This window comes from Callorhinus ursinus, unplaced genomic scaffold (assembly GCF_003265705.2).
Source record: "Callorhinus ursinus isolate GAN/ISIS: 27379988/994484 unplaced genomic scaffold, GSC_fseal_2.0 scaffold90, whole genome shotgun sequence".
NCBI lineage: Eukaryota > Metazoa > Chordata > Mammalia > Carnivora > Otariidae > Callorhinus > Callorhinus ursinus.
In genome coordinates, this window is record NW_027397152.1 from 2,355,633 (window position 1) to 2,499,811 (window position 144,179).

Consider the following 144,179-nt stretch of genomic DNA (forward strand, 5'->3'; position numbering starts at 1 on the left):
ATTATCTTTACGATTATAGATATTTAGGTTGTTTCCAGATTTGCTAATACAAATAATGATGTTATGTACGTTTTCATATATAGTTGTCTTTGTGTACATGCTCATTTTTTGCCATTTTGCCAAATATAATTTTTAAAAATGCAAAAAGCTATAACCTGTTGCATCAGACTGCATATTTTCTGAAAGTCTTAAATATGAAGAGAATTCTCTGAATCTTATGCTTTCATTTGGTTTAAGTAATGAGCTTAAGCACATCTTTTTTGTTGCTTCTGGGGCTAGGGAGAGGGTAGTAACTGGTGTAGTGGTACAGAATACCCACTAGGTTTATCTTTCTTTTGAGAGGGTGCTAGGAATTGAGAAAAGACTAGGAAAATAATGGGCTCATGTAATTTTTTAAAAAATATTTTATTTATTTATTTGACAGAGGGAGAGAGGGAGAGAACAAGCAAGGGGAGCAGCAGAGGGAGAAGGAGAAGCAGGCTCCCCGCTGAGCAGGGAGCCCGATGTGGGGCTTGATCCCAGGACCCTGGGATCATAACTTGAGCCAAAGGCAGACATTTACCTGACTGAGCCACCCAGATACCCTGGGCTCATGTAATTTTTGAACTTAAAGATCTCTTTTAAATATTCAAGAATAGGTCATATTAAACAAAACATAAGTAGTTCAGACTGACTTTATTGGTCTGGACTGGCTTTACTGCCTTCTGCTAGAATGTAAAATCCATGAAAGCAGTAATTTTTGTCTGTTTTTGTTTATACTTGTAAAAATGCCTAGCATGTAGCAGATGTTCAAGGAATATCTGGTCATTGAATGAATGAATATATAGAACCCAATCCATCTGGATGAAAGCTTGAAATTCATTGAACTACTTGGATATTTATAATATATCACTTAATACTAAACAATACTATATTTGGAATTATCAAGATATTCTTGTCTTTCATCTAGGTTTTTTACACAGTAAAGACACAGTTGTGACTTTGCTCTCCATGGTGAATAATAATGAAAATAGCTAACCCTAGTGAGTAAGTGCTAGGCACAGTGCATTACATGTATACACTCTTTTAATCCATGTAAGAACTCTATGAGGTAGGTATTATTATCATCTCCATTTTTACCAGTGAAGAAACCAAACACAGAGAGCTTAAATAACTGTCAGAAGGCTAGAAAGTGGCAGAGCAGATATTTGAAATCAAACAGTTTGGAAGAATTTTATTGTTTAAACCTGGGATCTTTGAAGTCTTAGAGTCCAATCCTTTTAAGTCAAGCTTTATAATAGAAATGTAACATGAGAGGCTCCTGGGTGGCTCAGTCAGTTAAGCGTCCGATTCTTGATTTCTGCTGGGGTCTTGATCTCAGGGGTGAGAATTACTAAAATGTGACACAGACACGAAGTGAGCAAAGGCTGTTGAAAAAATGGTGCCGATAGACTCGTTCAATGTAGAGTTGCCACAAATTCTACAATTGTAAAAAATTCCTGCTTTTCCTTCTGACCCTGCCCCCTCTCATGTGCTCTCTCTCTCATTCTCTCTCTCTCTCAAATAAATAAATAAAATCTTTAAAAAAAATTCAGTATCTGTGAAGCTTAATAAAGTGAAGTGCAATAAAACGATGTATGCCTGTGTTTCTTTTTGTTTTGTTTTCTATTTTAACATTTACTCTGCATTCTTTTTTTTTTTAAAGATTTTATTTATTTATTTGACAGAGAGAGCACAAGCAGGGGACGTGTCAGGCAGAGGGAGAGGGAGAAGCAGGTTCCCCGCTGAGCAGATGGAACTCGATCCCAGGACCCCAGGATCATGACCTGAGCCGAAGGCAGTCACTTACCCAAACTGAGCCACCCAGGTGCCCCTACTCTGCATTCTAATATGTATATATATATATATGCACACACATATATATATTCTTTTTAATTAACATATAATAATAAATTTATATATTCTTTTTATTTTTTAATTTTTTTAGAAGAAACCATTCATCTGCTTTCCCAACATGAATTGTAACAGCTGTCTACATGATACTGTCGCATTTATTTTTATTTATTTATTTTTTTAAGATTTTATTTATTTGAGACAGAATGAGAGAGAGAGAGCACATGAGAGGGGGGAGGGTCAGAGGGAGAAGCAGACTCCCTGCTGAGCAGGGAGCCCGATGCGGGACTCGATCCCGGGACTCCAGGATCATGACCTGAGCCGAAGGCAGTCGCTTAACCGACTGAGCCACCCAGGCGCCCTATATATTCTTTTTAATTAACATATAATGTATTATTTGTTTCAGGGGTACAGGTCTGTGATTCATCAGTCTTAAATAATACCCAGTGCTCATTACAACACATACCCTCCCCGATGTCCATCACCCAGTTACCCCATCCCCTCACCCCGTCCCTCCCCTCCAGCAACCCTCAGTTTGTTTCCTATGATTAAGAGTCTCATGGTTTGTCTCCCGCTCTGGTTTCGTCTTGTTTCATTTTTCCCTCCCTTCCCCTATGATCCTCTGCCTTGTTTCTTAAATTCCACGTATCAGTGAGATCATATGGTAACTGTCTTTCTCCGAATGACTCATTTTGCTTAGTATAATACCCTCTATAGTTCCATCCATGTCATTGCAAATGGCAAGATTTCATTTTTTAGTGGCTGCATAATACTCCATTGTATATATATATACCACATCTTCTTTATCCATTCATCTGTTGATGAAGGCATACTTGTGTTTGTAAACAAACTCTTTTTCATATTCAGGATTATTTTCTCTTTTCTTTTTCTTTTTTGGGGGGCTCTATACTCTGTTTTTATTTATAAAAATCTTTATTTTTATTTCAAGTTTTTATTTAAATTCTATTTAGTTAATATAATGGTAAAATCGGTTTCAGTTGTAGAAGTTAGTGATTCATGACGTACATCTAACACCCAGTGCTCGTCACAAGTGCCCTTCTTAATATCTATCACCCATTTAGCCCACCCCCCACCCACCTCCCTCCATCAACCCTCAGTTTGTTCTCTATAGTTAAGAGTTTCTTATGGTTGGTTTCTCTCTTTCTCTTTTTTTCCCCTTCCCCTATGTTCATTTGTTTCTTAAATTCTACATGAGCGACACCATATGACATTTGTCTTTCTCTGACTGACTTACTTATTTCACTTTCTATAATAATACACTAGCTCCATCCACATCATTGCAAATGGCAAGATTTCATTCTTTTGTTGGATGAGTAATATTCCATTGTGTGTGTGTGTGTGTGTGTGTGTGTGTGTATACCACATCTCTCTCTTTTTTTTTTAACAGTATTTATTATTTATTTATTTATTTATAGTGCAGGGGAGGGGGGAGGAGGGAAGGGGAGGAGCAGAGGTAGAGGGATAAGCAGACTCTGAGCTGAGTGCAGAGCTGGAGGTGGGACTCGATTCCACCACCCTCAGATCATGACCTGAGCTGAAATCCAGAGTCTACTGCTCAGCCAGCTGAGCTACCCAGGTGCCCCTACACCACATCTTCTTTATCCATTCATCAGTCGTTGGACATTTAGACTCTTTCCATAATTTGGCTTTTGCTGTTAGTGCTGCTATAAATATTGGGGTGCATGTGCCCCTTTGAGTCAGTATTTTTGTATCCTTTGGGCAAATACCTAGTAGTGCAATTGCTGGTTGGTAGGGTAGTTCTATTTTTAACTTTTTGAGGAAACTCCATACTATTTTCCCGAGCAGGATTATTTTCTTTAGGTCCAATTCCTGCAAACGGAACTGCCATTCTGAAGAATGTAAACATTTTTAAGGTTCATGATATATTTTAACAAATTGCATACTAGAAGGGTTGTCCCATTTGCACCTCATCGTGTGTGAAAGGGTCCATTTCATGGCAGTCACCAGCACTGAAGCAGTCTCATTTTTTTTTTCTAAATTGAGAGATCAAAAATGTTATTTTATTGTTTTAATATCAATTCTTTGGTTGCTATTATTCTGTATGAACATTTCCTCGTATATGGCTGTTTTCTATATTATAATTTACTTTGCCATTTTCTCAGGTTTTTCTTATCAGGTCATTTGAGTCCTTGATATATTAAGACATTGTTAGTTTTTTAAATGAATAGTGTTATAGTTCCTTTAAAATAATCCTTTCAACACCAACTTTCAACATTAAGAGTTTTTGTTTTTGTAAATATTATTTGAAGAAAACATTTAGTTTCAGTTTTTTAGGCGCTCTTTTGAACTGCTTTCTTTTTTTTCTTTAAAATTTTTTATTGTTATGTTAATCACCATACACTACATCATTAGTTTTGGATGTAGTGTTCCATGAGTCATTGTTTGTGCATAACACCCAGTGCCCCACGCAGAATGTGCCCTCTTTAATACCCATCACCAGGTTAACCCATCCCCCCACCCCCCTCCCCTCTAGAACCCTCAGTTTGTTTTTCAGAGTCCATCGTCTCTCATGGTTCGTCTCCCCCTCTGATTTACTCCCCTTCATTCTTCCCCTCCTGCTATCTTCTTCTTCTTTGTTTTTTTCTTAACATATATTGCATTATTTGTTTCAGAGGTACAGATCTGTGATTCAACAGTCTTGCACAATTCACAGCACTCACCATAGCACATACCCTCCCCAATGTCTATCACCCAGACACCCCATGCCTCCCACCCCCCCACCACTCCAGCAACCCTCAGTTTGTTTCCTGAGATTAAGAATTCCTCATATCAGTGAGGTCATATGATACATGTCTTTCTCTGATTGACTTATTTCACTCAGCATAACACCCTCCAGTTCCATCCACATCGTTGCAAATGGCAAGATCTCATTCCTTTTGATGGCTGCATAATATTGCATTGTGTATATCTACCACATCTTCTTTATCCATTCATCTGTCGATGGACATCTTGGCTCTTTCCACAGTTTGGCTATTGTGGACATTGCTGCTATAAACATTGGGGTGCACGTACCCCTTCGGATCCCTACATTTGTATCTTTGGGGTAAATACCCAGTAGTGCAATTGCTGGATCGTATGGTAGCTCTATTTTCAACTTTTTGAGGAACCTCCATACTGTTTTCCAGAGTGGTTGCACCAGCTTACATTCCCACCAACAGTGTAGGAGGGTTCCCCTTTCTCCACATCCCTGCCAACATCTGTCGTTTCCTGACTTGTTAATTTTAGCCATTCTGACTGGTGTGAGGTAGTATCTCATTGAGGTTTTGATTTGGATTTCCCTGATGCTGAGCGATGTTGAGCACTTTTTCATGTGTCTGTTGGCCATTTGGATGTCTTCTTTGGAGAAATGTCTGTTCATGTCTTCTGCCCATTTCTTGATTGGATTATTTGTTCTTTGGGTGTTGAGTTTGATAAGTTCTTTATAGATTTTGGATAGTAGCCCTTTATCTGATATGTCATTTGCAAATATTTTCTCCCATTCTGTCGATTGTCTTTTGGTTTTGTTGACTGTTTCTTTTGCTGTGCAAAAGCTTTTTATCTTGATGAAATCCCAATATGAACTGCTTTCTTATACTGTCAATGGCTGGGGGATCCATTAATTTCTGCAAAAAAAATGTAGAAAAAATGCTTTTGGAAAAAATATGCCTTTGGGAATATTTACTTTGGATTATCTGCACCAACTCTTCTCCTACGATAGGGCCAATAGAGTTGGTTGCATGTGAAGATTTTTAAAAAATTAATTTATTGAGCTGCAAATCACATACAGAATGATTTTTACATTCAAATTTTGAAAAGCTGTATTGTTTGATTTGGAAAGGATGGATGGGCTATGCACCACTTTTTTTTATATCCCAAAACCTGAAGAGTGCCTTATTGTTGATTCCCAGTGCTCAGGACTGACTTTTTTTTTTCCTCCAATAGCTGAAAATGGAGACTTCTGGGTACTTTTTTATTTCTTCTTTCTTCACAGTTTTAAAAGAGCCTCTTGCCTCCACTGTTTGTCATTATGTGTACTGAAGTACAGAATAGAAAATGCAAAACAAGACAGCTGTACAGGAGGTTTTTCTTTTTAAAGAAGTGGATAGACAAATGGCACAAGGTTCACTGTTCTTGCCAGCTGAGAGCTGAGCTTCCAGAAAGCGCTACTTTAGGGGAACAAGTGATGTAGTGTGGAAGGTCTGAAAGTCTTCATTGACACAACAGCCGGGAGCCTCTTGTACCACATTGTCTGGTATGCGCTGCCCTTCGGAAACCAGCTCTTGAGACTGCCACACTCCCAACATCCCCCAACGCTTAAAAAATTGTTTTTGTTTTTTGTTTTGTGTGTGTGTGTGTGTGTGTGTGTGTTTTGTCATTGTTCTTAGTTTTCTAAGGGAAGTTCCTGAAAAGGTGTTTGTTTTTGTTTATCTTTGCCCTTTGGGTGTTAGTCAATGATTCCCATAATCCCATGGGGGCCTGGGCAGTAAGGCCATGACCCTGACAAATCAGTCTAGCATTAGTGTTTGTTTTCTGAGCTGCAAGCAGAAAGGAGTACTGGAGTGGAGGAACATAAGGCAAATCTGAAGCTGATGATTTAAGCCATTATTGATAGTTTCCCAGGTTTCTTGAAGGTTGATGTGGAGAGATTTAAGTTTATTGTAAGAAATAACCTTCCTGTGGAACAAGATATTAAAAGTTATAGGTTTGTGGGCGCCTGGGTGGCTCAGTTGGTTAAGCGACTGCCTTCGGCTCAGGTCATGATCCCGGAGTCCCGGGATCGAGTCCCACATCAGGCTCCCTGCTCAGCGGGGAGTCTGCTTCTCCCTCTGACCCTCTTCCCTCTCGTGCTCTCTATCTCTCATTCTCTCTCTCTCAAATAAATAAAATCTTTAAAAAAAAAAAAGTTATAGGTTTGTATCAGTGAAGTTGTAGACTCATTTGTAAACATAGAGAGCTCTTCAAGGAAGACACAGTGATCTGTGGCATGTTGGTTTGGTCCAGAAGGGCTGGGGCCAGGCAACCTCTTCATCGATGTCTTTCATTCAAGTCTTAACAGAGCTCTCATTATGTGTCTCGAGAAAGGATGCGGCCTGTGCTCCTAACTTTGAGGAACTCAGAGTCAGAGACCCGTAGCCTGGAAGATCCTTAGAGATCAGTACTCCACGCTTATTCTGCAGGGAGCACTGAGGCCTGGAAGGGTGATTTGCTCAAGACTACACTGAGAGTTAGTGGCAGACTCGACTTTCTGGAAGCTAAATCTTTTTACTTCCAGCTTGGTATTTTTCCATTCACCTATTGTTGAAACTGCTCTATAGCTGTTAGAGAGCAACTCAAGACAATATATAATTAAGTGTAAATTGAATAATCAGTTGCCATCAAATATGGGGAGAGTGCATTGTTAACTGTAGTTGTCTGGATGTATATGACAGATTTTGAGGAATTGGGTATGGTGAGGACATTACAAAAGAACCCGAAAAATCTGGTCTCTGTTCTGTGTTGTTGGGGGACATACACGAAGAAATTTACATCCTTCAGTCCAAGGCCAAAGCCTTTAAAGGTGCTCTCTGTTGGTGCACAGGCGCCCACGAAATTCCCCTGGCAAAGATCAAAGTGAAAGCAGGGCTGGGTTGGGAGGTCAGGGGTGGGAGAAGAAGTGCAGTCCAGGTGCTTCACAGATTTCTGAGTAAGCTTGGAAAGGCCAGCATACCTTTGGGGATGAACCTAGATTGCTAGACCTTTGGGTCTATGACAGGAGGGTCCCTTGTACAAGTCTGGATGTAAAGAACTTGAGTTGTCCCCCCACCCGATAACTCCTGCTTGGCTGTTAGGAGTTAGTTCTTGGCCTTAATATTTGATTTCTTCTCGCCCTCTATGCCATATAGGTTTCCTTTCCCTTTGTAGAGGATTGCCGAAAGCAAAAGTAACAATCAGAACCATCTGCCACTTAAACAAGAGGAGATGTATCACTTTTAATAGAAAGGATGCTTGTTCCTACAGCAGAAGGGTAGTCATCAGAGAGGAAAGCCTGTGGTTACTGCTCTGCAGTCAAGTTGGTGGGGGGGGGTGGGGGGTCCCCAAAGAGCAAACATCAGATACAGAGAGTTAGAGGCCAGAGGGAGCACAGTGCTGGCTCAGGGAGCCGGAAGTTCAGTGCCTCTGCAGCAGGGCTGGAGTTTAGAGCAGGGGGCAGGCCCTGAGGCATCTAGTGAGGGGGGCGGGGAGGGGGAGGCTGAGGCTGAGTCTGAAGAATCCAGATCTGGAGGGTCCTGTAAGAAAGTAGATTTTAGAAAACAAATAAAGAGAAATAAAACAAAAAAGTTAAAAAAAATGTAGATTTTACCTCAAGGGCAATGGGGAATATTAGTATCATTTAAATTTTAGAATGTTTGGATTGCAGTGTGGGATGGCTTATGAAAAAGGGAGGAAGAGAAACAATGGAATCAATGAGACTAATTACAACACTGTTCCAGCAGTTGAAGTGAGGGGAACTGATGGTCTGAACCATGTAGGGGCAGAACCGGGAACAGCGCTTTTGGGCCTCAGGGCAAACATCCCAAAATTGACCTTCAGACAACTCTGTAATTCAAGATTTGCCCTGCAAATGGGTGTGACTGGTAATGTGCCTTTCAATAACTTTCAATTAAACTAAACATTCTGGATATTTAGTGCTATTTTAAAAGTGCTATTCTTTTAAAACAATTATGTACATAAAAAAAAAAATCTACCTCCTTTAGATTTTTGTCTACAGGAACAAAGTACAGTCAACCCCTGGCAGTTGGTCTGGGACGGAGGTGGGTGAGGGAGGGAGGTAATCAGATTTAGGAGATATTTAAGAAGTAGGATGGACAAGGAAAGCTTTTGAGGGGGAAAATATTTTGAATTCATTTTTTTAAGTTTTTTTAATTGAAAGAGTAATATATGCTATGGTAAAATTCAAACAGTACTAAAGATATACAATGAAAATATGTCTCCTTAACCAAAGTCAACCAGTGTTAATAGTTCTTATGTACTCTTCTAGAAATTTTTTGTGCCAGTGTAAACTTATATAGGTATTACTGGGTGAAGTGGGGAGACCCTGGGCCCTGGTGCCTTGATCCAGCCAGACCAGAAGGAGTCGCCGAAGATTCTTGGTCTTGTCACGAGAATGAATTCAAGAACAGACACATAAACCTGGATGAATAACACAAGCAGAAAAGTTTGTGAAAGTGAAAAGTGAGCTCTGGAGGTATGAGAGCTGTGTGCCCTGGGGGTGGGTTTCTATCTTTTATTGACAGTTGTTAACTAGGGGTTTGACTATTTACTACTTGGGGTGGGAGGCAGGGTTTCCCAGTTTTTTTTTTTCTTAATTTGGTCAGGAGTTTCCTGTGATGGCATTGGCCATTTTGGGCCTATCTGGTTTGATCCGGCTTCTTGTGGAGTGCTGTGGGGACAGGCCTCTGACCTTCCCAGTATCTGCCCATGACTTCCTCATTGTTGACCTCCAGGTATCCTGTCAGAACCTAACTAACTGCCTACTCTAACATAGGCATACCTCAGAAATATTGTGGGTTCAGTTCCAGATCACTGCAATAAAGTGAGTCAAATGAATTTTTTGGTTTCCCAGTACATCTAAAAGTCATGTTTATACTATACTGTACTCTATTAAGTGTGCAATAACATTGTGTCTCAAAAATTGTACATGCTTTAATTTAAAAATACTTCATTGCTAAAAATGCTATCATGTGAGCTTTCAGTAAGTTGTAATCACTGATTGCAGATCACCATAACTAATACAATAATAATGAAAAAGTTTGAAATATCATGAGGATTACCAAAATGTGATAGAGACATGAGGCGAGCAAGTGCTGTTGGAAAAATGGTGCCCCTAAACTTGCTCGATGCAGGGTTGCTGCAGACCTTTGATTTGTAAAAAAAAGGCAATATTTGCAAAGCACAATAAAAAGAGGAATGCCTGTTCTTTTTAATATTTTTGCAAAAATAATATTTGTATTAAAATAAATATTAAAATGTTTAATATCTCTCTTTTTATAAAACGGGGAACACACTATGCACCCTGCTCTTCCCTTTACTAATTCACTGAAACATTGTCTTTTGGCAGTTTTGCCACATCTACTTTATTCTTTTTAATGATTGCTTAATGGTCCATTGAATTAATGTGTTATCATTATCTATATTGGTTTGCAAACTGATGGACTTCAGGGCTGTTTCCAGTTTTTGATATTTGAGTTAGATTATAAATAAGAGCAGACACATGAATTAACGAAGGAAGAATTCTAGGTGGTGAAAAGAGGTTTACACATGAACAGGGACCCCTAGCATTTTTGTGACTGAGGAGCTAGCTGTTCTTGACTTGCCTCAGCCTGAAGGTGACATATTTATGAGGGCAGGGGTGGGAGAGCAGTGGGTGTTTATGCAGACCTTCGAGTCTGTGTGTAGAACTGGAATGTGACTTGAGAGCTGGGCATTTCTAACAGGCAGTACCCACTTCGTCAGCAATTAGAGATCTTTCAGGGGAAGAGGTGTGAACACCGACCACATTCCCCTCCATAGAAATGCCTCCTTGCCCCTCCATAGCTGTCACCCTATTGCATTCTATTTTTTTTGAAAGATTTTATTTATTTATTTGACAGAGAGAGCGAGGGAGCACAAGCAGGAGGAGCAGCAGAGGGAGAGGGAGAAGCAAGCTCCCCGCTGAGCAAGGAGCCTGATGCGGGGCTCGATCCCAGGACCCTGGGATCATGACCTGAGCCGAAGGCAGACGCTTAAGGACTGAGCCACCCAGGTGGCTATTGCATCTAAATCTGCCTGCTATCGTAGTTGTTTCCCTGGGCACCCTCGCCGGAGTGAGAAACATGAAGGATTTGTAAAAGACAGAAAATAGGTTTGATGGCTTGAATAGAAAGTTATGTCAGGGGAGAACGAGAAATGGGCCATCTATGTAAAGCCACGCCCTTTCATCTAAGCCCATTTGCCCTCTCCCACTGCTGTTGGAAGAGTTCATCCCAGATGTGCCCATTTTTCAGTTGCATGATTTTGAGAGAGTCTCCCGCTTCAGTTCCCCTATCAGTAAAATGGGCATAAGTCCTGGTTGGCACAAGTACTGAGAAGGTTGAAGAAGCCAATGGATATGAATGGGCCTATTTCACTTTTTCCAAGGCCTTCACAGAATGGAATTTGTATAAGGCAATATGTGATCCAATCCAAGACAGTGAAGCATAAGCATAATCTATTCTTTCCTGAGATGTGCTTGCCAGCGGCCAAGGTAAGCCTCTTATACCCTCAGCCTGTGTGCTTTATTTAAACAATTCCTGAAAGTTCATCACCTTTTGGAAAATATTACCAAATTTCTTACCTATCACCTTTAGGAAAATATTACCAAATTGTATATCACTCTGTGGTTGGCAAAGAGACCTTAGCAACAGTGGTCTCATATAAGCCTCCCAGCAAACCATCCAGGGTAAGGAAGGCATATTTGATTCCCAGGTAGTTGGTGGTACAACAGGCTCAGAGAGATTGATGTAAAGAAACTGAGACTCAGAGAAGACACAGAAATAATAAGCAGCAGAGATCAGGAATAGGTCTCCTCTAGACAACTTACAGGACTGATGAGGTGAGAGATGACGGCCCTGCTCTCAGTCTGCCTAGGCTTGCGATTCTCGTGTCTGTTTTCCCCAGTCATATTTTACATCCTAATAGAATGCATGTCACTTTTAAAATAATTAAAAAAAAAGATTCTATTTATTTGTCAGAGAGAGAGAGCATGAGCTCTCTCTTACCATAACCCTATGAGGTAAGCAGAGCAAATAGGAGTAATTCCACTTTGCAGATGAGGAAATAGATTTAGGAATTGGGACCTGCCCAAGGTTAAACACCCAGTAAGGAGCAGAGCCAGAATGGGAACTTGACTCTTGGGTCAACAACTTCAATGCCCTTTTTATACTTTCATTAATGTTATTAGGCTTTTTATTATGCTTTTATTGTACATTTGTAACTTTTTCTAAAATTCAAATTAGATAACCTTGTGTAGACATTCATTACAAAACATTTATTGAGTACCTTGGTAAACTGGTCAGCATCTAGTTGCAAGAAAAGTAAATAAACAGTTACAGTCAAAGATATAACATACTTTGCAATTTGGAGATTTAATAAATGGTTTTTAATGACAGCATGGTGACAACTTTTCCTCAAAAGGTAATAATCACAATTGACTTTTGTAAAAAGTGGGAGAAGGAAGTCACACACACACATACCCGTGTGTGTGTAACGCGCACACCCCTGCCCCCCATCAGTGAAAATCATCTGAATTTTACATTCCAGTAAGTAACTGGCATTTTCTTGGCATACCGACCCGCAGGGGATTACAAGCTGCAGTGTTGTGTATCAGCAGAGGATGTCAAGTGGATTCCGGTATTCTGTTACTTTGATGTCACTGCCCAGCCTTGTTTTGGTCTTTTCCTTGCTAACAGATACCACAACATCATGTGGAAAAAAAGAGAATTTGTAATAATTTCCTTTGTAAACAGCATATTTCTTGCTTGATAATGAAGACTTTGCTTACAGAAGTCCTCGTGCTATTTTGGGGCCATAATTGGTTGTTGGTCTGCTCATCCTTCTTGGTTCTCCAGGGCAAAGGTGACCTGGAGCAGAGTCTAAGAGAGGACGGATGGGGCAACGGCTTAGAGATCAAAGATTAGACAGAGCAGTGCCTTCGGAGCGCTAGATTTGGAATTAAAAAAAAAAAGAAGAAGAAGAGCAAAACTCCTCTATATAGTGAAAAATTAACTTTACGCGAAGTAAAGGGAAGAGTTGAAGCAGAGCTATGACTTTTGCCCTCTGCTCCCAGGAGACGATCACTAGGCATCTAGAATGTCCCACTTCATAGGGATGTCTTTGCTCTGAGGCTGGGGCTGGCGACTGGACAGTCTAACGGTGTGATTTGTGACAGCTTTGGAACACGCTGTATCAGTTCCAGCCTCCAGAGGAGCTGAAGACTCTGGGTCAAAAGGGTGGGCAGTGTGTGATTGAGCCCTAGTAAAAGCTCCCGGACTCCAAGGACTTGGTGGATAAGGGTCACTGGTTGGCAACACTCGAGGATTGTCACACATTGTAACCAGGAGGAGGTAATGCCATCCAGGACTCCGCAGGAGATGACGAGAAGCTTTGTGTTGCCCCCCTCCCCCACAGATTTCACCCCATCTGTCTCTTCTTTTGGCTGGTTCTGATTTGTATCCTTTCGTTATAATAAAACTTTTACTGTGGGGCGCCTGGGTGGCTCAGTCAGTTAAGCGTCTGCCTTTGGCTCAGGTCATGATCCTGGGGTCCTGGGATCGAGCCCCATGTTGGGCTGTACGCTTAGTGGGGCTCCACTGCTTCTTCCTCTCCTTCTCCTTCTGACCCTCCCCCCACTCATGCTCTCTCTCAAATAAATAAATAAAATCTTTAAAAAAAACCACCTTTAATTGTAAGTACAGTGCTTTCCTGGGTTCTGTGAGTAGTTCTAGCAAAGTATCTTGAGTAGGTAGTGGGATCCCCAAACTTGTCTCTGGTGACTGAAGTGAGGGCAACCTTGTGAGCACTGTGCCTTTCACCTGTGAACTTTGTCCACCTGTGTCACTGGGGTCAGACATCATTGCATTTCCCAAAACCTGATTTTAGATTTAGATTTTGGCACTTTCTAGCTTGGTTACTTCTGTCAGCCTCAGGGATTTTTTCCCCCCTTAATTTGGGGGTCACCCCTGTTCTATTTTCCTTACAGAGTTAATTCTTAATGTGTGTAAGAGAATACGCTACTTAAAAACTGTGATGGGCCATCAAGATATATTAATATGACCGCAGTGGACGTAAATGGTGGGGATGAATGTAGCAGAGGCGTGAGTGAGACAGGCAAGACTTCATCCCATCATTCATTACACCAATGATTGTTGTGTTTCTATACTGTCTGCAGAGTGCTAGGGAGATAAGAGTGAAGAGTCAAGGCCCTGCCCCTGTGGGGCCCATATTCTACTCAGGGAGAGAGAGAACGAGAAGGCAAAAGTGGCAAATGATCACGCTGTGGTCACTGTTGGAAGCAAAGAGTGATATGGCAGGGCGCGGGTCCACTGGAAGAGACAGAGTGACCAGGAAAGAGCTATCAGAGGAGCTGACATTTGAATAAAGATTTTAAGGCAGAGAACTAGAGTGTTTTTTAGGTGGGAGACTAGCAAGGGCAAAGCGCCTGAGGTGGGAAGGAGGTCGGTGTGTTCGAAGAATAGGAGGTAGGTCTTTGTGGCTGGATTGGGAGAACATAAGGTGGGACATATGCACGGGTCAGATGATGAAGGGCCTTATTTTCCAGGAAAAGGAGTTGGGATTTTTATTTTAAGAGTGATGTGAAGCTAAGTCGATTTTAAGTAGGCAAGTTACATGAATTGCTTTAAGAAGACATTCCAGCTGCGGCATGGGGAAGAGCTGAAGCAGAGAGAGAGGTCATCAGGAGACCATGCAGTTATTCAGGTGAGAGCCTGGCAGAGGACAGATAGAGAAATGGTCGGATACTAGCTCTATGCTTTTAAAGTAGAGCCAAACGCCTTGCAGGTGGATTAGACGGTGGCGCTGGGGAGGACACGAGGAAGAAAGGTGTGTTGGGTCCTCTGGGAAGCAGATGCCAAGGAGTGGGGAGTGTAAGGGGTATCAGAGGTGGGCTATGTCTATGAAAGGAAAGGGGAGAGGAAGCAGGATTGGTCAGGGAGAGCCTCGGTCTGAAATGCAGGTAAAATCTTGGGCAACCCGTTGGGGAACTTCAGGGCAAAGGTGTCTTGGGAGGGGAGGTTCCATTGGGCAGAAATGTCCGGGCCCTAGTGACCCCTCATGTTGCTCTCAGTCATTGGTGGGGGGCTGCCTGGGAGGAGTTTGCCCCGGCTTAAAAACTGAGACAGATCCTGAAGTTTCTACCAGCTGGAGGCTGACAGCTGACTGCATTTCTTACAGCTGATCAGCAAGCTCTCGCCTGAGGACAGATCCAAGCGGGTCACCGCCATGGCTACCAAAGTCCATCCCTTGTATCATGTGGACCCATCCTCCGGACACATGGTGGGGGGCGGGTAGCCCTTCCAGAGTCCTAGTGAGCTCTCTTCCTAAAGGGACTTAGAAAAGGATGGTCTGTGGATTAACCACAGGCTATTGCTGCAGCTGGTCTTGGGGCTGCAACTGATAAATGACTGTCTCCCTGCTCCATTATCCACTCCAAATTCCACTGTCCCTCTCTGCCAGAGATTATTCCCACTCTCATCTCTGCTGGCCTTGATGGCTTGCCTGGTGGAGAAACCCAAGCCCTTATTCTTGAGGCGGTCTGAGACCCCAATAACCTCACCCTTCACTGGCTGTGCTGGGCTTGCCATTCACATCACAGTCAGGCAACGGAGTGCCAAGAGGTGCCCATGGGGATCACCCGAGTTCCATACATATTCCTGCCCCATGTGTTTAGTAGCATTCCATCTCGTTTTGCTGGGCAGGCTCAATATCCCTGTCTCAGTCCCCACTCAAAGCCACCACCTTGCGTGTCACCCAGGATATGGGCTAGAGCAGTATTCCTAGGTATCCAACGTATTGTCTCCAGAACAAAGAAGTCCATGAGGTATTGTGCTTCCTTTGTGGATGCAATATGCCGCAGTTTGTCTTTTCTTTATAGGAGATGTCCTAGCATGCCTCTGACCTCTGGATCCCCCAAACTATTGCGGGGAAGGTCCCTAGAATCTTCATAGAGTTTATATCACACCCTCTTGAATGAGTGTGTCTTGCCAAGACTTCCAGGGGCCTTCTTGTTCCTTCTCTCCAATCAGCACAATGCCATTGATGCGGTGGATCAATGTGGTGTTCTCCGGGATGTCCGCATGGTCTAGATCTTTTCTGAATGTATCATGACAGAGATTGGGAGAGTTCTTATAGCCTGGGGGAAAAGCCTAATGAATGTTGCTCAGTCCATGTGAATGTTCCTTCTGATCCTCTTTCCTGATTGGGATACAGAAGAATGTGTATGTTACATCGATGGCCACATGTCATGTATTTGAAGTCATATTTATCTGCTGTAGCAATGAGACCACATCCAGTGTGGTGGCTGCAATCAGGGCTTGAATTGAGCTCGCTGTAGTCTACCGTCATTCTCCAGGATCCATCTATTTTCTGTAGGAACCGGACTGGAGAATTAAACAGAGTTATGATAGAGACCACTATCCCTTGAGATCCTTAAGGGTGGTGCTGATTTCTGTCTTCCTTCCAAAATGGGATATACATATATATAATTTTTTAAATTTATTTTTCCCCTTTCAATTCATTTAATTTCAACAATCTGTCAAAAAAGAGCCAATAAGCAAATATTGAATTACATTTTGTTGGGTTTTTCAAACCCTCCACTGCAGACTATAAAAACGTCTTGTGCGTCTCTCACCCTGATCACCCTGCTACTTTTCCATATTCCACGGGCCACGCATAGATGCAAAGCCGGCACGGTCTACTTGGAGCCAGTAGACAGGAGGACGAGGAGGCCTGATGAAACACTTACGGACAAAATAGAGTTCACTGTGGGGTTGAAGTTCGTCAATATAAAGAAGGAAGCAACAATGACCAAGACCAGAAATAGGGTGTTGTTATAGAAGATGGAAAGTGTTGTGGCTTCATAGTCAGCAACTTCCCTCTTCTTCCACAAGATTCTTTCATCTTTTTCCTTTCAAGACATCTTTCTGGGGCGCCTGGATGGCTCAGATGGTTGGGTGTCTGCCTTCGGCTCAGGTCATGATCCCGGGGTCCTGGGATCGAGTCCCCCATTGGGCTCCCTGCTCCTTGGGAGCGTGCTTCTCCCTCTGCCTCTCTCTCTCTGTCTCTCATGAATAAATAAATAAAATATAAAAAAAAAAGACATCTTTCTGTTATCAGCTTCAGAAAGTTTTCAAGTCACTTCTTTGGCAACAGCATCCTCCCTCTTCTGTGCTACTAGATGGGGATGGTGGACATGATGAAGTCGTTCCTGAGGAAGAGCGTGGAGGACTTGGCTGAGAGGTTGCAGCTAAAATCCTGCAGGAGCAGATCCTCCTCAGATTGCTGCTTGCAGCCACCTTTGGGGGCCATGGTGGAGCTCATATTTTATTTTATTTTTTTTTTAAGATTTTTATTTATTTATTTGAGAGAGAATGAGAGATAGAGAGCACGAGAGGGAAGAGGGTCAGAGGGTCAGAGGGAGAAGCAGACTCCCTCAGAGGGAGAAGCAGACTCCCCGCTGGGCAGGGAGCCCGACATGGGACTCGATCCCGGGACTCCAGGATCATGACCTGAGCCGAAGGCAGTCGCTCAACCAACTGAGCCACCCAGGCGCCCGGTGGAGCTCATATTTTAAATTGAAGTGTAGTTGACACAATGTTACATGAGTTTTAGTATACAACATAGTGATCGGACAACTCTGTATGTACGCTGTGCTCACCACAAGGGTAGCTGCCGTCTGTCACCATACAACACTGTTACAATAGCATTGACTAAATTCCCTGTGCTGTACTTTTCACCCCCATGACTTATCCCATAATTGGAAGCCCATACCAACCCCCCCCAAACACACCCCTTCACCCTTTTTGCCCACCCCTCTAGCTCTCCTTCTCTCTGGCAACCACCAGTTTGTTTTGGGATATTGTTTTTTATTTACCACATTGCCTTAGAGGTGTGAGAATGGGGAGAGGCACAATTTCAGAAGCTTCCCCACTGTGATAGCTCTTATCGCATACACCAATGACCCAACATAGCGACTTTCCCAACAGCCAAAATCAGTTCCAGTTACACATATAGGAATGGGGCAATGACCACCAGGTGGGGCCATGGACCCGTGGAGCATCTTGAGATGGATTTCAGCCAGGACTCCATTTTGATGGGTCAGGAGTCCATCAGTCTAGTCCACCAAGCAGTCCATGTCCACAATGACAATTTCAGGTCTCTGAATATCAGGATCATTTCAGACCCTATGTCATACTGGATACTCCCCCCTCCTCTGGTTCACAGTTGCCCAAGCAAATGGCTGTTAAGGCCCTTTGCCAGAAGGACCGGTGGAATTATTACAATATATACTTGCAGTAGGGTCCTTCCTCCTGGGGACTCATCCACATTTTCATTCAGTAGATTTCAGGTCTGAAAACAATTTCAGATGTAGGAACTGGGCAAGGGATCATGACATTTTTTAAGTGTCTTTAAAACATTTTATATTTAACTGTGGTTTAAAGACCTATAATAAAACTTATCATCTTACCGATTTTTAAGTGTGCAATTCAGTAGTGTTAAGCATATCCACGATGTTGGGCAGCCCAGCTCTAGAACTTTCTCATCTTGCAATACAGAAACTCTGTACCCATGAAACAACAACTCCCCGTTTCCCCCTGCCCGCCCCCCAGCCCCTGGAAACCACCATTCTACTTTTTGTTTCTATGACTCTGACTACTTTAGATACCTCATGTAAGTGGAATCATACAGTATTTGTTTTTTGTGTGTGTGTCTGGCTTAGTTCACTTAGTAAAATATCCTCAAGGTTCTTGCGTTGGGCTCCACACTGGGCATGGAGCCTGCTTAAAAAATAAAATAAAATGTCCTCAAGGTTCATTCACGTTGTAGTATATGACAGATTTGCTTCCTTTTTAAGGCTGAATACTATTTCATTATATGTATATAGCACATTTTGTTTATCCATTCATCCTTTGATGAACACCTGAATTACTTCCGTCTCTGGCCCATTGTGACTAATGCTGCTATGGACATGGGTGAGCGGATATCTCTTCAAGATCTTGCTTTCAATTCTTTTGGGGATATGCTAGGAGTGGGATTGCTGGATCATGTGGTAATTCTGTTTTTATTTTTTTGGAGGAACCACCATATTGTTTTCCATAGTGGATGCACCATTTTACATTGTTACCAACAGTGCTCAGGGGTCTCAATTTCTCCAGTTTCTTCTAGCTGGAGACTGTTCCATTCTCTTTATTATTTCTCCCTCAACTTTTGCTTGCAAACTGATTCCATATTGGTATTGTTAGCATTCTGCTTGGAAATCTCCTTAGCCACCTCCAACAAGTTTATTACATTCATTTTCTAGTTTCCAAATACCACAGGTTTCATAAATTATTCCACTGCTATATAGCAAAGATGACCCTTTCCTCTAAGCATCCAATAGCAATTTCCTCCCTGCTCAGCCAGCTGTACCAATAGTCTTCTTGCTGCCTGCCCTTTTTGCCTCTGTCTGCTCCCTGGGCCCAGTGCTAATGCCATGTGTTTTAGGTTTTAATTATGGCCATCTTCCACTTCCACGTACCAATTTCTGCTTCAGTATCTACTGCTGAATTGCAAATCACCCCCAAACTTAGTGGCTTAAGACAACAACGATTTATTCATTTCTCACAATTCTGTGGGTTGATCGGACAGTTTGGTCTTCAGGTCTTGCGTGGTGTGCTGTGTTTCGCCATGTTTGGCTGGAGGCTTGGATGTCGGGATGATTCTATGTGGTTTCAGGACCTCTTCCCCACGTGGTCTCACATCTTCAAGAATGCTCGTCCAAGCTTCTTTTATGCAACTGAATTTTAAGAAGCCCAGGCTTCTCACATGCAGTGAGGGAACTGCAAGACCTTTCAGGGTCTAAACTCTGGAACCTACACAATGGCACGTTCTGTTGCTCAAAGCAAGTTACAAGGCAAACCCAGATTCAAGTGGCAGTTGGAGAAAGAGCAACGCCTCTCGAGCAGAGGACCAGTAAACTCACATTGCAAAAGAGCATGGAAGGAGGCTGGTTCGGCAAGGACCATTATTTAAGGATTTTCCACACTTATTTAAGTTGAAGCCGCCTGTTCGGCACTGAAGTAGAGATGTCAAATGGGCACGTGGCTGTGTGTGCCTTGATCTCCGAGGCGGGCTGGGGCCTGGAAAGTGAATTTGGGAGTCATCTACATGTAGACATGATGCTTCCGTGAATTGTCCTGCCCACCCGGTTCCTGGTTGCTGTGTAAGTTTGGACTGTGGATGGGGAAGGGTGCGAGCGGAGTGCAGCTCATTGCAGCCAGAGCTGGGCGGGGCGGGGGGAGAAACCTTCTGTTCCGGCGGTGGCTCCGAGTCCTCCTCCCCACTCGGGCAGAGAGCACTTCGCTAGGCTTCTCCTTCCCTTCCCACCTCAGTAGAGCCCCCAGTGCTAGGGATGAGGTTAGGAGAGCTTGCCTGCACGCAGAGGACGGAGGGCGGGGAAGCGTTCTACTGCCTTGCTTTGCCACCTACAGAAAGGAACCCGGGAAACTGAGGACCACGTTGCCCTGCTCCATCTTCTTTCTGTTGTGCCGCTTTCCTGCCAGGTGGGAAAGCTGCACGAGGAACCCGATTCTACCCCTCCTGGCTGTTCTTCTCAGCCTTCATCTAGAAGACAGTAATTGGGCGTCATCACAATACTTGGTTAACCCAAACCTGATCACCTTTATTTTACACTTTTCTGTGTTTCTCGGGAAGAAGGGGGCTCTTCGCTCTCACTGTTTTAATATCTGGAAGAAGGGACAGCAAGAGTGAGGCTGAATCTAGCATTTCTGAAAGAAGGAGGTGATTTCAGACTTATTCCAAACCAGCTGGAAAGACAGGGGAGACCACCCCAACTTGTCCAAAGCAGGAAGCAAAGAGGAAGAGGGATTAAGAGTTGGAGACTGGGGTGCAGATCAAGATTCTAGTGCTACCCACTCTTTTAGGAGTTACTCTTCTCCGTAATTGTCCCTCAAGAAAGGGAAAACTGCCTTATGTGCCTCGTTCCCATCACTGCACCAACCTCTACCCTCCTGATAACTTAGGAGGAGCTGGGAATCTGTATTCTTTCCAACCTTAACGCCGTTTTCCGCACATTTGTTAACTCTCCAAGATCCTATTTTTAAACTGGGTCTGCTAATTTTTGCATTCTCCCCCTGCCTGCTTCCAGGGTGGGGCTGGGCTGGGGCTGGGGTGAGGCATGTACAAGAGTTTCTGGCTCCATCTCTCATTTCCTGAGCTGAGCTGGGTTGTACTAATTGACCTCAAGGGTCTCAGCTGTGCTAAGCTGGGTGTTTGTTAGATCTCGTTAGGCTCGTGATTAGTGCAGAAAATCTAGGTCAGAGGCAACTGGTTGGAGTGATGGTCTCAGGGGGCGTGAATAAAGGCGGGGAATAGCAAACAGGTTCCTGGTTCTGTGGGTGGGGTGAGCCAGGGACAGGGACCGGGGAGACTGGTGTCATACACACAGACGGAGAGACACAGGGTCACGTGCAGAAAGGCGCTCAAACTCTTGGGTGCGTGAGTGTGCTGGAGTGTGTGTGTGTGTGTGTGTGTGTGTGTGTGTGTGTGTGTGTGTGTGTTGTATTTGCTCCCGCGTTTACTCGGGTTTCTTTCCAACCTCTCCTTATATGGTGTGGCTCCAGAGCGGGCTGGGGATTGGCTGCTGTGCTTGGGAGACTGGGAGCTTGGAAGAAAGGAGGAAGAGAACTGTACCGAGCAGGGGCTGGGAGTGAGAAGGGGAGGGGGCTGGAGCCGAGCTTCGAGCTTCGAGGGAGGGCCGTGGAATGGGGCTGGGTCCCCTGCTTGCCTGTGAGGTGTAGAAAAGGGAGAGATTTTGGGGGGATGGTTTTGGTGGAATATACCGGTGACAGAGGGACTGGGAGCTAGGGTCAGAGTTCCAGGCTCAGCAGGGCATGCTCTCCGAAGGCCGGAGCAGGAGTTAGAGAAACTTGCGGGGTTCTCCACTTTTCTTCTCGCCCTGAACAGCCTACAGCTCTGCGAAATCGCATGCACAGGAACCCATGAGCTCTGCAGGTCAACACCGCAGACATTTTCCTCCTGTTTCCCAGACGGCTACTTCACAAGCGAGGGCGGGGAAACAGGCAAAGTTGAGGAAAAGGTCACTGAAATGTGAAGTGGCATTTAGTTCTTCACCTCTCTCCACTCCTTACCCCGTTTCAACTCTGCGTCCTGGATTTCCCCATCTCCCCATCCTAGGGCCTCCCAAAAGATTCTCCCTTTTCCAGTTCCTTTGTGTAAGAAAGGAATATAGCCCAATTGATGGGAGAGGGAAGGCAAGAAAAAATACACATGCTGAAGCAGGTCCGCTGGCAACTGTGTGATAAGCGAGTGGGCTCACAGCCCCCTGCCCAGTCTACCCACTTCCCAGAACCCAGCAACTGGGAGGGAGTGGAGGCAATATGGCAGGTGAAGAAACTGGGCTGGTAGAATGCGGGGAGAGAGGTCTGGGCGAGGGGAAGGTGGGCTCCCGGTGCTCTCGTCCTCCCGTCCGCCCACCTTCAGGGTCCCAGGGGCAAGGCTGGCTTGGTGCTGACCCCCGCGGCTCCGGAGGACAGGCGATCTGGCGCCCCGCCCCCCGCGCCCCCCATCTCCAGCCGTAGCCCCGTCCCTGGCGCTGCGTGTCCTTGAAGAAAGGGCGCGGGCACTGCGTGGGGCAGGCGGCCTCAGTCCGCTCCCGCACTACAACCAAGTGGCAGCGATCAACCGCGGGCCCGAGGTCTCCTAGAGCCCTCGCTGTCCCCAGGCCAGCGTGGCGTTGTCGTGGGCACAGCCGCCGCAGGCATTTGCTCAGTGTCCGCGGCAGGCATTTCCCTCCGGCCCCTTTGCCCCCCCCCCCCCCCCCCCCCCGGCCGCCCAACAGGAACGCTCCATGTTGCAGATGAGCAAACGGGGCAGTCAGAAAGCTGGTGCCTTGCCCGGGGGCCTCATAAGGAAAAAGTCAGAATCTGAACCCAGATCTGTCTGGTTCCCAAGCTGGGCTCCTTTCGCTCCCCTGCGGCCTGGTTCTGGGGCCTGGGCCTTAGTCCCCGCCCCCCCTCCAGAAGCCCCCCATCTTTCTTTTCTGCTCCCCTCACCTGTCATTCTCCTCCCAGGGCCTCCCTGGGTCCTCTAGCTCCCCTGGCAGCCACAGGGAATTGGCACCTTGGGACAGACACGTTCTTCCGGCTTTTGTCTTTTTCTTCATTATGTGGGAGCAACCAGGAAGAAAAAGAAGAGGGAAAGTGCTGGTAAAATAAAATTAATACGAAGGTGGACACTTCTACAAGGAAATAGTTTAACCTTGATTTTCATGATTGGACAACAAGGGGGTCTACCGAGCATGTGAGTTTAGCAGAGCGAGGCCTGTTGGGAGCATGGCAAGTCTGCAGACCCAGATGTCCTCACCTGCTACCTCAGGAGACCCTGGGCAGGACATTTAGGTGGCGCTCTGGTGTTCTCTCCCTCACTCAGGTAGGATACATACTCCTCGGGGAAGAGACTTGTTTAAAGAACTACAGGCCAGACCTGGGGAAAACCTTCGGGATCGCATGGTGCAAGAACCTCTCTTCCATAGAGACTGTTTAACTTGGAGACATCCCCCGTCGTGCTTACTTGGGATGTGTAAGTAACATCAGAGCAGAAGATTGGGAATTGAAGGGTCTGCGCTTCCCCCAGGGGATTTTCCTTTTCTCCCTCCTTCCGCATCTTCCTGAATGTCACATTGGGGCAGCCTCACCGCCAGCACCAACAGGCCATCTGTCCCCACGTTCTCCCCTTTCACCCCCAAGAGGAGCGCTAGGTCTTGACTCTTGGAAGCAAGAGGAGAACCTAGGGAAGAGGGTCAAGGGGCTAGCAAGGGGTGCGTATACTTCCAAGTGGCTTCTAACCCCTTTAGTTGATTCGTGAGGCTCTCTGTCCCCTTCCTGTCAAAACCCACTCAGCTCTTGCCTTCACAACCCTTCTCTGGCCCCTGTCACTGTTGCTAATCTGATCTTAGGAACTTCAGAGGGAAGAAGCAAACAAAACAGAATGAGTGTGTGAAATCCACCGTTGACAAGAATGCAAGGGAGCCTGGCCAGGAGGGTGGTGGCGTGAGCACAGAGATGTTTTGCTGAAGTCGGGGCCTGATGAGTGTTGGGAGAGAGGTTTGAGGAAGGAGAGGGAGAGGCTACAGGAAACCTAGCTTGGCCAAAAGAGGAACCTGGCCACACGTTTGGTTTTCCCCTCAATCCTGCCCAGCTTGCATTGCAAATCAGTTTCGTTCTTAGTGCGGTTCTTCTGTGGGGTCAGCCGCCCCTAGTTCCCCTGCACTTCCCCCCACGCCCACTGAAGGACCACACCATTCCAACTGTCCAGCACTGGATCTTCGAGTCGGTGTCGGGAAAGGTGGGGGAATGAAGGGAAGACACATGGCAAACAAGATAGCCAGGCAGCTCGGTCTCATTAGAGGGTATGAGTAAGAAGCTGGTGTGTCTGGTGGGATCCCACAAATCCTACTCAGGGCCGGGACAGATGTCACTTGTGTGTGCGCAGTTGACAGTGGCTTCCATATCCCCAGGGTTAGAGCTGGACAGCTGAAATCTCACCCTCAGACTGAAAACCTGGAATGGGATGGAACAGAAAAAGGCTCCCGCGCACACTTGGCTTCTGCACGTCCTTGGGAGCCGCAGGAGGTTCCCTGCCGTGTCTGAGGGGTGGTGTGTGTGAGTGGCCAGACTATGCCTTTATTCCCCCCTCTCTTCATCTAGGTGAGAGCTTCTTAATCCTGCTGTAGGGGTCGCCTCCTCAAATCTGAGGCAACTGAGATGCCAGAGAAACAGCCACAGATAAGGAAGGAAAGGGCGGCAGGGGGAAGGCTGGGCAGCAGCAAGAGCAACGAGTTTGTGGGTTTTTTTTTTTTTCCTTTTTTTGACTGAGGTAAATAAAAAAGCTTTATCCTGCAACACTTGGAGATAAGAGTCCGTGTACCCCACCCCCCAAGTTCCAGCCGCCATCCCCCTCGTTCACATCAGGCTCTTCCGGTACTGACTGTGCTGAGTGGCTGGTCTGAGGTGGGAGTCGGGGGTCTGCAGGTCCATCTGTCTATACAGGTCCCTCAGCTCCCTGACTTCCTGCAGCACCCTCTTTGCTTGGCTCCAATTCGACGACGCCTCTCCCAGCAGCCGCTCCGTCTCCAGCAGCCGCTGCTCTGACTCAGAATCAGGAGGGGACCCCGGGGGGTCCTTGGCCTTTCGCTTCCCATCTCCCAGTCCCTGAACCTCTGTCAGCAGCTCCTGAGTCTTCTCCAGTTTCCTGGCGACCAGGTCCTGGATCCGGGACAGCTGCCCCGGGTGGGGTGGAATGAGGCCTGGGGGGTCCCCGGCCCGCAGCTGGGGGGTGCAGGCCGGGGCAGCGTCCCGCTGAGACAGGATCTCCTCCAAGGAGGCACAGCGGCCTTTCTCTGCGGGGCTCAGCTTCTTGGGGGCCTGGGGCGTGTAGGTGGCCCCTTTGTCTGGCTTTTCCCAAGCCCGGGGCAGGCCGCTGGCTCGGTCTGAGGAGGGCTGGATGCGGTCTGAGTCTGCTCTCCGCCGGCTGCTGGCCAGATGGGCCACAGACTTATCCAGGTCCACGCGAAAGCTCTCGGCGCAAGAGGCTGGTTCCTCCGGAGAAGGGTCTTCCTCCTGGATCAGGTCCAAAGTCAGCATCCCGTCCGAGGTAGAAGTGGAAGCCTAGGGAAGGAGAGGGCGGGGGTGAAGGGGTGAACTGCCATCAGCAGGCTGTTCAGGAGTGACTGTCTGAAAGAGGCAAACTGGCCTTCTCCCTCCTCCATCCTGGCTGAGCCCTTTGACTTTCTTACTGTTTCTTATTCCTTCGATAGTGACTGGAACTTTTCTCTGACTGTTCTGTGATTTAAAGTAACTTCTCCCGCTCGTGTCCCATACTCTCCCTTTTACTATAAACCTCCTGAAGAGTGCCTTTTTTCCTCCGTCTTGGGGACTCTAAGCACCAAATGGGGTTTGACACACACAGGATGCTGGGCACAGCGCAACTGCTGTCCTTTTCCGTCTGTGTCCTCCGGACCCTGCACCTCACCAGCCTCTGCCCTTTAGAGCTCAGAACCGTGCGCCTTAGAGTAAAACTTGTGCGATTTCCAGAACACTACCGTAATAAAAAACAATAGAGGTACTATTCAGCACCTCAGGTGTATCGATGTATGTGCTGTTTCAGTCATTCATTCCTCACAGCAGCCCTTCAAGGCAGGCATGGTGCCTGCCCCCTTTCCTGCTGAAGACGTGCAGCCTCAGGGAGGGAGTCAGGAGAGAGTCAACTGCAAAGCTAGGTTACAACCTGGTTCTGTCTGACTCCAAAGCCTGTGTTCTTTCTACTATACCCGACTGCCTCTCTCTCTCTCGAGACCGAGAGCTCGGACAGTGAGAGGAACCAGCACTTGGTGTGTTGCGGGGCGGGGGGGGGGGGGGGGGGGGGGGGTGATCCTTCCTCCTGGAAGTGACTGCAGGGCCTGACGCCACCGCTGCGCAGTTAACTTCTACTCTGTGGCACAGCACTCACCTCTTCTATGTTCGCTTTCCTTGTGGGTAGATCTCATTTTCCACCAAGAATGATACATTTATTGAGGGCAAGGACTTTTGAACTCATAGTAGGTGCTAAATAAGTATTTCTGATTTGGAGGAATCAGGCAGGGGGACAGGGTGAAGAGACTTCTTGAGCCTTTGACCTTGGTACCACAAATGCCTCTGGTGGGCTGAACACTCTCGGCTGAGACGGACCCACATGGAGTTGGTCCTTGAACAAGTTTTACTTTCTTACAATCTTACGTACCACGGCCATCAGGTGTCCCCGAGTTGGGGGGCGGCGGGAGTGCTGGATTTTTGCCCTGTCTCGAGTGGGGTGCGCGAGATAGCTGTCCTCCTCAACGGTGACCTGTAGAGATGCATTGTGAGTCACGGGCGCTCTTCAGAGAGTGTAACCAACCCAGCATCCCCTGAACAGGCCCGGACTGGGAAATAAACCCACCCCATTGACTGGTTCTGAGAAAATCCAAGGGCAAGGCCTTTATTGCATGTGCGGGGGCTCCAAGGCTGGCCCCAGGCACCACAAAGCATGGAAAGAGGAGTTGGCGGAAAGACTCAGAAGGTGGGACAATGGGGTTTTCAAAGGGGGCTAAAGAAGTATAGCTCGTGGGGGGTAGCAAGTTAAGTGGGGTCCACCCCCAAAGCTCCCCCTTTACATGGGTCATGGGTACTGCCTCTGCCCTGGTGCTCCTCCCCTCCACATGAGCCCCCCTGACCTCATCCAAGATACGGTTCTTGGCTCGGGTGATAGCAGAGTTGAGGGCATTGATCCATGACTCCTTCTCTTCTGGACTCACGGCCAGGAAGATCAGGTTGGGAGCCTGTGAGGGGAAGATTCTTGGTTCAGCCAGCGTTTTAGGGTTGGTGCCTCACTAGGAAGGGTGAAGAAATAAGGAATTATCATCTCATTCTCTTAGACCCAGCTCCTAGAAGGAGAGAGATTCTGCTTCCAGAGTCATCCACAACCTAAGGAAACCAGCCTCTAGTCCTAGAAGATGCCACAGCTTAGGGGTTGTTTTAGAAATGACCAAGGAAGAGCTAGGAAGGGTAATGGATATTACTATGTCACTGGAGATAATTATAGGAGGTTTGACAGTTAATAAAGGACAGGTACTAAAATAAAGATCTTTAATGTTTGAGTAAACAGAAAGTGACAGGAACTTCCCTGAGTCCCCTCAGACAAGAGAAATTAGATTCAGAACTTATCAGGGTACGGGGAAAGTGATTTTCTTCCAAGAGATGTATGATGTATGTGTGCCTGTGTGTGAGAGACAGAGAAAGAGAGAGAGAGAGAGAGAGAGAGAGTGAGCTGATCTCTGTGGTTGGATAGTTTAAAGGCTGGCTCGCCTGGAGGGAAGGCAATGGCCACAATATTCTCAGGTTATATAACAAAAGCTGTCAGGAGGGCAAGTGTGGGGCCTCTGGGCCCAGAGTGGGGGGAGAACCTGAAGGGCAAGGGTGTTCTCCTCTGCCCCCGACATGCAAGCCGGCCTGGGTTCCAGGGGCCCAGGAGGCAGGAGAAACCTACCGTGTTGCCGGGCTGTTTGGAGTGGGCAAGAGTAAACTTGCTATGATTTTTCTTGCTCCTGCTCTTGGATTTCCGGAGCTCTTCACACTTCTCATAGTCACTCAGGTCAAACACCTCTTGAACATTTTTCTCATCTTTTACCTAGGGGAGGGTTAGAGGTGAGGTGCTGAGGAGAGGATGACTTCATGCCTTCCCCCAGACTGTTAATTTAGGCCGGTTCTGGGAAACAGGATGAGCCTAAGGAGAGGGGAGGGAGCACAGGGTAGGAGAGCTCTCTGACCCAAGGCCCACACAGGCCTGAGAGTGGGCATGGTCCTGGGGCAGCCCTCAAGCCCCGACTCCTCCGGTGGGTTTCCATGTAAACCCCTTATCCCCTTATCCACACTCTCTTCGGCTAAGCTCCTGTTTCCAGAGCCCCAGGATCTCTCTCTTCACTATGACCCCTGTTATGTCCTTCAAAAGACACGGCTTACGTGGTGGCTAATAGGTTAATCCTATCATCCTGCAGAAAGCAAGACCTGGGAGGCTGTTGATCATCCAGAGGGAGGAGATAAAAGCAGGGTCAGCATCACGGGATGTCTCCAGGCAAATGCTACCTCTGGTCTCCCCCATCTTATTAAATGTTTACACTGTTGCTTTAATTTTAATTGATTAATTTTTTAAAAAAGATTTTATTTGCTAGAGAGAGAGAGAGAGCACAAGCAGGGGGAGTGGCAGAGGGAGAGGGAGAAGCAGGCATGCAGGCCTCAATCCCAGGGCCCTGGGATCATGACCTGAGCCGAAGACAGACGCTTAACTGACTCCCTACACTGTCGCTTTTTTTTTTTAAAGGTTTTATTATTATCATTATTTTTTAAAGATTTGTTTATTTGCAGAGAGAGACACAGCGAGAGAGGGAACACAAGCAGGGGGAGCGGGAGAGGGAGAGGCAGGCTTCCCGCGGAGCAGAGGGCCCGATGCGGGGCTTGATCCCAGGACCCTGGGATCATGACCTGAGCCAAAGGCAGACACTTAACGACGGAGCCACCCAGGTGCTCCAGGTTTTATTATTTTTTTTAAGTAATCTCTACATCCAACATGGGGCTCGAACTCAGAACCCCAAGATCAAGAGTCGCACGCTCCACTGGCTGAGCCAGCCAGGGTTTCTTACCTGACTCCCTCCTCAAATATATATTATTCTAAAAAGAGTCATTGACCTCCTTCATTTCAGGAGCTTCAGCACCACGGAAACAGTAGTTCCCTTGAGTTTGTTCAGACAAGCTGAAAAATATACCTGTAGTTCTTACCCTACTCCTGCTCTCCGAGCTACTGAGACAACCCGGCCTAGCCCTTGCAGGCTCTGAGAGCCACTGAAATCAACCACCTCTCCCTAGACAAAGATGCGCTTACACTGTCCCTGGAGGACATTTCAGACTTGTATTCTGCTACTTCTTTCCATGGTTCCAATTTTGAGAGCCTAAGTGCCTTCCTGCCTGGAAGTTCTCCTTTGTGTCTAAACTGAGCCCTTCCTGCTCGTGGTGTCTCTCTTGCACCCTGGTTCTGCCCTTCGCAGCGTTAGCCAGCATGTGGCCCTTCCCCCTCTTGCTGAACGTCTCATCAGAGACCACAATTCTCTCTCCATCCTCTGACCCCAACCTCTGTGGAGTGCCACAAAGCAAATCCCAGTAATACTTCTGCCGAGGTCTCTTGAAAAATCTCTCCATTGTTTCTCCTCTCCACTAAGGTGTTCCCCACAGGCCTGGGACTCTGAAGCTGTGGCTCATGGATTGTTCTGGCTTACAAGAGGAGAGGAGAGCGACTTAGTCACTGGCCCAGATGAGCAGCCTGTGATTAGAAAGCCCTTTGTCCCTCTACCATTTGAGCCTGGGATCGGAAGACCCTGGGAACGAGCTGCTCGCGTTTTCCTGGGATGAGAGAGGAAGAGCGCGAGTGCTTGTCTTGTTAAAACTAAACAAACAGATAAAAGTAGTCTCCTATCTCCCTTGGAAGACACCCACCCTCCCTGATTGGAACTGTTTCTCAAGCGTGAACCAGGAGCTGTGTGCACGCAGGTGACTTCATCTGTTCCCCTGGTTCTCAGCAGCCTTGAGGTGGGGGAGTGAGTCTCTCTTCCACTCCCCAGCCCACCTCTGGTCTTGCATCTGCCTGTCCTTCGGACTCACCGCTGGGGCCAGGGGGCTGACACAGAGGCGGAGGGCTCATCACACAGCCTCGCTGGGGTCAATGGCTGCTCATACATCTGCCTGTTTGTGTTGGCCTGGAGTGCCTCCCCCACGGCTTTCCCCTTCCGGGGCTCCCCGGCTTGAGGCTAGTAAGTGACCAGAGGCCCCGGAGGCTTGTGGATGGAAGCAGAGAAGGTGTTGGCAAGGGGTATCTGAGAACAATTCCCAGAAATGTGGGGCAGGGAGGGAGGATGATGCATCAGCCCTGCTGTCCTTCTTCCTCAGTCTTGAGACTATCAGCAGCCGCCAGGACTCTTAGAGAGGAAAGTGCTGGGTGTGTGTACGGAGCCAGGGGAGGAGAGTTACTTGTTCTGTTTTCCTTTCAGGAAGGGAAGGGAAGGGAGAAGGGAAGGAAAGGGAGGGGGGTATTCTGCCTCAGACACGCTGACAGGGAGCTCCAGGAAGGAGACAGTGACAGAGGTTAGGCCGTGGTAGGAGAAAGGACAAGAGAAACGGCGGGACAAGTAGATTCCAGTCCCACGGCAGATGGACAGCTCCGAGACCCTCGTCCCAAAGTCTCATTTATAATTATCCATCTTCCAAAGCTAGCCCTTCCTTTCCCCTGGGCCCACAGAAAGGGATGTTCCCTTGCCAAAAAAGATGCCCTGAACCCAATTTCCTCTACCAGGAGATCTCCCTAAGATCTAGTTTCTCTTCCTATACATCAGCCCCATGATCATAAGGTGCCCTTTGAGAATGAGGAAAATGATTAATAACAACAAATACAGAAGGATTTCTTTGATGGAGGTGGTGGTGGGAGACCCCCTTTATGAGGAGAGGTAACAAAAAAAGACTGTTGAAGATTCGAGGGGAGAGGGTTAGGGATATTCTTGCATTAACACATAAATTACAAACATTATACTTTGTATTTTTAAAAAAAAACCTGGAATCTGTTAGCTCTGGAGCTTGTGGGAAGTGGACAGAATAGAGCCCAGAGTCCTCTGTCAGCTTCACCCTTAGCCCAGGCCTGCCGTAGCATGGAAACGGGCTCCAAAGAAGAGGAGTAACAGTAGGCTTGTCCCCACTTCTCCTGCGCCCTTCTCAGCAGGGGGCAGCGGGCCCCATGACCTGTCAGATGCTCCTGACTCAGAGGACACCAAGCCTTGGAGGCTGAGGTCATTCGAGCCTTCCCCCTGTCTCTGTACTCCTTCATCCACAAACAGGGAGCAAGCATGCTCTTTCGCTCCCAGACTCTTTTCTTTGGACAAATACAAACAAGAAAAGATGTCTTGTTCCTTCTACCCTTTCCCTGTTCTCATGGTTCCCCTCTGACGTGTGGGAAGTTCTCCCTGATTGCTCACCAGAGTTTCCTGCCATTATGAACTTCGGGGAAGACAGGAGATACCCTTTGACACTTGCTTATTATTACTATTTTTTAAACTGGAAAGCCAGCAAAATGTGGAAAAACCTTCTACAGGATTTGGGATTGGGTAGAGATGGCCCTTAAGAAGAAATCCTGCTGTCAAAGTCTTCTCCCACTGCCCTCCATCACCAAGTTCCCAGCTTGGTGTAAACAGTCAGGTCGAAACACCCAAAAGAGGGATGGCTCGGGCCTGGGCACAGCTTAGCTCTCCCCTACTTGCCTAGGTACATGTTCTGTTCAAATGAAGACTTTCTCTAGGACTGCGCATGTGTCTGTTTCAATACCATATAAGGATTTATTTACCTAAATATAGTCTACTGCAGAAAGCAGAAGAGGTTAGAACTCAGGGTGGACTTCCCAGTTAGGCTGGGGGGGGGGGCACAGGATTAGGGGAGGAAGGGCCACCCAACCAGGGGAGCACAGGACAGTGTCCTAGCCTAATGTGGACATTCTCAGAAGTAGGGGACTGGAATGACTTCCAACTCACGGAAGGCAATGTCAGTTTCTCAGGTGTTACTGATCTCAAGAAATAGAGATAAAAGGGAGAAGAGTGTGGGTTCAGTGATCTGGACTCAGGTTCTGAATGCCGACTGTGGTTTTCATTTTAACTACCCAGGGACGGACAGGGGTTCCTGACTCCATTTGTCTCCTTTCTGATACAACTGGGGGAAGTTATGAAGAGGGTGGAGAATGAGTTCCTTGCTGCTGCTGCTTCTTTTTTTAATGGAGTGGGAAGCATACAGGTTAGGAACGTTGGCTTCAACAGAAATAACTGCCACTCATAGATACTCTGCCTGAGGTCATATGAGACTGACCCAGGGTTGTGTCTGTGTTTTCTGTGACTGGGGCAGCTGCAGTTGTGATATGACCCGCATATGCCCCCCCCTGCTAGAGACAGGACCGAGGAGGTTCGCTGGCTGGGGGCAGGGGCACAGGAAGGGGTGAAGAAGAAGGTGAGCAGAGTTTTTCAGCAGCCGTGGCAAAGAAAAAAAAAAAAAAATCCTACCTCCAGTTAGCTGCCAGGATAGGGTAGGGGGCAGCAGGGGACACTTAGAACTTTTGGGACACCTTGGGGGGGGGGTCATCGTCGTTGTCAGAAAGGTGTTTGCCAAGAAAAATCATTAAGTAAAATGCCACGCTCGACTTCGAATTCTAACTCGGGTCTTCTGGAGAAAGGGTGACCTTTCTCTGCAGATCTGACAGGGGTAGAGACCAACCGAATTGCTGAACTTGCTTTTGGAACAAAATGGGGGGGGGGTGAGGGAAGCGGGAGGCGGAGGTAGGTGAGTCCCCTGTGGAGGGACAAAACGGGGAATGTGAGGAAGCAGGGACAGCGGAGGCAGAGGGCACCTACCTCCTTCTCAGAGATGTACAGCTGGTCCCCCTTCAGCACCACATAACGGTTTTTCCAAATCTCCCTGAAAATCCCTTTCCCGCAGAATTTCCGGACCCAGCCGACCTTCTCCGGCGGTGCGGACGGCTGGTTGCCATCCTGAAGCCCCTGCCCCAGGGCAAGAGCAGAACCTTCCGGTTAGGTGGCTATCGCCTTCCCCTCGTCTCATTCCGGCCCTCGCGACCCCCCTCGGCTCCCCTCTCGCCGGCTTTCCCGTGACCGCCCCCCACCCCCCCCAGAGGCTGGACTCAGGGCGCCCCGCGTCCGCTCCCCACTCCTCGGAAGGTTTTCACTCCGGGCAACTCTCTACCCCACCGCTGCCCTCCCGCTTCCCCCACATAAACAACTCCAAGTGCGAGGGGAAGGGGCCGGGGCCCGGCCTGGGCGGAGGGTGGCCTCCGGCTGGCCGCCAGGTCCCCCGCCCCCTCCCGCAGCCTCGGTCCCCGCCGCGCCGGGATTAACGGCATTTTATTTTATTTCTCATTGTCTCGGGGCCGCTGCAGCGCGCACGCAGGCGGCGGCCGGCCGCCCGGGGGAGGGGGCGCCGGGGGCCGGCGGAAAGTGAGCCAAGTCCAAGCCCCCGACCCAAGTCCGCACACAAAAGCCCCCCCCCTCGGCGGCGCCGGGGCCGCGGGGCCGGGGTCCTCGGAGCGGCCGGCGGCGGGCGCGGGCGCACTCACCCTCTTGGTGGAATTGTTCTTCTTCATCATTCCGGGTGGGCGCGGGCGCGGGCGCGGGGGGAAGGGGCCGGCTGGCGGAGCTGCCCCCGGCGCCGCCGCCGCCGCTCCTCCCTCCCTCTCCCGGACTCTCCCCTTCTTTGTAGCTCCGGTTACACTAAAGGCCGGCCTCCCTCGCACTCGCACACACACGCACGCCCGCTCCCCGCCCCTCGGCGCCCTCCATCCCGGCGCCCACGCGGCCCGGGCCCCCGCGCGCCCCCGCCGCCAGGTCCCCGGGCCGGCGCGCTGTGGGCGGCCCGGCCCGCGCCCCGCGGTTCCATCCGCCGGCCCGCTGACGTTGCGAGTTCAGAATAAAGGGCGAATCGCGGAGCCGGAGATGGTGCGCTCCCCCACCCCCCTCCTTTGTTTCTGACTCGCTGAGGGTGAAGAAGACAGACCTAAACCCAGCGGGAGAGCGGCTCCCGGGGCGGGGGACGGGGAGGGGGGCTGGTCCGAGGGACCCACGCTCGCACCTGCGGCCGGAGCCGGGGGTGGAGCCCGAGACAGCGACCCGCTGGACCTGCCCAGACAGCCCGCGGAGGCGGCTGGAACGGATAATGGAGAGAGGTCTAGGAAGACCGAGATAACCTAGATCGAGATCGTCTCCCTCCCAAACACAAAAACAAAAACAAGAGCGGGAGGTGGGAGGGCGCCCGCCTTACCGAGGACCGGCATCTGGAATTCACACTCCCTGGGTGGTAGAGATAGTGGCCTGGGTAGGTCAGGTGCTGGGGAAAAGTTTTATGTTCCCAGGGGACTGGGGTACTGGTTGGTGTGTAGGGGCACGCGGGGGGAGTGGAGTGCATAGTAATCCATATTGCTACCAGTTTACAAAGCCTCAGGCCTTCTTTGAGCCTCCTAAGTATGAAGTGGATATACGTATGAGCTCCATTGCACATAGAAGTGAGACTCAGGATGGCCGAGGGATATGCAGACACACACGCTAAGTACTGGCAGGAGTAGATTTCTCTGTCTCCAAAGCCATTGTCCAGAGTACCATGTGGCTTTAAATATAAGCTCCAGGTGAGGCTTAAACTTCCTATTACCTGGGTATCTCTTCCTGCTGCACTGACCTGGAAACATCCCATCCGAATCCAGTGGAGGGAAGGGCTCCATGCCCAGAGGATGCCCTGACTAGGGGAAACCTCTGCTGATGCCTCCCACACCAGATCTGCCTCAGAGCTTACAGACCAACATATTAGTAACTTCATTTTTTTCCAGTACAGATTTAAGGGGAGGTGGGGAGTCAGGAAACCCAGGTTTGGGTACTAGTTTCATCATCACGACTTTGTGGCCTTTGGTCAAGTCACTGAATTTCTTTCTTTTTAAAAAAATTTTTAATTTTAGATTTTATTTATTTATTTAAGAGAGATAGGAGCAGAGGGAGAGGGACAAGCAGACTCTGCACTGACCTCAGAGCCCCAGGCGGGTCTCCATCTTACAACCCTGAGATCGTGACCTGAGCAGAAACTAAAGAGTCGGGGGCTTAACCCACTGAGCCACTCAGGCGCCCCAAGTCACTGAATTTCGTTAGAACTCTGTTCCTCAACATATTAAATGGTGAGGGATGAGCTGCCAATTCCCTCAACAAGGAAAGTTAGTGGGATATAGGAGATGACCTGTCGAAGTCCTGTGAAAATCTGCAAGTATTGTCCTCTAGAGCTAATTATTGAACAATAATAAGCTAACAAACACATTGCCTGGCATATGGTAGACATGCAACGACCAAAAAATGAATACAAATCCCTGGCACACAAGAGCAGGGAAAAGGAAGAACTCTTTTTTTCTGGAGATGTCTCAAGATAAAAGAAAGTATTGACCAATTTTGTGGTTTCAGGAATGGGGTGGTCTTGGCTTTTTCTGGCATCTGTCAAATGAAGGAGGGGCTTTTCTCTTTTCCCAGCCACCCCCTTTCCTCCTCATCCAATAATATTCCTCTTAACCTCTTTCCATTTACCACAGTAATTAATGCCTCTATTTTAGACTGATACAGAAATTTATCATTTCAAAATGCTCTTAGATATAATTTCTTTAAATCTTTAGTGCCACCTTGTGAGGTATGTGGAATAAATATTATTCCCATTTGGAAAATGAGTAAACTGCATGGCAACTCAATCGACTTGGCCATGTTTACAAAGTTACTGGCTAAATGGATTAGAATCCAGGTGTTCTGACTCCAGTCTACTGTTTAGGCTTTGTGTACACACACACACACACACACACACACGCCCTCACCCACCTCTCCCCTTCCACCATCTCTATTTCTCACTCTCTGTTTAAAAAGTGCTTTAAAAAGAATGAGAAAATCCAGGGTATCTTCATAAATAAGGAAGCCAAATGTCCCAGTGTACTGGTGAGGAAAAAGTAGCTGCTGGCATGCTCTTTTGAGGGCTTGCTGGCCAGGCAGATGAGAGCAGTTTGGATTTACAGTTTAAACAGATTCTGGCTTATGGGAGACGAGAGATTCATTTGCCCCATCTTCCTTTCTCCTCCTTTCAAAAGTCAACAAATATTTGAGTGTCTGCTGTATGCAAGGTAGTGTGGTCCTTTGTGCTGGAGCTTTGTGGAACATCAGGCAGAGGGACTGCTAAAAAATCAAAACCCTCCAAAGTAATTTTCAGATTCCAGAACAGATGCATGTGGGCTGGAGAACCTTTCCTGCCTATTTGCTCCGTAAGATGTTACATAAATCTCTGGGTTTTTCTTTCACTAACCTGCACTGCTGCACTGTCTCATCTTACTGTCCTGCCCCTATCCCCCTCACCTTGCCTCCCGGGGTCCTGTTACTCACACCTCTTTCCCTGGGCCATCCTCCTCCCGGGCCTATTCCTCGTCTCACTTCTCTCTCACCAGGTGAGTATCATGGCACCTGAATTGGGATTTTGGATTTAGGACTATTTCCAAATTCCAATTCTTAAGTGAGAATTCTCAGAGTGGGAATTTACGGGTGCTTTTACACATTTTCATAGCACTGTCTCCTCAGTGAGCTTGACACCATCGTACACATGAACCACAAAGATGACTCAAGCCAATTTCTCTCTTTGGTGGAGAGAAGATACTGGGAGAACTCGTGATGGGGTTACCTCCCTAATAGCATCACCATAGGTAAGACACACCTGCCAGCAACTTTATTCTTCAACTGTTTTATAAGCCACTCCAAGTAAGGGAGGAAGGAAGGAGCTATCAGCGATAAGGATTGTGAGTCGCTGCTTGCAAGTTTACCATGCAAAAACTGCTGTCCAAACATTTGGTTAGCTAAAAACAGTGCCTCGGCTTTGTAGAATAAATGGGACATTTGACTAGAGCATTTCAATCTGTGGAAGAGAGGTCATTAAAAGCACATGAGACTTCAAGGAAAATGCTGTTTTTAAAGGGTAAAGATAAAGAGCCACTCATAATGTAATCAGTTCTGTAAATCTTAAATAAAAATGTAAGTCTTTGGGGCATCTGGATGGCTCAGTTGGTTAAGCATTGGACTCTTGACTTTGGCTCAGGTCATGATCTCGGGTCGTGAAATAGTGCCCGAGTTGGGCTCTGCGCTGGCTGTGCAGCCTGTTTGGGATTCTCTCCTCCTCCCTCTGCCCCTCCCCGGCAACTCACACGCGTGCATGCAGTTTCTCTCTCTCTAAAAAAAATACTTAAAAAATTATTTAAAAATGTATGTAAGTCTCTGATCCTTAATAAAGAAATGCCAACTTCTGGCATCAAACATCTTGAGGATAAGGCTCACTTTTTATTTTTTATTTATTTATTTTTAAAGATTTTAGTTATTTATTTGACAGAGAGAGACACAGCGAGAGAAGGAACACAAGCAGGGGGAGTGGGAGAGGGAGAAGCAGGCTTCCGCGGAGCAGGGAGCCCGACACGGAGCCCGATCCCAGGACCCTGGGATCATGACCTGAGCTCAAGGCAGACGCGTAACGACTGAGCCACCCAGGCGCCCCAAGGCTCACTTTTTAGATTTCTTGGTATTGTTAGTTGAGTAGGCACAATGGAAGCAGGCAAATAATAGGAGGAATGATATAAGAGAAGTCTCTGTTCCTTTTTTTAAAAAGATTTATTTTACAGAGAGCGAGTGAGGGAGCAGAGGGGGAGGCAGAGAATCTCAAGCAGACTCCCTGATGAGCAGAGAGCCCAAGGCAGGGCTCGATGCCTCCACCCTGAGATCATGACCTGAGCTGAAATCAAGAGTTGGTTGCTTAACCGACTGAGCCACCCAGGCGCCCCGAAAAGTCTCTGTTGTTATTATTCTTATTCCAAAGAGTTATCTTGCCAAGAGGAAGGGAAGCACAGGTAATCCTGCTTGGAGGGAGGTTTCTGTTTATTTGAAAAAACTATGTAACTCATAAAATGCTGCAATTAAAATACTGTGTCCCCAAGTGAAGGCAGTCTTTTTTATTATAAAAAAGGGAGTAATTTGTAAAAATGTACCTAAAAATGACCCACAAAAAAAAAAAAAAGGAATTTAGGTCTTAGCTCTTAGCTAAAATATGGACACAGCCTTAGGGCTTCACATGAGTATGAGTTAAAGAAACAACGGAGAAAAGGGAGAGGGAATGGGGAAAAGGGAGCTGGATAGAATGACCTTTATTTTTTCCCTTATTTCTTGAGCTGCTGATTAGTGCAGTGGGAGGGTCGACAGGAATCTGATCTTTCTGTATAGTGATTTTGTATCCCCAGGTTGGAGACAGGAATCAATCTTATTGTCTATTATTAGTGTTTGCAATGTTCTAAGTGCTTTATATGTATTATCAAATTCTTATAATCCTGTGAGGACGGTACTTTATTACTCTCATTTTTTCAAAAGATTTATTTATTTTAGAGACAGAGTGGGCAAGCAGGGAGAGGGGCAGAGGGAGAGGGATGGAGAGAGAGAGGGAGAGAGAGAGAAGCCGACTCCCCACTGAGCACAGAGCCACATTCAGGGCTCAATCTCATGACCCTGAGATCGTGACCTAAGCTAAAATCGAGTTGGCTGCTTAACTGACTGAGCCACCCAGGGGCTCCTATTACTCTTATTTTACAGATGAGGATACTGAGCCACAAGGAGACTACATGGCATTCCCAAAGCCTGATAAGTGTGGCGGATTGGAACTTAGGCTCTCTGAGGCTAGAGAATATTTTATGTTCAACATAAAAATAAGGTTAAAAAATATATAAAGGACTTACGGAGGACCAGGGCAGGGTTGTGCTGTGGTGTTTTTGCTATGATTTGAGGATGCCAGAACTTCCTGGCATTAGTGACATCACCACTTTCCACCGCTTTCAAGACAATCGAAATTGACACCAGAATTTATCATTTGCCTTGACATACTTTAAATATCCTTTGGATAGAAGCAATGCCTTCTCTATGTTCGGTGTTAAGCCAGCTCATGCCTCGTCTCATGAATCCCATAAATAGTTATTAATCCCAAAGAAATAAAAACTTGTATCTTTTCACAAAATGGATTTTTATTGTAGTCATCCATGGTTTCTCAGTGCCACAAAAGACTGCAATGTAGGAACAATTTTTGGATGGTTCTTTACAGAAACATGATGAGTTTTCAAAAAATGAGGTGTGCAGGAATGTGGTTAATGAAAAGTAAAAGGGGTCAAGAGAAGAGAGGATGTGTAGTGTGTGTGTCAAATGATTACTTTTTAAACTCCTCTGAGCTCTGCTAACCGTTTTCTCAAGTAAGATCCCAGCAGAATTCATCAGAAACTGAAGTGATTGTGCTGTCAAATACAAGGAATACATCTGTTTATTTAATACAGAAACCATGAGAAAAGTGGGTTGGGATGGGCATAGACTTATTCTCAACTCATCACTGGGAGTCTTGGTGTCTGTGCCAACAGTTCAGGAATTAGCAGGCTACTTGGAGATGGGTTATAACGACAAGCACAAAACCCAGGGCTCTTCTCCAACACCTCTGGCCAGCAGGGAAGGCCTGCAGAGAGCCTAGAGGGGAAGTCGCGCCATTCTCTTCACCTCACCATCACCATTTCATCTTCTGCTTGCTGACCTCGATGGAACTTGCGAGCTCTCCCTGCTTCGGCTGTGCAGTCCAGAAGCCAGAACTTCCTCTAGGAAACTAAGCAGTAGATTTGAGGTTACTCAAAGGAAAAAAAAAAAGCATCTCCAAAAACAGAGTATCTCGCCCATGACATGTAACTGGCTAAAGGATAGCATGATTAGTATGCAAGGAGTACTGGTCTGCTATTTGGGTGCAGAAGAGGGGCATCAGTTGAACACTCAAACATCCAGACTAGAAGGAGCACCCCTTAGTGCTCTTCCCCAGCGTTCTCACTAACCTGGAAGACCTGTTAAGACTGAGTTTCCAGTTTGAAATTTCTAGTTAGGAACCCAGTTTTTTTTCAATTTTATCTATCTATCTATCATCTATCTATCAAATCTATCTACCTAGAAGGGAGCATAAGTGGCGAGAGGAGTAGAAAGGGAGGTGGAGGGAGGCGGAAAAATCTCAAGCAGACTCCATGCTGAGTGTGGATTCTGATGCGGGGCTGGATCTCACAACCCTGAGATCACGACCTGAGCTGAAATCGAGTCCGACACTTAACTGACTGAGTCCCCCAGGTGCCCCGGAACCCAGAATTTTTAAGAGCAAGGCTACCATATTAATTGAGAACCGTGTTACATCAGCACCTCTTATTTGACTCTTAAAATGGCCTCAGAACATGGACTGTGCCTCTAGTCTCCTTCGTAGTGAGGGGACTCTGCAAAGTGGCACCAGAGTTGATTTTCTAAAACACAGATGATATCCTATTGCATACTTTCACCTCATCAGCTTTAAAACCTTTCTTTTTAATACCCATCACCAGGCTAACCCATCCCCCCACCCTCCTCCCCTCTAGAACCCTCAGTTTGTTTCTCAGAGTTCATAGTCTCTCATGGTTCGTCTCCCCCTCCGATTCCCCCCCCTTCATTTTTCCCTTCCTACATGTACTGCATGGAGCACTGGGTGTTATACCCATGAATCATGAAACACTGCATCAAAAACTAATGATGTAATAATGTATGGTGATTAACATAATAAAATAAAATTAAAAAAACCTTTCTTTTGCTTACAGAACAATGTACAGATTAAAATTCAAGGCCCTTCATAATGTATCCCCATAATAATACTTGTATTTATTTTGTTCTGAGGACCGTTTTAAGCCACATGTGTATGTGTATATGTATGTGTGAAGTAGATGCTATTTTCTCATTTGAGAGATGACGAAACCAAGCTATAGAGGTGAAGTGACTTGCCAAGTTCACCAGAGCCAATAAGTGGCTGAGCTGGGATTCAAACCCAGGCCCTGGAACCTGTGCCCTTGGGCCCCACGCACAGCGCAGCTTGTCCGCCTGGCAGCGTCCAGCCATTTGCTCTCCCCTAAACACCTCCTGAGCTTTCCCACCTGTATGCTGTGCTCTTCTGTCTTGTGTCTGAAACGACAGACAGCCCTTCTTTGTCTGACGAAATCCTTTTTATCCTTTAAGGCTGACGATTAAAAGTCACCTTTTCTGTGAAGCCTTCTCAAACTTCTTCAGGCTGCATGGATCCCTCCCATCGCTATAACCCTCACTCTTCTACTGCTATTTGGGCTCCGTGTTGTTATTCACCAGGTACCCTCTCTATTATTGCCACCACACTAGATGGTGAGCTGCTCAGGGAGGGTCTAGGCCTTCTTCAGCTTGGATCTGCAGGGCTTAGCACATAGGCTGATATCTAGTAGGGACCCAGTAACGGTGTACTGAATAAATGAGCTCATCAAGATAGCTACACATGGGGGTGCCTGGGTGGTGCAGTCGGTTAAGCGTCCAACTCTTGGTTTCGTCTCAGGTCATGATCTCGCAGTCATGGGATTGAGCCCTGAGCTGGGCTCTGCGCTCAGCTTGGAGTCTGCTTCAAATTCTCTCTCCCTCTCCCTCTTGCTCACTCTCTCTCTCTCCCTCTCAAATAAAATCTTAAAAAAAAAAAAAAGACAAAATAGCTACATGTTGGCAAGAGAGCCTTCGCTATGATACAGGCGTCTGGGGGCAGTATGGTAAGCGTGCTGCAGTCACTCTCAGGAGACAGATCTGTGGGGAGGGTTGGAGGGATGACCAGGTACCTCATCATTGCCATCGTTTTGTAGTTTTAGACCTGGCAGATTCTGGACTTGGAGGATTTAAATTCCAAACTCCTTTGCAAAAGAAAAAAAATGATGAAGTAGAGGGAAAGGAGTAGAAGCTAAATTTATTTATTCCCCTACTGAAATCCAGGCACCTTTGTCTGGCCTGGGCTTTTGGCCAGTTGGACTGGAGACACTTGGAGGGCAGAAAACAAGTGTCAGGGAATGAGGCAGCATTGCTTTTTTGAAAGATAACACAAGAAGTCTTTGATTAGTGACTTAGAGTAAGAATGAAACAAATGTGCTGGGAAACCCTACAGGAATTTATCAGGTGATCTTTGCTTCACTTCAGACTCTGCAACCAGTGCAAAGGAAAGAAGTAACTTAACTGAAATTATACTTCAAGATCCTCCTCTGTGTATCAACAAGACCCCACATTCTTGACTGCAAAGAGAAAATACTATTTATATTTGCCAAGTCTAATTTTGTTTCCTAGGGCCATTGTGACTTTTTAAAAAGGATCTATTTGAGGACTTTGATGAGTCACAGCAGAATGCTTTAAAAATTATGGGCGATGAACATATTGGTATCTATACCCCAAATTTAGACTATGTTTAAAAACAACAACAAAAGAATGACTTTTGTTTCCTAGCTTTTTTTTGCATATAGAGATTTATTTAAATTCAATTAGCCAACATATAGTACATCATTAGTTTTTGATATAGTGTTCACTGATTCATTAGTTGCATATAACAATCAGTGCTCATCACATCGCGTGCCCTCCTTAATGCCCATCACCCAGTTACCCCATCCTCCCATCCACCTCCCTTCCACAACCCTCAGTTTGTTTCCCAGAGTCAAGAGTCTCTCATGGTTTGTCTCCCTCTCTGATTTCTTCCCATTCGGTTTTCCCTCCCTTCCCCTATGATCCTCAAATCTAGCTTTGTTTTAAATCAATTTCACTTTAGAAGCAAATTCAAAAATTCTCTTCTCCTGTGATATCATAATCTAATTCAATTCAGCTCAGTTCAATTTAACAGGTGTTTTACTAAGCATTCATTATCAAGTAGGCACTGAGCTAGGTGTACAAAGGAACACTTGTTATGACTCCTACCTTTAAGGGACTCTTAGAGACGGATACACAATCACAACTCAATGTGAGACAACACATAAACAAAGATGGTACCAGGAGCTACCGGAGGGGATTAATGCTACTGCTTGTCTTGGTTTGTGCTGTCATCATTCACAACTTTATGGAGAGAAGCCAGGTGGGCAGAGAAAAAGCCCTGATTTTATTTTATTTTATTTTATTAATTTATTTACTTAGAGGTGGGGAGAGGCAGAGGGAAAGGGAGAGAATCTTAAGCGGGTGCCCAACATGGAGCCTGATGTGGGGCTTGATCTCACAACCCTGAAATCATGACCTGAGCCAAAATCGAGTCCACCGCTGCACCAACTGAGCCACCCAGGTGCCCCAAGAGACCTAATTTTAAAAAGTCAACCCCAAGGGTCGCCTGGGGGGCTCAGTCGGTGAAGCGTCTGACTCATGATTTTGGCTCAGGTCATGATCTCATGGGTCATGAGACTGATCCTGGTCTGGCTCCGTGCTCAGTGGGGGAGTCTGTTTGAGATTCTCTCCCCCTCTCTCCTAACTTGCGCCCATATGCGCACACACTCTCTCAAATATATAAATAAATGTTAAAAAAAAAGAGTCAACTTCAAAAACTCTTGTATCATGCATTGGAAAAAGAGTTTCTTCACATTTCAGTCTTTGGTAAGGAACTGGAAACTAACACTCAAAGGATTTTAGATTGTAATTACTTAAGCAATTGAGTTGAACAACTGTGCTTCTAAACAAAGCTGTATAAGACTATCTCTATCTATCTATCTAACACTTATATCTCCCTTTTTTTCACTCTATTCCACAGATAGAAATTATGAGTTTCTTCATAATAAAAAACCAAAGACACCAAAGGAAGCTAGAATCGAATGTGAAGTGGTAAATGAAACAAAATGAATGGCATTTATAGGAAGCAGGAGCCTAGAAAAAGACTTCCTGGAAAATGATGAGAAAAAAAAAACCCAAATATTTGCGTTAATGGAGTAATAATCTTCTAATTACAGCCAAACACTTAGCTGGAGATGCTGCAACACAGGAGTGGGTGAGAGAGAAGGATACGATGGGGCGTTTAACAGCCCAGAGCACTGACAAGCCCTCTCCATGCCCGCCGCTTCCAGCTGTCGGCGCTGCTCTCGGGTCCCCTACCTCTCTGCTTCTGCACACACTATGCCCTCCGTCTGCAAGGCTGCCCCATCCCTCCCGTACTTTATCTGAACTGTGCATCTGTTACAACTCAACTCTCGCGTTATCAATCCTCTAGGAATTCATTCGTCTCTCTGTCTTTTTCCACGTAAGCCTATAAGCTTTTTGAGGACACAAGTAATACATGAATACATTCTTTTGGCAAAAGTTTTGAATAGTACGCACAGAGCTCAAAGCTCCCGGATCTTTCTTCTCCCCATTGCTCTTTCCAGAGGTAACAATTTGATTAACAAATATTTATTAACTGCCTACTATGTGCCAGGCACTGCTCTAGAAGCTGTAAATATAGCAATAAGTAAAAAAAAAAAATTCTTCCCTCATGGGATTTATATTCCAATGGGGGAAAGGGAAGGTAAATGAAATTAATAAGTGAAAAGTAATAATAACATAACAGTAATAATAATGGTGAGCTCATATCACTGTATGCGAGGTTCTCATGAGATAAAAACTATCCCATGTTACAAAGAAATGGAGGCTCCGAGAAGCCAAGGTCTTAGATCTTCAAAGTGACAGAGTCGGGATACAAACCCAGGCATCTGCCTTCAGAGTTTGTTCTCCTAAGCACGATGCAGCATTGCCTCTCTACAGTATGTGAGATGAACAAAGTGCTTTGGAGAAAAATACAGCAGGTTTGAAAAAGAGTTGGAGGTGGTGCTGGTGGTGTGAGATTTTAAATCCTGTGGTCAAGGAAGGCCTCACTGAGAAACTGACATCTGAGCCAAGACCTGAATGAGGCAAGGGAAGGTATCTGGGGGAAGGGCAAGTGCAAAGGGACCAAGGCCGGGTGTGTTCAGGGAACAGAGAGGAGGCTAGTGTGGCTGGAGTGAAGTAATTAAGGTATTGGGTAGTGAGACATAAGACTGGAGATGTTAAGGAAGGGGATGGAGGGGAGTAGGAAGATGAGATCACGTGAGGCCTGGTAGCTTATTGTAAGGATTTTGATTTTTACTCTGAGTAAGATGGGTAACCCCTGGAGGCTTTTGTGCAGAGATGAGACTTGCCTGAGTGACCTGGGCATGTCGCTATCACTAGACATATCACTAGAGTGACCCAGAGAACAGACTGTAGGGTTAAGGGTTAAGGGTGAGGCAATTGTAACAATCCAGCTGGGAAATGGTGGTGTCATGGATTAGGACAGCAGTAGTGAGAGGGTGTCAGATTCTGGACACATTTTGAAGGAAAGGATCGTAAGATTTACTGATGAATCAGGATGCAGGGGAGTCAAGAAAACACCAAGTTTTTGGCCTAAGTAACTAGAAGGATGGATATGCAATTAACTGAGATGGAAAGTCTGAGGGAGGATCGTGTTTAGAAAGGTGTATCAGAAGCTTGGTCTTGATCATGTTAAATATGGATAATTAGACATTCAAATAGAAGTGTCAAGTAGACAGCTGAATATACAAATCTGGAGTTTGGGGGGGAAGTTCAGACTAGAAACAGTGGTTCTTAATGGGGAGGGGTGTGAGAGAGATGTGATTTTATCCCCACGGGACAGCCGGCAATGTCTGGAAACAGTTTTGGTTGTGGTAACTGGTGGAATGCCACTGGCTTCCACTGTGTAGAAGCCAGGGATGTTGCTGAACATCCTACAATGCACAGGACAGTTCACCGCAACAAAGAATTATCTGGTCCCAAACACTAATAGTGCTGAGGCTGAAAAACTCTGGATGAGAGATATAAATTTAGGAGTCAGTAGCAGACAGATTTTAAAGCCATGAGCCTGGATGAGATTGCCAAGGAAGTGGGTATAGAGAGAGAAGAAGAGAGGTGGTCTAAGGACAGAGTTCCAGGGATTCCCAAAATAGGAGAAATGAACAAAAGTGACAGAGAAGGAATGGCCAGTGAGGTAGGAAGAACAGGAGATTATAGTTTCTGGAAGCTAAGAGATGAAGGTGTTTCCAAGGGAAGAGACTGAACTGCATCAAATGTTGCTGACAGGTCAAGTAAAATGAGTGCTAAAAGCTGACTCTGGGGTTAGCCATGTGGAGGTCCCTGGGGACCATAGCAAGAACAATTCCAGAGAGTGATGGGGTGAAAGCCTAAACAGATTGAGGCTTAAAGGAGTCTGTGGGTTCAAGAGAATATGTAAGGAGAGGAATCAGAGACAATGATTAGAAACAGTTCTTCAAGAATTTTTGCCACAAAAGAGAACAGAGAAATGATATGGAACCTGGAAAGAGATAAGAGGCTAATACAGGGTTTTTAAAGGCAGGATTAAAGTCAGTATGTTTCTATGCTTCTATGAATGATCCACTAGCATGAGAAAAACTGATTGAGGAGAGAGGAGTCAATTTGGAGTGATATCCTGGAGTAGGTGAGGGATGAGACCTGGTGCCTACCTGGGGGTGAGCTAGGCTAAGAACACTGGTCCCAGGGGATGGGACAGATGGCAGAGGGGGTGGTGGCAGTGAGAGCATGGGGAGTTCTCTTCTAATGGCTTCTCTTACCAGTTAATGTACATCTTGACTAATATCTTTTTGATCTGTGTATCTGCAGTAAAAAATAGATGCTGAATTTAGAGTTTGCTGAGTGAATATCTTAATCAGATACGTATTTCTATTTTATTTATTTGAGAGAGAGCGAGAGAGCACGAGTGAGAGAGCACAAGCAGAGGGAGTGGCAGGCAGAGGGAGAGGGAGAGGCAGGGTCCCCACCGAGCAGGGAGCCTGAGGTGGGACACGATCTTGGGACTTCAGGATCATGACCTGAGCCAGACAGATGCTTAACTGACTGAGCCACCCAGGCACCCCCAGATTCATATTTTTTAAAAAAGTTAAGACCTCATCTTAAATGTCACCTGTCATGCTAAACATTTTCTAAATATCCAACAGCAATTTTATCAGGAGCAAAGAAAACCATTGGCATTCAAGCACCGATGTCTGACAAAGGTAGGAATCTTATATACAGCTCTTCACTGGATATATGATTTACCCATAAAGAACTTCTCATTATTTCTCAAATGTGCTGTTCCTTTTTTTTTTTTTCTTTTTAAAGTTCCTGTCCTTAACTATGCTGTTTCCTTATCCCTGACTGCTCTTCCTATGGAAATCCAACTTATTCTTTAAGGTCTAGCTCAAATGCTATCTCCTCTGTGAAGTATTTCCCGATTACTTTGCTTGAATTAGTTACTTCTATTTAGGACACATTTTACATAAGTTACATGCATTAACACTTCTCAAAATAAAAAAAAATTATTTAAATTCAATTAATTAACATAGAATGTATTAGTTTCAGAGGTAGAGGTCAGTGATTCATCAGTCTCATATAATACCCAGTGCTCATTACATCACATGCCCTCCTTAATGTCCATCACTCACTTACCCCATCCCCCCATCCCTGCCCCTCCAGCAACCCTCAGTTTGTTTCCTATGATTAAGAGTCTCTTATGGTTTCTCTCCCTCTCTGATTTCATCTTGTTTTAGTCTTCCCTCTCTTCCCCTATGATACTCTGTTTTATCTCTTAAATTCCATATATGAGTGAGATCATATAATTGTCTTTCTCTGATTGACTTATTTCGCTTAGTGTAATACCCTCTAGTTCCATCCACATGGTTGCAAATGGCAAGATTTCATTTTTTGATGGCTGCATAATATTCCATTGTATATATAGACCACATCTTCTTTATCCATTCATCTGTTGATGGACATTTGGGCTCTTTCCACAGTTTGGCTATTGCGGATGTTCCTGCTATAAATATTGGGGTGCGGGTGCCCCTTTGGATCACTACATTTTTATCTTTAAGGTAAATACCCAGTAACACTTCACAAATTTTTTTTTTTAAAGATTTATTTATTTATTTGAGAGAGAGCACAAGAGAGGGGGTTGGGTCAGAGGGAGAAGCAGCCTCCTTGCTGAGCAGGGAGCCTGATGTGGGACTTGATCCCGGAACTCCGGGATCATGACCTGAGCCGAAGGCAGTCGCTTAACCAACTGAGCCACCCAGGCACCCACTTCACAAATTTTTGTACCTGAAAACCCCTCACAACAGAAAAGAATGAATTTATTATTATTATTTTTTAAGTAGGTTCCATGCCCAATGTGGGGCTTGAACTCACGACCCTGAGATCAAAAGCCACATGCTCTACCAACTAAGCCAGCCAGGCACCCCTGAATTTATTAGTCTCAAGGGTATAGTCCAAATTGGTTTACCACCTTACATCTTTCTTTGAAGTCTGGTACTTTGTTTTTTAAAACTCCATAAAAATTTTGTTATTTTTCATAAAGGACCTTTTAAATTTTGATATAAGCATATTTTAAGGTACTAATCAGTTATTTAATTCTACCTCTGAACATCTCCCCAAAGTATAAGAAAATGGACTCTCCAAGAGATGTGTCATGTTTATTTTGTGCTTTTTTGTGTCCCTGGGACTAATTATATCCTGATTTGAGAAATACAAAAGTTTTTGATCCCCCTCCACTGGACCATATGATCATCAAAGATAAGGCCATCTTATTTTCTTTGAATTTTAGACGCTGACTTGAATAATACCATGTATAAAGCAGCTACTCAAGAAATATTTTCCCTTGTGCTCCCAAACAATATAATCATAACCTCCGTCAATATCGTGGCTCACATTTCCTCTTGCTGCTCTTTGATAAAAGCAATAACAGTAAACAAGACAAGACTAAACTAAACAAAAAGCCAACAACTTAAAGGTAGATGGACAGGTGAATGGAGAAGTAAACTGTGGTATGTTCACACAATAAAATGTTACATAGCACTGAAAAAGGAGTGAACAAAGGTTATATGGTACAATATAGATGAATCTTAGAAGCAATGTTGAGTGAAAAAAATATGAAACCATTTTTTATAAAGCTCAAAAATAAGCAAAGCTAAATAATGCATTGTTTAGAAATATATAGATAAGCAATAAAAATCTCCCACCAAAGCAAGGGAACTAAACACAAGATGTAGCATAGTGCTTACCTGTTGTAGGGAGGTAAGGGATATAATTGGAGAGGAATACAAACAGATCCATGTTATTGGCAATTTTCTAGTTCTTGGGTTATGTGAAGGATTCAAGGGTGTTCATTATATTATTATACCTTCTAACTTGTATGTTACATATATTTATTTATAAATATAAAAACATGTTAAAATACAATAAAGGGGAAAAAAAGCTGAATGGGTTTCTTTACTGTGGAGTTTCTCAGAATCTTCAACACACTAATGTGAATTCTGACTTTCCAAGAGAAGGATGCAGTATTTTCTAAACTTAGTTGGCTATAGAACCCTTTTTTAAGGCACTACCTATCAACACCCAACAGATATACCAAACACATTTTCTATAGGACAGACCTTAGGAAACACTGAATTAAGACATAAAATATTTCCTTGATTATAAACCAGTTCCACTGAGGATACTTTGTCCTATGACACTTTCTTACAAACAATGTACTGCCTACTAAAAAATGTAGCTACTCCTTCCCATTTCCCACCTTAGTACTGGACACCTGACTTATAAAAACAAAACAAAACAAAACAAAAAGCCAAGCAAAAGAAAACAAACAAAAAGGAGCCCTTGGCTTTATTTCTTCTCCCACTGAGAAGAAACAGGACAAAAAAGCAAGCAATGGGATTCTGCATGTATCCAGCACTGTGCATGTATCATTCACTGGAGTGCATGTGAGGAGGAAGGGTTACCCTCTTAGTCCACAGGGCACAAGATGGACTCCTCAGGGACAGAACCGCCTGTAATATCACTTACACGGAGGTCTGAAAGGAGGTTATCATCTGAAAACAAAAAGAGCTAGAGATGTATTTTCTCACCACTGGGAACATTCAAGACCACATCAATCTGTCAGAGCCACCACAACTATGGGAGAAGGGTGACCCCCATAAAAAATGAAAGAAACAAAGCCCCCAAATAACCTACCTGTAGCAAGCATAGTTGCTAAAGACTCTGCAGACCTATTAATTACAGAGGTGCTGACTCTGGCAGCCTCAAAGGGGACATCTGAAGTGAGCACAAATGGAACTTGAGCTACTAAAAATTTTTGTCCTCATAGACCACAAGGGTCATCTGGCAACAGGGCTACCTTCATAGTAAATTTCATCACTGCCCCAGTATATTCCTACTTGGGATAATAATATAATTCTGCTCTCGAATTATATTAAAGTGAAGGTTTTCAAAACAAATGATTTGGAAGTACAGGAGATGACAGAGGTGGTGATGATGAATAATATCCAAAGTCCCTTTTACTTTGTGTCCCCCAAATACAATAGTAACAGTATCAGCGGCAGCGAGTAACAGAGTGCTTACACTGTGCCAGATTCTCCTCCAAGCATTTTATATATATTCTATTATCCAGTCGTCACAAAAATGATATGAAAGAGCTATTATGACCTCCCTTTTACAGCTGAGAAACTGAGGTGCAAAAAGGTTAAATAGTTTGCATAGTCATACAAGTGGACACATGGCAAAAGTGGGATTTAACAAAGGTAGTCTGGCGCTGGGGCCCATGCTCGTAACTGCTATGCACACCGCCTTTCGAAAGACCAAGGGGTATTATGTCATGTGCAATAGTGAAAGTTTGACTTCTTTGCCGATAGAGCAACAATGTCCACAATAGCCAAAAGAGCCCAGCCAGCTGTCCTTCGACAGATGAATGGATAAAGAAGATGTGGTATATATGCACAATGGAATATTCCTCAGCGACCAAAAAAAAATGAAATCTTGCCATGTACAACGATATGGATGGAACTAGAGGGTATTATGCTAAGTGAAGTCAGTCAGAGAAGGACAATTATCATATGATCTCACTCATTATGTCGAAGTTAAGAAACAAGACAGAGGATCACAGGGGAAGGAAGGGAAGAATAAAATCAGAGAGGGGGAGAAACTATAAGAGACTTAACAGCAGGAAACAAACTGGGCTGCTGGAGGGGAGGTGGGTGGGGGGATGGGGTAACTGGGTGATGGGCATTAAGGACGGCACGGAATGTAATGAGCACCGGGTGTTATATGCAACTGATGAATCACTAACCTCTACCTCTGAAACTAATAATAATGTTAATTAAGTTTAAATTAAAAAAAAGATATATTAAAAAAAAGACCAAAGGGTACCCAAAGGTGATCTGTAAATCACAGGTCCTATTCAGCCCAGAGGCTCTAATGATAATCCCAGTGAAAGAACAAGTGTCTTGATGGATGCATCATTCGCGGTTGGGGAAGGCAATACAGCTTTGGTGGAGGAATGACAACTCGGGGTTGTGCTGAGGATAACCAACTACCCTTAGCACTTAATAATCCCAATGACATCAGGTCGATGACTTTTAAAAATCTGTAGAACATTTTAGTATTTTATCATAAAAACATAGAAATGTAGATAAAACGGAAGGAAACAAGTCACTTTTGTGTCACTCCACAGTTAGAAATGTTGAACTTTTCCTTCCATTTTCAACCTTTTATTGTTTCATCCAACAAAGCCCGAAACAAATAAGCAAGTATGTATTGGGTCTTACATACCATACAAAAAAGCACGTCCTACAAACTTGTAAGAGACAAGAACATTTTCCTAAAACGCAACATTCTGGCTACAAGAAACAAACTATTTAACCAAGTTTACGCAAAGGAGAAAGGTGTACCGGATGGCACGGGGCTGGGTGTGAGATGGAGCGACCTGGGAAGGGGATGAGTGCTGCTCTGGGACCAGACGGTATCTACCTCTGACTCTCTTGCCTCTGTGTCTCTCTCATTTACTGACAGGGGATACACTCCATCACAACTCTGGTCCCAGCAGGAAAGTAAAGTCCCCCCAGCATCTCTACAGAGACGGTGATGATTCCAACTGTTTCAAAACCGATCCTGGAATGCCCATAAGTGAACAAGAGTGTCCTCTGGATTCCTCTTCCTTTGAAACACAAATTGTTACAGGATCCTAATTTTTTCTAAATAATTCAGAGATCGAACCAACTCGTGGTTACAGGAGAAGGTCCAAGTTTCTAGTGTTACTTGTTTAGGTAGAAATCTATAAAGTACCTACTGATGATATGAATCAGCCCCCTCCCACCTTCAAATTTATTTATAGATATTCAAAATGCCAACTGTTTTCTAAATCCTAAACTGTGCTCTCTATAAAAAAAACCTGTACTCTCTACATTGTTAGTGACTTACTCTGTCAGGATTATATTATTACCAACACTTAGGCATCATCAACAGCTGCAACTAGTTAATCAAATTAACCATTTTTATTCAAAGAGCAACATTGTCTTAAATCTCATTCTTAATTACATTTCGATGACAAAAATCTTTTTTTAATTTTTTATTGTTATGTTAATCACCATATATCATTAGTTTTTGATGTAGTGTTCCATGATTGTTTCTGCATAACACCCAGTGCTCCACACAGAACGTGCCCTCTTTAATACCCATCACCAGGCTAACCCATCCCCCAACCCCCTCCCCTCTAGAACCCTCAGTTTGTTTTTCAGAGTCCATCGTCGATGACAAAAATCTTAAAACAACACTAAATGATTCCTTACTTTTGTACTATTTTTCCCCCTGCTTTGGTTTACAATATTTCTTAGTAGGCAGAAAGTTTCATATATTGTCCATTTGGTAAAAACAAATTTTGCCTACCTTATAAGTGACATTTATAAGCAAGAGATTAAAATAATCATAGCTAGATAAACCTTCTTAAAATATTATTTCAACCGAGTGCTTAGGTGCCCAGACTGGAAACAGACTGAGTTCAAGTCCAGCTTTGTCACTTATTAGCTCTATGACTTTGGACAAGGTTTTCACTTCCCTAAAACCTCAATCTCATCTGAAAAATGAAATCAGTGATAATAATAAAAATATCTACTTTGTTGGGTCATCACGAGACTGAAACAAAACTGAATGGGTAAGGCAGTACAATCCAGCAGAAACGTAAAGCAAGTTACAAATGTGAGCTGCTGTGTAATTCTAAATGTTCTACAACTATATTAGAAAGGTGAAAAACAAAGGCAAAATTAATTTTTTTTAAGATCTTATTTATTTATTTGACAGAGAGAGAGAGATCACAAGTAGGCAGACAGGCAGGCAGAGAGAAGCAGGCTCCCTGGGAAGGAGCCTGATGCGGGGCTTGATCCCAGGATGCTGGGATCATGACCTGAGCCGAAGGCAGATGCTTAACCTACTGAGCCACCCAGGTGCCCCAAGGTAAAATTAATTTTAATAGCATATTTGACTTAACCCATATATCTAAAACATTATCAACTTCTAAAAATTATTAATGAGATATTTTACACTTTTTTTGGTACTAAATCTTTGCGATTGATATATATTTTATACCTGTAGCACACCTCAAATTAGACTAGCCACGTATCAGGTGCTCAATAACTACACGTGACTCGCGGCTACCTTATTGGATAGCACAGGTATAACGTGTTAAAACAGTGTCTAGCACATAGTAGGTACTAAATAAATTTTAGTTCTTGGTATCATCATGACCCCCTTTTAGGAACTGCTATGGATCAGTGTTTCTCCAGTTATGTGACTCATAACGCTAGCTAATATCAGGTGGTTCTAGAGCAATGGTGTTAAAAAACACTGAATTACACAGTGAGAAAACTATTCCTTTTTAAATTACTTTTTCATCTTTCTGACTATATCAAGAAAAAAGTGTCAGTTTGATACTACAGTACTTTTTAAAAATTTTAATTTCTTACTGATATAGAATTTACCAATTTTAAGGGCATCATTTGATGATTTTGACAAATGTATATAATAGTGTAACCATTTCCTTAATCAAGATATAGAACATTTCCATCACCTGAGCCAGGGCTTCTAAAAAATCAGGAAACTCGCACTGCCTCAACAACTACAAGAGCCCTGAAGTCAACCCCATATCTTTGAATACATAAAGTCAAATTGTTTTCCAGAAAAGTTATACCAATTTATACTTCTAGTAGTAATATTTGAGTCTGCCTCACTGCACTTTTATCTTAAGGAAATAGTCAGAGATGGGACAAGGATTTATCAATATACAAGATGTTTATTGACATCATATTAAACAAAAATGGTAAACAATCTAAACATCTAACAGTAATGGTTAAAGACACATTTTTTTTTTTTTGAGAGAGAGAGAGTGTGCACAAGTGAGTGGTGGGGGAGAGGGAGAGAGAGAGAATCCTAAACAAGCTCCATGCCCAGGGTGGAGCCCGATGTGGGGCTCAATCTCATGACTCTGAGATCATGACTTGAGCCGAAATCAAGAGTTGGATGCTTAGCCAACTGAGCCACCCGAGGCGCCCCTAAAGACACATTCTTAAAGTTGAAATTATACAGCTATTAAGATTATTTTAAATAATTTTTAAAAAAGATTTTATTTATTTGACAGAGAGAGAGACAGCGAGAGCAGGAACACAAGCAGAGGAAGTGGGAAAGAGAGAAGCAGGCCTCCTGCTGAGTAGGGAGCCCGACGCGGGGCTCGATTGTGGGACCCTGGGATCATGACCCGAGCTGAAGGCAGATGCTTAATGACTGAGCCACCCAGGTGCCCCTATTTTAAATAATTTTTAATAACATGGGAAAGTATTCTCAATATAATTAAAAGTAAGAAAACAAGTAGAAAACTATATAGACAATATGATCCTAATTATGTCAAAAACAAAATAAAACGTGGGGTGCCTGGGTGGCTCAGTTGGTTAAGCGTCCAACTCTTGATCTCAGCTCAGGTCTTGATCTCAGGGTCATGAGTTCAAGCCCTGCGCTGGGCTCCGCACTCAGCAAAAAAACATAAAAACCAAACCAAAACAAACACAAAAGAAAAAAAACTTTAGGTAAAGAAAAATAGGAAGGAACATGCCAAAATACTGACAGTGGTTAACTTTAGTTGTACTGTTATGAAAGATTTTTACTTTTTTTTAAAAGGTTTTATTTATTTATTCATAAGAGACAGAGAGAGAGGCAGAGGGAGAAGCAGGCTCCCTGCTGAGCAGGGCGCCTGATGCGGGACTCGATCCCAGCACTCTGGGATCATGACCTGAGCCGAAGGCAGACGCTTAACCATCTGAGCCACCCAGGTGCCCAAGATTTTTACTTTAATATTTAATTTTTTTATTATAATGACAATGAATTACTTGGGGGGAGGAAAGCTTGTTTTTCTTCATTTGTCTTTGCTTTCAGAAAATAACTGAAAAATGGGACCATTAATTATTGTGCAGGTATAAAGAGAGTTTAATTGAACTCAGGAGTATTACAGAGAACCTACTATGCGTAGTCATTATTATCGGTTCAAAAGGGAATCTGGCAGTAAGAGGACTGTTGGTCTGGGGTCACCTTCTAGCAGGGTATGTTTTCCTCCTTGTCAAAATTCTTAAGTAACTAAACTGATAGCACTGGACACTGAAGTGCTCTCTTCACCTAAGTCTAGGTGGGGTTCAGGCAATGGCAGCACTGTTGGCTAATACACCTACCTAGCCTTCCTCTTCGGCCCCACTTCTATCCTGAATTCCGAGAAGACAGAGGGATTTCTTCTACTGGGAGAACAATTCCATCCATACGGATCTGGTTCTTGGCCTCTCAGCTCACATAGCTAACTTAAAGTGTCAATTGCAGCCAGCAGGGACTAGGACTCTTTAATATTGATTGACTTGTGAAGTGATAAGGCAAGCCAGCTCAAATCCCTAACCAAGATGCTCATTTATTTGCAAGGTAGGATCATGTGCATCAGAAACATAACTAGAATAACAGATCAGTCTATTGTAGGTGAATAAATAGTGGGTATTGTTCATTTAAATACACCTAGGAATTTGCATTTTTATAACAACACATGTTTATTTTGAACCTTTAAGATAAATAATACTTCTCTTAAGCATATTAGCTTTGATAGCCAGCATGATCCTGATAAAATATGTCAGGTTACACGATTCTGCTCAAAAACCTACAATACACACAAAAACTAGTACATAAGTGTTTATAGCAGCATTATTTATAACAGCCAAAAGGTGGAAACAGCTCAAATGTCCACCACTGACAAATGGATAAACAAAATATGACATATGCATACAATGAAATGTTTTCAGCATTAAAAAGGAACGATTAAAAAGGATACAGGTTACAACATGGATGAACCTGGAAAACGTTATACTAAGTAAAAGAAACCACTCACAAAAGACTACATATTCTATGGTTCCATTTACATGAAAAGTTCAGAACATGGAAATCTATAGAAACAGAAAATAGATTAGTGGTTGCTTAGGCCTGGCGTGAGGGAAATTCCTTCTGACGTGTTGAAAATATTCTAAAATTGACTGTGGTAATGGTTGCACACATCTGTGAACAAACCCCAAACCACTGAATTGTATACTTTAAAGGGATGAATTGTTTATAACATAACAGAAGTTATATTTCGATAAAACTGTTAAAAAACAAACAGACCCCACACCTGACAATGCTCTCTAACTCATAGTGAAAACCAGTCCTTGCAACAGTCGACAAGGCTCTCCACTGTGAGGGCCCAGATAACTCTCTCATTGCAGCTCCCTCTCCTTTTCCTAGCCTCTCCGGTCTCCTTACACCTTGTGATTGTGATTGTGCCTTAGGACACGGCTCTGCTGTGCCTGCATGTTCTTCCCTCCATCTGTTTGGTTCGCTTCCTCACCTCCTTCAAGTCTTTCCTCAAATCTCTGAACGAGGCCTTTCCTGACACCCTACTGAGTAGTGTAACTTATCCCCACAGCCCCCATGCAATACCAATTTCCCTTGACTTTGCTCTGCTATTTTCTTCCATAGTATTTATCACCTTCTGAATTACTATAAAGTTTATTTATTAAGTTTGTTTATTTTTGTCTCCCTCTGCATTAAAATGTAAGCTTCACAAGGGTTAGGATCTTTGTTTTATTCACGGAGGTATCCCATGCTCAGTAGATATTTGCTGAATGAGTGAATGAACTATTAACTTTATGCTGCTCTTGTGTGTTCAATATATATTTATTTATGTATTCTAGAACTTGTAACTCCGGCAAAATGACTTCTGACTGTTCCACATAGATGTTGGTGAAAATATCTGTTGTGCTATAGAACAACTCATGTCATATATAATTCCTAGAAACTGAAATTTGATGTATTCCTCCCCGCCTCCTCTGCAATTGAGGGGCAGTATGACTAACGAGACAAGTGAAGACGGAAGTTGGGGGCAGGCAAGCACTGAGACCGGAGACCACGGTATGCACACTGCAAACCTGCATGGACCCCAGAAGCACAGTGGACTAACCACTTAGGGCAGGTATCTGCTGCATGTGTTCAGAGCCCTACGAAATCCACTACCCAGATCCTTTTTCAGGGCAGGTTTTCTGCCTTCAAAAAACCATGAAAATTATGCCTTCAAAGAGGTCCCTATGATTGGTTAGTATCTTTTTTCCTTTGTGTTTCATTATGTACAAAGGAGAGGGGAGGGCAATACAAAATTCATATTAAACTTCATATGGCTATGGAGAGAAGAAACTATTGACTGTCTCTCTTTATCCAGAAGGCAATTTTATTAAGAATGTTGCTAAGGAGGTAATTAGCTTCTGGAAAATTCCTTGGTGTCTTAGCAGCATATACATGCTTTCTATTTTAAATGGTGTTTAAATCTAAACAAAGATAATTACAGTTACACCTAATCAGAGCAGGCCCTATAGAAACAAATCATATAGCACACTGCAAGGCCTGTAGAACTGTGCTTCTTTGTAACCAGTACTTGAATCACTGAAAAATACTGTCATAAAAAAACTCTTAAAGAAAGAAGACACTTATATGCTACATTAACAAAATGGTAAAAATCCTACGGTCAATCACCTCATGAGATGCAGAAAAAACATTTGACAAAATTCAACAACCATTTTGGATAAAAATTCTCAACAACACTGAGTACAGAGGGAATGTACTTCAACATTATAAAGGTCACCATGACAAGCCCATACCTAACATCATACTCAATGGTGAAAAGCTGAAAGCTTTTCCTCTAAGCTCAGGAACAAGACAAGTATGTCCACTTTCACCACTTTTATTCAACATAGTATTGGAAGTCCCACCCAGAACAATTAAGCAAGAAAAAAAAAGGCATTCAAATTGGAAAGTCAAAAGTAAAACTCACTATTTGCAGATGACATTATATATAGAAAACCATAAAGATTCCACCACAAAAATATTAGAATGAATTCAGTAAAGTTGCAGGATACAAAATCAATATACAGAAATCTACTGCATATCTATACACTAATAATGAACTATCAGAAAGAGAAATTGAGAAAACAACCCCATTTACAATTGCATCAAAAAGAATAAAATGCCTAGGAATAAATTTAAAGAAGGAGGTGAAAAGACCTATACACTGAAAACTATAAGACAATGATGAGAGAAAATGAAGACACAAATAGATGGAAAGATATTCCATGCTCATGGATTAGAAGATTTAGTATTGTTAAAATATCTATACTACCTAAAGCAATCTATAGATTCAATGCAATCCTTATCAAAACTCCAACAGTGGGGCACCTGGGTGGCTCAGTCAGTTAAGCGTCTACCTTCGGCTTGGGTCATGATCTCAGCGTCCTGGGATCGACCCCCATATTGGGTTCCCTGCTCAGCAGGGAGTCTGCTTCTCCCTCTCCCTCTGCCCCTTCCCCTACACATGCTCTTTCAAAGAAACAAAACAAAAACAAAAAACCTCCAATGGCATTTTTCATAGAAATAGAACAAACAATCCTAAAATCTGTATGGAACCGCAAAAGACCCTAATAGCCAAGGCAATCTTGAGAAAGAAAAGAGTTGGAGACATCATGCTCCCTGATTTCAAACTATATTACAAAGCTATAGTAACCAAAACAGTACAGTATTAGCACAAAGACAGATCAGTGGAACAGAAAAGAGATCCCAGAGATAAACTCATGCATAGCCAATTAATTTATAACAAAGGAGGCAAGAATAAACAATGGGGAAAGGCCAGTCTCTACAGTGAATGGTATTAGGAAAACTGGACAGCCACATGCAAAAGAATGAAACTAGACCATTATCTTATACACAAAAATAAACTCAAAATGGATTAAAGACTTGAATGTACGATCTGAAGCCATAAAACTCCTAGAAGAAAACATTAGCAGTAAACTCTGTGACATTGGTCTTGGTGATAATTTTTTGGATTTAATACAAAAAGCAAAGGCAACAAAAGTAAAAATAAACAAGTAGGACTACATTAAGCTAGAAAAGCCTCTGCACAGCAAAGGAAATAATCAACAAAATGAAAAACCTACTAAGTGGGAGAAAATACTTGCAAATCATATATCCAATAAAGGGTTAATATCCAAAATAGATAAAGAACTCATACAACTCGATAGCAAAAAGACCCCAAACAATCCGATTAAAAAATGGGCAGAGGATCTGAATAGACATTTTTCCAAAGAAGATATACAGGAAGCCAACAGGTAGATGAAAAGATGTTCAACATCAGTAGTCATCAGGGAAATGCAAATTAAAACCAGGATGAGCTATCACCTCATACCTGTTAGAATGGCTATTATCAAAAAGACAAGAAATAACAAGTGTTGGCAAGGATGTGGAGAAAAGGGAATTCTTGTGCACTGTTGAGGGAATGTAAATTGGTGCAGCCACTATGGAAAAGAGTATGAAGGTTCCTCAAAAAAATTCAAAATAGAACTCCATATGATCCAGCAAGTTGACTTCTGGCTATTTATCCAAAGAAAACAAAAACACTAGTTCAAAAAGATATACACACCCCCATGTTCATTGAAGAATTATTTTCAATAGCCAAGATAAGGAAACAACCTAAGAGTCCATCAACAAATAGATGGATAAAGAAAATGTGGTGTGTCAAAGATACAAATGTAGGGATCCGAAGGGGTACATGCACCCCAATGTTTATAGCAGCAATGTCCACAATAGCCAAACTGTGGAAAGAGCCAAGATGTCCATCGACAGATGAATGGATAAAGAAGATGTGGTAGATATACACAATGCAATATTATGCAGCCATCAAAAGGAATGAGATCTTGCCATTTGCAACGACGTGGATGGAACTGGAGGGTGTTATGCTGAGTGAAATAAGTCAATCAGAGAAAGACATGTATCATATGACCTCACTGATATGAGGAATTCTTAATCTCAGGAAACAAACTGAGGGTTGCTGGAGTGGTGGGGGGTGGGAGGGATTGGGTGGTTGGGTGATAGACATTGGGGAGGGTATGTGCTATGGTGAGCACTGTGAATTGTACAAGACTGATGAATCATGGATCTGTACTTCTGAAACAAATAATGCAATATACGTTAAGAAAAAAAAAAGAAGAAGAAGATAGCAGGAGGGGAAGAATGAAGGGGAGTAAGTCGGAGGGGGAGACGATGGACTCTGAAAAACAAACTGAGGGTTCTAGAGGGGAGGGGGGTGGGGGGATGGGTCAGCCTGGTGATGGGTATTAAAGAGGGCACATTTTGCGTGGAGCACTGCGTGTTATGCACAAACAATGAATCATGGAACACTACATCAAAAACTAATGATGTATGGAGATTAACATAACAATAAAAATTATTAAAAAGAAAATGTGGTGTTTGTGTATATATATACACACCCACACACACACATGCACACACACACTGAAATAATATTCAGCCATAAAAAAGGTTGGAATCTTGCCATTTGTAGAAACACAGATGGACCTTGAGGGCATTATGTTAAGTGAAATAAATCAGACAGAGAAAGACAAATATTGTATGATCTCACTTATACATGGACTTTATTTTAATTTTTAATTTTTTAAAAGATTTTATTTATTTGACAGAGAGAGACACAGCGAGAGAGGGAACACAAGCAGAGGGAGTGGGAGAGGGAGAAGCATGCTCCCCGCAGAGCAGGGAGCCCAATACAGGGCTCGATCCCAGGACCCTGGGATCATGACCTGAGCTGAAGGCAGACGCTTAATGACTGAGCCACCCAGGCACCCCTATACATGGACTTTAAAACAAAGCACAACAAAATAAGACAAAACCAAGCTCATAGATACAGAGAACAAACTGGTATTGCCAGAGGCAGAGGGTGGAGGGGTGGGTGAAATAGGTGAAGGGAGTTGAAAGGTGCAAACTTCCATTTATAAAATAATTAAGTCATGGAGATATAATGTAAAGCCTGGCAACTATAGTTAATAATACTGCATTGTATATTTAAAAGTTTTGCTAAGAGAGTAAACCTTAAAGGTTCCCATCACAAGAAAAAAATTTTTGTAACTATATGTGATGATGGATGTTCACTAGATTTAGTGTGGTAATCGTTTTGCAATATATATAAATATCAAATTATTATGCTGTACATCTGAAACTAATATACCTCAATTTAAAAAAAGAAGGTACTTAAGAAAGAGGAGCTTAAGTTCAAATAACTTTGAATGGCAAGTTGAATTCCAGATTCAACTAATGTTTATCTTCTTTTGAAATTGAAGGGACATCTTCAGATACCTTTTGGCTTAAGATGAAGCTTACTTATATACAGGCCCCATTCTTACCAAAAAATTACATTAATTTCTGTAAATATACAAGGGAGAGAAGAAAGAACTGCTTTCTGTTCTTTATTTTTTGTCTACAACTAAGATTTTGTTTCAATATGCAGTAATCTTGATTTTTTTTTAAAGATTTTATATATTTATTTGCTAGAGAGAGAGTGAGCGAGAGCACAAGCAGGGAGAGCTGCAGGCAGAGGGAGAAGCAGACTCCCTGCTGAGCAAGGAGTCTGATGCGGGACTCCATCCCAGGACCCTGGGATCATGACCTGAGCTGAAGGCAGCCGCTTAACCGACTGAGCCACCCAGGCGTCCCTAATCTTGATATATTTTATTTAGTAAAAAAAAAAAAATTTTAAAGTAAACTCTACACCCAACATGGGGCTCAAATGTATGACCCCAAGATCAAGAGTTACATGCTCGGGTGCCTAGGTGGCTCAGTTGGTTGGGCGACTGCCTTCAGCTCAGGTCATGATCCCAGGGTCCTGGGATCGAATCCCCACTACGGGCTCCCTCCTTCAGCAGGGAGTCTGCTTCTCCCTCTGACCCTCCCCCATCTGATGCTCTCTCTCTCTCATTCTTTCTCTCAAGTAAATAGTCTTTAAAAAAAAAAAAAGGAGTTACATGCTCTACCAATTGAGTGAACCAGGCACCCCCGATCTTGATGTATTTTAGAAATAGAAGGTATCCTAGGATGAAGGTTACTCAAATTGCTACATGAGAGGTAAGGGTACATGTAATTTTCTAGGATGCAAGAGATCAATTTTGACCTATCTGCCATTACATTAAGTATCTTGTCCCAAATCATAAACTAGTAAGTGGTGGTGCTGGGATCTGACTGCAGAATAAACCTGTAGTGATCTCAAGTTTTACTTAAGAAATCAGGGAAATCAAGTGACCTGTATCCCAGAAATATCCTGCAACAGGCATTTCCCACTCTGGAGGGATAGTAGTTTCTTATATCAGCACATCACACTCCCAGCTACAAGACATGATTTTTTTTTCCTGATCCAATATCCCACTAATCCATATCCTTGAAGGGCAGCCCATATCACATTTTACATGATTCCAAGTATTAAAGGAGGACACTCATCACTCACATCTAAAAGTATACTGTTTCCTGATCACCAGTCTCTTAAAATTAATACTTCTGTGCTGTAAAGCTCTTGGGGTCAATGCTGTGTGCCACTTACTCCTTTGGACTTTTCCTTAAGAAATAACCCAAATATTACAGGGGCACCTGGGTGGCTCAGTCATTTAGGATCTGCCTTTGGCTCAGGTCATGATCCCAGGGTCCTGGGATCGAGCCCCACATCTGGCTCCTTGCTCAGCAGGGAAGCCTGCTTCTCTCTCTCCCACTCCCTCTGCTTGTGTTCCTTCTCTCACTGTCTCTCTCTCTGTCAAAAAATAAATAAAAATCTTAAAAAAGAAATAACCCACATATTACATAGGGAATTGTACAATAAGCCCCCTGCACAAAAATTAAACTCCAACAATTCACAGAAACAAATTATTAGACGTTCTCTCCCCCCAAACAAGGTTCTTTGTTAGCTCACAGTAGCCCCACTATATCCAGCTATAAAACTGATTTAAAAAAATATTAACCTTTCCACTTACTGACAGTGAGTCTAAGTTTTCAAAATATATTAAGAGTTGTAATATTACTCAATATGCTAGTAATACCCAAGGTCACCCACATTCATCATGAAAATGGAGCCCTTCCACTAAAAGCTGAAGCTAAGTTACTTTCGATTACTTAAACCTTTACAATAACTGATCTCTGAAATACAAATTCCTTTATTATTTTTTTAAAAGATTTTATTTATTTGACAGAGAGAGAGAGAGAGAGAGAGAGAGAGCACAAGCTGGGGGAGCGGCAGAGGGAGAGGACCCTGAGATCATGATCTGAGCTGAAGGCAGATGCTTAATCTACTGAGCGACGCAAGAGCCCCTATTTTTTTTTTACTGATTGTGACAAATTTCACTGTTTACCTATTAGCTAGAGGTTATATCTTTGTAAATATAAATGATAAACACCTGATTTTGGATCATTTATGTAAACTTTAACTAAATATTTTCCATGTTGGCAATTACCACAGTAACTCCCTCCTTAAAAAGTTTCATTGGGGGTGCCTGGGTGGCTCAGTTGGTTGAGCGACTGCCTTCAGTTCAGGTCATGATCCTGGAGTCCCTGAATTGAGTCCCGCATTGGGCTCCCTGCTTGGCGGGGAGTTTGCTTCGCCCTCTGACCCTCCCCCCTCTCATGTGCTCTCTCTCTCTCATTCTCTCTCTCTCAAATAAATAAATAAAATCTTTAAAATAAAATAAAAAGTTTCATTGGTTAGGACCAGTGAACAATCCTGCTCAAGATTTTATTTATTTATTTATTTATTTATTTGACAGACAGAGACACAGCAAGAGCAGGAACACAAGCAGGGGGCGTGGGAGAGGGAGAAGCAGGTTCCCCGCTGAGCAGGGAGCCTGATCTCAGGCTCTATCCCAGGACCCTGAGATCATGACCTGAGCTGAAGGCAGACACTTAATGACTGAGCCACCCAGGTGCCCCCCTACTCAAGATTTTATCAAACCTTCTATTGCTAATGCTGTCAGCTCAAACATAATTCAGGGTACTGCTTAGCATACTGTTAGGTCAGACAAAGAAATACCAAAGCTGGCTAGTTGGAAGAATCTAGTTTAGACCTTTTGCAAAGCAGCCTCACTTTCTTACTTTTACATAAAAGATTATTTAATTGCTCAAGAACCAGAAAGTATTTGGGGTTATAGAATTAATGTGATTAAAGAAAAATGAAGGATTTGAAAACACGAGGAAAGAAGAAATTAACAAAAACATCAGGCAAATTTGAAAAAGAGGCAAAACGAACTTATAGGCATAGAAATATAACCTTTGACGTTAAAAACTGAATGGGCAAATTAAACACAGATGAAGACAGAATTATTGAACTGGAATACTGATCTGAAAAAATTACACAGAAGGCAGCAAGAAAGATACAGATGTATAAACAGGAGGTTAAGAGACAGATGAAGGCCTAACACATATCTCATAGGAGTTCCAAAAGGGGAGAACAGAGGAAACAGAAAAGCAGCAATGTTCAAGGAAATAATGACTGGAAAATTTCCAGTAATTATGCCAAACATGAATTTTCATACCAAGTAGCATAAATAAAAATAAATCCACATTAAGATACATAATACTGAAAGAAGAACACCAAAGACAAAAGATAATCTTAAAAAGAATCAGAGAAGACTATATTACCTATAACCCCAAAAACAATTATATTGAGAGTAGACTTCTTAATAGCAATTAAACATAATATTCTATTGCCTTCTAACTTTTAAGTGCTGAGAATAAATTATCAACCTGGATTTCTAAACTTAATTAAGATATTTTTAGGAAAAAAATCAAGTTGACCAGGAGCTGAAAGAACTACTAAAGGATATTTTTAGTAAGAAGAAGATTGGATCAGAAAGAAGGACCAGGGTGAAAAAGTGGGAGGAAGGGAAAAGTGCAAATACATGGGTAAATCTAAACAAATAATGATAACTGAAAATAATAATGATGATTAATGTGGGGATTATAAAAACAAGATGGAACCAAAATGCTGGACAATGACAGCTTGGGACAGTCAGTTGGGAGGAAGCTGATTAGAGATCCTTCACAGGATCCTTCCAAGATCCTTGTATTATTTGAGAAAGGCAGAAATAGATTACTTTTAACCTGTTTCTTCATTCATCCAACAAGCATCCTTTAAGGGCAAGTAAAGCTAATCTATGGTGATAGAAGTCATAATGGTGATTACTTTGCGGGAGTTGTGACAAGGAGGGGACATGAGGCATAAGGGAGACTTCCAGAGGTGTGGTACCATTCTACTGCTTGGTTTGGGTGGTGGTTGCATCGTTATATTCACTTTGTCATATTTCATTGAGTGGTCTGTTTACTATTTGTATGCTTCTCTGTATGTAATGAAGTATGTAAGTATATGTAATATTTCTATGAATTATAAAAGGAAACTACTGCACAGTTTACTATAAAATAAAATTTTGATAGAATATAAAGCTATAACTTTAAATACAAGTCCTAAAAATGATGGAAAAAATAGAGGTTAGTATTTATATAATTTTGGCTGGGAAAGAACTAATAAGCATGACACCAAAGGCAGAAATCACTGGTAGTTTTGACTACACAAAAGTAAAAAATAAAATATAATAAAATAAAACCTTTATACAACAAAATACTGTGAATAATGTAAAACAAAAACATCAAACAAGGAAAACTATTTGCAAAAATATGTAACAAGTGGTTAATATCCTTAATTATATAGATATAATTAATAAAAATTACTGGAAAAAAAAGGAATACCCCAATTGCAAAATGGGAAAGAATATGAACTGGCAATTCAAAAAGAAATACATAAATAGTCAGTAAGCTTTGGAAACTGACAGAGGGGTGCCTGGGTGGCTCAGCCATTAAACTTCTGCCTTCGGCTCAGGTTATGATCCTGGGGTCCTGGGATTGAGCCCTGCATCGAGCTCCCTGCTCAGCCAAGAGCCTGCTTCTCCCTCTCCCACTCCCACTGCTTGTGTTCCCTCTCTAGCTGTCTCTCTCTCTGTGTGTCAAATAAATAAACGAAATCTTTAAAAAAAAAAAAAAAAGGAAACTGATAAAGAGTTTCAGTAATTTGCCTAAATTCATAAACAGTAAGAGGGAAAGTCAGGATTCAACCCCAGGTAATCTTACTTTTCAATTAATATTTGTTTAATGAATTAATGTTCAATTAATGTCTGTGTTATGATTATATATTTAACACTAAAAGATGTTTATATTTACATCATAGACTACAAAATTCAGGTCATAAAACAGAATGTAGAAGAGATCCCTTTTCTGCTGATACACTCATATAAATGTTTATACAGGCTTAGAAATAAAAGGTCTGAAAAGATCAAAGTGTAACAGTGGTGAGATTATGGGAGCTTTTTTCTTTCTCTTTATATTTTCTGAATTAAAAGAATTTCAGAATGAATGTGTACTACTTCCATAATAAAGGGGAAAAGTTATGTTAAAAAGCCAAATAATAATACAAATGGAGGGTCGCCTGGGTGGCTCAGATGGTTAAGCGTCTGCCTTCAGTTCAAGTCATGATCCCAGGGCCCTGGGATCGAGCCCTGCGTCGGGCTTCCTGCTCAGCGGGAAGCCTGCTTCTCCCTCTCCCTCTGCCTCTCTCCCTTCTCATGCTCTCTCTCTCTCTCTCTCTATCTCTGTGTCTCAAATGAATAAATAAAATCTTAAAAAAGAATAATACAAAAGGAAAAAGTACACAAACACCTCTAATGACTCCCAATATATCCATATGTATGTACATGGCTCGGCATGGATCTCTCAGGGTCTCTGATCTAAATTCAACTATCATGCCACGCTTCTCCAGTCTCCTCCTGTCTTTCCTACCCTAAGTTTCCAAATTAATCTTCCTAAAATACTGTGACCCTCTTGTAATCTTACTGCTTAAACAACTTTCAATGATTCTTCATTTTCTACACAAGAAAGTGAAGATTCCTCAGCCTGGAATTCAAGGCCTTTCACAATTAATGGCCTTCAGTCAACCTTCTCACTTATGCACATTCCAGCTGGTTGACTATTTGCTGTTCTTTTTCTATGCTTGTTGTCTACAGCTTCCGTAACTTGTTCATGTGGTTAACTCTGCCTAGTATGTTCTCTCCCTCATGTCCACTTTCTACCCAAGGTTCAGCTTATGCACTATCTTCTCCATGAAACATTTGCTAATTTTTCTTAGTCACTCTGATAATCCATGGCTCTTTAGTCTGTCTCTTTAGGCACTTATTTTTTTATTTTTTATGTCTATTTTTCCTAATAGACAATGATTTCCTTGAGGTAGGATCTGACTCTTATTCATCTTTGTATTCTTCTTACTAAATACTTATTGAATGAATATAATTAATCAACAAAAAGAGAAAAACTCACAGATTTCAATACCATTATGTTTCAGTATACTCAAAGTGCCAGTCTGTGGCTATAAGATTTCTCCTTTGAACACAGGAAATATAAATTGTTAATGGTACAGGCTGGTCCTTACTCTTCAGGTCTTTGACCTAACTGGCTGATTTATGAAGCTAATGGAGTTAGATCCTTCATCTCTATTACACTGTGAACTGATGCATTTTGGTCTACCAGCAGTTTATTCAGCTTTATAAATTTAAGCTTTACTCTCTAGGAAAGGGAATAGAGTCGTAGGACTGAATGTTCTCCCTTACCTTTTCGTGTTATGCACTGTGGTTCCTCCCAGGACAATCCTCACTCCAGGAGTGGTACGGTTCAGGTTATAAACTGTTAGAGCCTCTTCATAGGTGGCTCCTCCAATTATAAACACAATGATATCCTGAGGTCTGCAATAATGAAGAAAGTTAACATCATAGGATAAGAGGGGAAAAAGGCAAAGATTTGGTGTTACTATTATATGCACAGTTTTAATTTCTAAATCTTTCATTTTTGGTGGAGGAAGCAGAATTAAAGCAGAATAGAATAAAAGGCTTAAAAAAGTTTTAATTATCTGAAATTGGCAGGAAACAGAGCAGGAAATGCTGAATAGTGATTTGCTTTCTGTTTATGAGCGGATGTCTTATAATTTCTGTGCTGTGGATTTCAGAATAGCACAATAGTGTTTGCTGGAACCAAATGTAGAAATATTCTTTTATATTCAAGAGGCTGCAGAGTACTTCACTGTGCCGTGATATCAAGATAGCAGTAATTTATACTTGTACTACACAATTCCTTTTGTATATAAACCCTCTGTCCAATACTTAGTACAGTGTCATTACAATGGCCTCTGTCCAAGGACTTCAAAGTATTTTGGAAAGTACCAGGATATTAGGATGTTCCCAGAAGATGGAAACTAGAAACATTTAATCTTTTCAGTGTAAAAAGAGAATGGGACCCATACATTAATGGCACTTCTGCGAACTCCACCTCTTCTTAAAATCTTTGTTCTCAAATCCTTTGATAAACCAAGAAAAAAAAAAAAAACCCTGTGAAAACAAACAACTCTTGAGTATAGTTTTGATACTGGACATACTGACATATCAGCTCAGTCACTTGCCTCATTTGGGTAGCACTGTGTAGTTTTATTGTGTTCCAATCTTTATCAAAACAGCTTCATAACAGAAGAGCCTCCTATTGGCCCCTTCTGTAGATATCAATAAGAAGGAGACCATATCATTTCAAAACAGTTAGTTTGCCTTGTTTTTCTTTTCTCATGCCACCAAAAGAAGATAAAATTACTTGATCTTAGCAAGCAAGTAATTTTGTTAATGACTTATTGGACATTATTTAAAACTACATCAAGTAGAAGCATCCATTTTGGAGGTTATAGCACAAAACTAAACAGAAACCTCTTTAATAATACAGGCTATGTATAAATCATGGAAACCCCCCCCCCGTATATTTCCCTTCTGTTTGCCTCTTCCTAAAACCTTGAAGGAATTAACTGAGAGAGTATTTATTCTTATGGCACTTCATGGAAACAGAATCAGATATTACGGCTAAAATTAAAAATGTTCAGATAATCTCTGAATTTCAGAGATACCCAATAATAGGCTCCCAATGATGAAAAGGTGGTTATTTTGCAATTAATCATGGCATTTCTATGTGAAATGCCTGGGACTTAAAATCATGCTTTAAACACTAAAATTACTTTCTCTGAGAGACAGAGAGAGAGAGAGACCATGAGCAGGGGCAGGGGGAGGAGGGAGAGAGAGAATCCCAAGCAGGCTCCATGCTCAGCATGGAGCCCAACATGGAGCTGGATCCCACAACCCTGAGATCATGACCTGAGCCGAAATCAAGAGTCGACGCCCAACTGACCAAGCCATCCAGGCACCCCACAAACGTACTTTTTAAGACAAAATAAGCATTTAAGACTACTCACCTGAAACAATGTATTTAGCACGACAATGCTTAAGAGTTACCTACTGTTATATATTCTATAATCATTTTTGCTATTTTTTTTATTTTCGTAAAAAGATTTTATTTATTTATTTGAGAGAGAGTGTGAGCGAGAGAGAACACAAGCAGGGGGAGTGGCAGAGGCAGAGGGAGAAGCAGGCTCCCCACTGAGCAGGGAGCCCAATGTGGGGCTCAATCCCAGGATCCTGGGATCATGACCTGAGCTGAAGGCAGATGCGTAACTGACTGGGCCACCCAGGTGCCCCTATTATTTTGAAATATACTATTTTTGACTAGATCAATGTTTGCATATAATATAAATACAAAAGGGTATACTATAAAAAAAGTGAGTTTCCCTCCCACCACAGTGCTCTTGCACTTCAGTTTCAATGTAGAGGCAAACACTACTACTTGCCTCTTATGTGTCCTTTCGGAGATATTGTCTATGTGTATATGTAAGTAATTATATGCATAAATACATATTCACACACATATATACACACTACACATATAGGATATATACGTTTAGCACACACACACACATACATATACACAAGTAAAAGCATTTTATGTGCACTGTTCTGCTCCTGGTCCTTATCTTGGATCTAGTGTGCATTTTAAATTTTGGTAGATATCACCAAGTTGCTCCACAGATGTCATTCCACCAGTAACTCAGGAAAGTGCCTATTTCTCCCCATTCTTTCAGCACCATGTATTATCAAGGCTTTCGGTCATTTTAAGTTAATTAAGTTGATCACTTGTTCCTCTTTGATATACTTTCTTCACTTGGTTTCCAAGACATCACATTCTTGGTTTTCTTACTTCATTAGTTGCTCTTTTTCAGTGTTCCTTAATGGCTTCACCTTATCTCCCTGACATCTTAATGGTGGAGTCATTGGTCTTCCTTTCTTCTTCATCTATACTTACTCCCTAGATCTACTTTGCCTGATGTAGTTACCATCAGCCACATATGGCTATTTAAATTCAAACTAATTAAAATAAAATAATATATTCAGTTCCTCAGTAGAATTAGCCACATTTCAAGTGCTCAATAGTCACATGTGGCTAATGACTGCCTTATAAGATGGCACCAATAGAGCACATTTCCATCATCGTAGAAAGTTCTATTAAACTTATTGATCATCCCTAGATGACCACACCCAAGTTGTATGGTTTTAAATACATCTCTCTGCCAATGACACCCACATCTCTATCTCTAGCCCAGAGAGACCTGTCTCCTAAATGCCACACTTCTACTAGATGTTTAATAAATTTCTCAATTCAAATGTTCAAATTCCTAATCTCCCCTAAGCTTGTTTCACCTATAGCTTTCCTCATCTTAGTTGGTGGCCAGTCTATCTTTTCAGTTGCTTAGGATAAAAACTTTGGAGTCATTCTAACTCCAGTGGAATGAAGCAGGTAAGTTAAGAGACATAGTGAGAGAAAGAGAGGGAGAAATAAGCAGTGGCCAGACCATGGAAGGCCTTGACTCTTATATTTCATGGGGGATCACTGAATCACTGAAGGGATTTAACAGGTTACCATGATCAAATTTGCTTTTTTGAAGGACAATTTTGGCAGCTGTGTGAGAATGAATTGGGGGATGCAGGTGGGAAAAGATGGAGAACAAAAGGCCACTGCAAGACTTCTAGAAAGATATGATGGAAAATGGGACTAAAGAAATACCAGGAGTGGAGAGGAGGGACTGGCTATAAGAGACAAAAAAAAAAAGGCTCTTCAGTATTCGGTCAATGGTTAAATATGGAGGATGAGGATAAAGGAATAGTCCACGATAACTTTAAGTTTTCTGGTTTTGGTGACTAGGTATAGTGGTTTCGGTTTGAGAAAAAAAGCAAGACTGATTTCCTGAAAGACAAAAACATGTGTTGGAGATACCTGTGGAACATCCCAGCAGAGATGTCCACTAAATATATTATCTGGACATTTAGGCCTAATGATTTCCCCGAGTACAGGTGGCAGCTGAAGCCATGGAAATGGATGAGTTCGACCAAGGGAGAGCGTGTAGAGTGAGAAGAGAATCGAAAGACAGAGCTCTGGAGAGTTTTTAACAGCTACAGGACAAGCAGGATGAAGAGCCAGCAAAGGCAACCGAGAAGGAAACTGTCAGAAAGGTAGGAGAACCAGAAGGGAGAGGCCAAGGGCCAAGTGACTTTCAAGAAGAACAGAATGGTTGGTTAATAGTGTGAAACGAACAGTCGGGTAAATAAGGTGAGGACTGAAAGAGACCACTGCGTATGCTGTTGTATATGAATTTGTAAGAAAAGTCTTAGTGTATTATAGTGGAGTAAGAAGCCAGGGTGCATGGATTGAAGAAGACAGTGACTTCATCCAGGAAGCCTGACTGTGAAAGAAAGGAGACAGGTCAGAGGAGAGCCCAGTTTCAAGGGCTTTATACTTATTGCTTGTTTAATAGGAGAAACCCAAGTATGCTTGTAGTCTGTGGGAAAGTAGTTAGATGAGGAGAAGCTGAAAATATAGGAGGCAGGGAGAGAGAGGGAGCAAGCAAATAATCAATACAGGAAGGCTTCAGAAGAGATGGTAGGAGTCTAAAACTAGAGCGTGGACAGAATGATTAGCTCTAAATAGGAAAGAGGATGTATTTCCTTTAGAATGGAGGAAAGACAAAAAGGTAGGTATATGTAAATAAGTTTATAAATATGGGGGCGAGACACTGAGGGAGTTAATGTCTGACAGATTCAATTTTTTTTTTTCTCTAGGAAACACTGCTGTGGGCTGGGGTGGGTTGGGTGATTTGGAGAGAATGGAAAACATTCAAAACTGATGTGGAGAAAGAGACAAAGAGAAAGAACTAAGGATGCATAAAAGTTTGAGTATCTGGGAAGGCCCAACTGAGTTTAGAAACAATGAATTTGTAGTGGCACTAACCTATAATTTGTGTGATTTCCTCTAGTATCACAGAGAAGTAGATACCAGCCTGAAGGCTAAGTTATTAATCCAATATTAATCTAGTGCTTTAGGCTGCAGGGAAAGAGGTTCTTTGTAACTTACAGGAAAGTATTACCTGAATCACTAAAATACTCTACACCATCAAGGTTTCTTTCCTTCAAGTCCTTGCCTCCAGTTACTGGCTAGCTTTCTCTTGCTGTGAAAGGTCATTTGCTTAGGAAACGTTGCATGATTATGATAGTAATATTTTTCTACCAAGTATGATGAACTCTTAATTACTCAAGGACTGACTATTCAGGTAAAATACAGGTTCTCTTCTTTTTCTCCAACTGATAGGTATTGTTTCGGTTCTGACTAATCTTTCTACAGAAGGGGAAAGGGAATAGGAACAGCTAAGACTCAAGTTCAGTTCTTGTCAGACTCTTTAAGGATGGATTTCATAAGGGGATCAACTAAGCTACAGTTGGCTATAATTTTAAATAGCGACATGAGTCTCTGTAACCTTTATCATAGTATTACCCTCATGGATAGATACAATTTCTTTTCAACCAAATTTCAAAGAATGTAAATTTTTAATTCTTCCCACTATATTGGTTCTAGAAGTACCAATGAGCTGAGATAATAATGGCTTTTCAAATACAGTCATAACTGGTTTAATATTCATTAAAGGATGTGAAGAATGAGTTCCGTGGAGAAGAAAAATCCAATGTTGCAAGAATGTGCCATCGAGGAGACAGAAGACATTCTGCCAATTGTTTGGTCTATGTTGTAACTATCTGGGTGTCAGCCTAGGTAGAAACAGGAAAAAAAAAAAGCAGTTGCAGTGTTCAGAAGTAATAAAATCTTCAAAGCTGAAATGAAATTCTATTCTCAGAAAATGAGTATTTTTTTTTTACAGGGAGATTCCATATGCAATACTCTTTATGTTGAGGGGCAACCCTAGGCTGACACCCATTATGCAGTTTATCTTGAGTAAATACTCATTAATTGCACAGATTACTTCATTAAGAAGAAGGGAAGGAAGTTTCTCCCTTGCAGGGGTACAGTGACTGATGAGAGGAACCAGACAGTAACATTTTTGAGCTCCTGATCTGGTAAGTCAATTTAAAAAGCAGCTGAACAGACGAATAAGGATCATCCAGGAAAAGAGATGGGGCTTCTCTATAGCTGCCCTCTGCCCATCATCTGCCTCAAGAGTACATCTGTCTCTTGTGGAGAAGGCAAGAACTGGGAAGGAATAAACTCAAGCAGACTCCTAGAAGAGCGCAAGAACTCTATCCTTTAGTCTGATAATTTCAGGGTGCCAGAGTATTTTCGTATTACTGGAGAGGGAAGAAAATGTCGCAGATGGTAACTGTGGGTGTAGGTTATATTAATATAAGGACAAAACTTAGATACTGGGATAGACTCTTACAGCTTGACTTAATTGTGTACCTAACAAAGATGACTATGTTGCATTTGGTTATGAAAACATTAATAAATGTTTTCCTGAACCTCCTACTACTTACTCAAGCTGGCTTAAGGAGGAACATCGATGGGGAAAAAAATACAACCCTGACATTTTTTCCTTTTCTTTCCTTTCCCTGGTGAATTTTAAAAGTAGATGTTCTGATGAGGCCAATGGCTAAATATACAACAAATCATTTTTATATGATGATTGAAGCTAAGTGGAATACACAAGTTCAATTCTTTGTACACATCTTCCTGTGCTCTGAAATTCACTCCAGCAACCGAAAGCATTAATTAATTCAGGCAGCAAACATTAGACAGAGAAGAGCAGCCAGTTCATGCTGCATATAGATATACAGGACACCCTGAGAACTCAACCAATTTACATCTTATTTTATTATAAAAATAAACATTTTTCACATATAGAATTTCTGGAAATCATTACTTCTATACATGAATAAACTAAGTAGAAAAACTTAAGCTTTTAAGAGGCAATATTTTATCTACTTTGTGGACCATTACACTTATGGCTAAAATTCAAATTTTTGAGTTCTTAGAGATAATAAGGATCTTATGAGCATTTACTGTAGGAAAAAAGGCCAATGGAAAAGGACTGCTGCCTTTATAGAAACAAAATGAACTGCTGCAACAAGATTCCACCAAATTTATGTAAACGTGAAAAAGTACTTCCTTTTTGAATTGACTATGGAATGCATGACCAGACAGCTCCATTCTCTCACCAAATGTTTAAGTTGCTTGTTTTTATGAGAGACAAGGAGCAATTCTGGAGTGAGAAAGAAAAATGAGCCCGCTTTTAGCATAGGATATGCGGGAGTCCCATCTGCAGAAGAAAGATCAAAACTGAATTTGTAGATATGGCTGTATTGCCAAACAGGTTAACCACATATAATAGCTAAGGGCTAAAACAATTCTATAGGTGTTCCTGATTTCAAAGTTGTATTCTGGCCACGTCTCCTTTGATACTCCCTAATAACAACAAAACCAAGGAATTCTATCACGATGAGACTTAAATTATCACAAAGATGACTAAAATCAATGACTCTTCTCAATGTGATGATCCAAGACAGTGGCTAGAACTGAGAGTGAGGCCAAGTGGATGTAGAGCCGAAATATTACAGAGTGTTACTGGTAAACTGTAAAAATCTAAATTTTCTGGTAACATCAACCAAATTTATTCTCTAGTTTAAATTTTCCAACTGTAAATCTTGTCATATCAACTGTTATAGATGCCTACATGAGAAATTTGACACCTGGAAGCCTGGGTGGCTCAGGCATTAAGCGTCTGCCTTTGGGTCAGGTCATGATCCCAGAGTCGTGGGATCGAGTCCCACATCGGGCTCCCTGCTCGGCGGGAAGCCTGTTTCTCCTTCTCCCACTCTCCCTGCTTGTGTTCCCCTTCTCGCTCTCTCTCTGTTAAAAAATAAATTAAAAATCTTTAAGGAAAAAAAAGAGAAATCTGACACCTACCGAACACCTATTGGTAAAGCACTGTGTTAAATATTGTAAAAAACCCAAATACTAATATAGTTCTTACTTCAAGAAAATGATACTTAATACAATATCAATAGCTAGTGGGAAAGACAGATAGGCATACAACTAACTACTGTCTCAATATCCAGAGGTAACCACACTTAACAACTTTCTTGTTAATTCTTTCTGAAGTATATATAGTATACATAAAGATATGTGTGCTTGCATATATATTATACACATACTATGTATAGTTGAGCAGACTTGTTAATATACACATGTGTATATAATAATATTTATGCTTAGATATGGGTTTTTATTTTTTACACAAAAAGGATATTATATTTTAGTATATGTGCTGCCGAAGCGAGCACAAGGATATTATAGCATTTTGCTTTTCTATCCAATATATCTTAGAAAGTTTTTACATCACCCCACGAAGAGTTATGCTATTTTTTAAGAATGCATAGCACTGTACTGTAATTTAGGTAACCAGTCCTTTATGGATGGATATTTAGCCTGTTTTTGTTTTGTTTTTTGTTTTTTAACTGTTACAAATAATGTTTCGGTAACTATCCTTGTTTATATGTCTTTTTGTACTTGCACAATATATCTAGACAGCAAACTTTTAGAAGCAGAATGTTCGGTAGGTCTTTTCAAGGCCTCTGCAGTCTACCTGCTGTTAAGCAGGGCCAGAAGGTGGCGTAGGTATCTTCTGTGCCCTGTCCTGTTGTTTCGGAACCAACTTCTCTGCCTTCTTCAATGTCTCCGTTATGTTAGAAGCCCATGATGTGGTTATACTGTTTTCTCCTGACCTCCTTTCCTGGTCACTCTCTTATTCCCTGAAGACTTTAGCTCTGGTTTACTGTCCTCCTTTTCACTGCTGTTCCTTTCAGGATTTTCAGTTACTTTCACATGCATGTGGATTACTCATCTCACATCCTGGTCCTCTCACCCAGGATGATGTGCTCTTCCATCCCTCATAACCAACATCCATGATTATAACCTAAACTCTTTCACTTTAAGTATCTGCATTGTGAAATCTTGCATTCAAGATCTCTTTCTCCAACAACAACCTCCTCAACTTCTAATTAACTTACACTAATACTTCTACTATAATAATTCTTGGACCTCATCAAGACCACTAATTCACTCAACAATACTTTATTTACCATCCAATACCCTCCTTCTGTTTTCAATTCCCCAAATCCAGGTTGGGCCTAGCTGCCAGCCTTATCCTCATTTAATCTAGTACAGCCAAAAGTTGCTGGAGAAAACCACACAACTAGGCTCACGGGCTCTATTTTAAAGGTTTTATTTATTTATTTGGGAGGGGGGAGAGAAAAAGAGAGGGGAGGGGCAGAGGGAGAGGGACAAGCAGACTCCGCACTGAGTGTGGAGCCCACGTGGGGCTTGATCTCAAGACCCTGAGATCATGACCTGAACTGAAATCAAGAGTCTGTCGCTTAACCGACTGAGCCACCAAGGTTTTTAAATTAATGATCATAAAACTCTAATGGGCACTCAATTTTGCTAGAAGTCCTACTTACATTTCCCTAGTAAATCTGATTCCTGGCCTGCAAGATGACAGTTTCACAATGTTTTCTCTTTTTACCCACTACCTCAGTTGATAACTTGACATCGTATTTTACTGAGAAAACAGAAGCAATCAGCTTCGATGGTCCCATATTCTCACCATCAAAATTGTTAAAAAGAAAAAAGTAGCTCTGTTTCTATCAAAGGCTCCTCTGCTTATGCTCTGGACCCCCTGAAGACTTGTGCAGTTCTTCCTCTTTCTCTTCAGCATTTTTGACTTTTCTTTCTTTAGGGTAATTCTCATTAGATTACAGATACATACATACATACATACATCAGATATGCTCTAGAATCTCTTTCCCTTGAGTATACACTCTCTCCTAGCTACCATCCCATTTCTGACACCTTCATACAAAATTTCTTTAAAAGTGTTATATATGGGCTCCTGGGTGGCTCAGTCGTTAAGCATCTGCCTTCAGCTCAGGTCATGATCCCAGGGTCCTGGGGTTGAGTCCCACATCGGGCTCCCACCTCTGAGGGAAGCTTGCTCTCCCTCTCCCACTCCTGCTGCTTGTGTTTCTGCTCTTGCTATCTCTGTCTCTGTCAAATAAATAAATAAATGAAATCTTAAAAAAAAAAGTGTTATATACATTTGTTATCTCTATTTTATTTTATATCCCGTAACCCTAATTTGGTTTCTAATCTCCTGGAAACTGGGAATAGGTCACCAAAGACCTTCGTGTTGCCATATCTGATGGAATCTTCACTGTTTTCACCTTTACCTCTCAGAAGACTACACTCAGGTTACCACTTGCTTCTTGGTCTGTACGACACTATGCTCTCCTGGTTTTCTATTTTTAAGTCTCCTCCTCCTCAGTCTCCATATCTGGCTCCATGTCTTCCACTCAATCCTCAGTCCTAGGCTCTCTTTTCTTTCTATGCTCTCTCCCTAAGTGATCTTATATATCTTATATACCATAGCTTTAAATATCACCAAAATCTTGTTGACTCCCAATTTATTATCCAACATTTCTACTTGGTTATAGGCATCTGCAACTTAACAACTTGATTGCCCCCCACCCCAACCTGAGAGTTATTCTTCACTTCTCTCTTATTCTGTGGTAAGAGGGTAAGAGTAGATAACCTCTTTAGTGGAGTAGATGACTCCATTAAATAAGTCTATTGATTCTTTCTCTCCCAGCCTCCTTATCCAAACCTCTTTCATCCTTTACCCAGACTATTACAACTGCCTCCTAAGTAGTCTCCCTGCTTCTGTTTTTGCCTTCAAATATCCATTCTCAAAAAAAAAAAAATCAATTCTCCCTAGAAGATGATCCTTTAATAAGTAATTCAGTTCATGTCACTTACATGCTAAGCTCTTCAATGGTTTCCTTTGACATTTAAAATTTAAAACCCTTCTTAAGACCCTATGTAATACAGCTCCTACTTATTTTTTCAACTTATTTCCTCCTTACTCACTATGCCCCAACCACACTGGTTTCTTTCCGTTCCATGAACTTACGAAGTTCTCTCTTCAAGGCCTTTGCTCCAGTGTTCCCTCTGCTTGGGATGCTTTTTCTCTTAATTGTTATGTGATTGGCTCTGTCTTGTAATCTTTTTTTTTTTTTAAAGATTATTTATTTATTTGACAGAGAGAGAAAGAGCACAAGCAGGCGGAGTAGCAGGTAGAGGGAGAGGAAGAAGGCAGGCTCCCCGACGAGCAAGGAGCCGGATGTGGGGCCCCATGCGGGGCTCGATCCCAGGATCCTGGGATCATGACCCGAGCCGCAGGCAGACGCTTAACCAACTAAGCCACCCAGGTGCCCGTTCAAAGCTCATTTTAAATAGCATTTCCTCAGAGAGGTTCTCTCCATTTAAAGCAGCCCCCCTCACCTCTCCAAAGTTACTTTGTAGCTTATTACACTATTTATTTCCTCAACAGCACTTATCTCATTCAAATTATAGTCTTTATTTATTAGCTTACTGTCTCCTTCATGTAAGTTCCTTAAGGGCAGGTAACTTGTCTTTCCTGTTCTATTTCCCCAGCATTTACAACAGTTTTTGACATATTGAAGACACTCAATAAATATTTGTTATATAAAAGGATGCAGCAATAGAATTATTAGCTATATTTGTATTTAGGTAATAGTGACAAATGCTAACAGATGCTGACAACTGATAAATGTGCATTTTGTTGGAAAAGCATCATTCTGAGCTTTGTTCAGAAATGAATCACCCAAATTAGAAAGGTTTGCTGTTATGAACTAATCATACACAATATACTTTTCTGGTGGTCTATGGTGTCTCTTTAGCAATAAATAGCTAATTGATTGATAATTCTTATATGAAATTCATAAAAAAGTAATATTTTTACTTTTATCATACTAATTAGAAGGCCATATAATAGAGTTATACTGTTTTTCAAAAAGCCTCTAAGATAGGTAAATAGCTTTAGGCTGGTTTGCATTCTTTCCACTTAGCTGACATTTCTGAAAAGGTCCTTAAACATTTTATCTGAATGAATGTACTGTCTGAATTTAACCCCAGATATTCTGCCTCTCAACCTTGGATTTTTTAAAAGATCTTTCTTTTCTGTTCTGTTACCAAATTACAGAGATTTTTTTTTTAAAGGAACAAAATGGAAAAAAAATATATTTTATCATATAAAAGAGTCATCTTTTTCCTTTCAGAAGTTTATTATATTTATAAAACACTATTCTTCCAAGACTCTTAGGTTATGATTAGCTGAAATAATTGAAGAAGTCTACCAATAGTAACAATTTGCACATCAATCTATCCCATTACATATATTAGGTTCTTTATAATATGTGGTCCCAGTAAAAAATACACAAGAATATAATTTATAACAAAGTATATTTTGTGTATATTTAAAATTTCAGGTTGATCTAAGTAAGCTGATCTGGATGAGTTTTGTTTTTATTAAAACTAACAGACCACTGGATTAAAATGACGATTAATTGCTTCCTTCGGTTAACACCCCAAAAGCAAGCCATCCTTTGCTTCAGTGTAACAAATGGCCTCTGTTAATTAGGTCTCAGTTTCTATGCTGGCCACATTTGGCAAAGTCCAGTCCTCACCAAAAATAGTAACAACCTGCTCTGGATGGCAACCAAGCAGCAAATCTATTTTTGGCATTAATGCTTGAAACTCCAAATGTTAAATGCCATGGAACTGAACCTTAAATGGCATAAGTAAACTCATCTGATACCAAAGGACAAAATACAAGTATACGGGATACTTCAAAACACCTGTTTCTTTATTCCAAAAGAAATAATCTTGCAGGCTTAGTAGGTGAATTTATATCTAACCCTGACACATGTAAAACCAAAAGAATCTCAGAACTGAAAAAACAGGAGGAGGAGTAGAACAATATCATCTTAGTTGTTGTCTCTTACAACGCTCCACATTTCCTATTTTCTTAGTGTTTCTGGTTTTTATTATTAATATCTTAGTTACCTTACCTGTCTCTGAGTGTGCTGGGGCCTAGATAAGGGTACACGTTTTCCTTAAGCTTTCCTTTGATGAGATGGTCCAGGGTCTCATGTAGGAAAGGTTGATGTTGAGTATACACATTTTCTACTCCCTAAGAGAGGGGAAGATGATTCTTATATCATTTTGGGGGAACTTGCAATATAACAGTTAATGATACTCATCAGAAAAGGACATGCACTCAATAGGGATTTCATGGGATAGATTCAAATGGGAATTTTCCAGTTAAGTAATTTAAAAATTTCTTTTAATTAGAAATGTTCTAATCTCATAAAAATACTTTGTAACTTAAGCCTAGCTATTATAAAAGAATTTCAAAAATGGAATTGCTTAAATCCTTTATCATCTTTTCAGTGATTCTTATCCTTTTGTGAAAATGTTATATGATAGGTAGAGCAAATAAGAGGAAAAGACCACATAGAAAAGAAGTCAAGAAACACTCAGGTAAATGGAAACATTTCAGGAAACATAAGAAAGGCTTGCAGATTAAAACTAATTTTTTTTACCATTTTAAGAAAACAGTAATTTTAAAAGATCTACAGTTGTTTGCTTCACCTTTAATTTCCTTCGAAGAAAAACAACCAAACAAATCTTAATGATAAAGAAATGGAGTAAAACAGCTATAACTAACAGAACTGTCTGTTTTACTCTGGGGTATTTCCTGGAAATTTTCTATTATTCCCTGTTCAGCTGCTCGGTCCAATGCTGATGCTGCTCCCATATAGAAAGCATTTGAAGAAAAAGCTTTTGGGAGATGTCTGCTTTAATTTCATTTAATTGACATAGTACTAAATTAGCAGCAATCCTGAAGTTACTTTGAAGATCTTATTTATTCACTCTCAGCCGCAGGGGCTTCCACTGTTTCTCATTTAGTAAAGTAGAGAGGACATGCCATACCTTCAATCCTTTGAGGAACTGTTTGGTAATAGCCACAGCATCTTTGGGGCTGAAAAGGTCACTTCCTCTGACCCGTTTACCACCATATTCAATTACTGCAGACACAAGCTATTAGGAAAAAAGAGAACCACCTCTTATTGCTTGGGGATCAGGAAACTCATTTCATAAGAAAATACCTTTATTAAGGAAATGAAGACATGAGAGGACATAATTATACACTTTTGTAAGTAAAAGCAGTATGATTTGTCAGAACTAAGAATATAATAATAGAGTTGCTAGCTGTTTGGTGGGATTAATATATAAATTTGGTTACCTTTCGATACTTCTCAGAAACACCTTTATTCCTGAGGTCCATCATTAGTCCTGGTAGGCTATTGCTGCTGTGTCGCTCATAATGTAGAGCATAAAGCATCACCAGGCGGGCAGCATCAAACTCTGTCACTTTGGGGTTCTGCAGGAGCCTCTTTACATTCTGAAAAAACAAAAAGCTGGTATTTATCTCCCCTTCACCTGAGTGATGTATAAGATCTTATGTCTAGTGAGTCTAATGAATGGCAGTGATGCATCTGAGTTCATGACTTAAGATTACTATGATGGCAATGTACAGGTTATAGGTTTAGCAATTGTTTCAACTACAGAAAATTAAACGCCTTTGCCTAAGACAAGAATTTCCCATTGCAATTGCTCTAGGACAAAAATGAATTTAACTATGGATAGTTCCTTCTTTCTTTCCTTTAATGAGATGGTCTATGGTCTCATGTGGGAAAGGTTGCAGTTTCCTTGCTGAAACAAGGAACATATACTATTTCCACCATTTCAATCAACACAGCACACGACAGAACTGACCCATTGACTTGTAAAACTATTGCTTAGCGTTAGTGACTGACCAGTGAAATGGAGACAAGTTGGTAGAGTTTTATGTAGGAGGACTGGGCTTAATGTCCAAGAAGCATCAGATGTACCAATATGTTTCTACATGCCTTTCAGAGATATGAGTATGTAAAGCATGTAATCTCTAAATCGAACACTTAAGAGGGCAGGTATTGACTGCAAAGGAAGCTGGACAAAATCATTTAGGTTTTGTCAATCCTCATATTAAGGAACTTCCCCATAGTACGTATTTATGCTTATTATGTAACAGAACAAGTTAATTCAAGCCAAGAACTACACTGTGATCCCCCTCTAAGCATAAGGCACTATGCCAGGCACTGGAGGGGATATAGAGGTGAGTTAAACACAGTTTCTGTCCTCAGTGAGTTCACAGACAAGGAGGTGAAGGGGAATGAAGCAATTACAGCCTATTCTGCTACAAAGCACATTTTTTGAATGCACTTTAACTCTATGAGATCATTAAATATGGGAATGGTGTCAGTTTAACACAGAAGGTATAATGGCTTATATGTAGTTTTTCCAGCATGTTAGTATTAAGAAGGGAATAGGGCCAAGCTTCCTCTTTAAGAGGAAGCTTTAACACTATGTTAAGAAAAGAGGATGTAAATCCTACACAAGAGTTTTCTGCAAGAAGTAGCTGGTTTTGTAGCTTTAAGAGCTGTTGTATTGTCCACTGTATTAAGCAATATGGGGAAAGGGCAAGTGCAAATGAAAAGGATGTGAAGAAATTTCTCTGAGTTAAAAAGCAAACAAAATGACAGCCAAAAACTGACTGATATCCCCATATTGTATTTTTAATTTTGGTGAAACTAATTTATATGAGAAGCAAAAGTTTTTCTGACCTTACATCTTGAAGAATAAAATGTGAGCCCCAAGAATAAGGAAGGCTACAAAGGATGGACTGAGTATATTTCTAGGTACAAATGTCTGTGGAGATTTAACTGTGCTAATATTTTTATTAGGACTGTCACTATTTTTATTAGGGCTTTGATTATAAAGTTATATAGATTTTTTTTTTTAGTTACGTGGATTTTAAGTGACCTGCTTATAATCCTATTTTCCCATAATACTTGTTTATTTTTAGTACATGACTTTGCAGAACTGGAGGTTTTTCAGGAAAACACATGCGGTATTATAACAGAAACATATGTATGCAAAAAACAAAACAAGAAACAGAAACCGAGAATCAGCACAACGCGGGGAAGGGGACACAGAGTGAAGAAAAGTACATCTGGTTGCTGAGGAATCAAGAAAGACTTCATGAAAAAGGCCCTAAAGCATCAGTAAGTGTTAGAATTAGTCTGGGAGACTAAAGGAGGAGATGCTCTTAACAGGAATATGGAAATCAGAGAAAGAAATGGGTTGAGTTGAAAGACTGGCAAGAGCCTTGGAGGGCACTAGAGTCTGAGGACATACATCCAAATGGAACTTTACAACTTATGAGATACTTTCACATACCTTATCTTTTTAATACTTCACAACAACCAGGTTTAATGTTTAAGAACTCTTCTGTTCACACCAAAGAGGACTATGATGACATGGGGGACCTCCCAGGTGGCTCTCAAGTAGGAAGTTCTCTGGGTAGGATTTCTATTGTTGCTTTTCTGGGTGAATATTTCACTAGCATCATCTTTAAGGAATCAAAAGGGAAGATATTTCTCTTCTTTAGATTTAAACCCTGCAGTCATAAGAATTTCCTTACTTTTTTTCTTTTGCAGTACCCTTTCCACAGTAATCACAGAATACAGACTATTTAGAATATGTGTTCAAATTTGCCACTAGTTTCTACCATAATAAGAATACCCTATTTCCTATGTCTCTCATCAACTTAGCCTAAGTTTAAAACATCCATCTGGGATCTCTGTTGCCACTTTTTTTTATAGGCACAATGTTTCAATTCCTGCCCTTGGGATCACTCTCTTTTTACCTTAAATCTACTCAATTTCTATATTTTCAGCAAATCTGAGATTCTCAAGTAAGTATAAAACCACAAAACTGGTATAGGGACAAAGACTGCCCCAATCAGTTTGTACCCTTCTTACTTGCTCCCTTTCTAACTACTTTCACTTGTATCTTGACTCTTGGCTTTTTCCCATTAAAGAATCCACTTCTCTTCCTTGAGATCTGGTGCTGATATTTAGAGTCCCTGGCTTGACTCATAGCTCTCCCTTGAGGAAGTGGCTCAGATCTGATCCAAGATTACTTTGAGTAGATTACTTTGCTTACTTTTGATCCCTTAGGACCCAACCATGACTCAGGTCATTGTTCCAGCTAGGCTTATCTATTTCCTCATGAAAGGAAACATGTAGGTACAAGCTGAGTTCTTTCTTCTCTTTCAGCTATTTAAGTTTTTGAAGAGGAAGGGCATTTTTGTCTGCCTGGATCCCATGTTATCCTCTGACTTATTATTATTTTTTTAAAAGATTTTATTTATTTGACAGAGAGAGACACAGACAGAGAGGGACTAAAAACAGGGGGAGTGGGAGAGGGAGAAGCAAGCAGGGAGCCCAATGTGGGGCTCGATCCCAGGACCCTGGGATCATGACCCGAGCCAAAGGCAGACGCTTAACGATTGAGCCACCCAGGCGCCCTATCCTCTGACTTAATTTTGAACATTTCACTCATGGCTACTTGACTCATCAACTTGACCAACAGTGGTGTATGTTATATTGAGATTCCAGTGTACTAACCAGAGAAGAGAAAACAATCCGAGAGACTTCTCATTACACAGCAGGTATCTGCTACATGGTGGTATTTATATGTTGGAAATATGAGTGAATTACATAATGAACTTCTGGTTTCTCTTTTCTTATGAAATTTTCCATAAGCCTTGAGACTTTCAAGAGAGAAAAGTATATTTCACATAACAATGGCCGAGTAAAGAGCAAAAGAAAACTACTGTCCTCTTAAGAAGATAGGATTCAAACACAGAATTCACTGAATTCTAATATTCATATATGCCTAATCAAGGAATAGGAAAAGAAAAGCAAAAACACAGTCTCTGAAGGTCAAGTTTCAAAAAGGGGCTAATGTTCACTCAAAAAACATCAATTAAAAAACAATTCTTTTCTGATATTTAAAGATCTTTCCATTGTTTTGGGCAACTTTTCTGTTTTCTTCTACCAAAATTATGATGAAGCAGCACCACAAGAACAAATTTTTATAATGACTTAGTTATACCACTGTATAAATTACAGATGAAGTCAGCAACTAAAAATAGTCTTTATTTTTTGTTTTAATTTAACTTAAAGAACAGGAACTCTACCTTGTTATCTACTAACATATTAATGTAGTAAAATCATCAATGACTAGCATTAATAATCCAGCAGATTAGAATAATAAGATGAAATTGGCACATGCTGATATGATAAAAAAATGAGTCTAACAGTTTGAGAGAACACTGTTGTGGGACTATAAAGAGTTTATCTAGAAAAAATGATAGAAAGTAGGCAGGACCCAATTCCACTGACTAGTAAATACATCTGAGTCAGTATTCTTTTCCTTAATGACTAGTCAACATAAAATTTAGCTTTGCTGTAGGTCTTCTGCTGGTCAACACTGTCTGCACACTGGCTAAATGTTGGTTTAGAGAGAAAATGATCACTTTTATTCTTATTTGGTGAAAGTAAAATTGTCACCTCAATGTGTCCCAAACAATTTTCTTAGGATTTTAATGAGAAGCAAAAAACCCTTCTGAAATCAGGGAGAGAGAGATCTGAGGTGATGAGCAGATTAGAAAACAATATCCTAGATGTCATAGAGAAAACAGAATGTATCATCAAATAATAATATGGATAATGTGACAGTTATTACTTATTGAATGTTTTAAGTACCAGGTACCATATTAAGTGCTTTACATGTACTAGCTTACTACACCCTCACAAAAATCTTTAAGTACTGTAATTTTTCCCCATTTTACAGACAAAAAGACTAAGAGTGGTTATAATTTTCAAACCCAAGCCATCAAAGTCCCAAGTTCTTAGCCACTACTCTATACTGCTTCAAATAGAACTCTTCTTAATTTTTCTAAGAAGTATTTATTGAGTCTTTATATCTTTAATAGGATGATTTGAGGCCTTTTACCCAAGGTCAGGAAAGAAGGATATGAAAACAGACTAGTTCTTCCTTCTAAATGAAAAGCTATGACATGATACACAAGGGGGAAAACTGCTTACTTTCTGAAGATATTTCTCTTCATGGCATGAAAAAATCTTCCTCACTAATCAAATGAGTCTTTTCCAAGGCTATAGATATGTTTTAATGATAGTACATTGCAGTTTGGTTCTAGTGAAAATTCTTCTAAATCAAATTTTTGTTAGCCTGTAGGATAACTGGTTAGAAGTGGCAGTAAATTTATATAAGTTAATTTTTAGCAATATATGTATTTTTTTCCTTCATCATGATATAGTTACTATTCAATAAAGCAAATGCCATCTCTACTCAAAAACCTCAATTCATTATTTCATGACATATTATCATCTAAGGTCAAGCCAAGGAATGCTATAACCATCTAGGGGTCAGGGCCCTGGCATGTACTCATTATCAAACAAAAGCTCCCTTTATAGACTATTTAAATCATGTTGCCAAAGAAATCCTTTATGGTGGGGGAGTCCAAATCAACTGCTCACTGTAAAACCCTAATAACATGGGCAAGAAAACCTTCAGAGGATAACTTTTTAAAATATAAAGTGGATCACAAATGGAATTCATATTTTAAAGTATCTATTTTTTTCTTTTAAAATGAACAAGAAATAAGGTTTCAGGCAAGGAAATTATAGTAACCTTGTCTAACTGCTCTCTGTATGGTAGAGAGATACAAATAAAGATACTAAAACTGGCTAGTGGTTAAGTTTGGTTCTATTGTTTCAAAGGGAAAAATAAAAGATAAAGAAACAAGGAAATTTACATTTAATTACAGGACAAAATTTTGTTTTTATTTAATAAGAAAAGAAAATTTATTTTCTTGGAAAAAATAAAAAGTTTTCATAGGAATACTTCTATTAGGCCCACAAAACTGCAAACTGTTATTAGTAAGTACTGGTTCAAGTAAGTTGGTCAAATTAAACAGATTGCAATACATCTTTATAAAGGAATACTACTTAGTGATTAAAAAGAATGAGTGTTTAGGTTCTGATCTGGAACAGTCTGAGATACACGGTTAAGTGAAAAAGCAAAATGCAGAACTATGTGTACAGTATGTTATCATTTGAATTTAAAAAAGAGAGGAGATACACACACTCACACAGACCTGCGCATATACAGAATAACTGTCAGGATGCATGTGAGACTAGTAACAGACTGAGTTTTTACTACATACCTCTTTCACCAAGAACTTATATCATCTATTTAAGAATTAGAATTCAATACAATTAAAAAAATAATAAAATCAGCCTAAAAGTTCTTTGAAAGAATTTAAGAACACAGGGATAAAACTCAGTGTTGACAGAAGTACTTTTCATAAATATAAAGCAAATAGAATCTTCATGATTTTCAAACTGATGATGTTTTCAGAGGAAATCTTAATAAAGAGTAAAAAGTAACAAATTGTAAATCCCAGTAAAGACCTCGCTATAACTAGAGCAACCACAGGGGGGTGGATTTCTTTGTTTTAGTTATAGCATATATTTAAAGCATTATGTTTAGAGGAAGGGACCAACATTTACAAAGCACCTATCATATGTGAAGCATTTTACATATCTCACTGAATCCTGGTAAAAATCTAGAAGTTTGAAATCTTTATCCCTGAGGTTTGGGCAAAATAAGTAATATTTTCTCAAAAAAACTTTGGTAGGTAGAGACAGAATAAAAGTCAGGACAGTCTGGCTCCAAAGCCTGCGTTGTTTCCATTATACCATGCTGGCTTTATTTTATAAAGTCAAGTCGAATTACAGCAGGGAAAGAAAGAGACTAAGTTGTAGAATATAGGGTCCTACTAATAAGGAAATGCACTTCTTATGGTGAGTGCCTTAGAAATGGCTACCTCCCAAAGGACCCTCATTCCCAAGTGACTTATCGCCAGTGATACCACACTGTCATTTCTCAGGAACCTTGGAATTATCGAATTTGTTCTGTCTTGTTATCCTTATATCCAATCTGTTGCTCAACTGTTTTCTCCCTTTGAACCGTCTCTCAGATTTGCCCTTACTGTACATTTTTAGTACTATCACTGTGAGTCTACTAGCCCAACGTCAGGTTTTTCACCTCCAAAGCATCCTTACTAGATTAAATTTCCTTAAATACTGCTTTCATCATATCAACTTTCTACATACGGCCCTACAATGGATCTCTCTGCTTATCTCAGCAAGTGCAAATTCCTCTTACAAGCTTCTTCATAAACTGGTTCCTGTTTACCAATTCAATTTTATCTCCCATTTCTCTTCCACACCCACTCTCCAACAGGTCACACTGTTTATTATTTTCTGCATACTTCTGCCTCTTTGCTTTTGCTGTTTTCCCTGACTGAAATCCTCCCCCAGATTCTATTCATTGTTGATGGTCCATCTTAATATCACCTTCTCTAAGGAACTGTCCCTAATAACCTCAAATCTAATTATAGTCAGAATCACAATTTTAACTTAATTAAATAGTACCTTGAAACACCGCCTAAGTGCTCCTTGTGCTTTAGTGTTGTCCTTTCAACAATGCTGTGAATTTCTTGGGGCCAGAGTCTGATTATGTCCCTTTTCTTCTAAAATACTCTGGTAGCCCTCAACATTTTAAGATTAAAGCCCAATCTCCTTTCAATGGCCATAATCAGGTTCCTGGCTGTCTTTCTGGCTTATCTAAGACCATTCCTCATCTTGTACCCTGCACTAGCTACACTGCATTATTCTCTGTTCCCTTAATTTTTCTCCCTCCACATCTCCATGCCTGCATTCTCTCTGCCAAGAATTTCCCCTCTTCTCTCTGGTTGGTGCACTTCTACTGTTTGGTGCCCTCCTCCTTATTTGTCCAGACCCAAATCTAATGTCATCTTCTTAAGAAGCTTCATCCTTAGGGGAAACAGTTGTCCTTCCTCTGTATTTCCATATCCCTTTGTAAATACCTCTAGTAAATAGCACTTATAGCATGGTAATTCCTGGTTTAAATTTCTTTCTTCCCTACTACATAGTGTGAGCTCTTTGAGGAAAAGGATGGTATCTCTTTCTTCTTTGCACCTCTGGATCCTTACAGCCTAATGTACATGTAGCAGGCATTTACATGTACATGGAACGAAGAGCAGGTGTTCAATAATAAAAAACTTAAGATAACGCATTTTAATATATATTGTATCTTTAAAACCCTCCTTACAACACTGTGAGATAAATATAATTACACCTATTTTACAGATGAGGAAACGGGCTCAGAAATTAAGCCCACAGCTCCAGTCACAAAGCCAGTAGGTGGCAAGTGGCTAAAATGCAGATCTTCTGATTTTAGTCTAGTATTCTTCCTACTAGACTAGGATGCCCTCCTAAATACTGTTAACTGTCTGAACCCTTTGCTATTGCACATTATTCTTCTCCTGTGGTTCTTGTATCTATCGTAAATAAAATTAATCTGTGTTCTTGTCTCAACTCCTTGTTAGATTATAAATTCCATGCTGGTGAAGAAGAATTACTTGCCTTTGTATCTCTTGCTCTGCCTGGCACAGTGCCTTACACATAGTAGGTGCTCATCAAATTGGACTGAATAGATACCTGGAGAGCACTAGAATGGTCATTTTGACAGGCCAGTTCTTGCTCAACTTCTGAAACCTCCAGCAGATTCCGCTCACTGACCAACCGAGACAGCTCTCCAACCACTGTCACATGCTTTGATACAGTCCCAGACATCTTCTTAAACTGTGGGTAATTCTCAACAAAAGCCTGCCATGGGAAAAACAGCAATTGGGGTTTATTTCTTGACCGAGGACAGACATGCATGAAGGGAAAAAATAAGCAGGAATTGTTCTGCCCAGACTAAGGCATCTACAACTTTCAATCCCATGGCATTTTGTTTCTCCTTAAAAAGAGAAGAACTGGTACATGTCAGTAGACTGACTTTTTAAATAGTCCAAATGTGACTGAAGAATGGAAAGAAGCACATGGCTTGTTATGAAGTTTTCACTATATTGTTTCCTAAAGAGAAACAGTACAGAAAATTATCTCAAACCAAACAAAATCAAGGCAGAAATCAGACTGAGAATATTCCAGAAATGTTGCTTACATGAATAGTTCCAAAGTCTTGCATGTTAGTCATCCATGAACATGTTCAATTTACCTTCATGTCTGCTATTGATTCTAGTTTTTGCTGTTCTTTTGGTTTCTTCTTCTGAAAGTCTTCCATGAGATTCTTTATATTGCTACCAATCTCAGCAAAGTTCAGGTACATATTCTGTGAAAAAGGAAGTTGGAAACACAGTTCTATCAAAGAGTCTGACTTTCAGACTATTTAAAAGAAGAAGTGAAAAAGAATCCCAAAGGCAGAATTGAAGAGCAAGAAAATTCCATTATAATGACCGAATCTGGACATTGGCCAGGACACTGGTGATGAATACCATTACTATTCTCACAAAGGGCTACAGAAGGGAAGGAAGTAAATAAATTGGGTTCTAATTTTAAAAGTACAAAGCTAAATATGTGATTTCTATGGAAAAAAAAAAACTGTTAAAGGGTCAGAATCCAAATCTTCTGCCTTCTCTTGAGATGCAGTTTATCTACAGGATGCTCTATCATCCTTTCACATGAAATCCCATAACTATTTTCATTCGAACAAGTCAATACTGGCCTTCTTACATAAAAACAACTAAAAACAATTTTAAAAAATTTTAACCACCTACGTTAGCATAGAATTCATCGTTTTCAGCAGATAGGACCACCTCTCTTAAGTCTTTACTGATCCCCGGCACTCTGGAAAGATCAATCCGATTGTTGTTTATGCCCAGTAGTTCATGGACCATGGCCTGATATGTCCACTAAATGAAGAATTATGACAAAAAAAATTGGTAACTGATAAAACATGGAAATAGTAAATGTTGAGGAAAACAAAAACTGGTAACATTCTTAGCAACTAGTCTTCTTTACATAGAGGTTCTTTATTTAGTTCAAGTTTTATTAATATTTTGTGTTCTACTCAGCATTAAGACTCGTAATTGGTTAAACTAAAAGTCAAAATACTTTTAGATTTTACACTTTTGGAAGAAGGGTAGCAAGATTAATATTCCTGATAGAAAGAAAACAAATTAGGTCTATCATTAGCTACGGTTTTTGCCTGTGAATTCAGAGTATATTTTTGGCTTCACAGATAGGGCTATACTGGTACTGCAGTTACAAGCTGTACCATTTCCTGTACGCTTCTGTGGTTTTCTGCAGCATGAGAAGTGTGTTCTTACAGATCTGAGTGGTGCTATATTTATCCTGGGAACACTAATATTATCAGAAACAGACCTTGTGAGTTGATCAAAACACACATATTCAGAAGCTTTGCCTCTGAATCCATTTTATTTCATATTTTTACTTAATATGAATTGTGAAGAAGGACTGGTTTCTATGCTTCAAAATGTGAACTTATTTGGCGAAAATGGAATGGAGAAACCCCAAATTTTGCCTTCTCACCATTTATGGAGAATGGGTTCCTTCTAGTCATAGGTCCAATATACAAAACTAAGTATTTTCTAGCATACTATTTTCTAAATCTAGAAACTAAATGCTAGAAATATTTATATACTTTTACTTCATCTTAAGCAATCTAGATTTATTAAGAAAGAACTTAAGGTTATAAAAGAAGGTGCTTCATTTCCTAAAATACTTGCCAAATGAATCTTTAAAAAAGCAAGTTTCAGGGGCACCTGGGTGGCTCATTTGGTTGTCTGATTCTTGGTTTTGGCTTAGTTCATGATCTCATGAGTTGTGAGATCAAGCCCAGAGTCGGGCTGTGCTCAGCAAGGTGTCCCGCTTGAGATTCTCTGTCTTGAGCCCTCCCCCTCCCTCTCTTTCTCAAATAAATAAATAAAATCTTAAAAAAAAAAAAGCAAGTTTCGTGGGGACATGTAAAATAAGTATAACAAAATATTTATGCTTCCATAGACAGCATCCTGTGCATGCTTCTACCATTAGTACTTACTCTATAATTAAAATGATCAGTTTACTTCTCTCCCCATTGGATCATGAACTCTTTGAGAGCAGAGACTGCATCTTTTAGCCTTTTACCTCTAATACTTTTTTTTTTTTTAAGTAGGCTGCATACCCAACGTGTAGCCCAACACAGGGCTTGAACTCATGACCCTGAGATCAAGACCTGAGCTGAGATCACGAGTCGGACGCTGAACCGACTGAGCCACCCACCGATACTTAACACAATACCTGGCAGGCACATAATAGGTCTTTAATGAAATTAGTTGAATGAATGGTTGTTTTTCTCTGGGTAACAGAATTACAGGCAATCATTTTTCTTTCTACTTTTTTATATTATCAAAACTTCTTTAGTGAATAGATATTACTTTGTATTTTAGGAATATAAGGCTATCCTATTATAGAGAAGCTGCACTCCACAGATTTCTCCTAGCATTAACATGATTATAAGCTGGGAAGAAACTGAAATATAAACTATGTCTTCCCCTACAAATTCAAAGTCACTATTAATAAAGCCTCTACTTTGTGTAAAGTACTGTTCTTTTTTTTTAAAGACTGTATTGACAGAGAGAGACACAAAGGGAGAGGGAACACAAGCAGGGGGAGTGGGAGAGGGAGAAGCAGGCCTCCCGCCAAGCAGGGAGTCCGATGTGGGGCTTGATCCCAGGACCCTGGGATCATGACCTGAGCCTAAGGCAGATGCCCAATGACTGAGCCACCCAGGCGCCCCCCAATAAAGATTTTTAAGTCAGGAGTAGTAAGATCAGAACTGTGCTTTAGGAAAAGTGATTTAACAACATTGTGTCTATGAGATACATCAGAGTAGAAAGAAATTAAAAGAGGGGAATCAAGGCCTTTGTGTTTCAGCCATCTTGGAGCCTGTGGAGGCCTGCTGGGAACAGGACTCCTAAAATGATAAATATGGGGCGCCTGGGTGGCTCAGTTGGTTAAGCGACTGCCTTCGGCTCAGGTCATGATCCTGGAGTCCCCGGATCGAGTCCCGCATCGGGCTCCCTGCTCAGCAGGGAGTCTGCTTCTCCCTCTGACCCTCTTCCCTCTCGTGCTCTCTGTCTCTCATTCTCTCTCTCTCAAATAAATAAATAAAATCTTAAAAAATAAATAAATAAAATGATAAATATGCCTGGAAGGCTGTGGTTCAAGGCCATGTTTTGCTGGCTAAAAGCAGGATCTCCAGAACCAGAGGGAGCACACAGCTCTTCTTAAAATTGAAGGTGTTCATGCTCAAGATGAAACTAAGTTCTATCTAGGCAAGAGATGTGCTCATGTGTACAAAGCAAGGAATAACACAGTGACTCCTGGTGGCAAACTGAACAAAACCAGAGTAATCTGGAGAAGGTAACTCATACTCATAGAAACAGTGGCATGACTCATGCAAATTCTGAAGAAACCTTCCTGCTAAGGCCTCTGAACACAGAAGCCATGTACCCTCAAGGATTTAAACTTATTGAAAAGTAAATAAATAAAAGTGTAGATTTTTTTTTTTAAAGATTTTATTTATTTATTTATTTGAGAGAGAGAATGAGAGAGAGCATGAGGGGGGGAGGGTCAGAGGGAGAAGCAGACTCCCCGCTGAGCAGGGAGCCCGACGCGGGACTCGATCCCGGGACTCCAGGATCATGACCTGAGCCAAAGGCAGTCGCTTAACCAACTGAGCCACCCAGGCGCCCTGTAGATTTTTTTTTTAAATTTATTTTTTGACAGAGAGAGAGGGAACACAAGCAGGGGGAGTGGGAGCGGAGAAGCAGGCTTCCTGCAGAGCAGGGAGACCGATGCAGGGCTCGATCCCAGGACCCTGGGATCATGACCTGAGCCGAAGGCAGACGCTTAACAACTGAGCCACCCAGGCACCCCATAAAAGTGTAGATTTGATCTCTTATAAAAAAAATGAAATAAAAAATGAAAGTGAGGAATTGGCAGATGACTATTTCAGTATTCCTATAAGAGATTAGGGTCTACACAAAGGTAATGGCAGTAAGAATGGAAAATTGCAAATAGATACTAGAAAAGGAGAAGCTACAGAACCTAGAAGTTGCCTTGATCGGGTGAAGGTGGCGGCAGAAGGGAACAGGAAAGATGAGACAGAAGAAAGAGCCAAAGGAAGACTGGCTGGAAGAATAGAGATACCAAAACACCAGGAACTACAAGGCAAAAAAACAAAAACAGAAACAAAAAAAACAAGCTGAAAATAAGGAGGCAAATACATGGACCACACTGTTCATTTCCACATCGGCATTTTGATGAATACCACTTGAAATCATGCTTCTATTATGCTAATAAAGGGTTCTGCACCTGGTTTAGTAACGGGGTGATGGCATCATCGCAACGATCTAAAATAAGCAGCAATGGAGGCACCTCAGTCCGCCGGAATTCAAACAGTTCATATTCTTTAGTTATTACCTGCTGTGGATATGAGAGAAAGATGGTTTGGTCAACCAATTAGTTGCAGACAGAGATGACATAAACAGAAAATTAATACATAAAAAACACATTTAACAACAATTCTTTGCACCTTCATAAGCCTTCTGAAAAGGATTAAAGGCTTGACAAAGTTTGGTAGCATCCTGTTTAAGAGGTTAGGATTTAAAACTCTATTTTACAAATGGCTTAATTGGATCAAAATAAGTATTTAACTTATTTAGCTTGCAAATGTTTCTTGAGTTAAGCCTAAAAATTTTAGCCCTAATTTGTTGCTTTTGATTTTTTATTACAAAGATCTACCTCTTTGCCAGTAAATCTAACACATCACCTCCTTGGTTATAGAAAAAATATTGCTATAGTTTCTGAAATATGTAAGGAAATGGATGGTCTTGATGCTTTGGAACTGGGGAGAGGGAAAGCCATACCTTAACACATTCTGCAAGTCTTTTTGCTGCTTCTGATGAAAGCTGGTAGCGAATCATGGGACATTTCTTCAGAGATAAAAGGAGAGCTGTCAGTCCTTGAGTTGTTCTGGATAGCTGGGCTGGACCCCAATTTCGACCCTTTTTGTTAAAAATGTATATTCAGAGAAAATATGTGAATTTTTTCTTACAAGTCCCATTACTTGCTGAATTAACTCCCACCTGATAAACTTATTTTTTTATCCTTTCCTTCCATACCTGGCAGCAACCCAAAATATTGAGGGAAAACAAATGTGGATTCACAGCAATATAATCACCATAAAATTCCTGCAATCAAAGCACCAAGATAAGTCAGTCATTTCATAAATTCCAACTGTATCATATAGTAATATTTTCATATGTGATATAATACTATGTGATATAATCAAATTTGAGGAAATGCGGGTGTAAAAGAGATACAAAAATTGATCAATTAATTGAGTAGCAATAGTCAATGTGGAGGAATAAATTATAAAGCAGCAATAATAATAACAGATTGTTTAAAAAACAAAAAGATGTAGAAGTATGTATATTACATTTCTGGAGACCTCTGTGTACACTTATCCATTAGTAAAAATAAGACACTGCTATAGGATATACAATGTTACACACAGATGAAAAAGAACTTTGCTGTCCAGTGTATTCTTTTTTTTTTTTTTGTCCAGTGTATTCTCGTGAGGGAGAATATAATTTAAAATAGGTCATCTTTTGGGCGCCTGGGTGGCTCAGTTGTTGGGCATCTGCCTTCGGCTTAGGTCATGATCCCAGGGTCCTGGGATCGAGTCCCACATCGGGCTCCCTGCTCTGCGGGGAGCCTGCTTCTCCCTCTCCCACTCCCCCTGCTTGTGTTCCTGCTCTCGCTATCTCTCTCTCTGTCAAATAAATGAATAAAATCTTTAAAAATAAATAAATAAAATAAAATAGGTCATTTTTTTTATTATTATTCATTTATCACCTAGCACATCCTTCTGAAAATCCAAAACTTGTTAATTTGCTGCCCCATTCTTCACTTAGGTGATAAATGTATTCAGACATTTGTGATAAATGTATTCAAGAACACTTAGGCGTTTAAGAAGTAAAAGGTAACATGACATGTTCTGATGTGATGTATTATATAGCATGCAGAATATTCAGGAGTTATCAAGTTTTAACCTAACGAAAAAAGTCTACTTTTTACCTCCCAGAGCAAGATAATCACAAACAGAACTTTAACAAACCTCATTCACATCCTTTACTTCCTGTTCTTTTCCAGTCACACATAGCCCTGTAGATGAACATTCTTACAATGTGGTTCATAAAACTAGCATAGAATATATCTGACTCTGTTCCCAACCCTGTGAAACCCTCCCTACCCATTCAGTAGGATCCAGTACCAGTCCAATCTCCTTATTCCCACTGACTCCTTTAATTCTGTTCCCACCCAATTTGATACCTCTTACAAACTTTTTAAGTATGAGTATGGATAGTTTGGTGGAATGCACATTTATAATGTCTGATCAATAGCCTCCCTTCTTTTGAGATAGTACCTTTCTTATTGTTAGACTCAAATCTTTAAAACAGGCCAATATAGGAGATGTGTTAGAGGACCAATATGTTTACCTGAACCTCAGCCACAACTTCCTGTTCATCAGCTTCAGCTAATGACTTCACATCACTCTTGCTGATCACATTACTGAAATCTGAAACAGACATTATGAGTTGTGGTTGACTCAAAGGAGATCACTTTTGCTGCAATTAGACATAAAAGAGCCTAATGACTAAGCGAAGTTTGGTATACACTGCGGTATATGTCAAAGTCAAACACCTTCAAGCTGAAATGAGTAGTACAAATATATTTAAATCCATAAATTCATAATAATACTTAAAAAAAAGTTCACCATGTAGGCATTGGAGGATGCCAGGGAACCAAGTCATTATGCTCAAAATAGCAAGTAAAGGGAAAGAAGTGAGTTTTTATTCTTCTATATACAAACTGTACCACAGATAACCAAATAGATGAGAAGAAATTTCTCTTTATGGAAATATTCCAGCTAAAAAACAAAGAAGGAATGATCATGATAGAATTAAAACATCATCATTTTTATCAACCACTAATGTGGGCTGAGGCACAGGGAGAGGCTGAGAGAATCTCAAGCAGACTCCACACTGAGCACAGAGCCTGACGGGGGTGGGGGGGCTTGATCCCATGATCCTGAGATCATGACCTGAGCCGAAGTCAGATGCTTAACGGCTGAGCCACCCAGGCGCCCCAAGAAAAATAATTTTTAAGAACAAATTTTTAGTGGGTCACCTGGGTGGCTGAGTCAGTTAAGTGTCTGCCTTTGGCTTAGGTCATGATCCCAGGGGCCTGGGATGGAGGCCCGTATTGGGCTCCCTGCTCAGCGGGGAGCGTGCTTCTCCCTCTCCCTGCCGCTCCCCCTGCTTGTGCGTTCGCTCTCTCTCAAATAAATAAATAAAATCTTAAAAAACCAACAACCAAAAACCCCTAAATGTTTTTAGGGCCCATGTTTAGGTGGTAAAAATATAAAGAAAAAGCAAGTAAAACCAAGAGTCAATGCTTAACTGATTGCACCACCAAGGAGCCCCAGGAAATTTTAAACTACAAAGAATATGTTAAACTACCCTATCGGGATGCAATCATCAAGATGCAGACTGAGAAATTTTAACAAAACGATATAGTTCTTCAATAAATAAATTGCACTGGAGAGAGAGAGAGATTGAGAGAGAGAGAGAGAGAAAACACCTACAGAAGATTAAAGGAACTTAAACAACATATCAATCAGCAGCTTGTGTGGATCTTATTATGATCATTATTCAAATACAAAAACAGTGAGAAAAAAAAAAACAAAACAAAACCATAAGAGAATTTGAAATTTGAACACTGAGTATTTGAAAACAGGAATTATTTTTCATTATTTGGATATGTATAATAATGGTATTTTATTTTTTATAATAATGGTTATTCTATAAAATGTGTCCTTATCTTTTAGAGATGCACACTTAAATATTTAGGGCTGAATTCATATGACGCCTTAGATCTCCTTCAAAATAACACTGGTGGGGGAGTGGGTGGCAGTATAGCTAAAACAAGATAGGCCATGGCAAAGTAACCTTTGCAACTGGGTGATGGGTACACTGGGATTTATGATACTATTTGTATATATTTGAAAACTTCCATAACAGAGGTTTTTGGAGCCTATTATACAATATATTTAGTAGACATAAAAATACAAAAATAAAATTATAAAAAATGAGATGAGCAGAAGGAGTGTTTAGTGTTGATATAAATTGTGCTGAAAATTTGTAATGGATAAAATCACTACATACAAACTCATTTAGTTTATTTTAATCAAACAAAATTGTGAAATTGATTGCTTTACCCGAGTTCCAAGAGTCTATTTTTCCTAGGCTTTAGTGCTACTTTAATATATATCATTTTTTTCTTCTACTTCATAGAATCACAGTGCAAATCAAACAACCTTTAGAACCAGAAGAATAGACATTAGATTATTGGTTACTAATCTCAACTGCTGCCTCAAAGAACTCTCTTTAGAGGAAAAAGGAGTCTTTCATCTCATGACCTACTCAATTTTTAAATGAGAGACTCAGCATAAGAAGTGATTCCATTATATGTCTACTTAAATTCGACAGCACAGGGAATCTCTCATATATTCCTACACACACATACGTATGTCACTAAGTAAAAGTTTCTACACTTTCCTAAGTACCTAACTTGTGATCAGACTAAAAGTACTGTAATGACTACACACTTATCAGAATGGCTAAAACAAAAAATAAGGGCAACACCAAATTCTCATAAGGATACAAAGAAACTGGATCACCTGTACAATGCTAGTGGAAAGTAAAATGGTATGGTCACTCTAGAAAACATTTAGCAGTTTCTTGAAACACTAAACATGGAACTACCATATGACCCAGCAATTGCTCTCCTGGACATTATTTACTACAGAGAAATAAAGGCTCATGTTCACACGAAAACTTACACACAAATGTTTATAACAGCTTTATTTGTAGTGGCCAAAACTGAAAATAACTCAGATATCCTCCAATGGGTAGTTAAACAAATTGTGGTATATCCATAACATGGAATACTACTCAGTAATAAAAAGGAATGAACTGCTGATACATGCCACAACCTGGATGAATCTCTAAAGAATGCTGAGTGAAAAAAGCCAATCCCAATGGGTTATATACTGTATAATTCCGTTTATGTAACATTCTTGAAATGACAAAATTATAGAAATAGAGGACAGATTAGTGGTTGCCAGAGGTTAATAAGGGGGTTGGGTGGGAGGGAAGTGGATCTGGTATAAAAGGGCAATATGTGAGATCCTTATGGAGATGAAAATGTTTTGTATCCTAACTGTATCAGTGTCAATATACTGGATGTGGTATTAGTTATGTGAGATGCTACACTGGGGGAAATGGGTTTAAGAATAAATGGGATCTCTGTATTTTTTCTTTTTTTTTTTTTTTTAAAAGATTTTATTTATTTTTGACAGAAAGAGAGAATGTCCAAGCAGGGGAAGAAGCAGGCAGAGGGAGAGGGAGAAGCAGGTTCCCCACTGAGCAGGGAGCCCAATGCGGGGCTCGATCCCAGGACCCTAGGATGATGACCTGAGCTGAAGGCAGACACCCAACCATCTGAGCCACCCAGGCGCCCCATCTCTGTATTATTTCTTACAAGTATATGTGAATCTACAATTGTCTCAAAATAAAAAGTTAAATTATAAAAGAAAGCCTGTGACTATAGCCAAAAGGAAAAAAACCCAAACAAAATAAATAAAATTGCCAATTTTTACCTCTTGAGGTTGTTGTAAGGGCTAAATGAAATAATATATGAGAAAGTTCTTTATAAAATACCTTATCACAAATGTTAATTTTTGGTACCATTATTTAATTGTAGCATATAGTGTAGAAAGTATGCATATCTTGGAGTATAATCTAAACCCTAAAACTCCAAAGCCTTCAAAGTAAGCTTTAAAATTTCATAAATGCCCTACATACTGAGAGTTAAGGTTTGTCCTTGGTTTTGGAAATGGCACCAAATAAACTAGACTTACTAATCCCATAAAGATCAATAATGACATCTAGAGGAGAATGGATGTAACTTCCAAAGCAGAATGTATTACATCAAAAACCGGGGAGGCTGTTTCTCCTTCTGACCTTCTCCCCTCTCATGCTGTTTCTCTCTCTCTAATAAATAAATAAAATCTTTAAAAAAAAAAGCCATATAAAATGTATAGTAACCACAAACCTAGTTTATTTCCAGAACTCTGCCCTCCCCCATCCCCCAAAAAAGTTATGTACATAAGAGATACCTACTGGATGACTTGTACTTTCAAGCATTACATAAAGTAGCAAAGAGAAATGGAATGTTTTCCTCTGGTATGTAAAGTAAATCTCTGCTTTTCCCACAAACTCAAGCATATCCTCCTCCAAGTAAAGAAATCAGCTTCCATGCTTCAGTTCATAAAAGTATAAAATAGGAATAAGTATACACCTTTTTTTTTTTTTTTAAAGATTTTATTTATTTATTCATGAGAGACAGAGAGAGAGAGGCAGAGGGAGAAGCAGGCTCCCAAGGAGCAGGGAACCTGATGTGGGACTCGATCCCAGGACCCTGGGATCGTGACCTGAGTCGAAGGCAGACGCTTAACCATCTGAGCCACCCAGGCGCCCAAGTATACACCTTTTGTTTTGCACAGGTGGGATGTGAAATTTGGCTACTTGTATATTTTTGACTTATAAAGAATCTTGACAGGCAAAGTAAACTTAAAAAGTAATTTTTACCTAATCCATCAATGATATAGAAAACCCCACTTAGTTCTCTAAAATAGAACATTGCTTGGTCATAAGACTTTTTTTTTTTTTAAGATTTATTTATTTATTTATTTGACAGAGAGAGACACAGCGAGAGAGGGAACACAAACAGGGGGAGTGGGAGAGGCAGAAGCAGAAGCAGGCTTCCCACAGAGCAGGGAGCCCGATGCGGGGCTCAATCCCAGGACCCTGGGACCAAGCTGAAGGCAGACGCTTAACGACTGAGCCACCCAGGCGCCCCTGATCATAAGACTTTTAATACTTTGAAAGGACATAAAAAAATCAGACTCGTATAGTGACTGATTCAGTTAACTTATTGATGATATGAAGTGTCCAAGAGAACAAACTAGCTAGGGGCACCTGGGTGGCTCAGTTGTTAAGCGTCTGCCTTCGGTTCAGGTCATGGTCCCAGGGTCCTGGGATCAAGCCCCGCATCAGGCTCCCTGCTCCACTTCTCCTGCTTGTGCTCCCTCTCTTGCTGTGTCTCTCTCTGTCAAATAAATAAATAAAATCTTCAAAAAAAAAAAAAAAAGAACAAACTAGCTAGGATACAGTTACATGATGGAATAAGTGAAATAATATACTTACAAATAAAATATATACTGTATTTTGGTCTCCGGAGCTCCTGAATCAGATAATCCACATTCTCCTAGAAAGGAAACAACAAACAAATAATACGTGAGAATTGTTTAAGTGAAAAAATAATAAATACCGTTAATTGATTTATCTAAGTATTTACTGAGAGTCCACTGAGTGCTGAGGTCTAGATTTAAGTGTATGTTGTGGGGATGAGGGCTGGAGGTGAAAAAGAGATACGTTAAATATAATGATCAGGAATCATCTATAATATTAATGAGCTGCATTACCTTGGCCAAATTAAGATTTAAAAATATTAAAAATACAAATGTTGAAGTACAACATAAAACTGATAATAATTCTGCAAATTTGCCTCAAGCTCCTTATCTATAAATTATTCATCTAATCAAAATTCTTAGATAGAATATCAAAATGTATCTAGTTCTTTAAAAACCAACATTCAAGAAAAAATACACTTAATTGTATTCACTTTGGCTTTTAATTTATTGGTACCTAAGACTGCACAACTGTAATGCTTGTAAAGTATTTGCAAACAGCAGGCTAAGACCTTTCATATAATTACATTATTTAAAAACAAAATATGGGGGCGCCTGGGTGGCTCACTCAGTTAAGCATCTGGCTCAGGTCACGATCTCATGGGTCATGGGATCAAGCCCAGGGTCAGGTTCCACACTCAGTGGGGAGTGTGCTTAGGATTCTCTTTCTTCCTCTCCCTTTGCCCCTCCCCCCACTCACACTTTCTCTCTCAATAAATCTTAAAAAAATAAAAATGAAATATGAAATTTAGAAGTAAAAAAAGTTGATTTTTATATGGACAAAACATAAGAATTTCAATTACATAAGATCATAATGCAGGTTTTATCTATTTTTGATACTATTAACACATAGTTAAATTTCAATATGAATTTGGTCCCCAGTGTAAACATGATATGAAATACAGTTTTGAACATTTAAAAAAACATACATTTCCTTAAAGAACTAAAAATAATATAAGCAATGCATATTACTTGTTAAATGGGAAAAAAGTTTTTAAAATTGTCATTTAGATTAAAAAATATATTAACTTTACAACATAATCTTAAAGAAAAACCATTTTTTTAAAGATTTATTTATTTATTTATTTGACAGCGAGAGAGACAGCAAGAGAGGGAACACAAGCAAGGGGAGTGTGAGAGGGAGAAGGAGGCTTCCTGCTGAGCAGGGAGCCCGATGCAGGGTTCAATCCCAGGACCCTGGGATCATGACCTGAGCCGAAGGCAGACGCTGAATGGCTGAGCCACCCAGGAGCCCCAAGAAAAATCTATTTTAATAACACATTATATATATATATATATATATATATATATAAAGAGGTTCTCTAATTTCTCTAATGAAAATTATTAGGAAACGATGGACTAGATGATCTCCAAGATCCCTCTCAGCACCAAACTTTCATGAGCTACAAATGTGAAAAACTGGAAATGACTATAACACAGTATTAATGTATTCATTAATTCAGGAACTATTTATTGAGGTCCACCACGTAGCAGGCACTGGAGACATAATAGTGTGAAAAAACAGATACCATCTCTACTTTCATGGAGCTTACTGCTGGTAGTTGAGACAGATATTAATCAAACCATATAAAACTTCAACTACAACAAGCAAAAGGTAGAAGAAGGTGGTGCTGTAAGTGCTTATAAGAGGGGGGTTTGACTTGGACAGCAAAACCAGGGAAGATTTGCAGGAGGAAGTAAAGAAGTTCCAAGCAGAGGGAAGTGCCTGTGCAAAGGTCCTGTGGCATGATGGAACAAAGTGAACTGAAAGATTAATGTGGCTAAGAGCAAAAGGGGGAATGGTTTGAAATAAGGCCATAGAACAAACAATGAATCATGGAACACTACATCAAAAACTAATGATGTAATGTATGGTGATTAACATAACAATAAAAAATTATTAAAAAGAAGGCCATAGGAATGACAGGAACTAGACCACACAGAACCACAATTAAGGAGTTTTGCCTTTAGCATAAAAACAATGAGAAGTCATTCAAGGATTTCAAGTGGAGGTGACATGATCAGATTTGTATTTTAGAAAATACATAATATACAAGCATGATAAAAGAGTGCATTGGAGTTGAAGATCATGAATATAAAGAGAATATACAAAATAAGGCTGAAATAGTATAGGAGTTTTATAGGAGGACTCAAGCTAGATTTAGAAAATGATGGATGAAAATGGACAGAAGGCTAAAGAACCTTTAATTAGGGGAAGAGAATGAATAGAGAAGAGGAATGAGCATGTAGAGGGATGATAAAAAGGCACAGTTGGCAATAGTGGAGAAGGAGAGATTGGACATAGGAGGCTGGATACATAAGGGCAGACCAAACCAGTTAAAGGAGGGATTTAAGGACTGGGCTACTAAAGATTGATTTAATCATGGAAGTAAAATTGAGCCATTATATGTTCTTGCGCATAGATATGAATAAAATGATACAGACTCAAGATATTGGTGTACATGCATAAGTATATAAGATTAAGCAGCAATGGTGTTCAGTGTGATAGGTACGGATGTTAATCCAGGAATTAAGTGATGTGGGTCTCTGCTAGGATAGTTAGTGGTTTGGGAAGTAGCTGGGAACCTAAAAGGCATCTTGGAGGAAAAACTGTAAGGAGTAAACTGAGATGTGGAAAGCAGGAGAATCAAGGTTATAACTCTGATGAACCAGGTTAATTATGATGCCATAAATGATAATACAAATTTATTTTGCTTTCTTAATGCTTTCATATCAGAGTGTTCTGTATTTGCCTGGGCAAATGACAACTCAGTACGTACCTTTGTAGGACGAAGAAAACAAATTGCTTTCAGGTGTTTCATGATCTCTCGATTTTGAGAATCAATGCGTTCAAAAAGGTACACTTCCTTCTGAAGAATCTCTGATTGTGTGTATACCATACTCACTATGCCAGTCTGTAAAAAAAAAAGATTTAAATAATATTATGCTAGTCAAAAATAATATAAACAAGCAGCAACAACTAAGACTTAAATTTTTTTCATTAATACTTAGCTGGATAACGTAAACATTAACATATGTAACATTTACTGAGCAACCAGAACATGTAGGTAATGTACCAGGATGAAAAACATGTTCTCTCTGAACACAGACAATCCATAAATTTCAAAAAGAATTTTTTTCCATCACCTTGTGTTTTTTTTTAAATAATTCTGTGACCAACAAATAATAATCCGTCATCTCAGCTTGAGCACTAACAGCTTTATTTTAAAAACACAACGGTGACTGGAAATAAAAGTCTTCCAAATGTTCTGTCTCACATATTATTTCTTGGCAAAGGCGTTTAGAAAAGGACTTCTGATTCCAATAAATTGTTCCGGGTAGAAGAAAGCTCTGGTGGTAGTTAGAGCCATTTGCACTGAAAACCTGCTAGACAAGCTTTATACCACCTCTCAGTTCCACACAGAACTGACCCTCGCTTCAAAATCTTAAATACTAAATCTTACAGCGGACTGGGAGTAGCTATTATAAGGGAGGAAGAATTCCCTCACAAACAAATACCGAGCAAAAGCAAACTCACCGTCTCTTTATCCATGAGGAGTACTTTCATACCCGGTCCGCTGTCCTCTATCATTTTGGAAACGTACTGTTTCACAGCAAAAACCACGTTCATGGTGGCGAATTGACAAGTTAACCCTACAGCCCTTCCCGCCCCCTTTTTTCTTGCTAAATTAACCCCCGGCCTTTGGGCCGGGTCTCAGCGGCTTCCTCCCCGCCGGGCTTTGGCTTCCGGAAGTCCGGGCAGCTCCTACGGTGCTGGGAGTTGTAGTTCCGCTGCGCGGAGCGGGCGACCGAGCCTCCCGGCTGAATGGAAAAGTCTGGCTGAGACCACCCCCCCCGACCGGGTCGCAACGGTCGGAAGTGATTCTCTACCCACCTCCAGTCGGGAGGTGTTTGAGGCCTGGACTCAGACCCCGGCGGGCCGTGGGTCCGGGGTGCCCCGGCTGCCCCCGAAAGCCTCTCCTGCTGGCTAGGGGAGAGAGTAGCCTCTCGCCGCGTGGAGGAACTTGGCATAAGGCTGGCTTGGAGGCAAGAACCGCAGAGTGTAGCCGTGGTCACTATTGCCATTAACACTTTCTTGGGTGGCAAGTGAAGGATTAAGGGAAGAGAGCTGGCGTGATGGCTCCCGGCCGCTCGGGAAGGTATTTGCTAAGAAATGGCCGAGATTCGTCCTCCCCCGCTTCATCGTGTCATTGACAAGGCGAGGACAGTACTCCTGCAAAGTGAGGCCCGAATTGGTTTTCTGAGTGCCCCTGAGGGATGTTTTGGGAGCGGCCTCAGATCCGCTCCCCGGGAGGGCGGGGAGCTGAGTCGGCAGCGGGGACTCGCAGGGCGCGTGAGGGACCCCGGGTTTGACGCCCCGGGCGACTGGACTCCGCGGGCTCCCGCTGAGCGGTTACGAGGGACCCGCGGCGCTGAAACTTTGGGCAGGAGCCCAGTTTAGTCAGAAATGGGTAGGGGGCACATATCCGGTGGGGCTAAAGCAAAACAGCGTGGGGATTTTAAGGGAAAACTCACAAATTTTGATTTAAGAAACAACAAAAATTTAGCCAGAAAATGAGTCTTAAAACCATCAACTTCTAAATGTCTGCATTTGTGTTTAATACCCCGAAGGTCTTCTCTCCTTTATGCCATTTCTCGAAAAGGAGGGGAAATGTTAGTTTTCCCACACCTTTACGTTAGGGAATTGAAAAATCAGGAAGATAATAAGAAACAGCTGCAAGAAATCAGCAACTATAATTGCTTGGAAATACTTCCACTAAAATAGTGACCAGTGTTTGTTGGGGTCACTTTAATCAATAGGTTCAAAATTACCAAATCATTCCTTCGTTATATTTTAAGAAGTACACAATTAAAACTAGACCCAGAGCACGTTAACATTAATCTGGCTATTAAGATTACTTTATAAAACTTTATATACAATTATCAGATCCTTTAAGGGAGCTCAGAAGCCACTTGAAATACCGTAGATTTTTGTCACCTCTGAAATTGTGAGGAATGTGTTTATTTTCTTTTCAACTTTCTACCTTGTAAATAAAACTTCCCATTGGGCTTTTTATCAATTTTTGAATTATGTTTTGAAAGAAAAGTTATATTAAAATGAAAATGTGAACTTTAAATGGGTACACATGAGAAAAATCTAATGTATATAAAATTCTATTATTAAAATGTTACTTAAAATTTAAAATATATTAATATATTTAAAATACATTAGTTTAAAATATAGAAAACAACGAACCAGTGAAATACCTGCAAATCCTGTAAGTTATCAATATTTGAAAATTCACCTCCACTCTCCTGTGACACTTGGTTGTTATCTTTTACCTATAATTTAGACCTCAGTATAAGATTGTTTTCCACTTTATGCATTCTTTAGAAAAAACAAGGAAAGTCTTTTCTATGAAATTTGGGTTTTTTTAGACAGTAATCAATATGTAAATAATACTTTTATTTATAGTTGGACAATTATAACATTTTAGAGGAAAAGGAAAATGTCTATTTTGACAAGGCTTAGTAATTCATTCCATTGCCCATGAAGTTCCATTGATGTCAGTGGCAGTGATATTTTGTACGTTGATAAGATGCAGAATGTAAACATTGTGTACAAAATAGTTATAATTTAAAGAATGCTGTGATAGTCCTAAAGTTTGTAAGCCTGTTGTGAGAATTAAATGAAATATTGTGCAGAAAAAATGTGCCTGGCACATACTAAGTGCTCAGTAAATAGCAACCTTATTTGTTTATTTTTAAAGATTTTATTTATTTGAGTGAGAGAGAGCACAAGTGGGCTAGGAGTGGGGGAGGGAGAAGCAGGCTCCCAGCTGAGCAGGGATCCCACCTCAGGGGCTCTCTCTCAGGACCCTAGGATCATGACCTGAGCCAAAGGCCCACGCTTGAACCAACTGAGCCACCCTGGTGCCCCTCCGCTTTAATTATTTAAAATCAAAAGGTACGGAAATCTGGGTGGCTCAGTCGGTTAAGCATCTGCCTTCGGCTCAGGTCATGATCTCGGAGTCCTGGAATCAAGTCCCATGTCCAGCTCCTCGCTCAGCGGGGAGCCTGCTTCTCCCTCTGTCTGCCGCTCGCCCTGCTTGAGCATGCTCTTTCTCTCCGGCAAATAAATAAATAAAATCTTTTTTAAAAAATCAAAAGGTAGATATATCTTTTAGCTTATTTTTTACATACGACATTTTATTCCTCTTTGACAAGAAAATCTTAAAATATAATCAATTTCAGAATCTGTACAGTTTCTGAATATTTCTATAATATGTTTATCTTGCATTACTATATAATAATAGAAGTGTCGATGGGAAGAATTGGGCTGCTCCTTCATAATTTGTAAACCATACATTTTTCACAGAGGTAAAACTTAGGAAAAATATGCTTCAAGTTCCTTCAGAGACTTAGTGATTACCCAACCTCAAATCAAACAGTTTGTTAAACTTTTGTCACAGTTGGTGGTTTAATACTGAACTTTCTGGTAGCAAAAATAATGAATTGCTTTAAACCATTAAGTAAAAAGTATTTGCATGAAGGGTTCTGTCTGCACATTCAGTAGTTTGGGTGGTTTCATCTTTCTGATGGTGATACTAACTTTGATCACTTGGTTAGGTGGTGTCTGCGGGTTTCTCCACTGTAAAATTATTTTTCTCCTTGTAATTAATATATGAGAATAGATAAAGGGGATTAAGAGGTGAAAACTTCCAGTTATAAAATAAACAAGTCACGGAGATGAAAAGTATAGCATAAAGAATGTAGTCAACAGGATCGTAATAATGTTATATGGTGACCGACGGTGATTCTTACCGTTATGAGGGTTGAGTGGTGATTCTTACCGTTATGAGGGTTGAGGAATGTATAGAATTGTTGAATCAATATGTTGTACACCTGAAACTAATGCAACATTGTATGTTAATTATACTTCAATGAAAAAATGTATACCAAGCAAAAATAAATAAAAATATCACAGGGAGAGATTCCGTGATGTGCTGCAAATGTCCTATTTCTTCATCGTACTTGTTATACCTACTAATTTTAACTGGAATCCATTGATGGGTCTTGCCTGCAACCATTGGTGTTTACCTGATGGTAATTATTTTTCTCATTTCTTCTGCAGTTATTGTTTGGAATTCCTCTGTAAAAAAGAGCTGTACTCTTCCCCCCCCCATTTTTTAATTTATTCAATCATTTGTTTATGTCAGACTCATGGATATTTAAGAAAATTACTTTTAAGTAGTAGGATATGTAGAGGTTAAGAGTGCAGGCTCTGAAATCAGGCAACCTGGTCTGGATTCTGCTGAATCCTAGCTGCAGGACTTTGGCAAGTTACGTAACCACTTAGTGCCTCAGTTTCCTCATTTGTAGATGGAGAAAATAACACCTACCTCGGGCTGGGATGAGCATTAAGTGAGATAATACATGTAGTTGTTAGCCTAGCTTTAGTTACTTTTTCTTCGTGAATATTTTTTTTTTAAAGATTTTATTTATTTACTTGAGAGAGAGAGAGAGCAGGGTCAGAGGGAGAAGCAGACTCCCTGCTGAGCAGGGAGTCCGATGCGGGACTCGATCCCGGGACTCCAGGATCATGACCTGAGCCAAAGGCAGTCGCTTAACCAACTGAGCCACCCAGGCGCCCTCTTCATGAATATTTTTAACGGTTGTAAGTTTTACTGCTTATAGGTTTCCCCACCTACAAACTGAGTATAAAATACTCAGGGTCCTGGGATCGAGCCCCGCATCGGGCTCCCTGCTCATCCAGGAGCCAGCTTCTCCCTCTGCCTCTGCCACTCCCCCTGCTTGTGATCTCTCTCTCTCTAAAATAAATAAAATCTTTAAAAAAATTACTTGACACACAGATGGTAGCTGTGCTTGTGGTGAGCATAGCATAAGGTATTAGACATGTTGATTCACTATGTTGTTCACCTGAAAATGTAACGTGTGTCAACGATACTCCCATTAAAAAAAAAAAAAAGGGAAGGAAGAACAGAGAAGAAAGAAATGAAGGTAAAATAGCAATGAACAAACACATTTTCATGTGCTTGCCTCCCTGAGAAATTGTTAAAATTCACTTCTTAAAATGAATTCAGAATTGTAATGTTAATGAGATGCGTAAGTTCTTATTTCAAAAAAAAGATTGAATTAGAATTTTGCTAAGATCTCTTTTATGATAATGCTGTTCTTGAGTTACTCTGTGTTAGAAACATAAATGACCATGAAATGTGATGAAATTATTTTTAACATTTAGATGTTTCAAGAGAATAGGCAAGCCATGTTAAGTAAGTATCAGAAAATACATGTTCTTATAAATCCTTAAATTTCTTAGTGGTAAAGGAATTTTAATTATATTTTTATATTGAAATAATTCCTTTAGAAATGGCTCATTAATGAGTTGATCAAGCATTTGATCAGGATTACTTGTTTTTCTTCACTAGAAAGAATAGTGTTGAAAAAATAAGATACAAGATATTTTGTTTATACATCTATTTGAAACAAATTTAATGTAGGAGTTTATTCAGGATTTCTCTTAATATATTTAAAAAATTTTTTGTTTATTTATTGGTGGGGGGCAAGGAGCAGAGGGAGAGGGACAATCTGACTCCACGCTGAGCCTGGAGCCCAACTCAGGGCTCAATCCCATGACCCTGAGATCATGACCTGAGCCCTAATCAAGAGCCCAACGGTCAACTGACTGAGCCACCCAGGTGCCCTGTATCATAATAATATTAATAAATAAAAGCAATCACCTTTTACTGAGCTTTTACTATGTGCAGAGTCCTTTACAAATATCTCAGCTTTTGCAACTTTCCTTTGAGGTATTGTCTCTATGTTACAGAGAAACTGAGGTTCAGAGAAGTTGAATAACTTCTCTAAGGTGACACAGTAGCAAGTTGAGAGAAGCATACCTTTTTTTTTTTTTTAAAGATTTTATTTATTTATTTGAGAGAGAGAGAATGAGAGATAGCACGAGAGGGAAGAGGGTCAGAGGGAGAAGCAGACTCCCTGCCGAGCAGGGAGCCCGATGTGGGACTAGATCCCGGGACTCCAGGATCATGACCTGAGCCAAAGGCAGTCGCTTAACCAACTGAGTCACCCAGGTGCCCCAGAAGCATACCTTTTTTTTTAAGTTTTGTTTTATTCAAGTAATCTCTACATCCCACGTAGGGCTTGAACTCACAACCCTGAGATCAAGAGTTTCATGCTCTTCTGACTGAGCCAGTCCGAAACCCCTAGAGAAGCATATCTTTTTCAGTGGGCATTTTACCACGTTTCTTTGTACATATCCTTTGTGTACATCCATTTTTAAGAAAGTGGATTGTCATTTCTTTGAGGAGAGAGGTTGTTTTTTTTTTTCCTATCCTTTTTCACCTAGTGCAGTCCTGTACACATAAGATACCCACTGAATATTTAATGTTGGTGATACTCATTACTGGGCTAACTTCTACAATGGCATGTTAGGTAAAGTTAGTGTAGAGTTTTACATGGACAGTACAAAGAGATCAAAATACAGATCCAGATGATGTATGCCAATAATTTTATTGAATGATATGGAATAAATTCTGGGAAAAATATCATGGGTTTTCTTTCCAAATTCCCAGGGAAATTACAGGGATGTAGACTTAACTGTTCTGGTGCTCTAGTAACAAATGATATGACTTTTGTTTTTTTTTCTATCTGCTGGCAGTGATTAGAGAGAATTAACTTCATAAAATTGTTGGTTAATTATTTACCTGGGAAAGCATCAGCTTTCAAAAAGCATTTAATTCAGCTTTGAATTTTTTCAGTACTCAGACAGAGGGCGCCCTTGAACCACCATGAAGCTATCAATAACTAAAGAGGCTCTTTAACGTTAGATGCTGGCCCACTAACGGTTACATGATTGAGGGAAAATGTATTGTTTTTGTCAAAATAGATTAGAAGATGCTTTAATGTTGAGTTTAATCTGGTTTTGGCTTTAATTCTTATTGAATTGTTGCATAAATTGACTGCTTTCCAATTTTTTCATTTCTTAAGACACTAGACAAGCTGTAAGGTTCAAACCAATAAGCATTCAATTTGGGAGATTTGTTTGATAAATATAATGTCACATCGAAAATTTGAAGGGTGGAAATCTGATTATAACTTATATTCATGTCTGATTGCAGTTGACAATAGGTCTGCCAATATGAACATGTATGTGTTAGACGATGTGCTGAGTACTTTCCTGTGCCTTATTCATACAAACAAGTCAATGACATAAGTAGTGCTGTTGCCTTCTTTTTATTTATTTATTTATTTATTTATTTATTTATTTTTAAAGATTTTATTTATTTATCTGACAGAGAGATAGAGCACAAGTAGGCAGAGTGGCAGGCAGAGAGAGAGGGAGAAGCAGGCTCTCCGCTAAGAAGGGAGCCGGATGTGGGGCTCGATCCCAGGACCCTGGGATCATGAACTGAGCTGAAGGCAGACGCTCAACCGACTGAGCCACGCAGGCGCCCCTATTACCTTCTTTTTAAAAAGGAGAAAATTGAAGCCTAGGGAGATTAAGAAGATTTCCACTAATAAGTGACAAAACTGGGGGATTCAAATCTGGAGGTGTGAACACCAGAATCCATACTTCTAGCCAGAATGCTATACCAAAATGACAGTTTCCTCTGTTCGTGGCACAAAATATACAATTAATGGTGAAGGCGCCTGGGTGGCTCAGTTGGTTAAGTGACTGCCTTCGGCTCAGGTCATGATCCTGGAGTCCCGGGATGGAGTCCCGCATCGAGTCCCGCATCGGGCTCCCTGCTCGGCGGGGAGTCTGCTTCTCCCTCTGACCCTCTTCCCTCTCGTGCTCTCTATCTCTCATTCTCTCTCTCTCTGAAATAAATAAATAAAATTTAAAAAAAACAATGGTGAAATTGGGTTTTTTTCTCTTTAATTTCCCAGTTATTATTGAAAGAATACAGCAACATTCAGACTCACCATGGCTTAATTTAGGAATAATTTTGGGAAATTAGACTTTATTTCCTCGCGATGTAGTAATTTAAATTCAGATGCTAAAGACCGATCAACTCCTGGTCAGAGGAACACTCAAGTTTGCCATGATAGAATGAAAAGAATACTGAATTGAGAGCCAGGTAATGTGATTTTTAGTATATTTTACTACTAATATCTGAGTGAGCTTCAGAAATGATTTAAACTCACTAGACCTCTGTCTTTCAAATGAAGGGAATGAACTAGAAAACTTCAGTTCATAAATCTGTGAGTTTTAGAGTTTGCAGACGGAAATCATTCTCTTTGTTTTGTATCTGCATACTGTACGTGTCTTGTTCCATTTCTGGGAGCAGTATATTCATATAAATCGGATAATGTCATGCATCTACTTTAGCACTGGTATGAAGTCCTCCTCCCCCACAAAGGTGCATCTATGGAAGCACCTAGTTCTCAACCCTGGTTACTGGAGAGTTTGTGTAGGGTATTCGTTCTTTCAACCAGCATTTTCTGAACACCTACTATGTGCTAGCTATGAAATTTAGCATTGAACAAACAGACAAAATGCCTAACCTCATGAAGTTTACAATCTTAGGATAATCAGACAAAGAAAATAAGTAAAATTTATGGTAATTAGATGATAAATTCTATAGAGAAAAACAAGACAGGTTTAAAAAAGGGACATGGTGGGTATAGGGATGTGAGGATTTGCAGTTATAAATAGGATGGTTAGGGAATCATTCACTGAAAAGTAGTCATTGAACAAAAACCTGAGGGAGGTGAAAGGAATAACCTATGTGGTCTCTAAAGAAACTTCCAATGAAAAGGAAGAGCAATTGCAAAACCCCTGAGGTGGGAGTGGCCTGTTCATCAAAGCGGAAAATGGCCAGTGTAGCTGGAGCTGAGACAGTGAGGGGCAAAGATAGATAATGGGGAAGAGTGTGTGCAGGACCCTATCGTCAGGGCATCGACTTTTATTTTGAATGAGATGGAACTCACTAGAGGGCTTTGAGGAGAGGATCAATTTGGCTGTTGGGTTGAGAATAAACTGCAGAGGGCAAAGGTAAAAAGCAGGGAGAGTAGCGAGGAGCATATACAATAATCCAGGAGATCAATAGGAGGTCTGAGCCAGGGAGATGGAGATAGTGAGGGAGTGGTTGGATCCCAGAGATCGTGACAGGATTAGCTGATGGTTTGAATAAAGGATATCTGAGAGAGGAGTCCCAGGAAGATGCCAGGTTTTTAGCCTGAACAACTAGAAGGATGGAAGTGCCATTAACAGGAAAAGCAGCCTTTGCCCCTTCATTTCCACTGTTACCACATCACGCATGTGCCACACATCTAAAATGCTGCAATGGCCCACTTTTAGCTTCTTTCTTCTCCAATCCATCCTGTGTGCTATAGGAATTAAGAACAGGTTGTTTAGATTGGGGGAAAAATGAAGGCTAGATCAATATTCAAAAGGTAAACATACTTTGCATTTATTGTTTTTTTTAAATTTAATTTTCTTTTATTATGTTAGTCACCATACAGTACATCATTAGTTTTTGATGTATTGTTCCATGATTCATTGTTTGCCTGTAATACCCAGTGCTCCATGCAATACATGATCTCCTTAATACCCATCACTGGCTAACCCATCCCCCCACCCCCTCCCCTCTAAAACCCTCAGTTTATTTCTCAGAGTTCATAGTCTCTCATGGTTCGTCTTCCCCTCTGATTTCTACCCCCACTTCATTTTTCCCTTCCTTCACCTAATGTCCTCCATGCTATTCCCTATGTTCCACAAATAAGTGAAACCATATGATAATTGACTTTCTCTGCTTGACTTATTTCACTTAGCATAATCTCCTCCAGTCCCATCCGTGTTGATGTAAAAGTTGGGTATTCATCCTTTCTGATGGCTGAGTAATATTCCATTGTATACATGGACCACATCCTCTTTATCCATTCATCTGTTGAAGGGCATCTCAGCTCTTTCCACAGTCTGGCTATTGCGGACATTGCTGATATGAACATTGGGGTGCATATGGCCCTTCTTTTCACTACATCTGTGTCTTTGGGGTAAATACCCAGTAGTGCAATTGCTGGGTCATAGGGTAACTCTATTTTTAAATTTTTGAGGAAACTCCACACTGTTTTCCAAAGTGGCTGTACCAACTTGCATTCCCACCAACAGTGTAAGAGGGTTCCCCTTTCTCCACAACCTCTCCAACGTTTGTTGTTTCTTGCCTTGGCAATTTTTACCATTCTAACTGGTGTAAGGTGGTATCTCAATGTGGTTTTGATTTGAATTTCCCTGATGGCTAATGATGATGAACATTTTTTCATGTGTCTGTTAGCCATTTGTTTGTCTTTTGAGAAGTGTCTGTTCATGTCTTCTGCCCATTTTTGACTTGATTATTTGTTTTTTGGGTATTGAGTTTGAGTTCTTTATAGATCTTGGATATCAGCCCTTTGTCTGTAGTGTTATTTGCAAATATCTTCTCCCATTCCCTGGGTTGCCTCTTTGTTTTGTTGACTGTTTCCTTTGCTGTGCAGAAGCTTTTTATCTTGATGAAGTCCCAAAAGTTCATTTTTGCTTTTGTTTCACTTGCCTTTGGACATGTATCTTGAAAGAAGTTGCTGTGGCTGATGTCAAAGAGGTTACTTGTGTTTATTGTTTTTCCATAATAGGGATTTGCCTTTGTACTGGATCATTTTTGAAGTTGTTTTTAATGGTTCAATAAACTCAGAGTAGAAATACAAGCAATATAATTATTCCCTCTGCTTTAATAGAAATGCTTTTGTAATTGTGTTAATTATATTACCTTATATCTCTTTGTAATTGATGTTTATACCTTCTGTAAAATAACTATAAAGCCTTTTTGTTCACATTTTTATATTCTTGAGGACTTGCTGTAGGATTGCAGGAAGTTTAAAAGCTGGCAGTGGAGTGGATCTGTATTATTAGTCTGATCTTAATGTTGTAACATACTGATTATACAAGATATATAATTAGTTTGCTTTTGTTATTTAACATATGCAGGATTGTAACAACACAAACTGGAGATATAAGGTACAAGAAGAAAGCACTTAAATTACTATCTGATCAAAACATTTAATTCTAAGTCTCCAAAGGCAAGGGAAACAAAGGCAAAAAGGAACTATTGGGACTTCATCAAGATAAAAAGCTTCTGCACAGGAAAGGAAACAGTGCACAAACCCAAAAGACAACTGACAGAATGGGAGAAGACATTTGCAAATGTCTTATCAGATAAAGGGCTATTATTCAAGATATAAAGAACTTATCCAACTCAACACCCAAAGAACAAATAATCCAATCAAGAAATGGGGAGAAGACATGAACAGATATTTCTCCAAAGAAGACATACAAATGGCCAATAGACACATGAAAAAATGTTCCACATCACTTGCCATCAGGGAAATACAAATCAAATCCTCAATGAGATACCACCTCACACCAGTCAGAATGGCTAAAATCAACAAGTCAGGAAACGACAGACGTTGGCGGGGATGTAGAGAAAGGGGAACCCTCCTACACTGTTGGTGGGAATGCAAGCTGGTGCAACCCCTCTGGAAAACAGTATGGAGATTCCTCAAAAAATTGAAAATAGAGCTACTCTATGACCCAGCAATGTACTACTGGGTATTTACCCCAAAGATAGTGATCTGAAGGAGCAACTGCACCCCAGTGTTTATAGCAGCAATGTTCACAATAGTCTAACTATGGAAAGAGCCCAGATGTCCATCAACAGATGAATGGATAAAGAAGATGTGACATACTACTCAGTCATCAAAAAAAAAAAAAAAAAGAAAAAGAAAAAGAAAATCTTACCATTTGCAATGATATGGATGGACCTAGAGGGTATTATGCTAAGTGAAATAAGTCAGTCAGAGAAAGACAATTATATGATCTCACTCATATGTGGAATTTAAGAAACAAAACAGAGGATCATAGGGGAAGAGAGGAAAAAATAAAATAAGACGAAATCAGAGAGGGAGAGAAACCATAAGAGACTCTTAATCATAGGAAATAAACAGGGTTGCTGGAGGGGAGGAGGGTGGGGAATGGGTAACTGGGTGATGGACATTAAGGAGGGCATGTGATGTAATGAGTATAAGACTGATGGATCACTGACCTCTATCTCTGAAACCAGTAATACATTATATGTTAATTAATTGAATTAAAAAAATAAAACATTTAATTCTAATATTAGCAGAATTCTCTAGAAAATTTACAATGCAATGCTTTTTTGTCTCCTTTCCCCTAAAATTTCCCTCAACTTTGGTATGTGTCTGTTGAATAATATTTCTAATTTTGAGAAGTTAGTTTAAAAACAAATAAAGTATTAACTTTTTTTCAATGAGAATTTGAAATCTGAATCTAAAAATCCTTGATGTTATTACTGATCTTCCTTGGCACTGCTGGATAATTTTCTGTTTAGGGATCTTGGCTACAACTACTACATAAATATAGTAATATATAATTTATCTATTTTGATACTGAGTTTCTTTCTTTTTTAAAATCAATTTAAAGGCACACAATGGAAGAACCATTTTCACAGGCTAATACATCTTGTCTCTGCTTCAAATTCTGTTTGTTTGTTTATTTAAAGTTTTATTTAAGTAATCTCTACACCCAACATGGGGCTCAAACTCACTACCCTGATATCAAGAGTTGCAAGCTCTTTTTTTTTTTAAAGATTTATTTATTTATTTGAGAGAGAGAATGAGATAGAGAGAGAGAACATGAGAGGGGGGAGGGTCAGAGGGAGAAGCAGACTCCCTGCTGAGCAGGGAGCCCGATGCGGGACTCGATCCTGGGACTCCAGGATCATGACCTGAGCCAAAGGCAGTCGCTTAACCAACTGGCCACCCAGGCGCCCAAGAGTTGCAAGCTCTTCTGACTGAGCCAGCCAGGTGCCCAGTCTGCTTCAAATTTTAAACTCGCATTTTTTCGCCTTTATGAAGATGGAAGGAGTAGATGAGTTATTTTATAGACAGATTGTAATATTGGGTTCTTATAAGTAATTTTCTTTGCCACATATCCTTGACTTTCAGGTAAGCAATGAATGAGTTTATTTGGTCACTGCACACCTGATTTTGATAAATTTTGTGTTTTTAACTCTTAGAATGGGATTAGCCGTCACACATATGTACAGAAATTGATCTAAATTAAACCTTTAACAACTCTCAAACTGGAAAAAATATAATTGTGCGATTTCAGACCAATTTTTGTATACGTTGTATTAAACTACCAAGTGTATCTGGATCCTTCACTATGAAGAAACAGGCTTCCTGTATCATCTGGAAATGTTTAATGATTATAACTCTTATTGAGCTCATGAACCTAAAATTAGAGAATCTGAAGAATCCTAAGAGGTGGAAGTGAATGTAGAAATCATCTGGTCTGATGTAAGAGTCTCTCTTCATCTCTGGCACAAAGTCATTTATTATCTGCTTAGATATGTCCAAAAAGGAGTGAACTCACTAATTCATAAGAAAGCTATTCCATTTTTGAAGAGTTCAAACTGTTAAAAATCTATTCCTTGTCTTAGAGCCAAGATCTGTCTCCATCTAATTTTTACCCTTTGGACTTACCCTTTAAAAGCTATATGGAGGGGTGCCTGGGTGACTCAGTCGGTTAAGTGGCCAGTGGCCAACTCTTGATTTCGGCTTGGGTCATGACCTCAGGGGATGGAGCCCTGCAACGGGCTCCACACTCAGTGGAGAGTCTGTTTGAGGATTCGGTCTCTCCTTCTCCCTCTGCTCCTGCCCCTGGTCTCTCTCTCTAAAATAAATAAAAAGATCTTTAAAAAAGATAATAAAAGCTATATGAAATACATTTAAAATATCTTTCATAGGAGCAGCATCTCTTGTGTTCTTCCCACCAAGTCTTTTTTCTAGCTTTAAACATCCTAGGTTTGTTCAATACTCTTTATATGACATGGTTCTTAAGGCCTTCCTACCTAGCTGACCTGTTCTGAACTTACTGAAGCTTGCCAGGTATTCATGTAGAGCAATAGTTGCTCAATTTTAGTTGTGCTAGAATAGATGCACTTGGGATGCTTGTTAAAAATGGAGATTCTGACTTCATAGATCTGAGATGGGGCTCTGGAAACTTTACTTTTAATTAGTATCATAAAGTAATTCTGATGCAAAAGACCTCTGGACCTCCTTTGAGAAATGTTGTTTCAAAATGTAGTACTAACATCTCTGAATTCCTTCCCCAAAGGCCTCAGCTGGTGAGAAAGACAAATGTGTAAAATGACCCTTACAAGGCAGGGCAGGGTGAAATGAATGTGAGGTCCACAGGCTGGAGAGATGCTGATCTTTAGGCCAACAGATGGGGCAGGTCTTGGGAATAGTTTGCCCCAAAGTGGGGGAATGGTTCTCTGGGTGAAAATTAGTGTGAGGGGAGGGGTGGTAGGATTTATATATACATACATACACACACACACATATATATGTATATATATATATATATATATATATATATATATATATATATACTGCCAAAAAGAAGTAGCTAGAAAAAAACACCCCACAATACTATCTGCTTGTAAGGTAAACAGAACTCTTATGATAAATAACTTTTGGGTTGAAAGAAAATAAAAATTGAAATGAAAGACAACATGGAGAATATTACATAGCAGAGCCTACAGCATATGTAAAGTAGTATTAAAAAGAAAACATACAGCTTTAGAAATACACTTAGAAAACATGAAATATCGATGTTAATCAATAAACCAAACATTGAACTCAATAAGCTAGACAAAGAACATCAACAACAAACCTAAAAAAGCAGAGTGATGGAAGGAAAAGAGATAATGAAGTCGAAAACAATCAAAAGTATACTTGATCCGTGTACCCAAACTGATTCTTGGCAAGACCAACAAAATAGACAAACCTTGGGCAAGTCTCATGAAAAGAGAAAAACAGATGGAGGAGAGAAAATACCAAAAAAACAACGTTGGTGATGGAAAGGGGACATAATCATGGAAATAGTGAAGACTTAAAAAGCATAAGAATTTACTGTGTACTGCTTTAGAGCAATACATTTTAAAATCTAAGTGAAACAGGAATTTCTAGGGAAATACAAGCCAAAAGTAACCCAGAAAAGCGGTAGAGAATCTAATAGCCCAATAACCATAGAAGCAGTTAGAAAGTAAAAGAAATGTATTTAAAATAGGAATAGTGAAAGGAATAGTAAAATAATGTACTTAAAATAGGAATAGTAAAAGAAATGTATTTAAAAGGAAAAGAGCACAATGATGTGAATATACTTTATTGAACTGTACATTTAAAGATGGCTAAGGGGACGCCTGGGTGGCTCAGTCGTTAAGCGTCTGCCTTCGGCTCAGGTCATGATCCCGGGGTCCTGGGATCGAGTCCCACATCGGGCTCCTTGCTCAGTGAGGAGCCTGCTTCTCCCTCTCCCTCTACTGCTCCCCCTGCTTGTGCTCGCTCTCTCTCTCTCTGACAAATAAATAAATAAAAATCTTAAAAAAAAATAAAGATGGTTAAGATGGTAAAATTTATTTATGTATTTTTTACCTCAACTGAAAAAAATGTTTAAAGGAGAAGAAAAGACCCCAGCTCTCAGTGATTTTATGGGCAGGTTATAGAAAAGCCTTAAGAAAGAGATTAATTCATTTGTTACTTACACATTCCTATAGCATGGAAAATGAGGAAAAACTTGCAATGTATTTCTATAAGGTTAACTTAACCAAGACAAAGAAAGGAAAATATATAGCACAAAAAAGGAAAACTCACATCAATCTCACTTATGAATATAAATATAAAAATACTAAATTAAATATTAGCAATTTAAATTCAGCAGTGGAGTAAAAGGAAAATAGATCATAGACATCTGCTAGACCATAAGCTCCATGAGGAATCATTGCCGGTTCCCTAATACATGCCAAGTGCTTGGCATGTATTAGGTACATACATTTTTGTCAAATTGAATGAGTCGGATTAACCAAACAGGTTTAATTCCAGGAATGCAATGTGCAATGTGTGGTTGACATTAGGGAATATGTTTATTATGCCGGAAGAATAAAGAATAAAAAGATAATCTTATAAGATGTTGAAAATTTTTTTGATAAATCTCAACTCCCATTCCCGATAAAAGTTGTTCTAACCTAGGGAAAGGAAATTGCCTTAATTGAGGGCCATCTGTTAAAAACATAATTAAACTTCACACTTTATTATGAAACTTTAAAAGCCTTTCCATGAATAAAACAAGAATGGTTGCTATACCTGCTGCTATTTAATGGTGTTCTAGAGGTCTTAGCCAATGTAAAAAAAAAAAAAAGGAAATAAGTACTAGAAAAGAGGAGACAAAAATCATTATATGCAGGCAATATGATTGCCTCTTTAGATTATGTAAGGCAACTAATGAAACACTAATTAGAATTAATAAGAGAGTGCAAAAAATGGCTCCATATAAGATAAACAAATCAACATCTTCCTGTATGCTAGCAATAACTAATGAAAAAATGTAATGGAAAAAAATTCCATTGATAAGAATAACAAGACTATAAACCCAACAAGAAATATCTGACTTATATTAAAAATACTGTAAATATTTTGTGAAAGACAGTTTAAGACATTTTGAATAAATGGTGGTGGAAAATAACCAAAACATATCAGTGATAACGAAAATCAAAATAAATGAGTTAAACTCATGTGTTTGAAAACATCTTATTTTCTTCTACTTTCTTTTTTTTAAGATTTTATTTATTTGTCAGAGAGAGAGAGACAGCGAGAGAGAAATAGCACAAGCAGGGGGAGCAGCAGGCCGAGGGAGAGGCAGGCTCCTTGCCAAGCAGAGAGCCCGATGTGGGACTTGATCCCAGGATCCTGGGATCATGATCTGAGCCGAAGGCAGACGCTTAACCGACTGAGCCATCCAGCCATCCCTAAAACATGTTATTTTCATATTATATTATTAAAATATGTTTAAAAATATTAATTACGAGATTTTTAAAAAGAGCTATATGATGTTTACAGTACAAATATAAAGATTTAAAAAAATAACAAAGAATGTTTCAAAGTAAAACTATAGGAAAAACTACAGCAGGCAAACACTAACCGAATTAAAAGCTATACAGCACGGGCGCTTGCGTGGCTCAATCGTTAAGCGTCTGCCTTTGGCTCAGGTCATGATCCCAAGGTTGTGGGATCGAGCCCCACATCGAGCCCCACATCGAGCCCCACATCGAGCCCCACATCGAGCCCCACATCGAGCCCCACATCGAGCCCCACATCGAGCTCCCTGCTCGGTGGGAAGCCTGCTTCTCCCTCTCCCACTACCCCTGCTTGTGTTCCCTCTCTCTCTATCTCGCTCAAATAAATAAAATCTTAATAAAATAAAATAAAATCCCATCTACAACAAAAGCCCCGTAAGCAGAGGAAAAACGGCCACATACTAGAAGACCCTTGCTAGGGCTATGTTTGGGGGTTGTGTGTATGAGTTTACATCTGAAAGGGTTAGTATCTAGGATACCTAACTAAAGTACCTTGTAAAACAGTTGAAATTTAAAATGGATAAATGTGTAGAATCTTCTGCTTAGTTTAGTTGGCTCAGGATGGGGAATACCTGATTTATGAGCAATACTTAGATAAAGACCATGGGCTTAACTATCAGGCAATAATTAGATCTGGCTTACAAAAGAGAAGCAGATGCCAGCTTCAATCATAGTACGAGAAGAACACTGTCCAGAACTCTATTTTGTCCAGACTATCTATACCCAGCATGTTGAGTTTTTCATAATTAGCAAATATTCAAGTAATTTTTTAACTGAAAAAAGGAAAATGTATGATGAGGTTTGAAATTGGAGTGATAACGTGTCAAGTCTGCTAAAATAGATATTTATTATCCAACTTCCAAATTTTTGTTGCTGTTATCTTTTCTCCCATTTTATTTGTTCTTGGAGGAATATGCTTTTATTGTCACTTCAGTGGAGTTTACACAAGGTAAATACTTGTGTTCAATCCACCATCTATAAACAGTCTTTTTCTTCAGATTAAGGGATGAGCAATAAGATAAGCAACTTTTATTAAAAAAAAAAAGAGGGAGTGGCATTTTGTGCTACTTCTTGAATATTTTGAGATCTATCAGGGACAGCTAACATGCTTTCTTAGAAACTGATCTGCAATATTATTTTCATTACATAAAATGTTGAGCTGACTGGGCTATATCTGACCTAATTTTTGCTAGCCCATATTTTCTCATATATGCTTGAAAATAGCCATAACTAAAGAAAATCTTTTATTTAAAAATTAACTATTATATTTTGTGTCTATAGGAGGTATACGAGCAATAGAAAAGCAGTTCACTCTTATTTTTAAAGGCCTGGACAGCCGTGTTTATGTTGCTTCTGTTTAAATCTTACCTGATGAATAATTCAATTCTAGGAAGGAATTAAAGACATATGAGCTCAAATTCTTCAGTTTTGTGGGTATCGTTACATTGTTGTGGGACAAACGTTTGTTAAGTAAGATGAGTTCATGACTTTAATCAATATGAAAATCACCAAAGCATATCTTAATTTCATACTTTTTCTTTCTGGATTCATTCCCTTGCAGATCATTCCATTAAAACAGTTTTTCTTATATTCACCACAGCTTTATTTATGATCAACACAAAAATGATTGATTACATAATGATGGCTTTATTCCTTTGAATGTTGAACAGTCACAAAAGTCATAATGATGACCATAGTTACACGGTAAAGTCTCGCAAGAGAACAATAGATGAGCAAGAATCAGACAAAGATATTTCATGAGCGAGGCAGTGTGATGTCATAGAAAGACACCAACTATGAGCCCAAAGCAACCGAGGTCTCAATCTCAGGTTTACTACTACACCAGTTGTGTGGCTTGACTTTCTGGACTTCAGTGTCCCCATCTGTCCAATGGGTATGTTGTTAGCTGCTCTGCAAGTTTGTTGTGAAGATGTGAATTAAACCCATACCTAGCACAGTCCTTGGCACACAGTGGTAATGTTAATTGAGCACCTACCACAATGGCAACCATAAACCAGACTTAAACCTTAAAGGAAGATAGAAATATACACATATGATAGCCCAATGCTAAGGGTATAGTTGGCATGATGTTTGTCTCTTTTCTAGAAACTGGACCCACGGCAGCTGACTGTTCTGTGTTAGAGGATAATAGATGTTCTAAATGTCACTGTATTTTGCAAGTGAGGGTGCCCATGTCACTCACACTTGCACCCTGTATTCTTCTTTCTGAGGCTCAGGCTTCAGAGATTCAGGCTGCCTTTTTCTCCGTGGAGGCTCAATCCCTCCCAAGTCTAGCTCTGGACTGGAATACTCTGTCCCCCCATTGCTCATTCCTCCCAGGCCTTTTTCATTTTAAGGATGCTATTATAAACCACTTTGGGGAGTTACAAAAAACAAGCACTGAGAAATTACAAAGCACACGAAGATCTTAGAGGAGTGGCTTTGACATGGTAACTCAAAGGTAAAGCTCCCCGTTGTAAGCAGAATAATGCCACCCTCCCGAAAGATGTCCACATTAGGATTAGGATCCTTAGAACCTGTGAATATGTCATGTTAGATGGCAAAGGAGAATTAAGGTTGCTGATCAGCTGACTCTGGGGTATAAAAGAGTACTGGTGACCACAGTCAATAATACTGTGTTATATATTTGAAAGTTCCTAAGAGAGTAGATCTTAAAATTTCTCATTACGTGAAAAAAATGTAACTATGTGAGGTGATGGATGTTAACTAAACTTATTAGTTGACATATTGTGTAATCATTTTACAATGTATATGTATATCAAATCATTATTTTCTACACCTTAAACTAATACATTATATGTCAACTACATCTCAATAAAATTGGAAAAAGTAAAAATAAAATTTTTATAGTTAAAAAGAGATAGCAAGAATACTATCTAGGTAGGCCCAATGTAATCACAAGGGTCCTTAAAATTGGATAAAAGAGGTAGAAGAGAGGATCAGAGAAAGATATGACAACGTAAGCAGGGTCAGAGAGTTGCTTAAAACAATATTCTGGTATTAGAAAAAAGTGGCTTTTTAAAGAAAAGATTTCAGCTGTTAGAAAAGATTTTAGGAATGATTCTGATGAAATATTTCTTTTTTTTTTAAAGATTCCATTCATTTATTTGACAGAGAGAGACACAGCGAGAGAGGGAACACAAGCAGGGGGAGTGGGAGAGGGAGAAGCAGGCCTCCCGCCAAGCAGGAGCCCGATGCGGGGCTCGATCCCAGGACCCTGGGGATCATGACCTGAGCCAAAGGCAGACGCTTAACGACTCAGCCACCCAGGTGCCCCTCTGATGAAATATTTCTGATGAAATAACCAAGAAATATGTGCTGAGTTAGTGTGTGATTTCTTAACCAAAATACTTTAGAACTAAGCGGTAAAGAGAGTAATGGTCCCTGAGACCCTTTAAGGGGAGTTGCAAAGTTAAAAATTATTTAAAAAATTTTTTAGACAGGATACGCCTTCTCCCCTCCCCCAGGCCCACTGATATTACACTGATGGTGCAAAAGCAATGGTAGGTAAAACTGCTAGTCCCTTAACACAAATTAAGCAGTGGCACCAAACTATACTATTCAACGGTCACTGTATTCTTCACTGCCATCCACTTGTAAGAAGAAAGGGAGAGGGGAAAGAGAAAAAAGAAGGAAGAAAGGAAAGAAAGGAGAAAAGGAAAGAAAGGAGGAGAGAAAAAAAGAAGGGAGGAAGGAAGGAAGGAAGGAAAACAGAAAGACCAGTTTCACTTAAGACTGATCTTGATGAAGCAGAAGAAGTTATTTTAATAAATGTTGATACCTGGGTAGGTGTGTTTTTGACATTCTGGGGGATGAAATAAGAACACATAAACACTTCTGCTATACACCAAAGTGTGATGGTTGTCCTGTGGAAAAACATTTGTGCAGTTGCTTGAATTGTGACCTGAACCAGCTACTTTTTTGGCCACTGATGCCATTTTTACTTGAAAGAACGACTATCGATGAATCTATGGTTGAGACAGGTATATGGTGGATGTTTTCTTGAAAAGGAACAAAGTGAACCTGCCACTTCAAGGTAAACAACTGACCAAATCTGTTGCCAATGATAAAACCTGGGCTTTTGAACAAATGTAGGAGTTTTGGAAAAATTGTACTGTCATTGTGAATTTGACAGCTTCCTAATACTTAAAGATTTTCTAATCAGATCATATTCATAAATATAATATCTTGCTATTATACAATGAAATGTGTTAACATTCGGAAGATCTGCATAATTCAGCGACCCAATATTTTTGAAGAGATCAATGCATGATGTTACAAAATAAGCATGAGTAAAAAATCTGTTCAAAGAACAAGGTGGACTGATTTTTTTAAAAGATTTATTTGTTCATTTTAGAGAGAGAGAGAGAGAAAGCAGGGGGAGGAATAGAGGGGAAAGGGGAGAATCCTTGATCTGACTCCCCAATAAGCGGGGAGCCCAAGGCGGGGCTTGATCCTGGGACCCAGAGATCATGACCTGAGCTGAAATCAAGAGTTGGATGCTTAACTGACTGAGCCACCCAGGTGCCCCTGGACTAATGGGTTTTTAAATGTTTTTTTTTTTAAGATTTTTATTTATTTATTTATTTATTTGAGAGAGATAGAAAGCACGAGAGGGAAGAGGGTCAGAGGGAGAAGCAGACTCCCTGCTGAGCAGGGAGCCCGAGGCGGGACTCGATCCCGGGACTCCAGGATCATGACCTGAGCCGAAGGCAGTCGCTTAACCAACTGAGCCACCCAGGCGCCCCTGGACTAATGGATTTTAATGTAACCATATGAAAAGTTCATTGATATGCTTTCAGATTCCACATTGCAACTAACCTTTTATTTTTTATTTATTTATCTTTTTTTTACAGTAACTTTATTTTTTCTCTTTTTTTAATTATTATGTTCAATTAGCCAGCATATAGTACATCATTAGTTTTTGATGTAGTGTTCGGCGATTCATTAGTTTCATATAACACCCAGTGCTCATCACCACACGTGCCCTCCTTAATACCCATCACACGGTCACCCCATCCTCCCACCCCCCCTTCTGTAAACCTCAGTTTGGTTCCTGGAGTCCACTACTACTTCTTAGGATGCTGGGTGGCTCAGTTGATTAAGCGTCTGCCTTCAACTTAGGTCATTATCCCAGGGTTCTGGGATCAGCCTCCCCCCGCCCCGGGGGCTCCCTACTCAGTGGGGAGTCTGCTTCTCCCTCCTCCCGCCCCCATGCTTTCTCTTACTCTCTCTCTCAAATAAATAAATAAAATCTTTAAAAAAACCAAAAACCAAAAACCCCCCTACTACTTGTTAAGTTTTGGGTTAGTGTCAAAGAAGAATAGCCACAGTTATTTGAAAAGGCCATTAAAATAGTCCTCCTCTTGGGACGCCTGGGTGGCTCAGTTGGTTAAGCGACTGCCTTCGGCTCAGGTCATGATCCTGGAGTCCCGGGATCGAGTCCCACATCAGCCTCCCTGCTCAGCAGGGAGTCTGCTTCTCCCTCTGACCCTCCTTCTTCTCGTGTGCTCTCTCTCTCTCTCTCATCCTCTTTCAAATAAATAAATAAAATCTTTAAAAAAAAAAATAGTCCTCCTCTTTCTAACTACATATCTTTGTGAGGCTGGAGGCTGGATTTTCTTCAAATATTTCAACCGTTTCAAAGAATATATCACAACAAATTGATTACAGAAGCATATATGACAGAAAATCCAGCTATCTACTGTTAAGCCATATATTAAAGAGATTTGCCAAAATGTAAAATAATGCCATCCCCTTCCAAATTTTTTTTGAAAATATAATTATTTTTCTTAAAATGTTATCTATGTTAACATATAATGAATTTATTTTTAAATGAATTAATAGATAGTTTTAGAATATCTCAGTTTTGGGGCGCTCAGTGGGGAGTCTGCTTGAGGATTCTCTCTCTCCCTCTGCCCACTCACACTCGTACTCTCTCTCAAGTAAATTAATCTTAAAAAATAAAATATCTCAGTTTTAATTTTTAATATGGTAAATATCAATAGGTATTACCCTCCCAGTCAAAACTCTTTGAGGTTCTCAATAATTTTTTAATGTAAAGGGGTCCTGAGACCAAAAAGATTGAGAGCCACCAGAACAGATGCTTTTATTGCATGTTGATCTTATGGTGAAGGTTGCTAAAATAAGTTATGCTGTGAATCTTATTAATACGTTAAATCATGTTGACATTTTTTAAAGGCAGTTAAGTAAATATAAAACAATAAAACTGCAGTGTTTAATATATACTATTTCCGACAGGTCAAAGCCTACATTTGTACTTATATTTTTGGCCTGCTCAAATGCCATAACAACCCCATAAAACTTATATAAAAACTCAAGAACTTGGGGCGCCTGGGTGGCTCAGTCGTTAAGTGTCTGCCTTCGGCTCAGGTCATGATCCCAGGGTCCTGGGATCGAGCCCCGCATTGGGCTCCCTGCTCAGCGGGAAGCCTGCTTCTCCCTCTCCCACTCCTCCTGCTTGTGTTCCCTCTCTCTGCTGTGTCTCTCTCTGTCAAATAAATAAATAAAATCTTTAAAAAAAAACAAAAAACAAAACAAAAAAAACCCCTCAAGAACTTGCATTCAAGCACTGGAAAACAGATTTCTAGATTATTCTGACAGAGTCCAATTATGCTAAAAGCCAGAGGAATGAGCCACTTCAAATGTTTGCAGAAATGATTTCTTTTTTTAAAGTAGCTCTGTCAGCTGGAGAACAGAAAAAGAACAAACTTGCTGAATGAGGATGGGTTGGAGCAGGCCAGAACTCCCGTCTTAATTCTGTAATTGGCATTCCGGTTGCAGCTAGGAGAAGCCTAAGTGTGCGGGAGATCTATAGGGCTTTCATCTACATCAAACTCAAAGCGCTTATGTGAGTCATTTTTAAGTTCTAACTGCAAGTATGGTATGGATTATGACTTTAATGGATAGCAATGGACCTGTGAGATTTTGTGTTATTATACTTCAACGGACTGCTTCAATTACCTAATCTATGGATTGATCATGATACCTCTTCATCAAATCCCACAGACATATTATCATCAGCACCAAACTGTGTATATGAAAGCCTTTTGAGAAATGAACAGTGTTAAATGAAAGATTTATTATTAATAATAATAATATGCTTAGAGACATTTTAGTATTGTGGTTTTGGACTTAGACTAGTCAAGCCTTAAATTCTGGCTTTGCCACTGACGATCGTGTAACTTGAAACAAGTTCCTTTAACCTACGTGACCCTCAGTCTTGTTTATTATAATACGCAGCAGATGACAGTTCCTGCAGTTATCATCAACTACAATAATAATTATACCAATGTTAATTTTATACCTTAATGATAGGGGTTAGCAGAGACTAAAGCTATCTCATATCTTATTCTGTTATTTACCATGAGCAAGTTCTTTGAGGCATAGAGTCACTTGGGTAATATTGGATATCATTTGAGGACATAGCTAGGATTCCTATCTTCCCCCAACTATTTCACTTACTTGTCCAGAGAGCAGGGAAAATAATGAAGCCTGATGGCTGAAGGAAAAAATATTTTGTCCTCAAAAAGGCCATATTTGAAAGATGCATATTATTGATTAGTAGACCTTTTTTGGGCAAAAGGTGATAATACCAGTATCCATAACTGTTCAAGGAAATGAGGCGGTGGAAATGAAAAATAGTACAATATTTTGTCAGGCAATTTAGTAATATGTATAAAGATCTTAAAAATATTCAAACTTTGACCCAGCATTCCTATCTCTCAGAAATTTTTTTAAGGAAAAGAGACCAAGATGTATAAGAACTATTTGTATTTTTTTTTAAGATTTTATTTATTTATTCGACAGAGAGAGACACAGCAAGAGAGGGAACACAGGCAGGGGGAGTGGGAGAGGGAGCAGCAGGCTTCCCGCCGAGCAGGGAGCCCGACGTGGGGCTTGATCCCAGGACCCTTGGGATCATGACCTGAGCCGAAGGTAGACGCTTAACGACTGAGCCACCCAGGTGCCCCAAGAAATATTTGTATTTATGGATGTTCTTCACAGCATTATTTATAATACTGAGATAGAAACAACAAGTTAAATGTGTAATAATAGAAATTACTTAAGTAAAATATAGCCTAGTCATAGAATGAAAGAATATGTAACTACTAAAAGTCATATTGGGGGTAAAAATCTCAAATGCCTTCAGGTGCTTAGCCAGCAAACCAAATATGCGATGTACCTGAGTATAAGATACTAGTGAGTGGTCTGTGTTAAACTAGAGAGTCCATGCTCCACTTGAAGGCACCAAAATTCAAATTATAAAACAACGCTATTCTGGTCAACAAAAGGCAAAATCTGAATTCTGCACACAGGTTTAAAAGCTTGAACCATCTACTGATGGAGAATATTAAAATGTGGGAAAATATACATGGTATCCTTTTTAATTTTCTTCCTTCCTTCCTTCCTCCCTCCCTCCCTCCCTCCCTCCCTCCCTTCCTTCCTTCCTTCCTTCTTCCTATTAAATAGACTCCATGCCCAGTGTGAAGCCCAACGCAGGGCTTGAACTCACAACCCTGAGATCAAGACCTGAGCTGAGATCACAAGTAGGACACTTAACCGACTGAGCCATCCAGGTGCCCCTACATGCTATACTTTTAAGTGCCAAAAGCAAATAAGAAAAGTACAGGTAAAGGATGATTTCAATATTTTTTTTAAGGTATTCGCGTTTATAGACATATCCTTTTCCTCTCTGTCAGTTGGTCTGTCTGACCTGTGTGGGAGTATATTTGTCAAAACAGTAGTAGCAAACACTTACATAGACCTAACTACGTGCCAGGGATTATTTTAAGCACCTTACATATGTTGACTCATTTAATCCTCAGAGCAATAATAGATACTATCACTACCCCCATTTTACAGATGCTAAAGCTGAGGCACAGAGAGGTTAAGTAATCTGTCCAAGGTCACACAGTTCAAAAGTAGCAGAGGTGTGATTCAAACTGGGCAGTAGAGTCATGCATGCTATATTAAAACCAAAAAGGTTTGACTTGTTTGAGGGTTTTTTTTTGGTGTAGCTTTTATTTTCTTTATGTCTTTTTGGTGGTTAAAATTTTTTTATAATGAGGGGCACCTGGGTGGCTCAGTCAGTTAAGCATCTGCCTTCAGCTCAGGTCATGATCCCAGGGTCCTGCGATCGAGCCCCACTTCAGGCTCCTTGCTCAGCGGGGAGCCTGCTTCTCCCTCTCGCTCTGCCTGCTGCTCCCCCTGCTTGTGCTCTCTCTCTGTCAAATAAATAAATAAAATATTAAAAAAAAATTTTTTTCTAAAATGAGCATGTATCTTATAATCAGAAAAAGCACCATGTTTTATGAAAAGTGCACATTTATTGCCTAAGCTTGTGCTCCCTTTGGCTTCTCCAATTACTGTTCTCTATTAATGAAAATTAGTTTGTCTGATTTGCTACCTGAGACCTTAGGCCCTGAGGAAATAAAAAATAGGACAGGTACATTTTATGGAGGTGGAAGGAAGAGCACGTCAGTAACAGGCTCTGTGGGACAGCGGAAGAGCGTTGAGCCAGAAACAGCAAGACTAGGTTAATGAGCGCAATGCGGGTGGCTATCACCACAGACAAGTATTGTCTGGACATGGCTCTATACCTCATTTAAAATATGATAATATTATTTAATATATTACTTTCATTGTCACATAACTTTTTAAAAATTTATTAACAAATATTCATTAGATTCCTCCTTGCTAGGCACAAATGTGCAATGAAAAGTCATATAAGGAACCTGTAACTTAGGAAGATATGAAACTACTAGAATATGATCATTATCAGTAAAAAGATACTGTGTACCTTGAGAAGTCAAAGTGGGGAGAGCTTAATTATTTTTTCCAGCTTTATTGAGCTATAATTGATATATAACATTGTGCAAATTTAAGGTATACAAGGTGATGATCTGATACACATATATGTTGCAAAATGTTTACCACAGTAAGGTTAGTTAACAGCTCCCTCACCTCACATAATCACCGTTTGTGCGTATGGTAAGAATATTGAAAATCTACTCTCTTGACGACTTTCAACTATATAATACAGTATTGGTTTTTTTTTTTTTTAAGATTTTATTTGTTTAGGGCGCCTGGGTGGCTCGGTTGGTTAAGCGACTGCCTTCGGCTCAGGTCATGATCCTGGAGTCCCGGAATCGAGTCCCGCATCGGGCTCCCTCCTCGGCAGGAAGTCGACTTCTCTCTCTGACCCTCTTCCCTCTCGTGCTCTCTATCTCTCATTCTCTCTCTCTCAAATAAATAAATAAAATCTTAAAAAAAAGATTTTATTTGTTTGTGAGAGAGAGACAGAGCACTAGGGGGGGGTGGCAGTGGGGGGGGCAACAGCAGAGGGAGAAGCCGGCTCCCCGCTGAGCAGGGAGCCCAACGTGGGCTCGATCCTGGGACTCCAGGATCGTGACCTGAGTGGAAGGTAGACGCTTAACTGACTGAGCCACCAGGCGCCCCAATATAATACAGTATTGTTGACTATAGTCACCATGCTATACATTAGATCCCCCAGGGGAACTTCATTTATCCCAAAAGTCTTTGACCCTCTGCCAGGTGTTAAACACTATTCTAAGTACTGGGAAGATAGCAAATGATGAGACAAACACAATTCCCTGACCTCAGAGTGTTTATGTCCCAACATTGAAGACAGAGAAGTAATTATAACATAGTCTCGAGTAAAGGAAGAAAAGAGTAAAAGAAAAAGAAAGAAAATGCCCCAGCTCACATTATAATCTGGCAAAGCCAGGATACATAAAAAGGTACTAATTAGCCCCACAAAAGAATATTATAGGTCATTCTTAACTAATGAACACATGTGTAAAATCTGAAATATTAGCAAATTAAATCAGTAGTGTATTCAAAGACTCATCATGACCAATGAAATGTATTCCAGGTTTATAGAATGGTTTGATATTAGAAAGTCTATACATAGAATTCAATAGATTAATATACTAAAGAGGGAAAGATCATTTTAAGAGACGGATAAAAAGGACTTGATAAAATGCAATGTCATTCTTGAATAAATAATAAAAATCCTTAGCAAAAAAGAAATAGAGAGGAAATTTCTTAACTTGATAAAGAGTTCTTAATGTAGAAGCAGACATTATACTTAATGGTACAACTTTAGAAGAATTTCCGGACAGGGGAATTCATCACCACTATTCAACATTTATTAGAAGTCAAACTGATGCAATAATGTGAGAACAATAAGAGATATACAGACTGGAAAAAGAGAATTGTCTTTATCTGAAGATGACCTGATGATCCACATAGAAAAGAAAACAAATGGGCAAACTATTGAAACCAATCAGAGCAGGCTGACAAGATCAACATACAAAAATAATGTTTCTCTATACCAGTAGTAACCACTTTGAAAATGAAATAGTAAAAAATTCCTTTCCCACCAGACATAAAGTATAATATAATAATCTAATCCAATAGTCTAAATCTACATAATCTAATAATTAAATGAGCAGTAACCACTATGTTCACTTAAAAAAACTACATAAATTAACAATAGTTAAGAATTACAAGGGTGACAATTACAGATGCTGCAAATATTGGTGGCCTTTTGCTAGAGCAGTTCCCACAACAGGGTGGGAATGGAAGCCAAATTTAAGTGGGTTGCAGGGTGAATGGAAGTTGAGGAAGTGGAGACAAGAAATGGGGTGTACACTTTGAGAAGCTTGGCTGTGAAGGAGACGCAGGGTCCAGTGAATGTTTTGTGAGGTTGGTTTTGGTTTTGTTTGCTTTTAGATGAGGGTGATACGGGCTGCATGGAGGGATCCAGGAAAGACAGAGAAATGAAAAGTATAGAAGACAGAAGAGAAACGGAATACTAATAGTAAAAGTTCCCTGAGGAGTCAGCAGGGGATGGGACTTTGTACAATAACAGGGGCGGGGATTAGGGGGATTAACCTTGAACAGAAGGGGCATTTCCTCTAAGCCCAGAGGGAAAGGGTTTTAACCAGAAACTTCTGGAAGATGAGGATGGATTCAGCTGTACGTAAGTTTGTAGGTGCAGGGTCTGGAGTTGAGGGAAATGCCTTCCGCTCACACCAAGGCCTCAGTTTTCTCTGTGAAGTGGGCAGTTTGGTCATCTGAGAAGGAGCAAGGTGATGGTTATAAAAGGAAGATGGTGGTGAGTGTTGGGCATAGAGACTGAAGGAATCAGAGAAGCTTTATAACTTTAAGTTGATGTTTAAATTTTTATATTGGCATGGTCCACAGGCATAATTTTCTCCCATTGTGCTTAGAATGTAGTGGCAAGGAAACTAGCTTTTAGGGATTACATACAAAATAAAAATGAGAGGGCGCTAGTGCACCAACAGCTTCATTATGGGACCCAGTCTCCCTGGAAAGAAAGTGTTGCCGAGAAAAGTCAGATGGACTCAGAGGAAATGAAGACATCTAGAACGTGAGGCGGTTCTGATGGCAAAGGACAGGTGTGGAGAGTACAGGGCTGATATAGCTGGAGGGATAGATTGTTGCAGGCTGTGGATTACTAGACTTTAAGACCTCAGAGATGACAATGTGGTGTAGTAAAAAGAGCATTGGCTTTGGAGAACCCGTTGCAGCGTCCTTGCTATATGGTTGAGGATAAGTTACTTAAATCTCTCTGATCCCTGTTTCATTATATGAAAAATGGGAAGCCAGGAGAATGCTACCACCAAATTGCTTGTCCCCAGAGACTGTGGAGCCTGAAAGAATGAACAACCTCTGCTGCAGGCAGCTGCAAATAAATATGTTCCTAGATTTGCTGTGTGTTCAACTACTGAAACTTCTGGAATCTTTAGTAAGTTCATTCATAAGCTATTGGTAGTACAAATCGAAAGCAACCTTGAGGGATGCCTAGGTGGCTCAGTCGGTTAAGCATCTGCCTTCAGCTCAGGTCATGATCCCAGGGTCTTGGGATCAGGCCCACGTTGGACTCCTTGCTCAGAAGAGAGTCAGCTTCTCTCTCTCCCTCTGCCCCTCCCCCTGCTAATTCTCTCTCTCTCTCAAATAAATAATTAAAATCTTAAAAAAAAAATAAAGCAACCTTGAGGGGCGCCTGGGTGGCTCAGTCGGTTAAGCGTCTGCCTTCGGCTCAGGTCATGATCCCAGGACCCTGGGATCGAGCCCCGCATCGGGCTCCCTGCTCCACGGGAAGCCTGCTTCTCCCTCTCCCTCTGCCCCTGCTGCTCCCCCTGCTTGTGCTCTCTCTCTGTCGGATGAATAAATAAAATCTTAAAAAAAAAATAAAACAATTAACTCTTTGGGGCAAAATGGTTGTGTATAGCTAATTTAGTGAAAACATGAATATTTTTGAATATTACCTGCTACCTGATAAATTAATAGATTTTTCCCATCTCAAGGAATTCAGTGTCAAACTATGGTTTTGTGATTTGGACATTGACATATTAGTTTGGCTACTTCAGAAAGCTTTTTTTTTTTTTTTTTTAGATTTTATTAAGATTAATCATGACCTGAGCTGAAGACAGATATTTAACCGACTGAGCCACCCAGGCATCCTGCTTTTTCTTTCCATACAGGAAATTGTATGGAAATGTGTCTGGGAAGTTCTTTTGGTCTTAGCTAATTAATCATCTTAATAATTTGAACTCACCAAAGTAGTTGAAGAAGTTTCTTTACTTTTCGACTTGAATTTCCCGTGATAGAATAGAATAGCATAGAATTTATATATTTCATAAGGAAGTAATAAAGAAAAGAAATATTTCCAATATGGAATTTTAAGAGAATGCACTTTTTCTTGGCATTTATCCTTTTATCACTAAAGGATACAGTAGAGTAGCCAACTAGCCAATTATTATAAGGAATCTTCTGTGATAAATGAGGTTGGAAATGTTGAGCTGATCACTCTACTTTTGTGCTATGGCTTACCTATTACATGTATCTATGGTATTATAATTATTTATTTCCTCTCTGCCTCCCCTTCAGAGGACGAACACCTTAAAGTTAGGGATAATGACCTAATCTTGTACCCCCAGAACCTAGCTAATGGGGTGCCTATCACATATAGAAGGCACTCAGTATGATACAATACATTTGATTTGTAATACAACATATTTGGTTTGCTTATCTGAAGCCTGAAAGTTAAAGATTATTTAAAGCAGGAGCACATCACATGATTAATGGCATACACTGGTTATGCACATAGTATAGCTTTGTCTAGAAATTTAAAAAAATTAGTATCTTTAAATAAATTACAAGTATTAATATACTTCTGATTGCAAATTATAGAAATCCCAATGGAATGAACTTAAGCAAAAAAGGGGGATGTATTGCGAAACTACAGAAAGGGTGGGAGTAAAGTGTTCTCATAGATAGATGACCAGCTCCAAGAGCTTTGGGATCATGTGGAATCTCATTTCTTTCTCATCACTTCTCATCTCTGCTTCTCTCTCTGTCTTAGCTTTAATCTTTTAAGTTACTGTCAACATATTTCAACCATAGCCTTAAGTAGCCCCGAGCTTATACCCTCAGGACCTCATAGCCTCAGAAAAATCCAGTCAGAAAATCCCAGGGAGGGGCTCTGACAGGTCAAATTTGGGTTATGTGTCATCTTTGCACTCATCACGGAGGTCAAGGTGGATGAGATGTTATGTTTGAAACAATCTGGGTCAGGAGCTCAACTCTGTGACCAAGGAAGTGGAATACTGTTATTTGCATGTCTCTCTAAAATCACAGGGTTGCAGTAGGAAAGAGAAATGTCTCCGAAGAAAACAAGTACTGTTGTAGTCAGACAAAACAATAAATATTCATTGCACGGCTGATAATCTATATTGCTAGCTTTCTTCTACTATTGCTTCTGCCCTCTTCCTTAGTAAAATAATCTCATTTTAATTTGGCAAATGGCCACAGAATAAATCATATATTTATAAGCTTTCTTTGCAGTGGGGTGTGGTCATGTGACCAAATTCTGACCAATGATGAGAAACAGAAATGTTGTGTGCAACTTCAAGGAGGGGTTCTAAAAGGAGGGAACAGGTACTTCTTCATTCCCTCCACCTCCCTTTGAAGAACACTGGAAGCAGTACCAGTTCTCACTCAAAGCCACTCAGAGCTTCAGAGCTCTCCAGATCCCTTTGCAGCCCTATAAATAGACTCTCCCAGCTTTTCTTCCCCTATACTGTTTTGCCCCAAGTATGAACACAAGCTCTTGACCACATCTCCTTCTCCAACCATATAATTCTTTTTGAGAGAGAGAGAGAAAGCGCGTGTGTGTGCAGGCGTGAGGGCACGAGTGGTGGGGGAGGGGCAGAAAGAGAGGAAGAGAGAGAATCTTAAGCAGGCTCCACGCCAAGCCTGGAGCCCAACCTGGGGCTTGATCTCAGGACCCTGGATGCTTAACTGACTGAGGTACCAGGTGCCCGGCCCAACCATATAATTTTTACGGAGGCTTCCATGTTCTTATATAACTCTATTTCTCTGGCCACAGTTGTTGGTCTAGGGCTGGACAACTGACCTAAACGTAATAATTCTCCATTCCCCACACCAGACATAATTCACTGGTCTGGCAATGGTCACTTGACCAATATGGTCCAATCAGAGCCCTTCCTCCAGATTTTTAACTTGGACATGGAAAGCTGGTCTCAGGTGCTCTCTGGGGGAGAGCATTGTGAGATGTGAGGCTCTGGAGTTATTACCTCTGTGTGAAAGAAGCCAGTCTGTAGTGGGTGAGAATAAAGCTCAAATGTGGGAAGAAGTCATGGTGAAGCCTGGAAAGAATTCTGGAAATATTTCAGTACTTGGTTTCAGTTAGTCGCTTCTTCATGAGGTCACTCATATGTAGAGATTTCCCTCATTTATAGAAATTTGTTCTCAAATATCTATATATATGTCTTTACAATTCTTGTCATATAATATCATTCAGGCTAACTCCTAAAAGATCAAGAATAATTTTTCTAGCTTTTGTGAAGAGCATGGAAAACAGCATATAGATCAATGTCTCTAACCTCTTTAGTGTTCTTCATCAAGCCATCTGTTCCTAGGCTTTATCACCTTGTACTCAAATCCCTTATCCTCTTTATTGTTCTCTTCCTATTTAAGCTAATGTCCCCTCATAAGCCTGTGAGATCCTTTATTCCCCAAAGTGCAGAGGCAATAATCAGGGACAAGCTCCTGCCAGAAAGACCGTTACCTCAGGCATTATAATTTGCCCTGGTCTCATCCTTAACAACAAAAGTGAAAATGGCTCTATTTGAAGGGGCTCAGGTGCTTAGAAAAGCTAAGCAGGTACTAGATTTAACTTGTAGAATGGAATATTTATTCCATTGCTCGCAAAGTGCTTTTGTTAATATGCTACATAATGGTGCTCCATTGAGAAATAATTGCCTTTCATATCCCTGGCACTGAGCACTAACTGATGTGTCAAAGCTAGGAAGGAATAGAAACTACTAGAACATTGTGTGTCAACCACACTTCAGTTAAAAAAAGTTAGGAAGGAATAGTATTGCCCTCAGCTAAAGAAGTTAAATTCTGTCTTCACTCACTAACACGTGTAGGAAAAAGTAAGAAATGTTGATGTCACTCGGTCAGGTTACTATACCTTTTCATATTTAAAGTCAATACTTCCTGATTGTGCTTTCAGAACGGAGACCAGGAAAGAGGAGTTTCTCTGTCTTTTCTAGGTCCCCACTGCCGGCTATCATTTAATTGTGGTAAATCTCTTGCCACAACAATGGCCAACAATAAAATCTTATTAGATGCTAATGTTCTTAGCTGTGGCTTCTGTTCCCACAGCTGCTGCTACTGATGAAAATGTTCTGGTCTTTCAGAGAAGAGACTCCTGACTCTTTAGTAACAGGCCACCTTGAGGTGTTTCTTTTTTCTTTTGGGTTCTTAAAAGTATATACCATTGGACATAAGATGAATCTAGTGAGATACCAGAGAGCTGAGTAAAACTGAGGGTAAATGGAGAGTGACTCCTAACTGACTTGCCCAGAAGATAGATTCTCCCATCTGCTGTTAGTGGTTTGCAGAGTCTGTTTTAGAGCCCTGGTGATAAGATGTCATTATATGGCCTGTGGTGTCTCTTTCTGCCCACAAGTCTACTGTCTGCATTTCCATGAGCTTTGTCTGAGGTGATGTACTGTGGTTGGTCTGAGAACCACGTGAGGTACGTGCTCTGCTCATGGGAGCCCATATGGATGCAGCTCTTCTAGACCATCTTCGTTACCAAGGGCGGAGCTCTTCCCTCAGCTAGATCAGTTAGGTGCCTTTCATACTCAGGCATGCGACTTGATAGCATTTGTCACAGGTGAAGACTGTGGACTAACCCTGACTCATTACTTTCATTCTGAGTTCCAGACTCAGGCTGGGAAGCAAAAAGAATAATTGAGGGGGTGGGGGTAGGGGGAGAGAGAAAGCCTAGATTTTTCTTCATTTTTTTATTTTTATTTTTATTTATTTATTTGAGAGAGAGAGAATGAGGGACAGAGAGCACGAGAGGGAAGAGGGTCAGAGGGAGAAGCAGACTCCCCGCTGAGCAGGGAGCCCGATGTGGGACTCGATCCCGGGACTCCAGGATCATGACCTGAGCCGAAGGCAGTTGCTTAACCAACTGAGCCACCCAGGCGCCCTTTTTCTTCATTTTTGAATAAGAAACTGTTGTTGCTAAATGACTGGGTTAGATGGTGTATTTGGTGGCAAGAGAAAGGTCTAGAGAAATCACTCTGTCTGTAATGTTGGTGAATTATAAATGTCCACATTCACACCTTTCTCTCCCTTCTGCCTCTCTTGGAGAAAAGCTGAGTTTGCTGACAATATGCCTATTTTAATAAATCTTACATATTTTGCATATAAATATTATCGACTAATTAATAGATTGCTTTCATCATCTGAAAAGTATTCATTGAGCGCCAGAGTCTGAATTCCACCAGGCTGGTGCCATCATGTGCTCTTTTCACTAAACCTGACCTGGGCTTAGCCCATGTTTGCTTATCCCATGAAAGGGAGCTCTGGGATTCAGTCAACTCAGTACAATGATTAAGGCAGGTATGAGGTGAAAGGGTCCAGTGCTACAGAATGAAATAGACTGGGCTCCTGACCTCTGATGTCCTGTTCCGACCTCTATTTTTGGCTCTGAATTTGACCCTCAGACTTAATGACAAAAGTTTGCTTCTCTAGATTAATACTTAACTCCTGCCACACTTCTCCAAATAGAGTTTTACACTCACCCTCTGGCTTCATTCCCTGCCTGCTGCCGTGAGTAAACACCTTACTCAGGTCCTCCCTGCCCCTAGGACCCTGCCTGAGCCCGGCCTGCCTTCCTCCTCACCACCCTTGGAAAAAAATCAGACACTGAAAGCCTTCACAATACACTACTTGATATAGTAAAATGGAACATGTTTCCTATTAAAGTATATGACCCAAAGGGGGAACAGGAATCTGAGTTACTTAAAAAAAATTGTTAGGTTTTTTTTTCCTTTTGAGAGAAAGGAATATAAGAGTCAGTTCATTTGCTATTGAATAAAAAAATCTTTTAAACTATGTACTTGGGGCGCCTAGGTAGCTCAGTTGGTTAAGCATCCCACTCTTGATTTCAGCTCTGGTCATGATCTCAGGGTCCTGGGATTGAGCCTCTGACAGGCTCGGCACTCAGCCGGGAGTCTGCCTGAGGATTCTCTCTCTACCTCTGCTCCTCCCACTGTGCGCGCACGTGTTTTCTCTCTCTCTCTCAAATAAATAAATAAATCTTAAAAAATATGAACTATGTACTTAAAAACTATATTAATTTTGATTTATTAGGAGGCCTGCTAATGGAAGTGGGAGGAGGGAGATTGAGGCCACGCTGGGGAGAAGAGGTGGAAGGAGCGGCCCCAGTGGACACCAGAGCTCCGCCAGATAAGGCAACTAGAGGCCAGGAGCCACACCCTTGTTGGAATCTAGGAAATCAAGTGCCGATAATTATTTTGTTACACCAAGCATTTTTAGGAAAAGTGTGATCTTTAGATACAGATAATTATTTGATAGGGGTCTACTTGGTTTTAGAGAAAACTTTGCAGGTAAATCAGTAGCTCTAAATAAAAATCTAGGTTTGTAGTCAAGGCTTTTAATGAATAGCGGAGAAGAATATTTTTCTTTTTTTTTAATTTGATGGTCAAATTGAGTTTATTAAGTGGTTCATGAATCGGGCAACATCCCATCTAGTAAGTAGAGGGGAGCTCCCACATATTTTTCCTTAAATATATAGTTCTCTAATTCCAAGTCCTTTTTATTTTAAATAGGCCCACCTCTGACATTTGTGGGGCTTGGGGCAAGAGTATAAATAGAGACCCCATATACCGTATGTCTAAATATTTAAAAGCTAACAAGTTGTTAGATAAAATATGTTTTATCCTGCCTTGACAAATATATTTACCTAATAACTTGGAAGGCCAGGTTCAAATTTAGAATTACTGGACTCCTGGGGTTGCAGCCTGGAATATGGCAGTGTGGGGTGAGCCGGCCCATTGCTGATAATGTTCACCCTCAGGAATCCAGACCCAGGGAAGAGGCCCTGGAAGCTGGCTCAGAATATTTGGACCGGGAATTCCAGACTCCCAGGTATCCAGAGGGTGCTCTAGAAAGGGTTCCTGGCCTCCGGATGTGCCTGTCTCCAGATTCTATAGACTTCTCATCCTATGGGGAGAGATATGGCCAGAAGAAGGTCAGAATGGTACCTTTTCAAGTTCATGGCTCAGAGTAGAGAGGCCCCTTGTATGAGCCTGAAGGTGGTATGATTTGTCACCTGGGAATCACCCTTTGTAATTTCTACTTTACTACTAATCCCCTGTCCTTGTCTTTTGCCTCTTTTCTGGTTTATTGTCTCCACTCCGAACACACAGAAGCTGCCTGTTGTTCTGCTCAGATATTAGTTTTACTAAATAGGACACAAGGATGGTGTCTTCCATTATTTCTCTCTTTGATTCCAATTCCCTCTACTAATTATCTGGGACCTTTCTTATTAGCAAAGTTTACCCATGGGAGGCCTGTCACGGAAGAAAGAGTGTGGGTAGCAATAAGTCTTGGGAAGAGAATTTTTACAGTGTTTTCTTTTTACTAAGGAGAAGGCCTTCGGAACTGTTCTCAGGGTTTGTGGCAGATTCCACCCCTTGGGTCGGGGGGCAGTGGTCCCAGCAGCATTCCCACTTGAAGGGAAAACACTGCTGGCCACAGCTGGGGGACCAGAAACTGCATGAGAGACCAGGTCTCTGAGCAGACCATTTTAAATGAAAGGAAAATGAAAAATGAATATCAACACCATCATCACATAAGTATTTATTTGGTGGGCACAGAGCACCACACAGGGCCCCTGTCAAACTCACAAGGAGAGAGAGTAAAAAGGGAATACATACCTCTCATTAAATTGTAACCCATGATGGTGTGAAGGTTCTGGTGAGATTCAAAAGAAACTGCCTGAAGCCCATTCTCCTGCAGGGTTAAGAGCCCCCTCCTCCCCTCCAGGGATTCTGGGGCGGGGGGGGGGGGGGTGGGGGGGGGGGGGACGCGCTGTGCTTTTCCTTGTTACTGATTGGTTCAATGGGTGTATCATTTCATGGTCCATACTGTGCAGTTGCTCTTTTGCATCACATTGCCCCAAGATGTAAAACAACTTCTTTCATTTTCCCCAGAAGATACTCTTCAGGTAGGATATTACCGTATGTGTTAGGCCTTGCTGAAGGCTTGGAGGCAATGGGGAAGTTTTGTATTGCTGTATTGCTTGGTCCTTTCTTTCCTGTTAAAGACTCCTCATTTTCCTGACCATGGGGCTTCCCTTTTATAATTTGATTTTCCTTATTTTATTACAGCCAAGGACACATTAATGTGTCCTTCTGAATTATGGATTATCTGTTTCAGTTCCCATCCTGAGACTCAGAAGAACTGACAGATGTTTGCAATGGCCACCACTCCCTTCTTCCAGTTCTGAGAGGGAAAGGAGAAAGGGAGAGGAATGTTTTCTTTGTTCTATGAATTATATCATCTCCTTTAAAAGGCAGCATCTATAGTCAGTTTTGGTTTTAAATGACAATATTTTCTTTCTCAGTTTACACAGTGGTCCCAAAGAAATCTACAATCTCTCTAAATTCTTTTTTATTTATTTATTCATGAGAGACAGAGTGAGGGAGAGAGAGAGAAAGAAGCAGAGGGAGAAGCAGGCTCCCAAGGAGCAGGGAGCCCGATGCGGGACTCGATCCCAGGACCCTGGGATCATGACCTGAGCCAAAGGCAGACGCCTAACCATCTGAGCCACCCAGGCGCCCTAATCTCTCTAAATTCTTTTAATCCCTCAGGGATGTTTAGTACCAACCACATTTAAAATAATAGTAATATTTATTATTATAAGTGTATTATAATAAATGTAATCATAATTATAATATTTTATTTCATATGATCAAGTACTTATAACGGTAATAATTATTACAATAATTATTATTATTGGCAGTAGATAAATTTCTCTTCAAGGACAATTGAAGGCTTTTGAGCAGGGGAATGACCAGACCTTAGTTTTATTTATTTTTTGTTTTTTAAGATTTTTATTTATTTATTTGAGAGAGAGAACACAAGCAGGTGGAATGGCAGAAGGAGAGGGAGAAGCAGGCTCCCTGCTTAACAGGGATCCCCATGCGGGGCTCGATCCCAGGACCCTGGGATCACGACCTGAGCCGAAGGCAGACGCCCAACCAACTGAGCCACCCAGGCACCCCTTATTTTGTTTTTTAAAGTAGGTTCCACACCCAATGTGAAGCCCAGCTCACGACCCCGAGATCAAGACTTGAGCTTAACCACTTGAGCTGCCCAGGTGCCCCAACTAGACCTTAGTTTAGGCAAGGCATGAAGGGTTGTAAGAGAAGAGAGAGATTAAAGGCAAGAGAACAGTTGTGGAGTTATTTTACAGTAGTTTAGGTCAGAGGTAATGAGCTAAGATTGTGGTTGTGGAGAAAAGATCTAACGACTCAACATAGAGGTATTGACAATGGATTCAGACATTAAAAAACAACAACAACAACAAAAAACCCCAAACAACTAGCCTAGGTTTAAGCAGGGACACTAGTAATAAATCGAATCTGCAGTGTAATCTAACAGTAGTTTTGTGTTTGTCCAGTGGTGAGGATACCCCTTGGAATAGGCCAGAGCAACACCAACTCACTGGGTTGTGCTTCCGTGGTAAGTAATGGTCATTGGCTCTTTCTGAACGTTAGAAGCTGTTTGCTGCCTAAAGGCCTGTAAATACTATTCATCTAGAGAAGGAGGGGAGGAGGAAACTAAAGATCAAAAGGAAAGTCTTGTAGGAAGTAGGAAATCAATGACAAAGTGTACTGTGTTGGTAGCAATAATCAGCCCTTTCAGCTTCTTTCAGGAATGAATGTCTGTAGTCAAAGGCCACATTGTCTTTTTATAGTCTACATCACCTTCCATCTTCCTTCCTGGATAAGGTGAAGGACATGTGTCCAGCAGAGAAGGATTTGGATTACTGAGGCTTATTCTTGCTCATGAAAGCTCCCTAAGGGTGGTGATTGTATCTTTGTATGCCTTATGCATGGTGAGCACTTAAAAATATCAACAGAGTTCACTGAATTGTATTAATTCCCGTTTTGTTGAGCTTTTGTTGCTCCTGTAGAGGATCTAGACAAGGAGGCAAG

The 144,179-nt window shown here is 40.8% G+C and overlaps 2 protein-coding genes, 1 long non-coding RNA gene, 1 other non-coding gene and 1 pseudogene across 11 annotated transcripts; 1 reads left to right on the forward strand and 4 right to left on the reverse strand.

The window, feature by feature from the left end:
- The first annotated feature begins 8,261 nt into the window (after positions 1 to 8,261).
- LOC141371728 (uncharacterized) lies at positions 8,262 to 9,432 on the forward strand. The gene is made up of 3 exons (XR_012376901.1): positions 8,262 to 8,507; positions 8,912 to 9,118; positions 9,249 to 9,432. It is a non-coding gene; the product is annotated as an uncharacterized lncRNA (long non-coding RNA).
- Positions 9,433 to 16,196: 6,764 nt separating this feature from the next.
- LOC112813352 (translocon-associated protein subunit gamma-like) lies at positions 16,197 to 16,992 on the reverse strand (annotated as a pseudogene).
- A 7,094-nt stretch (positions 16,993 to 24,086) lies between these two features.
- On the reverse strand, positions 24,087 to 33,711 carry PLEKHO1 (pleckstrin homology domain containing O1). 2 transcript variants are annotated; one of them, XM_025858316.2, is made up of 6 exons: positions 33,421 to 33,711; positions 32,702 to 32,848; positions 27,763 to 27,903; positions 26,951 to 27,055; positions 26,482 to 26,583; positions 24,087 to 25,370 (listed from the first exon to the last, which is right to left on the reverse strand). In XM_025858316.2, exons 1-6 carry the CDS (start codon positions 33,448 to 33,450, stop codon positions 24,666 to 24,668), a joined length of 1,230 nt encoding a protein of 409 aa, XP_025714101.1. In that variant the 5' UTR covers positions 33,451 to 33,711; the 3' UTR covers positions 24,087 to 24,665. The 2 variants fall into 2 exon arrangements, with proteins under 2 accessions (XP_025714101.1, XP_025714102.1); XM_025858317.2 differs by lacking the exons at positions 32,702 to 32,848; positions 33,421 to 33,711 and having other exon boundaries at positions 26,951 to 27,106; positions 27,763 to 27,902.
- Positions 33,712 to 39,169: 5,458 nt separating this feature from the next.
- Positions 39,170 to 105,231, reverse strand: VPS45 (vacuolar protein sorting 45 homolog). 7 transcript variants are annotated; one of them, XM_073888486.1, is made up of 15 exons: positions 105,030 to 105,231; positions 104,272 to 104,406; positions 101,448 to 101,508; positions 96,615 to 96,694; positions 95,235 to 95,303; positions 94,980 to 95,045; positions 94,426 to 94,533; positions 90,825 to 90,959; positions 90,266 to 90,379; positions 89,704 to 89,871; positions 81,447 to 81,605; positions 81,134 to 81,241; positions 80,209 to 80,330; positions 67,636 to 67,767; positions 39,170 to 39,530 (listed from the first exon to the last, which is right to left on the reverse strand). In XM_073888486.1, the coding sequence occupies exons 1-15, from the start codon at positions 105,120 to 105,122 to the stop codon at positions 39,443 to 39,445; spliced, it is 1,638 nt and encodes a 545-aa protein (XP_073744587.1). In that variant the 5' UTR covers positions 105,123 to 105,231; the 3' UTR covers positions 39,170 to 39,442. The 7 variants fall into 7 exon arrangements, with proteins under 7 accessions (XP_073744587.1, XP_025714156.1, XP_025714155.1 ...); XM_025858371.2 differs by having other exon boundaries at positions 94,426 to 94,536; XM_025858370.2 differs by having other exon boundaries at positions 94,980 to 95,117.
- Positions 47,908 to 47,980, reverse strand: TRNAK-UUU (transfer RNA lysine (anticodon UUU)). Its single transcript has one exon. It is a non-coding gene; the product is annotated as a tRNA-Lys (tRNA).
- Positions 105,232 to 144,179: the final 38,948 nt, after the last annotated feature.

What these genes read in the sequence shown, in the direction of transcription:
- PLEKHO1 (XM_025858316.2), bottom strand. Translation starts at nt 33,450, where the DNA reads ATGATGAAGAAGAACAATTCCACCAAGAGG. An exon ending in CCAAACAGCCCGGCAACACG is followed by an intron (nt 27,056 to 27,762) that starts GTAGGTTTCTCC and finishes TTCCCCTCACAG; the next exon opens with GCTCCCAACCTGATCTTCCT. An exon ending in AGAACCGTATCTTGGATGAG is followed by an intron (nt 26,584 to 26,950) that starts GTCAGGGGGGCT and finishes GCATCTCTACAG; the next exon opens with GTCACCGTTGAGGAGGACAG.
- VPS45 (XM_025858369.2), bottom strand. Translation starts at nt 105,122, where the DNA reads ATGAACGTGGTTTTTGCTGTGAAACAGTACGTTTCCAAAATGATAGAG. An exon ending in TCCTCATGGATAAAGAGACG is followed by an intron (nt 104,407 to 105,029) that starts GTGAGTTTGCTT and finishes TTTTTTTTACAG; the next exon opens with ACTGGCATAGTGAGTATGGT. An exon ending in AAGTTGTGGCTGAGGTTCAG is followed by an intron (nt 95,304 to 96,614) that starts GTAAACATATTG and finishes CTTTGATTGCAG; the next exon opens with GAATTTTATGGTGATTATAT.